Source organism: Miscanthus floridulus, chromosome 8 (assembly GCF_019320115.1).
Source record: "Miscanthus floridulus cultivar M001 chromosome 8, ASM1932011v1, whole genome shotgun sequence".
Taxonomy (NCBI): Eukaryota; Viridiplantae; Streptophyta; class Magnoliopsida; order Poales; family Poaceae; genus Miscanthus; species Miscanthus floridulus.
The window spans coordinates 82,696,799-82,840,977 of record NC_089587.1 but is presented as its reverse complement, the minus strand read 5'-3'; the positions used below and the strand labels follow the sequence as shown (position 1 = coordinate 82,840,977).

At 45.9% G+C, this 144,179-nt stretch overlaps 1 protein-coding gene across 1 annotated transcript; it reads right to left on the bottom strand.

Annotated features, from left to right (window-relative positions):
• Positions 1 to 73,125: 73,125 nt before the first annotated feature.
• Positions 73,126 to 76,855, bottom strand: LOC136472785 (BTB/POZ domain-containing protein At1g55760-like). Its single transcript, XM_066470490.1, has 4 exons — positions 76,292 to 76,855; positions 75,202 to 75,359; positions 74,689 to 74,804; positions 73,126 to 74,019 (listed from the first exon to the last, which is right to left on the bottom strand). The coding sequence occupies exons 1-4, from the start codon at positions 76,405 to 76,407 to the stop codon at positions 73,417 to 73,419; spliced, it is 993 nt and encodes a 330-aa protein (XP_066326587.1). The 5' UTR covers positions 76,408 to 76,855; the 3' UTR covers positions 73,126 to 73,416.
• Between the last annotated feature and the right edge of the window lie 67,324 nt (positions 76,856 to 144,179).

Here is a 144,179-nt window from a genome sequence, read left to right as displayed (position 1 = left end):
AGGATTAGTTTCTAGATCTATAACCCTATCCCCCAGACTATATAAGGCGAGCAGGGGACCCCTCTAAAAAACATCTCTCATTGACATACAACAATACAATCAGACATAGGACGTAGGTATTATGCCTTTTTGGTGGCCAAACCTAGATAAAACCTCGTGTCTGTCTTGCGTCACCATCTTATTTGTGGCTTGCGCATCTATCTGCCGACAATCTACTAGCTTGGGCATATCCCTAGGTAGACTACCGACCATATTTCGTCGACAATGGCACGCCAGGTAGGGGGTGTGCGTACTGCTCTCCAAGCAAACAAGATGGTCCTCATCTCCGGCTCCGTGGCTATACCGAACGGCCTCACGTTCACCATTGGCTAGATCACCTGGACCACCAGCTCCGATGACTTCATCGCCATGACCATGGAGGAAGCACGGATTCAATCTGCGTCGACCGCTGCTCCACCTGCATCGGCTACGGCTCCGACCACGGTGGACACGGCTCCGACCATGGTGGACACGACTCCGACCACGGTGGATATAGCTCCAACCACAATGGATCTGACTCCGACCATGGTACATCTGGCTCTGACCACGCCTGCATCATCTTCAGCCATGCCGAGAACCCGTCGTCCGCTTCCCCACTATAAAGGAAAGCAGATCGACAACACCGACCTGCTCGACTCCATCGATCGGGTCGACACTAAACTCGTTGAAACCCTAGCTCTAGTAAGTACAATTCAAAGTCAACCTAATGAGCAGGTAACCGCTCCCCACAATAGATCTATCCGACCAGCTCAGGCCAGTCATCCTGCATGACTTGGTACAGATCTCATGGTCATATCTACTCCTGAAGGGCGCTCCGCTCATCGCTAGCCAGCCTCCGCGACGGGTCTTCGGTTCTTCGAGTACGAAGCCTCGACGGATAACTACCAGGCCTAGCCCTATGGCCTATGAAATGCTGCCTCTAACTACACGTACAACATACAATGCTGCTCAGATCTATGTTTTGTACATCAGCCTCGGTCGAGGCCAAGCGACTTCATCAACATGATCCAGATTGAGGATTGTCAAGAAGGATCCGTCCACACGGTCCAAGAGGCTGACTCCAGCTCCTTGTCTGGCATCACATCTAATGCCTCCATCCACACCAAGCTCCAGCATCACGACGATGAAGGCGTCGAATACGATCTGGATATACCAGACCATGCCCTAGGGTTCCCGCAATTCCCGTCTTTCCCACCAAGACGAGGGGGTTTGATCAATGTTGTCAGCAATGACAAACCGCTAGCAGTTGGTGAAACAGAACAAGAGAGGATTGCACACGAGGCACACAATATTGACTGGTTTAATCACCGACAAATCGAAGCTGAAGCAGAAGAAGAGGCACGACGCATAAGGGTCTAGCCACGTGACCTCAATAATGCTTTTGACTAGGTGGGGGACAAATAGGTCTTCAAGACTCTAAGTGCCAACGTAGCCGTCGCCATGGCGACAATGCAACGGCTACCCAACACCCCTGAAACCCAGGTAGTTCGCGATGATATACAAGCTTATCTGACGGCAGCTATGGCTTAGACCGCAGAGATGGTGAATCAAGCCCGGGCTCCATCCGTTTTAGTCGAATCAAGCCACAACCGCCAATACTCAAGTTGCTCACAGCCCCTCAACCAATGTGGCTCGTGCAACAACGACCCATCAGACAATCATCAAGGCAGAAATGGTGGTCATGATGGTGGTCGGGATGACAATCGCCGTCGGGATGACAACCGCCGCGACGTTTGGGATGACAACCGCCGAGATAACCGCGATAATCGTCGTGGTCGCAGGGTTAATTAGGATGGCAACCGGGATCGCCGTGATGGTAATAATGATCTCCGCCGCTACCTTGAGGAACGCGATCTGCGCGATCACATCAACCAGAGAGCCAATGATCGAGCATCCCATGAAAGTTATCGCCGTATGGAATATGACACTGCCCATGGCTCGCCGGGTCTGAAACAGTTTACTCCGCACCTTCGCCAAGTCATATGGCCCAAAAACTTCAAGCTCGAGAAACTTCAGAAATACGACGACAAGGAAAACCCCAAATTATGGGTCATGCTCTATGAAACTACATATAGATCAGCCATGGCTGACGAGCACGTCATGTCTAACTACTTCCCAGTCGCTGTTGGCCATGCAGGTCACCAATGGCTAGTCAGCTTGCCAGTGAACTATTTTGATTCTTGGCAAGAGCTCAAGCAAGCCTTCATTGAGAACTTCATTGCTACTTGCGAACAACCCAACAACAAATATGATCTGCAACGAATTCGAGATCGAAAAGATGAGCCACTGCACGAGTACGTCCAACGTTTCTCGGAGATGCGCATCAAAGTCCCATCAATCTTCGACAACGAGGCAATCGAGGCTTTCATTACTGGCCTCCGCTTCCATGATGCCCTAAGGGACAAGCTCCTCCGCAAGAGACCTAAATCGGTCACAGCGCTCCTAGCCACCGCTAAGAAATATGCGGACACCGACGACGCTAAAAAGATAATTATTGAAGAAGCAGCAAGGGTTCCATGCTCCGACCACCCCCACACCATGATGACTACCGCAGCAACCGTGGTCAGAACGACAATTTTGACCACCGCAACTAGCGCAATGACTCCCGCGACCACCGTGACCAACGTAATCAGTGGTGTAACCGCCATGACGATTACAGGGGCAAGCGTGCTCGGGAAGACGACGGTGAGGTCAATACCGTTAAAAAAGGTGGCAGACGTCGTAACTACGAAGATGACTACGCCAAGGCATTGAAAGGGCCCTACCAGCTCCACCCCAAGTCAAACCATACTATGGAGAATTGCCACGTTCCCAAATCTATCTACACGCGTCAACAGGCTCTAGATACATCCGACAAGCCTAATGACATAGGGGAACAGCGCAACGAGGACAACAACGATGAAGACGTAGATCCCCATCACAAGTACGTCAAGCCAACCGATCGCGTGCACACCATTATCGGAGGCAAAGTGTCCATCGAGACCAAACGCAAACGCAAGCTGCTCACTCACGCTTGCTTGAACGTGACCAACACCGACAACCTCCTTGCCGATCCGTGGCTCCCTCCATGGTCTCACCATGAGATCTCCTTCAGTAGAAAGGACCAATGGGCCGCAAACCTAAGCTAGGACGTTTTCCCCTGGTCCTCAATCCTTGCATCAACAAGGTTCAGTTCAACAGAGTGCTGATCGATGGCGGCAGCTCCATTGATATACTGTTCAAGAATAGTCTGCCCACCCTAAAGATAACCCAGGCAGATCTCAAGCCATACGAGGCATAGTTCTAGGGTGTTCTCCCCGGATAGAGCTCTACACCTCTCGGGTAGATCATGCTACCTATGCAATTCGGGACTCCGGACCACTTTCGCACTGACTACGTCAACTTTATGGTCGCTGACTTCGACGGCACCTATCATGCTATTCTTGGTCGACCGTCGCTCACCAAGTTCATGGCCATACCTCATTACAAGTATCTGGTGCTCAAGATGCCTACCAAGAAAGGAGTTCTAACCCTCAGGGGCAATGTATACGTAGCTTATACTTGCGAGGACAACAGCTTCAAAATAGCAGAGGCTCACGACCTCTCTATTCGCATGGCCAAGACCATGCTCGATGCCAAGAAGACCTCCGCCGACCACCTAGAGATTCCAGAGCTCAAGGCTCCATGCAATAACATCAAGTCCAAGGAACACAAGGTGATCTAGCTGGTCGACCGCGATCCTAGCAAAATGGCCCTTATTGGGGCCAACCTAGATCCCAAATAGGAAGACGCGCTTGTTAGGTTCTTGAGGAGCAACATAGATGTGTTTGCATGGAAACCTGCTGACATGCCCGGTGTACCTCGGAACTTGATTGAGCACTCCTTGAATGTCAACGGCAAGGCCAAACCTATCAAGCAGAAGCTACGACGGTTCGCTCGCGACAAAAAGGAGGCGATTAGGGTAGAAGTTACACGACTTTTGGCAGCCGGATTTATCAAAGAAGTGTATCACCCGGAGTGGTTAGCCAACCCAGTTCTTGTACGCAAAAAGAATAATGAATGGAGAATGTGCATTGATTACACTGATCTCAACAAACACTGCCCTAAGGACCCCTTCGGTTTACCTCGCATAGACGAGGTCGTAGACTCAACTGTCGGTTGCGAGCTGCTTTTCTTTCTCGATTGCTACTCTGGTTATCACTAGATCACTCTCAAAAAGGACGACCAGATCAAGACATCTTTTATTACGCCTTTCGGCGCCTACTGCTACATGACCATGTCGTTTGGGCTCAAGAACGCCGGGGCTACCTACCAATGCGCTATACAGGCCTGCCTCAAAGAAGAGATAAAAGACGACCTCATCGAAGCTTATGTTGATGATATAGTTGTTAAAACCAAGGAAGCGCATACCCTTGTTGACAACCTGGAACGCACCTTTGCAGCCCTTAACACATTCCAGTGGAAATTAAACCCAAAAAAGTGCATCTTCGGTGTTCCCTCTGGCATACTACTTGGCAACATTGTCAGTCACAACGGCATACGCCCTAACCCGGAGAAAGTCAAAGCTATCTTGGACATAAAGCCACCCAAAAAGGTAAAGGATGTTCAGAAGCTTACCGGATGCATGGCCACCCTCAGCCATTTCATACCAAGATTAGGCGAAAAAGGATTACCATTCTTTAAACTGCTCAAAGCATCCGAAAAGTTTGAGTGGTTGGAGGAAGCAGACGCTGCCTTCACACAGCTAAAACAATACCTTACATCACCTCCGGTCCTCACTGCTCCTAGAGAAGATGAAATACTCCTGCTTTACATTGTGGCTACCAATCGAGTAGTCTCCACGGCCATGGTGGTCGAGCGCGACGAGCCCGGCCACATCTACAAGGTACAATGACCAATCTATTTCATCAGTGAGGTACTCAATGAGTCCAAGACCAGGTACCCATAGATTCAGAAGTTGATCTATGCCATACTGATAACATCCCAAAAGTTGAAACATTACTTTGACGGATATCGTGTGGTGGTCATGACTGAGTACCCTCTGTGAGACATCATTAGCAACAAGGATGCAAACAGGCGCATTGTCAAATGGGCAATGGAGCTATGCCCCTTCTCCTTGGAATTTGCCAGCCGTACTACAATCAAGTCTTAGGCACTCGTTGATTTCATCGTCGAGTGGACAGACTTAAGCATGCCTGCCTCTCTAGGGTCCGACGAGTATTGGATGATGTACTTTGACAGTTCTCTCAACATTGACGGTGCGGGGGCAGGAGTCCTTTTCATGTCACCATCCAAGGAGCAGCTCCGGTACGTCCTCGGATTTATTTTCCAGCATCTAATAATGTCGTCGAGTACGAAGCATGCCTACATGGTTTGCGCATTGCGGTTGAGCTCGGCGTTAAATGCCTCTATGTCTATGGAGACTCTGCTCTAGTCATCAACCAACTCAACAAGGACTAGGACACGACCAGCGAAAAGATGGATGCATACTGCAAATCGATCAGAAAACTAGAAGGCAGGTTCTATGGCATCGAGTACATACACGTGGTCTGGGACAAGAATAAAGCAGCGGGTGCGCTGTCAAAGTTAGGATCATCCCGAGCCAAAGTCCCACATGGTGTATTTGTCCAAGACTTGCTCACGCCTTCCATCGAAGAGGAAGATTCCACGGTCGACAAGCCTCTAGACCAGCATTTGGTGGCTACGGTTCCGGTGTCGAGCACCACCGAGCCACCTCCGACCACTCATTAGCTAGACTGGAGAATACCTTTCATCAAGTACCTAACAGATTGTAACACCTTGGGTGTTAGCCTTGCATAACTTGACTTGCATAACATGAGCATGATCATCAAGCATTCATAAACAAGCATTTACAATTGAAACATTGAATTGAAACATATGCAACGTTGCTTGTTATTGCATGTTTCTTTGTACTTATGCAACTGATTATGAATGTAAACATGTACTTGGTAGATTTGAGTCACCAAAAATATTTGGCAATGCTTAGGTTCACAAATGGAAAATGGATCATGAAATGTCATTTTTTTCATGGTCAAAGTCTTTAAGGCATATTTCATGTGATTACTTTCAATAGCTCTATGAGTGACTACTACATGAAATGCTTGGATGGCCTTGCAAATTGCTTAAACATGCTTAGGATATCATTAGGAACAACTTTGGTATTTAGTGCTAGGGCTAGTTTGGTCATTAAGCCATGCTTTGATGTGTTTCCTCTTTTAAAAGTGACATGTTTGACCAATTTGGAACTAGGTGTTAGGGACCTTGCATGGAGGAGTTCACTAAAGCAAAGTTGTAGTGTTTGACATAAGGAACAACTTTTATTTTTGGGTCATGGACTGATTTAGCTTCTAACATGCTTGAATGGGTCCCACAAAAACCAGCAAAATCCAGCTTTCAACACTTAACGAATTTTTCTAAGTCTAGGTTCACTGACAGCCTCACAAGCCGACTTTGATCATGATTTTACTCAGTTTGCGTTGAGAATTGGAACACGATCATTGAACAACATTTGTAGCTGGTACATGAGTCTACAAAATTTGTTTAGGATGTTTACACGAAGGAGCCACGGATTAGCAGATATGTCGACTTGAAAACGCGCTGTCAGGCATCACCGTTCACGACTGACGAACTGAATCGGCTGATTCAGTGGCCGACCGCCGTCAGGCCATGGCCGCCGCGTGGAGGAGAAACGGCCGCGCGTCGCCTCTGCTCTGCCCAGCCAGGCCACGCTGCGCCTGAGAGCGCCTTCTTCATGCCAACGCCCGCCCGCACTCAGCCGCGCTCCCATTTCGCTTCTGGCTTCCTTTCTTCCTCGCTGCAGCAGCCGCCGAGCGCCCACAGCTCCGCCGTCGCCATAGCCGCGCACAGCTCACGCCTAGCCACTCCAGCACCACCACCATAGCTCCCCCGTCTCCCCAGCGACCCACTGCTTCTTCCCGTGCTCGCCATTCGAGTTCGGTAAGCGTTAGCGCCGTGCCAATGCTCACCGGAGCTCCGCCGCGGACTCCGTCGTCGTGGCCACGCCGCCACAGTCCTCCTCCCACTCTGTTAGCTAGCGCGCTAGGTTCCCTAGCATCCACTGACGATTGTCCACGCATTAATTTGAACCACCATAGCCCACACCAGCGTACCACTGTGGTCCAGCCCCACCGCTCTGCCATGGTCGCCGCCGTCAGCTCTAGGGTCGGCAATAGGTCCGGCCAAGTGGCTTAGTAGGTTCGCTAGGTCACGTAGAGCACGTAGCGTAGATGTCATCACCGGCAAAGCTCGCCGTCGATGAGCCGTAGCTGCGTAGTGCCCAGCAGCGCCGCTGCCCTGTTTCGTGTCACTGACGCGTGGGGTCCCCTGACCAGCGGGTCCCACTGGTCAGCGACTCAGTGTTTGAAGGCTAACTCATTTGATTCCAGTTTTTGATTTCTTTTGTGATTTTCATATCTTCAGTTTGGTAGCTCCTAAAATTGTGAAATAAATTTGTGGGTGTTCCTTAGTAAGTGTAGTATTTAGGAAAAATATGTTTTTGACTTGTACAGTAGAAAGTTTTGGAGATTTAAATAGGGATTTGAAATGTGCTTTTGAATGCATTCAAATTTGTTTATTTTATATCTAGAGTTCCTGTGCTCCAAAAATTTTAAAATTTTTGTGGTAGGCTATTCTTGTCATATATGAACTCTGGTAAAAATTTGAGGACCAGTGCATGTGTAGATCTATAGTTATAGATTTTTTCTTTTATAAATAGTTAATCCTTGCATGAATTTTTATAAGTTAATTATGAGTCCAAAATTTATGAAATTTGTTGGAGGTAATCCTAGTACCATATGTATGTTAAGAAAAATAGGAAATCTATTGCTTGACACTTTTCAATAGGATTTTCCATTTATGCTATTTCAAGCCTTGCTGCCTTATCATTTTTGTACAGAATGTTCTACTTGGTAAAATGACATGAAATTTTTATAGTAGTCCTTTGATAGCATTAGTAAGGCACTGTAAATTTTTGAGAATTTATTAAGTACATCTGGTATATGTTTATTATTTAACCTAGATATCAAAATAAAATAATAAAGGCAATTAAATAAATAGTTTGGGCTCCACCATTATATTATATTAAATGTAATTAGTATGCTTAAACTGTTGGTAGATTATATGTTGTCAAATTTTGAATGATTACATGAAGTAGAAGTATTATTACTTTATATTGCATGTTAAATGGTTTCCGGACTGATTCTAGAGTGTGATGAGTTGCATGTTGAAACTGATGTGTACTGTAAAAATGGTTAATACCAAAGTTGTAGAGAATTTAATAAGCTTTCCAGAAAGTCTAGGATCACTGTTTTTGGATTTGTAGAACTCTAGTTATGAGTGAAACAAGTAGCTACTAGTTTGTGGCATAGTCGATGCATTGTAGAAGTAGTTAAGTAATAATCGAGAAGAGATATGCACCTACTCAAACAACGTGATGCACTTGTTAACATATATGCATTCGTAATACTTATACCATACTCATGCATCTAGGATCGGAGGAAGAGATCACGTTGCTGGAATTCGAAGAAGCAGAGGAAGGGAACCCGCAGGAGGATCCGCAAGCCGCAGCTCCCGAAGGCGTGGAGCAGAACCCTGAAGAGCTTCCGGAGTGTCCTGACCATCGCCCTACTTCCTTTCTGCGAGGCAAGCCCTGGAGCATTATAAGTCTCCCAGTAATTTACAAATGTTTACTTACGTACTTATGATTGATGCATTAGGTTATAAGAGTTGAATGAAACCACTTGATGCATGTAAATTCCTTGTCCAGATATTAACCCTTTATCCGGTATAGGTCCAGGATCGAATATATATGCTTAGCCATGCTTAGACCGGTAGAAGTCGGGTGATGTCCTGTCACCTGCGAGATATAGGTGGATACCGAAGCACGATGGGCTATATTGCTATCGTGGAACAAGAACCATGGGGTAAAAGTAAATCAAGATCGGACGGGAGGTCGATAGAGAAGCAACAAGACATGGAGGTCTTGGGTGTGGATCTATCCCCGTCTGTGTCGATTAAGGACCATACCGTTGTTGGTGCTTCTGACAAGATTGAACGCATGCCTCTCACTTAGCTGGCCGGATAACTCGTTCCGACCGCGAAGCCGAGTAATTCAACTCAGGCCGGGAACCGTTCTGTTGTGCGCTCCTTCCGGGGAACGATCAGACTGAGCCCAAGGGCAGGCTTGGCCTGAGCATCCTGGCATCTGGTGCTCCAGATTGTGCGGCGCAGTATGGACCCACGAAATGTGTACCGGAGTTGTACCAAAGGTGACCTAAGGCTATCGTGGCTGGTAGACCTGGGTTTGTGTTAGGAATAAATTCCCAGCTGGTTGAAATCGATTCAAATCACCGTCTCTCCCGGATAGTGAAAAACTTGGCTAGTCCCAACATCGTAGAAACTATATTATGAAACATGATGGTTCAGATGAATATGGAATTACAATACCTGCTATGGTTACTATTGTATGCTTCTAAATGATATACCACATGTTTGGCATAGGATAGTTGCTAATCTAGAAATGGATAGTTATAATTAACTTGATAAAGGAATCATAATTGTACAACGGGTAAATTGCCTTTTACGCAAAATGTTGTTAAGTTATGTCCACTTATACAGCCTTGCATAATCCTTGGAGTCATTTTATTTCTGGTTCATGACGGGTAAGTCTAGCTGAGTACCTTCTCGTACTCAGGGTTTATTTTCCCATTGTTGCAGATGGCACTATGTATCATGGTTATTGCAAGAGTTGCTTCTATCCCGCTGTGGATGAGGAGTAAGCCTTGGGTAGGCTTCTTTAGTAATTCCTATCCTTGCTTTTGTGGACCGTGATCTGGCTTGGCACTATATCAACTATGTTGGAAACTTTATCTTCAAACTTATTTGCTTCCGCTGTATTTATCAAACTCAGTTTGTAATAACTTTTATTCGTACTCTGATGATGAAAAGTATCTGTGAACTTTATGTAATATGTGGCATGTATGTTGAATCCTGTACGATCTTGGTTGTTGTAAATCGTTTATCGAGACCCGTCAGGGTACTCGATGGACTACCGGGTTTATATGGGTTCAAGTATGATAGTGCGACCACTTGCGGATTGCCATTGTACTTGTATTCTTATAAATTTGTCGGTTCTGCGACAGCTGGTATCAAAGCAAGATTCAACGTTAATTGTCACAAGTGTATTTAAAACAAAAATTTTTGTTTTCCAAAAACCCTTCTCTGGCAACTAATAGTTATTTAATAGGTATTTGAAATCTAAAGTGTGCCAATGATCACTTTCCTTATGCCCAAATTAAGAACTATTAGGTGGCTATTTAAGTACTAACATGGGGGGGGGTTTTACTTCGTCGTCCATACGGCGTGCTATAGTATGGATGCCATTCACTTGAGTGGTAATGTATGGATCAAATGCCTCTATGCCAAGGTAAGATGAGTATAGGACCGCAAGATGTGAGCGTGCGGTCGGGAAGAGTTAGCTTTGGTACGGCTATGTATGCATGCTTGCATGTGTATATGGTACGTATTTAATTGTGGGTTTAAATTCTTGTCGGGTAGATTGATACGGAAGTATATGTATGGGTATACATATATGAAAGTATTTACAATTACATTCTGCATATTTCATTATGGGTTTAGGGCTGAAATGAAATTTTATGCAGGTACACTAACAACGAAACGTGTAGCTCGACTAGTTACGCTAATTATGAGAAAACGTATGTATGCCACCGTGTCTACCGTTAGAAACAAATTTTTCCTAAGTTTGTGAGGACGTACGGAACGAGCATGCATCATGTTAAATTACCATTCACATAAATACATTGTTCCTCCCCTTATAAAGATTCTTACTCGGTTATGTAACTCTTATCCATTATAGCATTGTCTCACAAAAGGGTACATGTTGATGGTGCAGATGGCACGCACCAAGCAGACTGCTCGCAAGTCCACCGGAGGCAGAGCTCCTAGCCGTCAGCTTGCTCCACGTACCTGTCAACGTCACACGTTCCTTGGAGAGTTTGGGATGCCTATACTCTTATGGAGAGTGCTCAGCTATGTAGGTTATCCTGATAGAATGGAACCCCGCTACTTCTGGGCGAATGAGCGGTTGGGAGAAGGTCTCTTAGTTACTGTGGAGGCCGTTGTTCGTCCCTGAGGTGATGATTCTAAGTGGACAGGCTGGTGTTATGAGTCAACTGGCAGGACTACGGAAGAAGCAGCTGGTAGGGCAGCCTTTGGGATCCTGAGGGATATCATGGATCGTTTTCCTCAGGAGCTGGCAGCTGCTTTGGTTGGAGTCTTTCCAAGAGGTAATCCCTCCACTGACTCATGGCAGCAGGCAAGAGGAAGGTCTTTGGAGATTGGTGAAGCAGAAGGGTAGAACAGTGATAACCCTGCCATGAGCGCCATGTTCGCAGTGATGAGAGTGTTAGATGGAGTAGAAGGTAGCCTCAGACGTGTGTCTGGTGCTCTTGGTCATGCGCGCGAAGACCGACGTCAGCTTCAGAGGGAGCACGATGCCGAGATTGAGAGGCTCACTGAAGAAATGACTCGGTTAACTCACCAATAGAATGCAGCCTGGTCCAGGGAAGATGTCCTAAGAGTTCGACAGTTTGAGCTGGGACAGCAGCTGGCCAATGCGGAAGAATACAACGATAATCTGCATGAAGAGATTCATCTACTGAACAATCAGCTTCACCCTTATGTCCCACCTGGAGCTGCAGAAATGGATCTAGAAGGGTACGAGGAAGAAGAAGAAGTGGAGTCTGAAGAAGAAGTAGAACCTGAGGAAGGAGATGATTCTGCGTCTGACCTCGATAGTGATCATGATGAGGATTAGATCGCTTAGCATGTAGTGGGAAGACTAATGTATCACCTTTATTCATGTAATGGACCTATAGTTCCAAGTTGGCATTAGTAACCAGACTATCATGTAATGTTAATCGCACGTTGGATGAACGTCAATGCAATTCCAGTTCTTTGTCGGTAATCACGCTTTAAATTTGCATGCGTTATGAGCACGATAAGTGGTCAAATTGGTGATGTCATGTTGCAAGAATGAATTGTTATGCCTCTGTTTTTATTGTGCTTTTGAGAATTTTCTCCAGTAAGTTCAGTTTGGCATGAGTACCTAATTCATCTACAATCTCTTGGCATCAACCAATAATCGCTTATTGTTGCAACTTCACAGATGACGCGCACCCGTGCTGGAGCTGGTGGCAGCCAGGATGGCAACCAGGATGACTTGCCACCCCCACCGCCGCCGTCTGCTCAGGAATTCTTTACCCAGTTCTTGGGTAGCTAGAGGACAATGGAAGAAGCTTTGCGCCTTATCGCGCAAAACACTGCTCGTGGCCATCCACATCAACCAGGGGCCGAGCCAAATCAGCATAGTTCATTCAAGGAGTTTTTGGACACGAAGCCACCGATCTTCAAGGTGGCTGAGGAACCGCTGCAGGCCGATGAGTGGCTGAATACCATCGAGCAGAAATTTCATCTGCTAAGGGTCACAGAGCACCTGAAAGCAGAATATGCTTCTCATCAATTGCAAGGACCAGCAGGAATCTGGTGGACGCACTTCCTGTCGTCTCTGCCTGCTAATGCGAGAGTGACCTGGGAACAATTCAAGCTGGCTTTTAGGGGACACCATATTCCCCCGGGCCTGATGCGCATGAAAGCAGCCGAATTTATGAGGCTCACTCAGGGAACAAAGTCACTCACAGAATATATGCACGCATTCAACAACTTGTTAAGATATGCTCCAAGTTTTGTGGATACCGAGGAGAAAAAGATAGAAAGTTTCAAACGAGGGTTGGGTACCAAATTAATGAAGACTATGGCAAATTCTCAATGTGCCATGTACAATGAGTTTATTAGTGATGCCTTGACCCAAGAAAACCACAACAACATGCACGCAGTTGCTAAAGGTCGCAAGAGGGCATATGAGGCCGGTGCATCCGGATCTTTCCAGTCAAAAGCGCCTATCACAGCTAGGCCATCATTCCGTCCACCTGTACCCAAGTTCAGGCCTCTACCACTGAAAGCTCAGAATAATAGGCCTCAGAAACCATTCCGTAAGGTGTTCACTATTGCCTTACCAAAAGGAAATGGTAATCAGGACAGCTCCACCGGATTTAGAAGTAATCAACCCTGTTTCAACTGCAACCAACTAGGTCATTGGTCCAAGGAGTGCCCCCACCCCAAGAGGAATGGCAACCCAAATCAGAACAATCAAAGGCAGGTGAATGCCAGGGCACGTCTGGGACAAGTGCATTATACCGCTGTGGAGGAAGTGCCCGCCGGAAAAGTTGTCATGGCTGGTATGTTTCTCGTCAACAAGCATCCCGCTATTGTTTTATTTGATTCGGGAGCTTCTCATTCATTTATGAGTCAAGCATTTGCATCTAGACATGATCAAGAAATAATTGAAGTAAGCAAAGGGGGTTTTAACATAAGTTCAGCAGGGGGAACTGTTGCTACCAAAAAGATAGTCAAAAATGTACTCATCTCGATACAAGGGAGGGAGTACACAACAGATTTGATAATATTGCCGGGGTTGTCGATAAGTGTAATCTTAGGCATGAATTGGATGAAGTATCATGGTGCTCTTATTGACACTAGCACCCGCACTATTATGTTGAGAGAACCCACAGGAGGGAATACTTTTCTAGTCCCACTCTCCCGCGATTTCGAACCCCAACATTTAGCCTTGTGCTATCCAAGCCACCACCATATGTGATATCCCAGTGGTTTGTGAGTTTCCGGATGTATTCCCAGAGGAATTACCTAGGTCTACCCCTCGGATAGGGACGTGGAATTTAAGATTGAATTAGTGCCAGGTACCGCACCCATATCTAGAAGGCCCTATAGAATGCCACCCAATGAGTTAGTAGAACTTAAGGTTCAATTGCAAGATCTATTGGACAAAGGTCTTATCCAACCTAGCTCATCTCCTGTGGGGATGCCCAGCATTGTTTGTGAAAAAGAAGGATAAGTCACTGAGAATGTGTGTAGATTACAGACCACTCAATGCTGTGACCATCAAGAACAAATATCCATTACCCCGCATCGACATTTTGTTCGATCAGCTAGCGAAGGCAAAGGTATTCTCCAAAATTGACTTGAGATCAGGTTACCATCAGATAAAGATCAGACCGGAGGATATACCTAAAACTGCTTTCTCTACTAGGTACGGCTTATACGAGTATTTGGTTATGTCTTTCGGACTAACAAATGCCCCAGCCTATTTCATGTACCTAATGAACTCGGTATTCATGCCCGAACTTGATAAGTTCGTGGTCGTGTTTATCGATGACATATTGATTTATTCAGAAAATGAGTCAGATCATGAAGAGCATCTGAGGATTGTCCTATCCAGATTGAGGGAGCATAAGCTATATGCCAAGTTTAGCAAATGTGAATTTTGGATGAGCAAAATACCTTTCTTAGGTCACATTTTATTGAGAGATGGAATCTCAGTAGACCCATCAAAAGTACAAGAGGTCATGGATTGGAAAGCCCCAACTTCGGTCCATGAAGTTCGGAGTTTCCTGGGGTTAGCAGGATACTATCGTCGGTTTATTCCAGATTTCTCAAAAATAGCTAAGCCTATGACCAGACTACTCCAGAAAGATGAGAAATACAAATGGACACCAGAATGTGAAATAGCTTTTCACACCCTCAGAACTTTGTTGACTACAGCACCTGTGCTAGCACAACCTGACATCGAAAAGCCTTTTGATGTATTTTGTGATGCATCAGGAATAGGTTTGGGATGTGTACTTATGCAAGAAGGGAGGGTAATTGCATATGCCTCTCGGCAATTGAGAAAACATGAAGTCAACTACCCTACACATGATTTGGAACTTGCAGCCATTGTGCATGCCCTAAAGATATGGAGACATTACTTGTTGGGCAATGTATGTCATATCTATACTGACCACAAAAGCCTCAAGTATATCTTTACCCAGCTAGAGCTGAACATGAGACAACGAAGATGGTTAGAATTGATTAAGGACTATAATTTGGAAGTGCATTACCATCTAGGTAAAGCTAATGTAGTAGCCGATGCACTTAGTCGGAAGTCCCATTACAACACTGTGGAAGCACTATTGGAAGATGGATTCAACTTGCTACATCCTGCTGTACTACACAATATCACAATCAGTTGTTCGCTTGAGGGAAAAATCATAGAGCTACAGCAGACAGATGTAGGAATAAGTCACATCAAGAGAAAAATGCAAGAGCAGGAAACCAAACATTTTAGATTGGACGAAAGAGGTGTATTGTGGTTTGAGGACCGGCTAGTGGTACCAAAAGACCGTGAGCTAAGGAATCAAATCTTAGAGGAAGCTCACTCAGTCCAAATTGTCTATCCATCCGGGTAGTAGTAAAATGTATCAAGATCTAAGAACCCATTTTTGGTGGACTAAGATGAAGAAAGAGATCGCAGCCTATGTTGCTAGGTGTGATAACTGTAGTAGAGTGAAAGCCGTCCATATGAAAACTGCTGGATTACTTCAGCCATTGCCTATTCCAGGATGGAAATGGGAGGAAATCAGCATGGACTTTATCACAGGCCTTCCAACAACGCCACAAGGTCACGATTCAATCTAGGTCATTGTTGATCGTCTTACCAAGTCAGCACACTTTATACCCGTGAACACGCGGTATATAGTTGGAAAATACGCTGAGATATATGTATCCCAGATCGTGAGATTGCATGGAGTACCTAGGACCATAATCTCAGATAGAGGACCACAGTTCATAGCTCGTTTCTAGGAGCACTTACACCAGGCTTTGGGAACCAAGCTAATTAGAAGTTCAGCTTATCATCTGCAAACTTCAGGACAGACAGAGCGAGTGAACCAAATCCTAGAAGATTTACTTAGAGCTTGTGTTATATCTTCAAAAGGTTCATGGGAGAAACGGTTACCTTTAGCTGAATTCTCCTATAACAACAGTTATCAAGCGAGTATCAAAATGGCTCCATTTGAAGCCTTGTATGGCAGAAAGTGCAGAACTCCATTGAATTGGATTGAGCCCGATGAAAGGAGATACTTTGGTATTGATTTTGTCAATGAAGCCGAAGAACAAGTACGTATCATCCAACAACACATGAAGGCAGCTCAATCAAGACAGAAGAGTTATGCCGACAGTCGAAAAAGACCACTGACTTTTGAAGTGGGTGACTATGTATACTTGAGAGTATCACCCATAAAAGGTGTGAAAAGATTTGGGATGAAAAAGAAGCTTTCACCAAGATATGTAGGGCCATACAAAATTTTGGAACGAAAAGGAAATGTTGCGTATAAGCTACAACTACCACCAGAGATGAGTGCAATCTTTGATGTGTTCCATGTTTCTCAGCTAAAGAAATGTCTTCGAGTACCGGAAGAAGCTATTGTACCCACCAACGTGCAGCTTCAATCGGATTTGACCTATGAAGAAAAGCCAATTAGAGTATTAGAAGAAATGGAGAGAGTAACAAGGAGTAAGATTATTAAGTTTTATAAGGTGGTGTGGAACAATCATAGTGAACAAGATGCTACGTGGGAAAGAGAAGATTATCTGCGAGAAGTTTATCCCGCCTTTTTCCAAGAATGGTAGGTCTTGCAAATCTCGGGACGAGATTTTTATAAGGGGGAGGGGCTGTAACACCTCGGGTGTTAGCCTTGCATAACTTGACTTGCATAACATGAGCATGATCATCAAGCATTCATAAACAAGCATTTACAATTGAAACATTGAATTGAAACATATGCAACGTTGCTTGTTATTGCATGTTTCTTTGTACTTATGCAACTGATTATGAATGTAAACATGTACTTGGTAGATTTGAGTCACCAAAAATATTTGGCAATGCTTAGGTTCACAAATGGAACATGGATCATGAAATGTCATTTTTTTCATGGTCAAGTCTTTAAGGCATATTTCATGTGATTACTTTCAATAGCTCTATGAGTGACTACTACATGAAATGCTTGGATGGCCTTGCAAATTGCTTAAACATGCTTAGGATATCATTAGGAACAACTTTGGTATTTAGTGCTAGGGCTAGTTTGGTCATTAAGCCATGCTTTGATGTGTTTCCTCTTTTAAAAGTGACATGTTTGACCAATTTGGAACTAGGTGTTAGGGACCTTGCATGGAGGAGTTCACTAAAGCAAAGTTGTAGTGTTTGACATAAGGAACAACTTTTATTTTTGGGTCATGGACTGATTTAGCTTCTAACATGCTTGAATGGGTCCCACAAAAACCAGCAAAATCCAGCTTTCAACACTTAACGAATTTTTCTAAGTCTAGGTTCACTGACAGCCTCACAAGCCGACTTTGATCATGATTTTACTCAGTTTGCGTTGAGAATTGGAACACGATCATTGAACAACATTTGTAGCTGGTACATGAGTCTACAAAATTTGTTTAGGATGTTTACACGAAGGAGCCACGGATTAGCAGATATGTCGACTTGAAAACGCGCTGTCAGGCATCACCGTTCACGACTGACGAACTGAATCGGCTGATTCAGTGGCCGACCGCCGTCAGGCCATGGCCGCCGCGTGGAGGAGAAACGGCCGTGCGTCGCCTCTGCTCTGCCCAGCCAGGCCACGCTGCGCCTGAGAGCACCTTCTTCACGCCAACGCTCGCCCGCACTCAGCCACGCTCCCATTTCGCTTCTGGCTTCCTTTCTTCCTCGCTGCAGCAGCCGCCGAGCGCTCGCAGCTCCGCCGTCGCCATAGCCGCGCACAGCTCGCGCCTAGCCACTCCAGCACCACCACCATAGCTCCCCCGTCTCCCCAGCGACCCACTGCTTCTTCCCGTGCCCGCCATTCGAGTTCGGTAAGCGTCAGCGCCGTGCCAATGCTCACCGGAGCTCCGCCGCGGACTCCGTCGTCGTGGCCACGCCGCCACAGTCATCCTCCCGCTCCGTTAGCTAGCGCGCTAGGTTCCCCAGCATCCACTGACGATTGTCCACGCGTTAATTTGAACCACCGTAGCCCACACCGGCGTACCGCCGTGGTCGAGCCCTGCCGCTCCGCCATGGTTGCCGCCGTCAGCTCTAGGGTCGGCAATAGGTCCGGCCAAGTGGCTCAGTAGGTTCGCTAGGTCACGTAGAGCACGTAGCATAGATGTCATCGCTGGCGAAGCTCACCGTCGATGAGCCACAGCCGCGCAGTGCCCAGCAGCGCCGCTGCCCTGTTTCGTGTCACTGACGCGTGGGGTCCCCTGACCAGCGGGTCCCACCGGTCAGCGACTCAGTGTTTGAAGGCTAACTCATTTGATTCCAGTTTTTGATTTCTTTTGTGATTTTCATATCTTCAGTTTGGTAGCTCCTAAAATTGTGAAATAAATTTGTGGGTGTTCCTTAGTAAGTGTAGTATTTAGGAAAAATATGTTTTTGACTTGTACAGTAGAAAGTTTTGGAGATTTAAATAGGGATTTGAAATGTGCTTTTGAATGCATTCAAATTTGTTTATTTTATATCTAGAGTTCCTGTGCTCCAAAAATTTTGAAATTTTTGTGGTAGGCTATTCTTGTCATATATGAACTCTGGTAAAAATTTGAGGACCAGTGCTTGTGTAGATCTATAGTTATAGATTTTTCTTTTATAAATAGTTAATCCTTGCATGAATTTTTATAAGTTAATTATGAGTCCAAAATTCATGAAATTTGTTGGAGGTAATCCTAGTACCATATGTATGTTAAGAAAAATAGGAAATCTATTGCTTGACACTTTTCAATAGGATTTTCCATTTATGCTATTTCAAGCCTTGCTGCCTTATCATTTTTGTATAGCATGTTCTACTTGGTAAAATGACATGAAATTTTTATAGTAGTCCTTTGATAGCATTAGTAAGGTACTGTAAATTTTTGAGAATTTATTAAGTACATCTGGTATATGTTTATTATTTAACCTAGATATCAAAATAAAATAATAAAGGCAATTAAATAAATAGTTTGGGCTCCACCATTATATTATATTAAATGTAATTAGTATGCTTAAACTGTTGGTAGATTATATGTTGTCAAATTTTGAATGATTACATGAAGTAGAAGTATTATTACTTTATATTGCATGTTAAATGGTTTTTGGACTGATTCTAGAGTGTGATGAGTTGCATGTTGAAACTGATGTGTACTGTAAAAATGGTTAATAACAAAGTTGTAGAGAATTTGATAAGCTTTCCAGAAAGTCCAGGATCACTGTTTTTGGATTTGTAGAACTCCAGTTATGAGTGAAACAAGTAGCTACTGTTTGTGGCATAGTCGATGCATTGTAGAAGTAGTTAAGTAATAATCGAGAAGAGATATGCACCTACTCAAACAACGTGATGCACTTGTTAACATATATGCATTCGTAATACTTATACCATACTCATGCATCTAGGATCGGAGGAAGAGATCACGTTGCTGGAATTCGAAGAAGCAGAGGAAGGGAACCCGCAGGAGGATCCGCAAGCCGCAGCTCCTGAAGGCGTGGAGCAGAACCCTGAAGAGCTTCCGGAGTGTCCTGACCATCGCCCTACTTCCTTTCTGCAAGGCAAGCCCCGGAGCATTATAAGTCTCCCAGTAATTTACAAATGTTTACTTACGTACTTATGATTGATGCATTAGGTTATAAGAGTTGAATGAAACCACTTGATGCATGTAAATTCCTTGTCCAGATATTAACCCTTTATCCGGTATAGGTCCAGGATCGAATATATATGCTTAGCCATGCTTAGACCGGTAGAAGTCGGGTGATGTCCTGTCACCTGCGAGATATAGGTGGATACCGAAGCACGATGGGCTATATTGCTATCGTGGAACAAGAACCATGGGGTAAAAGTAAATCAAGATCGGACGGGAGGTCGATAGAGAAGCAACAAGACATGGAGGTCTTGGGTGTGGATCTATCCCCGTCTGTGTCGATTAAGGACCATACCATTGTTGGTGCTTCTGACAAGATTGAACGCATGCCTCTCACTTAGCTGGCCGGATAACTCGTTCCGACCGCAAAGCCGAGTAATTCAACTCAGGCCGGGAACCGTTCTGTTGTGCGCTCCTTCCGGGGAACGATCAGACTGAGCCCAAGGGCAGGCTTGGCCTGAGCATCCTGGCATCTGGTGTTCCAGATTGTGCAGCGCAGTACGGACCCACGAAATGTGTACCGGAGTTGTACCAAAGGTGACCTAAGGCTATCGTGGCTGGTAGACCTGGGTTTGTGTTAGGAATAAATTCCCAGCTGGTTGAAATCGATTCGAATCGCCGTCTCTCCTGAATAGTGAGAAACTTGGCTAGTCCCAACATCATAGCAACTATATTATGAAACATGATGGTTCAGATGAATATGGAATTACAATACCTGCTATGGTTACTATTGTATGCTTCTAAATAATATACCACATGTTTGGCACAGGATAGTTGCTAATCTAGAAATGGATAGTTATAATTAACTTGATAAAGGAATCATAATTGTACAACGGGTAAATTGCCTTTTACGCAAAATGTTGTCAAGTTACGTCCACTTATACAGCCTTGCATAATCCTTGGAGTCATTTTATTTCTGGTTCATGACGGGTAAGTCTAGCTGAGTACCTTCTCGTACTCAGGGTTTATTTTCCCATTGTTGCAGATGGCACTGTGTATCATGGTTATTGCAAGAGTTGCTTCTATCCCGCTGTGGATGAGGAGTAAGCCTTGGGCAGGCTTCTTTAGTAATTCCTATCCTTGCTTTTGTGGACCGTGATCTGGCTTGGCACTGTATCAACTATGTTGGAAACTTTATCTTCAAACTTATTTGCTTCCGCTTTATTTATCAAACTCGGTTTGTAATAACTTTTATTCGTACTCTGATGATGAAAAGTATCTGTGAACTTTATGTAATATGTGGCATGTATGTTGAATCCTGTACGATCTTGGTTGTTGTAAATCGTTTATCGAGACCCATCAGGGTACTCGACGGACTACCGGGTTTATATGGGTTCAAGTATGATAGTGCGACCACTTGCGGATTGCCATTGTACTTGTATTCTTATAAATTGGTCGGTTCTGCGACACAGATGGCAGTGGTTACACTGATCGGACAGAAAACGAGTGCCTGATGCATCGCAGTAAGCAGTACCTGCTCGTCGATGGCAAGTTATGGCACAAGAACACAAAGGAGGAAATCTTGATAAAGTGTATAACCTAGGAGGATGGCGAACACCTCCTAGACCAAATCCACTCTGGCTCCTGTGGCAACCACGCGGCCTCAAGAACGCTGGTCGATAAGGCTTTCCGAGCAGGGTTCTATTGGCCGTCAGCAGTAGCCGACGTAGAGAAGCTAGTCCGCCACTGTGAGGGTTGTTAGTTCTTCACCAAGAGAATCCACATACCAGCACATGAGATCCAGTCAATACCAGCCTCTTGGCCCTTTGCATACTGGGGACTGGATATGATCGGCCCCTTCAAACTGGCTCCTGGGAAATTTACATGCGTCTTTGTGCTGATCGACAAATTTTCTAAGTGGATAGAATACATGCCTCTGGTACAGGCATCCTCAGAAAAGGCTGTCACGTTCCTCGACCAGGTCATCCACCGTTTCGGCATACCCAACAGCATCATCACTGATCTGGGTACTCAGTTCACCGGGAACGCTTTTTGGGACTTCTGTGATGAAAGGAGCATAGTAGTAAAATACGTCTCGGTGGCGCATCCTAGAGCTAATGGACAAGTCGAGCAGGCAAATGGCATGATCTTGGATGCATTGAAGAAGAGGATGTACAGGGAAAATGACAAAGCTCCCGAAAGATGGCTCAAAGAGTTGCCAACCATGGTCTGGGCCTCAGAACTCAGCCCAGTCGTAACACTGGCGTCTCACCATACTTTATGGTTTACGGCGCTGAGGCAGTCCTCCCAGCAGATATAGCTTTTAGATCAGCACGGGTAGAGAACTTTGATGAAGGCAAGGTCAATGAAGTATGGGATCTAGAAGTGAATAGTGCTGAAGAGAAGCGGCTCGATTCTTGTGTACGTACAGCCAAATACCTTGCTATTTTGCGCAGGTACTACAACAAGAACGTTAAAGAGCGGTTCTTCGTGGTTGGTGACCTGGTTCTAAAGTGGAAGACGAATTAGGCTGGTGTCCATAAACTCGCAACCCCATGGGAGGGGCCCTTCATGATCAAGGAAGTCACACGACCAACGTCTTACAGGTTAGCTCACCTAGACGGTACGGACGTACCAAATTCATGGCATATCGACAAGCTTAGACGTTTCTATGCTTAACTACTGAGATATGTACTCCTCTTGTACTTTTGATTTACTTCAATAAAGCTATTATGATTTCTCCGACCACTCTAATATGTCACTTCGAATTTTATGGTTATTCCAACTTAGCCAGTAAAAGCCGACCACCATTCCTTCTACGATTTTTAGAGCAGGCCCTGTCTTTGGTTCCTCCCAATGCGTGCATGGGATCCGCTCTCTACGCTATGGGTGATCGGCAGGTCCCCCTTGGTTTGACTTGTCTGCATCTACGTGTGCACAGGTCACGCAGCTCACACTCCGACCACATGGCAAACTAAGGCCGCACAAACTTTTCAGGATGACGTGTCGAGTAAAATGGTATAGCTAAATAGAACGTTAACATGTTCTTACTTAGTTACACCAACATGAGTTTCAAGCTTAAATATGTTTTATACAAAACAAACAAGCTTATGATGATATACAGTTACGTTATTATAAGCTTGCCTGAAGAGGCCCAAGTTTACAATAACACAACTATGTCCTTCTTCTATAGCTCTAGCCTATTCTATTGGCTGGTCGGGATGCACAGCGCTCGCTGCTCGCTGCTTCCAATTTCCTACTCGAGTCTCGGGGACTCTTGTACTGGTCGAGCTGAAGGGGATGGCCCCACCGATGCCTGGCTGGTCGAGACCGTAGGTTTCGTCAGTTGGCTCGCAACGGATGGCGTTTCTAGCTGGCTTGCTGATGGCGTACCCTATATAGGTGTTGTCCCGCCTCCACATAGGTTAATGTCGCCAATTATCTTTGATGATTGGTCCAGCTGGGTCATTCGAAGCTCCTCAGCCTTGTCTGGGTCTACCTCCTTCGGGTACCCAGCCTCCAGGCGCTTGAGATTGATCAGGGGGTAGTGGGCAGGCACCATGCTTAGCACATGTGCACCTGTGTACTCACCCACCTCCTTCACAAACTCTTGGAACCATTCCCATGCCTTTCGGCATCTCTCGACCAGTTCGAGCTGCGGCGTCCTTGGCACTTCCTCTGTAAGCGCCGGGTCGATAAGATCGAGGATGGGCAAAATGACAGTTGCCACCTCCTGGCACCGGTTCTTCCATGTGTCTCGATCCTCGGTGATCTCTAGGCATCATGCCTTCCAGCCATCACGATCTTTCATCACGGCTTCCAGATGCTTCTTTGCATTGACTTTTAAAACTGTAACACACACAAGATATTAAAATGTTACGCCACAACAGGATAAGGCAGCCAACAGAATGAGCAAGGTGGTCTGGAACACTTACTTTTCAGTTCCTCCTTCATCTTAGTTGTGTGGTCCTAGAGTTGAGACTGGTCCTGTGCCAGTTTTTCGTTGTCCTCCTTCCGGCGACCACACTCTGCAGCCACACGGCTATTCTCCTCTTGGAGATGGACTACTTCGGCTTCTAAGCCTGCACTACAGCCGTTACTACCAACTACGCAAAAGAACATGTCATGCATTTGTTGTGATAAAATGACAACTTACTTGTTTTTTCCTGCTCTTTATTACTAAGCTGGACGACCAGGTTCTGGTTCTATGCCTCTTGCTCCGTCCTCTCCTGGTCGGCGGCTTTAAGTTGGTGGCGCAAGCATTCCACCTCGGCTGCTAGTTCCCTATTGCTTGCTGTGATTCCTTCGATCTGGTCGAAGCACTTTTTCCGGTACCTTGCGGTCTTCATCAAGTCCTACATGCAAAAAGAGCTAAGTCAGATAATTCAACTGGATAGCAGGATCAAGTGGTCAAGCCAAACATACCTAGACTTCCATCACCAGACGTTTTGCCGCTCATTCAACTTTTAGGGTCTCTTCGACCTCTGGGATTTCCTCATGCATAACCCAATGGTTGTCTCGCCAGCACGACACATATACATGTTGTCGTTTGTCTTGTGGACGGCCAAGGACCTCTTCTACTTCATCCTCTTCGACCTCTTGTTCAGGAAGCGGCGCTGGTCTGGCGTTTGTAGTCTCTATGACCACTATGGCTTTCCCACGAGCCATAGCATCGGCAAGCATGCTCTGTGCCACCTCCGACTGCTGCTCCTCGGCTTGGTCTACTCCCCTTGGCGCCAAAGTATCCCCCTCAGCAGGGTTAGTGCTCAGAGCACTTATACTTGGCTCGGCTCTCTTCTCGACCAGCTGCTTGGGGACTGTCGTCTGGCCGCTTGTCTGCTGAGCTTCCGGTGGATTTTCTTCTACAGTTTCCTCCATAGCCGGCTGCTGGGCAGTTCTCTCTGCCATTGCTAGCGAAGCCATGCCGCACCCAGCTAGCTGGTCGGGATTTTCGATGGACGCCGACCTAATATATCAGAGATGAGTTCACAAGACAACAATATCCAATACAAATTATAAGCTTACATCAAGGTTGCAAATACTTACAGCTTGGAAGCACAGAATGAGGTGGCGAAGGAGCGTCTCTTCGACCGTGCCTGCTCCACGTGCTCGGTGGGTGCCACCGGGTCTTTTTCCATGACCAGTACTGGCACCGGGGTTTGGTGCTCAACCCCTTTGCCGCTGGTCCTCTGCGTTGCAGTGGTCGGTGATGCGATCCCTGCTGGCACGGAGGAGCTGCCCTGCTCCGTTGACTCCAGTTGTCCCCTCCTCTTTTGAGGAACGAGTCGGAAGATGTCTGCATCCTCTGTTTCATCATCTGATAGAGGGAAGATGGCCTGACGACATTTGCTGGCCACCGGCCGCTTGCCAGCAGCCGTGGCTGTTGCCTCCTCCCCAACCCCGAGTACAGCCCAGTCGATGTCTTCGGCCTTGGCACTGGTCTAGGTGGTTGGGCCGGCAACTTGCGGCCAATCCACACCAAGGGGTGGAGACACGAACACTGCTGCCCTATCACGACCATTACTCTAGGAAACATAAAGACAACAACACAATCAATTTTCGTTACAACATAACTCTACAGGTACAAGGCAGCATAATTTACCTTTGGGGGAGGTCGGGCCAGCTTGAAGGCGTGCTTAATGTCGCCTAACCTGACATAATTCGGATCAGCTAAGTTGAAAAGCTCTCCAATCCTGGCTTTGATTTCTATCTTGTCGAGCGCCTCTTTCCTAGTTCTCGTTGGATCTGCGCTACCCTGGTATTCATAGCCCGGATGTACCCTCCTCTGGCAGGGCTGGATCCTTCGACTGATGAAGTTCTCGACCATGCTTGGACCATCCAGTTTCCCCCATGGGATCATCCTGAGCAGTTCTGCGATTTGTTCTAAGTGCTTGGGCTTCTCCGACTAGCTGTTCTTCTTCTCCGGAATGAACCCCATGTCGCATAGGGTGATTGTGTTTGGCTCTTCACGGATGTAGAACAATTTCTTGTACCATTCGTCCAGCGATGTGTTCCAAGGGCAGTGCAAGTACTGGGCCTTCATCCCGTCACGCAGATTGAGGTATACGCCTCCGGCTATCTTTGAGCCACCGCTCCCTTTCTTCCGCAGACAGAACAGATGGCGAAAGAGGTCGAAATAGGGCTGGAAGCCATCATATGCTTCGCAAAGATGGATGAAGGTGGAGACGAGAAGAATCGAGTTGGGATGCAGATTACAAATCCCAATCTCGTAATACAAACAGAGCCCCTGAAGGAAAGGGTGCACTGGAACCCCAAAACCCCGCTTGAAGAAATCCTCGAAAACCACAATCTCACCTGGTTGTGGATCGGGGTAGCTTTCTCCTTTCGGCGCACGCCATCCCGCGAGCGCCTTGTTATGGAGCACTCCCATGGTGACGAGGTCCTCGATGGTCTGCTCATTGCTCCTTGACTTCCACCACTCCTTCGCCATGACTCTGCTTTTCTTCTGGGCGTCCCTCTTCACCATTAATGTGTCCTTGCTAAAGGGGTGGATACGGTGGAGGGGTGATTGGTGATGATTTCGGAGGAATAGGGTTTGGCAAGAGGAAGAAGAAGGCTGCGGCGGCGAATGATAATGGGGATCGGTAAAAAATAACTTACCAATTCTATATTATAAATAACCAGGAGTTCCGTCGTTTCATCTGCCTGAGATTCTTGGGAGACGTGCGCACGCGCCGCAGATGGTTGTTTTCACAACCTCAAGATCTACGCCAATAAACGCGCCCCTTCATTACCAGTGTACGCGCCTCTTTGTTGCTAGTGTGAGAGGGCCCACACTGACGCACCTCTTTACAGGTGCCAAGCGACTGTTTGCTAAAAACGGCAGGAAGACAGTATGACGTGCTATACCTGTCTGCTTTTTTGACCAGAAGTGTACGATTGGACTTGACAGAATAAGAAGATAAATAAATACACCAAATAATAGTACAAGCGGCGTTCGTTTTTTCGCTGCATCTCTTGTGCTCAAGGATGGTCCAGACCACTGCCGTGCTCGGGGACTACCTAGAGCACTACCGTACTTGGGGACTGCCTAGACCACTACCATGCTCGGGGACTGCTACGACCACTACCGTGCTCGGGGACTGCTCCGACCACTAATGTGCTCGGGAACTGTCCCGACCACTGCTCGGAGATCATTCTCCTTGGCTACATGTGATTTGTACTCACATACAGTTGAGAGACATTTATTTAGACCTTGCTACAAGGCTCATACTTCGCCTTCCAGCAAGCCCGGGGACTATATCGGTACGATGCACCTGCCGGTGCATCTCGTATCGCCTGTACGACGATTGGATTCTTAACTCCAAAGGAAATTCTTTTTAGACCCTAGCACCACGTGCCTATGTCACCTACACCAGGCTCGGGGACTAAGTGGGCACACTTCACCTTGCGGTAAATGTGTTTATTTAATCGACCCTAATGCTTTGATTGATTAAATGGATTACTATCGTGCTCGGGAACTATCCCGACCACTGCTCGGAGATCGTTCTCCTCGGCTACATGTGATTTGTACTCACATACAGTTGAGAGACATTTATTTAGACCTTGCTACAAGGCTCATACTTCGCCTTCTAGCAAGCCCGGGGACTACATCGGTACGATGCACCTGCCAGTGCATCTCGTATCGCCTGTCCGACAATTGGGTTCTCAACTTAACTGGAAATTCTTTTTAGACCCTAGCACCACGTGACTACGTCACCTACTACCAGGCTCGAGGACTAAGTGGTCACACTTCACCTTGCGGTGAATGTGTTTGTTTTTCGACCCTACGCCTCTGATGATCAAGGATGCTACGCTTCAAGATTCACTTACATTTCTTTTCAGAAATACAAGTGGGCACACTTCATAGGATGGAAATCTTTTTCTTTTTTCTTAAGAGCACCATGCATTCTTCGGACAACCTACTTCTCCGATGATAACGGTGGTCAGAAATGTCAAGGACTCAAGCTTTACTGTTCGGAGAAGGTTAAAATGGCGTGTCGTAGCATAATACATGGTGCTCGGGGACTAGCTATGGGGGTATTAACCCCTATACCCTTACGGCTAAGATTGGGCTAGCCCGGATCAATGGGTCCGATCCACCAAAAGACGACGCGTGGCCTGGCCAACCTGTTTGGAGTCCCGCGTAAGGAGTCAAGATAGATTTGGCGATCAAGCAAGATCTTGGTCGGTTAGAATAGGAATCCTTATCTGGTCACTTATGGTAATTGTAACTGACTAGGATTAGTTTCCAGATCTATAACCCTGCCCCCCGGACTATATAAGGCGGGCAAGGGACCCCTCTAAAAACATCTCTCATTGACATACAGTAATACAATCAGACACAGGACGTAGGTATTACGCCTTTTTGGCGGCCGAACCTAGATAAAACCTCGTGTCTATCTTGCGTCACCGTCTTATTTGTGGCTTGCGCATCTGTCTGCCGACAATCTACTACCTTGGGCATACCCCTAGGTAGACTGCCGACCATATTTCGTCGACACTTAGTAAGACTCATTTCTGATGCATATCTTTCCTTTCTATAAGGCAGGTTGGTTTTTACCTTAATGTGTTCTAAGTGGCTTGCTAAAGCAAAGATGTTGTCCTTCAGAACATCTTTTGAGGAGCACACCTATATGAGTTAGACTACTGGTCACAGTCTATGAGATTTGGGTGATCTCTAAATACTCATGAAAGGCACTAGAGTATGACTTATATGCTTCAAATAGAAAGGATGCCTTTTGCAGCCAAGTATCAGCTAAGGACTTTAGTGACATTCACCTCACACAAAACTGTCAATTTAAGGCTTAGTCCATTGTTCAGTTGTGACTGAGTGAAACTGTTGCTCTAGATGGATGTTCAACTTAACAGTCTCCATCGAAACACTGGTATATAAAAGAAATGTGGTTCTGAGACTACTTTGTTACAAACCCTATAGTTTGGTGGAGATTGTTGGATATATTATGGGTTTTGCCCGTATAATATTTAAGAAATCAAATAAAATCTATGGTACGTAACATTAAGCGTTGTATGGTTTAATACTGTATGGGATTTTGACTGAATGTTTACTCAGCTTACATGGTTGAAAATTATCCATCTCAATTGAGAAGCTAAGAAAAGGACAAAGAGGTGCCACACGCGCGCGCCACCGCCGCCGCCGTCGGCCGGGCCGGGTCGAGCCGTGGCCATGGCGGTGGCGATGGCGGTGGTGGTGGCGTGGCGTGGCGTGGCAGGCAGGCGGCGAGCGGGCAGACGTGGCCAATCTTTTGCCACTTAATCCACATAATTACGTGAGTTTTCTCTCCTTGATGGTGGAGGCGAACTGATTGCGTCAGTTATCGTCCCTTTCGCTTTCCATCTTCTGGGATTCTTCGCTGTCTTTCTCCCTTCCCGTTGCAGCCATATATCCGTAGTACTCCGTCAATCCAGACCCCCCGCTTTTAGCAACCGCTCTCGAGAGAAACCACATCTCAGCAGCCCTCTGGCTTCCCCGTCCTGTACCTCTGCGCGCACAGAGTAGCGGGAGAGCAGGTGCCTCTGAAACCCTCGTCCGCCTGAGAACCTTGCACGGGATGAGCGACGATTAGGTTTTTAAGGAGTGATCCGCGACTGCTCGTCCACGAACGTCTTCTTCCTGGTGGTGATCGCTCTCGGAACCCGTCTTCTTCCCGGTTATTGCTTACGGAACAGCAAGGCGTCTTCTTCCTGGTGACCGTTCGTGGGACTGCACTGCGAACATCTTCCTGCATCGACTGCGGTCCACGACTTCGAGCAACGCACTATGTCGACTAGTACGAATGGAGCCTCCAATGGCCTCGGCATGGGACCCTCCGCTAGGTACAATCTAATCTCTGTAATTACCGCATTTTGCATTCTTACTGTATCGATCTGTTTGTCATGTCTGCATGCTGTAGTGTTCATTAGAGATATATACATGCACATATATGTCGTCACGAACCTACTGATATTATATTTCTGGATTAAATTGATGATTAAAATGTCTAAATTTCTAACACGCTAGACAAGAGCTATTCTAATTCGTATGAGCAAGGGTTATATACATATAAGCCTGTATGGAAGAAACTCGCCATTATCCGATAGTCAGAGGTAGATGGACCAAAAAATGGACGGACAAAAAAATATGCCGAAATTTTATCACTTTATTATTAGGTATAGATATATGGACCATGTGCCCACTTTGATATTAAATTTATTTTTTGTGGGAGCGGATCATCACATTGGCTTGCCACTGGGGCCTTCCCGTGTCGCCCAGCCGTTGCACTGCTGGCAGGGCCTGGCGCACCCCAACCTAATCTCAAATCAAAGATTAAGTTGCTTTTAATCCATTCTGTTCTGAAGGTGTTCTGCTCTGCCAACTGTTGCTGCTTCGTTTCAGCATCTTTGAGCAGACAGCTGCATATATTGTTGAAGAACTAGACAGAATCAATTTTTGGCTCAGTAAGAACCGAACTACAGATAATTCTCTTTGTTTGCAGAACTGGTGCTCTAGAAATGTTGGCTCAGTGAGAACCGAACTGCAGATCATTCTCTTTGTTTGCAGAACTGGTGCCCTAGAAAAACAGTGCAGTGTAAATGAAGAGCCTTTCAGTGTGTGTTCCTATATAATATAACTATACATATGGGGCATTGCTAAGGTACAACTATTACTCCATAGTAAGGATGGCAACGGGACGGGTTCAGATCGGGTGGAGTGTCTGGGCACCCGAACCTGAAACCCGAAACCACCCTGAACAGCAATTCGGGTGAAAATCCAGCCCCGAAACTGAAACCCGCAGATCCCCGAAACCCGACGAATAATCCGAAACCCGGAAAATTCGAGATCTAGGGAAGGGATGCGCCAGCGCCGCCGCCCTCTCGCTCCTCCGCCAGGTCGCGCGCCTCCCCTACACCGCCCACTCTCGAGCCGCCAGCCGCCGAGGGCAGAGCGCCGTCAGGGATCCGCCGACTGGACCTTTGTTGTGCGCGTCCGTGCCATGTGCGCCCACGCCGGCGGATGTAGGAACAGGGCCGAGGAGGCCGCACGCCGCCACACACAGAGAGAGGTAGCGAACGAGGTGCAGGGAAGGCCGGCGAGGTCGCGAACGAGGTGCGGGAAAGGCCGGCGAGGTCGCGGACAGGGTGCGGGGAAGGTCGGCGAGGTTGCGCCGTCGCGGACTAGCGAGGCCGACGAGGTCGCCCGTCGGGGCGTTAGGTGGGTGCGGGCGTGCGGCCGCCGTGCGGTGGTGCGGGGCTCCTGGCCTGGGTGCGGATGAGTCTCGATTGAGGGTTGGCTGAGCACTGAGCAACAAGGATTTCTGGCTTATATAATAGGGTTCTTAGTTGGGCTTCTGGTGGGCTCAATATTTTGGGCCCCCGAATGGAGCTCCACGGATGAAATTCAGGATCCGCCCCAAAACCGCGGTATTTCGGGTATCCGAACCCGCAAATCCGTGGGCGAAAACCAGGAACCAAATCGAAAACTGCGGATCCGAAACCCGCGGATATCCGCCCCGAACCCGATCTGCTGCCATTCTTACTCCATAGGAGGTAAGATCTCAAATAAATTTAGCCCTTGATTTTTTAAGTACATGCAATAATTAAGTAATTACTAATTAATTAAAATATTTAGTAAAAATAAAACAAAAAGGCAACAAACTAACAAATGTGTACACGGTATTCTATTTCAAAGCTTGTTTCTTGCCGTATGGGTGCACGCGTGTACAGCATGAGCATATACGCATGCAACAGCGCCATATTCCAAACTGGTGTAGCGGCCTCGTGCCCGTGCCAGACGTGGCACCGTGGAGGTACATCACGTACATGAACACATCTGATGGTATAAATCTAATAAATAAGTGTCAAAAGCTAATGACTGATTATAAAAATACCAATGTCGGAATTATAAAAATACTAATGTTACCAACATACATTTGCAATATACTAGGTCATAAAAATACTAATGTCAGGATTATAAAAATAAATAAATAAATAATTTAAATGCCAACAAGTTCCAATTTATTTAAATAAACAACTAAAACACACATCTACTTTTGTTACATCCGTACAAAAAAGTACAGCTGACATTTTTAGATACAAATAACCTTGACATCAATTGCGACTGCACATAAGTCAATTAATTAAAAAAATCATCACATGCCACGTTAGAACTTGAAAAAGAAATGGAACCAACCATACAAACGCATGCGGTTGCATGTACGTTAAATCCAATTGATAGATATTATACATAAAAGTTTGCTTACTTTCCTATTTCTCAAAATAAATATATATATTTATCTTATTACCTCTTAGGAGGTAATATTTGATTATAGCCATCAAGATCGACGGTCCACGGTTATTTGGAGGTACCATAACAAAGCTCATACATATGAGAAACTGGGATGCCATGGACCTGTGGTTTGCTACCACTAAGTGGTTTGTAGGCTGATATATTCGAGACTGAACTTTTGGCATGTTTGTAATGCAGCAGTTACAATTGTCATGCGGATGGAGCCCTCTGATGCCTGGCAATTAGGTTCAGTTATATGCACATACACACAGAGACAGAATGCAACAACTGATCATGGAAGACTGAAGTGCCATTTTATTTTGCCATGGGCTTTCAGCAGATTATTCCCGCAGAGATTTGTCATTCCAATCATGGATGATGTTGGCATCATCAGCGCATTGAGCAAGCGATGTCCCAAATCTGAATGATTGGAATGGCTCGGCAAAGTAACAGCCTGTCGAGTTCTCACATGCTCCATTACCGTACCAATCTCTGACATGAAAACATATAGTTTCCATGCGTAAACCTGAAGTTTGAGCTCTGAGATTCTTCAAAAAAGTAGCAAAAAAATGCAAAAGACACCTAGTTAAATCAATGAAGAGCAGTAAAAAAGAATAGAAAAAAAGCAGCCGAGCATTAGAAAAGAATAGAGAAAAAGAGGAAGCAGAAAGCAAAATAATAGCCAAGTGGTAGAAAAAAAAAAGATGTGAGAAAACAATAAAATGAAAACCAAAAAACGAAGCAGCAAAAAGAATATATAAAAAAAGGATGAAAGGAATAGCAAAGTACAAAGCAACGAAAAAGAATATAAAGACCGAATAGCGAAAAAACCGAAGCAGCAAAAAGAATATATAAAAAAGGATGAAATGAATAGCAAAGTACAAAGCAACGAAAAAGAGTAGAAAGACTGAATAGCAAAAACGAAGCAGCAAAAAAAGAACAACAAAAATGAAATTATTGGGGGGAGGTTCTACCGGCACCACTCCTCCCCTGGCCCTCGACCCATAGCCGGCCAAACTAACTTTCCCTGCTGCGAGTACTAATCCTCGCTACGAGGGTTTCTTGTCCGTTATGTCTTCCCCTTGTGTTCAGGTGGCGCGTTCGGGGTCAGCCAGGTCGGGAGAGAATGGCTAGAAGCTAGCGAGGACGGTGACGACGAGCGGACACTCGCTGAAGGCGCACGAAGGTTGCCACCCACCGCGGGAGGGGACCATCCCGACAGCGGTGTCGGTCCCACCGGGGGGCATGGGACCCGGGAGTTGTTAGCCAAGGGAAGAAGATTACCGCCGTACCCTTGGATTGTATATAGTGCTCAGCCTCCGAGGTCCAACCCTAATGTAATTCCACCTTGCCTCCGAGTATGATCTATAAATACCCGGGCTGCTCATGTAAGAAACATGTTGAATCTTTTCCGGACTAATTAATGCGCATTTAATCCGCATTTTTCCATCACCTCGTTTTCCATTATCCTGGCTTTTCGATACCCTCTCTTGCTCGTTCCTACGACACAGCTCAGTCATCTCCTTGTGGGAACCCCTCGGCCTCTCCCCCTGTGTTTCCCAGCGAGGGTGAGAGGCTAGGAGTGACCCCACAGTTAGCGCCGTCCGTGGGGACCCCATCGTACCACAAATATCTCACCCAATGGCCACCAGCACTAGGATAACCACCACCAACAACAGGGATCCTCCACCCTCGCGCGGTGGGAAAGCGGTCGCAGGAACCTCCACAGAAGAAGGAAGAGGTGCCACCCTACCCTGGACCACCGTGTGGCTGGCGGAGGTCACGGTCGATCTGGAGAGACCCCTTCCTACCGGGACCAAAGCCAACTCCCAACCCAACCCGCCCAGAGTTGATGAGGCTGGCGTAGTAGATCAAGACGGTGACGAAGACACCGAGGAAAGGGGACTCGAGGCTCTAAGCCAAATGCATGAGAAAATCCAAGAAAAAAGACGCAGAGTCGAAGCACATCAAAGACAGGCACGCCTGCGCGTCATCAGGTAGAAGGCTGACGAAGCTAGGGAGGAGCTCTAGAGAATGGATGAATACTTGGCAGCCCTCAAAGAGAATCTAGACCACGAGCCTAAGTTGGACAACAATCCACCCCCGCTACACCCAAATCTACCCCCGCTCCATCCAAACCCACCCCTGCTCCATCTAAATCCACCCCATAGCTTTCACCAGATCTACCCAGATACATTCCCTAGCCATACAACTCTAGAGAAACCAACCCCCGCCAATGCCATACGACCCGAAATCCCCGCTAACCCAGATACTGCAAACCAAAAGCTGGCCACTTGAATACAAACCACAAAACCTACCAAGATATGACAGGAGTGTAGACCCTCGCTAGTTCGTAATGAGCTACGAGGCTGCAGTGGCAGCGGCAGGAGGAGACGAGTATACCATGGCAAAGTCCTTCGTGATCATAGCACGGGACATCGCTCAAAGCTGGTACAGCAACCTCCCACCAGGCTCGATAGACTCCTAGGGAAACCTCCGTGAAAAATAGTGCAACAACTTCAAAGGTGTCAGTCCCTCTGTCAACAACCCTATGGAACTGTTCACTTGCACTCAATCTGAAAGAGAACCCGTCCGTGACTTTTGGCGAAGGTTTGTTCAGCTTAGAGCCAGAACACCAGACATAACAGACGATGCAGTAATTCTAGCAATAGTCAATGGCATAAGACCAGGACCATGCTCTTCGAGGCTCACAAGAAAGCCACCAAAAACCATTACAGAGCTGCACTAAGTCATGGAAAAGTACAACAGAGCAGGCACTATTTTTCGTACAAAAATCAAAGCTCAAAGATCTTAGGCACGCCCGCCTCCAAGGCCACAACAGCACAACTAGTACCCTCGCAATGACCCAATAAACGTGAATACCATAGAGGTCGCACCTCCACAATGTCAGAGACAACAACCAAATCAAAGACCTTAGCAAACCCTCGCTAACAGCCAAAACGATAACAGAGATCACACCCAAAACAGACCCAACCCAAGAGGACCAGCAAAGCTTTACTGCCATTTATGTGGCCCAGGAAAGGGACACATGACAAAATAGTGCGCCTGTTTCACAAAGGGGAAAGAATACCAAGAGGCACAGCAAGTCATCGCCTTAGGACCACCAAAACCTATCAACTACAAAAGGAGACAACCCACCCCTACAACCACCCCATACCGTTGCACATCGGTAAACTACGACATCCCCTCGCAACACCAACCTCAACAATACCCAACCTTTGCCAGCTACAATCCCTCCTATCATCATTACAACACCTAAGACAACCCTCAATCATAATTCAACTACAACAATCATTCCAACAACCAACCATACATGGTCACTCACCCACCCACTCCACCACAAATGCAAAGCCAGCATCCAACCTTACCACCACCTCCACCACCACCACCAACCCAACCACAACAACAAGAAGTAAAACCAAAGCTCGCGAGCCAACCCAATCAAACATCAATCAACAACCCAACCTCAACCTTCGGTGTGATACTTGCAATCACCGAAGGATCCAACGAGGATCATGGCAACAAGAGACAACGCAAGGAGCACATGAGACGAGTGCATCATCTCACGACCGAAGGGCCCCACAAGAATTCTCAGTGGTCACATATCCCAATTACCTTCAACAGCACATATTTCAAACTAAGGGATTACCCTCACACTAATGCGATGGTCATCGAGACAAGCCTAGCCGGCTGGGCAGTAACAAGGATACTGGTCGACACCGACAGCTCTGTCGACATCCTAGTCGCATCAACCTTCGACAATATGAAACTCAATAGAAACCTTCTCCAACCGTTAGGACGCCCATTATATGGATTCGGCGGTAAGCAAGTGAAAGCAATAGGGAAAATCACACTCCTAGTAACCTTCGGGATCAGAACAATAGCAAGACAGAGCACATAACCTTCGATGTAGTTGACATTCTATACAACTACAATGCTATCTTCGGCCGAGGGGTCACTAACATTTTCAGCGTTGTTCTCCATCCCGGTTATCTCTGCATGAAGCTACCCTCCGCTAAGGGAGTCATCACTGTTTATGGCAATCAAGACCTCACATGAATAGCAGCGGAAACAACCACCCTAGGACAAAAAATTGTACACAACCTCAATAAAGAAAAGCCAAAAGTCAAGCAACCTTCGCCCAAAGAACCAGACAGCAAACCCGGGCAAAGCCAGTAGAAGAAACCAAGAAAGTACCTTTGTTCGAAGGTAACAGCAGCAAGCAAGTCATCACCTCTGCTATAATGGATGAGAAAACTGAGAGCGAGCTCATCCACTTCCTACGTGACAACAATGACATCTTCACCTGGTCCGCCGAAGACCTTCGAGGGGTAGACAGATCCATTATTGAGCACATCCTCGAAGTAAACCAAAATCACCCCCAGCCAAGCAAAAGCTTCACAAAATATCTGAAGAAAGAAAGCAAGTGGCCAAGGAGGAGGTCCAACACCTGTTAGACGTGGGGGTTATCTGGCCAGTCAAATACCCAACCTGGCTATCAAATGTTGTGCTCGTCAAAAAGAAAAACGGCAAGTGGAGAATGTGTGTTGATTTCACAAGCCTTAACAAAGCCTACCCCAAAGATGATTTTCCATTGCCAAGAATAAGCACCCTCATCGACTTAGCAGCAGGATGTGAACTCTTGTCGCTCCTCGATTATTTCTTAGGCTACCATCAGATCTGGATGAACTAGGAAGATGAGGAAAAGACAAGTTTCATCACCCCCTTCGGCACATATTGTTTTAGAAGAATGGTAGAGGGATTGCGAAACGCAGGGTCAACCTTCACTCGCATGGCAGTGAAGGTATTTAAAGAGGACAAGGCAATTTCATCCTACGTGGATGACATTGTTGTGCAAAGCAAGTTCAAACAAGATCATATTGAAGACCTACGCAGGGTTTTCAGCAACCTCTGTAGCCCAGGACTCAAACTGAATCCCAAGAAATGCATATTTGGCGTGAGCAAGGGAAAGCTACTTGGCTGCCTTGACTCAGCAAGAGGAATCGAGGCCAACCTAGAAAAAATCAATGCAATCCTCAATATGGAACCTCCGACCTCAAGAAAGCTGGCACAGAGGCTCGCAGGAAGGCTCGCTGCTCTAAACAGATTCATTTCAAGGTCTATAGAACGAGGGCTCCCTTTCTTTGGAGTACTAAAATACACAGATCCGTTCAGCTAGGGAGCCACACAGCAGAAGGCCTTTGATGACCTAAAGATCTACTTGCACAACCTTAAAACCCTCGCCAGCCCTCAACCTAGCAAACCACTCCTTTTATATGTGGCAGCCTCACCCCACGCTGTCAGTGTGGTGCTAGTAAGAGAGAAGCAAGAAGAGCACTAGAAGAAGCAACTACCAGTATACTATGTATCCGAAACCCTCGACAACACCAAAAAGTTCTATACAGAAATGGAGAAGGTGGCATACGCAGTCGTTATGGCCTCCAGAAAACTCAAGCACTATTTCTAGGCGCACAAGATCATCATACCCTAGAGCTATCCACTTGACAACATCTTCAAGAACCCAGAAGCCATTGGGCGAATTGGAAAATAGGCCACCGAAATCAATGACTTTGTCATAGAGTTCATCAGAAGAAATGCAATCAAATCCCTAGCCCTCGCAGATTTTGTCATAGACTGGACCCTCGACACTCACAACACAGCGGAGGTCACAGAACCAATCTGGACAGTGCACATAGATGGAGCATGGGGGTCGATAGGAGCCGAAATCAAACTCAGATACGCAAGGTATGAAGCAATCATCCTGATGCTATCAAAGCTTCGTGCGCTCTCAGCAAGGCGAGCGGTTATCAAAACTAACTCCCAAGTCATCTCTAGCCACATCAAGAAAAGCTTCAAAGCTAGAGAACCTGAGTTGCAAAAATACCTACATGCAGTTCGTAAAATCAAGGGTTTCTTCCTAGGAATCACAACTAAACCAATCCCTAGATCAAAGAATAGCGAGGTCGATGAACTAGCAAAAGCCGTAGCTCAGGGTGTCACCTTACCCTCGGACATCTTCTACGAGGTCATCAGTCAACCCTTGGTGGAAATGAATGTTAAAGCACCAAAACTCATCAACGCAATACACAGCGAAGATTGGAGAGCACCCATCATTGCCTACCTCAAAGGCTACCATGAACTAGAAACCAAAGAGGAAGAAAAGGGGATGCAACGAAGGGCACAAGGGTACAGAATCATCAATGATGATCTATACAAGGCCAGAGTAACAGCCTCATTGCTCAAATGCGTCACATTTAGCGAGGGAAAGCAATTGCTAAAGGAGATACATGAGGGCTCGTGCGGATTTAGCAATGGACCCAGAGCACTAGTAGGAAAAGCATTTAGACAAGGGTTCTACTAGCCTATGGCAATCAATGATGTAGCCTCGCTAGTGCAACACTATGAGGGTTGCAAGCTTTCGGCAACACATTCAAACAGGCTAGGGGCACCAACCACCCTAATTTGCCCAACCTGGCCCCTTCAGCAATGGGCAATGGATTTAGTTGGACCACTGCCAACAGCTCCAAGGAACCTTCACTATGCGGTAGTCGTCATTGAATACTTCACCAAGTGGATAGAAGCAAAGCCATTAGCAACTATAACCTCGTAGCCCATCAAAAAATTCTTCTAGCAACAAATCATATGCCGATTTGGGGTCCCAAGAGAACTGACAGTGGACAACAGAACTCAATTCGATAGCGAAGTATTCAAAGAATTTTTCTTGTAGATCAGAACAAAGGTTTGCTTTGCTTTAGTAAGACACCCACAATCCAATGGCCTCATCAAAAGAGCAAATGGCATAATCCTCCAAGGCATCTCAAAAAGATTGCATGGCAGACCAAAAGGAAAATGGGCGGAAGAGGTCACCTCAGTCATTTGGTCGCACAACACCTTTGAGTCGAGGGCAACAAAGTTTACACCCTTCAAACTCATTTTCAGAGAAGAAGCGGTCCTACCCGAAGAACTCGCACACAAGTCACCAAGAGTCACCTTCACAAAAGACGCAACTACCACTCAAAATGAAGAGCAGCTAACAATAGATCTCGCAGAAGAACTCAGATGCTAAGCAGTAAACAACCTTCACTTATATCAAGCTAAAACCACCAGATGGAGAGATAAGAAAGTAAACCCTTGGCAAATCAATTCAGGAGACTTGGTCCTTATCAAAAAGCAAAATGCCAAAATGGCGGGCAAGCTTCAACCAAAATGGTTCGGCCCATACCTGGCCACTCAAACAACCAGAGTCGAAGCATACAATCTTCAAGACAGCGAGGGAAACCACCTTCCTCACACTTGGAACATCGATGACCTTTGCAAATACTACCCATAGCGGCGCCTTAGCTCGCGCTCGCATAATGTAGTTTTTCTTTTCTCATTCAAGAATGTAAAAACTCAGCACTGCACTCTTTTTCCTTGCGAAGGGGCGCAAGGTTTTTTAACGAGGCAATCGCTATAATCCAATGTAATATGTGTTCCCCTAGAATCCAACCTTTGCTGAAATAGGCGGCCCAAGGCCGACCCACCCTTATTGCCACAAAATACAGGTAAAGATTTGTGCTAAACTGAGCTTTCGGGCACAACCCCCGCTTGGCACAAAACATTCTCAAGCACTCACAAAGCAAACCCCACCCATCCTTAAGACAAAGGATGGGCGCAGAGGTCCAAACAAGTGAGCACCTAGCAAACAGTGCCAGGGGCTCACAAAGCAAACCCTACCCATCCTTAAAGCAAAGGATGGACGTGGAGGTCCAAACAAGTGCGCACCCTCAGAAATGACACCAGAGGCTCACAAAGCAAACCCCACCCATCCTTAAGACAAAGGATGGGCGTGGAGGTCCAAACAAGTATGCCCCCTCACAGACAAGGCTAAGGGCTCACAAAGCAAACCCCACCCATCCATAAGACAAAGGATGGGCGCAGAGGTCCAAACAAGTGCGCCCCCTCACAAATGGCGCCAGGGGCTCACAAAGCAAACCCCACCCATCTTCAAGTCAAAGGACGAGCGTGGAGCTCCAAACAGTTGCGCACCCTTGCAAATAACGTAGGGGCTCAGAAAAATCTAAAGCAAGTGAACACCCTTACCAAAGACACTAGGGGCTCAGAAGGAAAACCCAACCCGCCCTTAAGACTAAAGATGGGCGTGGAGGTTCGAACAAGTGAACATCCTTAGAAATGACTCTAGAGGCTCACAAAAATTAAAACAAGTGTGCACCCTCGCCCAAAACTAATACAATGGCTAAAATAAGCGAATACCCTCGGCAAAAAACGCAAGGGCATAAAAACATAAAGGATCCACAAAACAGCCAATCAGACCACACCCCATCACAACCAAAAACCAAGAACCACATTTACTCCACGCACCAACCAAAGTACAATCATACATCAATGAGCAGTCACCCTCATCAAAACTCCAAAAAATGAATCGACCAAAACAAATGCACCATCAAGGGCCCAACCACTCACCCAGGCATTAAAAATGCAACATCACGCTCATCAAGGCCACATTGAATCACCCTATAAATACCACCCCAACCCCACACGATAATCATGAACTCTGGTTGCAAGCTATAACTCTAAACCAGAACATGAAGGCACTCGAGGAGAAACTCATGCTTGGAGCCCCGCTCAACCGTGGTAGGTCCAAACTCCACAAGAAGGAAACATGTGACCTCCGCGGCCTACCAAACAGCATCAACTGGGACCTCCTTTGCCAAAGTTAACCAAAGATCACCAAATACCACCAAGGTTCATCATCAGTCGAAAAGAAGATATCCGAAGCTCACATCATCTTCCACTGGGACCGACGGCCAAGCACCTAGGAGCCACAACCCTCGTCGATGATAAACTCAAGTGTTTATTAGCAATCAGTTTGTTAAAGATATCATGAGCTTTGTAACCTCCATCATCAAAAATAAAGTACTTGTTATATCCCCCAACGCTTACCCTAAAATTTCTACGTCGCTGTGCGCCAAGTTCAGAAAATGAAATCAGCGAGCCTCGCCTAAAGAAAAGGGGGCGTCGTTGCGCGTCAAGTTCCAAAAAACAAAATTAGCGAGCCTCGCCTAAAGAAAAGGGGGCGTCGCTGCGCGTCAAGTTCCAAAAAACAAAATTAGTGAGCCTCACCTAAAGAAAAGGGGGCGTCGCTACGCGCTAAGTCCCAAAAATGAAATCAGCGAGCCTCGCCTAAAGGAAAGGGGGCATCACTGCGTGCCAAGTTTAGAAAATGAAATTAGCAAGCCTCGCCTAAAGAGAAAGAGGGGGCATCACTACGCGCTAAGTCCCAAAAATGAAATTAGCGAGCCTCGCCTAAAGAAAATGGGCATCGCTGCGCGCTAAGTCCCAAAAAATGAAATCAGTGAGCCTCATCTAAAGGAAAGGGGGAGGCGTCGTTACGTGCCAAGTTCAGAAAATGAAATCTGCGAGCCTCGCTTAAAGAAGGGAGGCATCGCTGCACGCCAAGTTCCAAGAAACAAAATTAGCGAGCCTCGTCAAAAGAAAAGGCGATGTCGGTGCACGCTAAGTTTTAAAAACAAAATAAGTGAGTCTCGCCCAAAGGAAAGGGGGAGTCTCCGCACTCATCTCTCTGAAACAAAACCGAATGCTAAATTCAACAATAGAAACCCTCGACGGGGTCTTCAATGAAATGTCATGTTTACAACAAACCCGGCAACAATAGTACAAACATAAGCAAACTTCAAGCCACCCCTCGGCGGCAGTACTCCCACACATCAAGGGTATCCTCTTCGAAACATACCTCGCACATGACCTCCCTCGCCATCTCTGCAACTATATCTTCAAGTACACTATCCACCAGTTCACCCGCCACACCCTCCACAAATTCGGCTACATCATCCACCACAACCTACAAGCCCTCGCCTTCCTCCACTCCTTGACTCTCCACAATCAGCCCCCAGAGAATAGGGGCCATGGGAACCAAAGGCAAATCACCCTCTAGAACCCTCACACGATACATCTGACGATGATCTCATTCGTCGAGCTCCAATGGCTCCAGCTTCGGAACCCTCAAGTTACCCTCGCCATCAAGACCAAAATTCCCACGCCCATAAATATAGTCTACAGCATCCTGATCACTAATACCATCAATCACCCCAAAACAGAACTCGAACAGAAAAGCATTCGCTTAGACTGGTAATTCGTGATATCATCATTTCGCCAAAAACTAAGTGCCTCTTGATTCTTCATGTCACACAAACCTACCTTCGCCCATCAAAAATGATCGAAGGGCAACGAAGGAAACTTAGACTTCACGCGCTTCCAAGATGCACCAGAAATAAACACATCCTAATGATTCATCATCAGGGGCAAAACATCCAGCACCTCATGCGCAGGTCCCGCAGGAACCTGCGCAATGAAGGCAATAGTTAAACATCAATCAAAAGTTAACCCCTATAGGGGGCGCATCGAATGTATCCAAAAAGTATCATCGCCTTAACTACGATGCACCCATGCGTCAAACCTACCCCGTCGTGTCAACATCCAAGGCGTCAGCAGCGGGCGCATCATCGACTCATCCCTCGCTGGTTTGCTAGCCTGGTTCAACACATTCACGAGCCGCCCCAACCTCAACCTCATTGGTAGCCACCTTGCTAGCAGCAGATGCCACAACCCTCACACTGGTCGAAGAGGTGCCCACTTCATCGGTCCTAGTAGCGGAGGTCGAAAGATCCCAAGGCTGGGTCAGCTAACAAAACAAACAAGAACCATAAGCAACAAAATAAAAACCAACCAACAAAAAAGGGGAAAACAACAAGGTAAAAGCCCTAATATACCTCTTGTGTGCCAGTCGCTGCCTCGCTAAAAGCAAGAGCCTAACCCTCACCTTCCATCCAAAACTTCATCAAGAACCGCGCGACAACATTTTCACAAAGGCAGTTCTTAGAAGGGCCTCACACATCGTCCATGCTGCTAGGAAAGTTGTGGTAGACACACCCTAGTTTCTTCAGATGATCACATCCAGCGGCTTGAAAAGACCGCGCAATGACAAGGGCAGCCCTATGAGCTCCAAAATCAGAAACATTATTCAATAGCTGAACAAACTGGCCGAGCTCTGCTTGAAGCCATGCTGAAAATGCCACAGGATCGGCATCAGGCAACACCTCGCTCTGCTCCACGCTGCCCTTAGCAAAAACAACATCTAAGGCAACCTTTGCCTCTTGCATACATGCAAGCAAGGCGGCACGCAATTCCTCCAGCTTCTTGGCATTTTCTCCGCCAATTCCTTAGCCTCCTTACGAGACACCTCGACCCTTTTCTTAAGAATCTTTAGCCTCCTTTAGATCCATGTCTCTCTTCCTCAAATCCGCATGAAGGTCAAGATTACGGCCCAACAATGCTTCTGCATCATCAACCAATGCTTTATTTTTCACAATTGTCGCCTCCAGCGACTCATCCTGCCCCTTCAACCCCTTGTTTTCGATCTCCAAATCAACTTTTGCCTTCTCAAGCACCGACACCTGCTCCTGCAGCTTAGTCTCGGTGTGACCATGGTGCCAGCGCGCAGCTTGGGCGAGCATAATGGCTCTAATGCCAGCCACCTCTAGGTCCTCCATCAAATGATCCACCGTTTCATTCGACAACAAAAACTCTGCCTCCGGCTTACGAATCTAACGATACGTGCCGGCCATGAATCGATGCTCCTCCTCCATCCCAATCAAATGGCATCCATAGAGGTCTAGGCTGGCAAACAGATCAATTTCTTGCTCATCAACGCCACAGGCGATGGCAAAATGCCTCAAGCCGCTGCGGCTGGCATCGTCAAGGGCATGTTTTCTAGAACCGGCACCGGGCTCGTCCTCATCAGTAGCGACCTCACGTCCTTCCCGTATGATATGCACGCGGTGATGATGAGGCATCAATGCGGCTTTGACTAGGTACGACTCAATATCCCATTTCTCTTCAGCTCCACCACCCTGTAGCCTATGCTCCACTAACTCAATAGGTCGAGGGTTCTCCGAATTATTGTGCCTGTCATCATCTTCTACATCATCATCTTCGCTAGCACCAGTCCCACTGCCACTGCTAGATGAGCTGGATGCATCCACTTTGATTTCTTTAGAACCCTTGCTTTCATCCTTCTCCTCATCTTCCTCCTCATTCTCGTCATCTGAAATCTCTTGCAAGATAGGCAAGCTAGAAATGTTGGGCATCTTCTAACCAGGAAGAGACCCCAACCACGCTTAGCCACGGCACTGGTGAAATCACAGAGCCTGGCTTCATAGTCAGGACCAGTGAGACGACCGATGAGGCAAGAACATTCGCTACGTAGCCCTATCAACCTTAGGCCCACCAGCGCATCCACACCCGCGCCCACCTCACTTGGACGTTGTAACACCCCTGGTGTTATGAGCTTGTTTAGCACCACAATTTAGGCCTAAGAAAAATTTCTGAAATGAGTCTCTCGGATTTTGATTTAAAACATACTCAAAGTGATAAGGGAATCATGTGTGACTTAGTTTTGTGGATTGAAATCAACGCCAAGTTAAAGTTTTTAGTGCGTAAAGATATTTAGGAATGTCAAACGATGATGCTAGCGAAAGGTTGTTCTGTTAAATTAAGCATGAAAAGCAACTCTTATAAATAAAATAAAATCAATTAATAAATAGAACGATGTATATATATACTCACGGGTTCATTTTGATAAGCACAAACTAACGAGAGAGAGAGAGAGAGCGCAGTAGCTTCATTTATTTTTCCTAGCGTGCAGCATACTCTCCTGGCACTGCTATTGATCGCTGTCTCATTCTTATCGTGGCTCTGCTTTTGCAAAGTCTACTCATCCATCCACATTCATGCTCTCTGGTATTTGCACTTACTTCTTTGCCTGCCTTGCTTGTCTCTGCTGTTGCGGTCTTATCCATGTCTGTCTCTACCTATCCTTGCCGCCTCTGCTATGCCAAGCCATCTAGCTCCGCTGCTCACCTGTTTCGCTCAAATCAAGTTTCTCTATTCTTGCCGTGAAGCAGAGCATCGCTGCTGCACCGTCTGGTCCTTTTTTGATTCACCGACCAGACCACGTGCTCAGGCGAACTTGCTCAAGTCCCCTTGCCTTTTTCTTCTCTACGCCGTTGTAACAGAACCGACCAATTATACGAAATTAAGTAAGAAAATCATCCGCCAGAGCAGACGATTTAGCAAACTTAAGCCCGTATAACCTGGTAGTCTGTGAAATCATGAAGGATTTCAAACCAACTTCCATTCCAGCCAAGATCGTAATGAGTTTAGCGGTCACCATCACATATTACATAAAAGTTCACAATCTCAGATACATCAGAGTTTCAACATAGTTATTACAAACCAGTTCGAATAAAAGTAGCGGAAGTCATTTGTTCAAACCACACACACACTCACATGGAGTTTAAATATAGTGCCAGCGAATGATCATCTCCAACAAAAGCATCAGATGAGACATAAGGAATGACCATGCCCATGGTCCTAAGCATCACCCATCACAGGATAAAGGCAGTTGATACAGTAGACGTAATACATCTGCCCATCTGCAACAAGTGGGAATAAAACCCTGAGTACGAGAAGGTACTCAGCTAGACTTACCCGACATAACCGAAAATAAGCGACACCAAGGATTATGAAGGGCTTTATAGTAGGGTAGCTAACTCATTTGCAAAAAGAAGCATTTTTAGCATTTCAAGAACTTCTCGAAAAGCATTATTGCCAAGTTAATTATTATTAACCTGTCGACTAGATTTGCACCTATACTAGAGTAAACATGTGATTAAGCAGATAATGAAAACCAATGATCATTAAACAACTTCCATACTGTCATATTCATTATAACTATCCAAGTGTTCCATAACATTTACTACGATGAAGTAACTCAAGTCAAGTGCTCACTATCCAGGAGCGATGGCGATTTGAATCGATTCCTAACTAGCTGGTGATTTATTCCTTACACAAACCTCACTCACCCGCTAAAGTGAGATATTGATCACCGAGTCAACTTTCCAGGAATCTCGAGTTTGCCAGGAACCACATGTACCCGGGGGCCGACCGACTGCACTTTGGTCTTATCATCCCGCCCCCGTGTCCTACCACACCTGCTCCGGCACAGTGCGTTGTGGGCAATCTACTCGGCCCGAAAAATCTCCCAGCTTCGTGGTCGGAAGGTACTTTATCCGGCCAGCTAAATGTAAGGCATGCGTTCAACATGACTCGAGGCCTAACAATGGTCGGTCCTTAATCGACACAGACGGAAAACACTACAGTCCAAAACTCTGCAAGTCTCCGTCCGGTCTCAACTTCATTTAACACTTAGTTATACCATGACTTCATAGTCATCCAAGCAGATCCAGGTAACCACCTATAGCTCGTAGGTGATAGGAAATCACCCGACTTCTACCGGTCTAAGCCAGCTAAGCATTGACTCGACTGCGGATACCCGGGTAACAAGGATATAGTATAACAAAGGTAGACAAGGTATAATGCAGCAATGGTTGCAAACAACTCCTGAACGTAATGCAGCAATTAAAGTAAAGCATTTAATTAAATTATTGCAAACCGAGAGAAAAATGCTCTGGGGCTTGCCTCTCTCGAAGGAGCTTAGACGGTGATCGGGGCACTCCGGAAGTTCCTCAACGTCCTCCTCGTCGGCTTCTGGCACTTCCTGTGGCTGCACCTCGCACTACTCCTCGGGCTCCTTGGGTATGATGACTGGGTTCTCGGTTTGTGATCCTGTATGATGCAATGCGCGTAAGTGATTATGCAAACGGTGCATCGAAGGAGATGAATGCAATGGATATGTTTAAATGCAAGGTAGTCAACATCATCCAAGAAATTATACTACAAGCACATGTCATCTACTGCATTCTCTTCTACTACTAATATGTTTAAGTCAACACACCTTATCAAATGCTTCAAAGATACACCAAAGCTATTATTATTAACTAACCTTGTATTAAAGAGGATTGTTTTATTTCCTTTTTAATTAGGGCTACAACAGCAATCTATATTTCTGTTGCTTACAAAAATCTGAGAAAATTATAGTAGCATGGTACTACTCTAATTAGACTACCATCAGATTTTCATGGTGTTTGAATGAGTGGATTAGCCTACACAAAAATAACAAGCTATGACATGATTTTGTACATGAAAATACTTTGTACTGTGAAAAGTGTCAAACCACAGAGTTAGTATTTTTCCTATGTTCTTCATAGCATACAATGACTGTACAAAAATTATCACATGCATGTTTTATATAAAGTTTGCTCTCTAGCAAAAATAACAAAAATCAGCTATTAAAGGGACTTGAACTACACCTCAAAATTTTCCCATAGCACATGCATGAAACATATTTTTCCTAGGAAATACATGACATAAGAAGATTAACAAACTGGGAATCATATTTTTCTGCAGACTATAGATTTTTCTACATATTTTTCAAGTTATCAACAATATTCATGATTAAATAAAATTCTACAGCAAAGTATCTCAAAAATGACATGCACAATTTTTCCCAAGTAGATCTGATGATAAGGAACCTAGAAAATTTTATTTCAACAAATTTGGAGCAAATTTGAGTACCCAAACATTTTTCACACCATTTCAAATTTCAAATAATAAAGAATAAATGAAAACAATTCATTTAAACGATACTGGGCCAGCCCGCTGGAAATCAGCTGGCCCACGGCCATTTTCGGCCTGCGCGGCCCGAGCGCAGGGGAGGGGAGGACGGCCCAGCAGGGCGTTAGCCCACTGTCGCTCGGCCTGGCCGGCCCGGTTGGCTTGCTAAGGCAGAGGCCTCGCCGGTGTTCACGCTGGCGCGGCGGCGCGGCTCGGCCATGAGGCCGGCGGCCATCTCCGGCCATGGCAGGGCGAGCTAGCGAGCGCACGGGATGCGCGAGAAGATGGCGAGTGCGGTAGGGTAGCTAGGCGAGGCTAGAGAAGAGAAGGAAGACGACTTCCATGGCGGCCGAGCACGGCGGCGCCATGGCCGTCGGTGGCGAGGCTCGGGGAGGCTCAACCTGTGCTCGGAAGGCGGCGCAAGCGCGAGCGCGACTTGAAGGAGGGCGAGGCAGAGCTACGGGCGCGTGATTGCTAGCTGAGGCGAGGAGGCCGCGGCGAATTGCGCCGGCAGGTGCGTGGGCGCGGCGAGCGGCAGAGCTTGAGGCTCTCGGCTCTGGCGGGGAGGAGAGGCAGCGCGGGATGGAGTGAGCGAGCGCACTGGCTGCGGTAGGTGAAGGCGGGCATGTGGGCGCGGGGTCAGGCCATGGCTGCCGCGCGGCGGGCGACGCCGGCACATGGTCGCCACGCGGTGGGAGTTCTCTGCCACGGTCGGCGCGTGGGCGAGCGGCCAGCAGGGGAACGGCGCGGGGCTGGGCCGAGGTGAGCGCAGCGCGGGATGGAGTGAGCAGGCCGGCGTGCGAGGTGGGCCGACGTGCTCGGGCGGGTTCGCTGGCGCGCTGGGCCGGCTTCGACAGGCGGGCCAGAAGCGAGGCGGTGGCCCGCGAAGGAGAAAAATCCTTTTTCCAAATATATTTTCAAGGAATTTTTAAATGCCATCTTTCAAATATTATTTTGAGCAAGAAAATGACCTCTTTGAAAATGTACCAAAAATGAAAGTTGTTTAGAATTTAATTCTCTACAACTTTACTTTTAAGACCAAAGTCCAATTCTTGATAGATTTTGAATTATAACATCAAAGTCCACGTTTAGCTCAAAACCCTAATTTTTGGAATTTATTTTTGAAGCCAAATTTTGAATTAATTTGAATACAAACATTGCTCCAAAAATTGAACTAAACATTGCTAGATGATTTACAATAGTAGCCAAACATGTTTTACTAACCTAGCAAGACAAATTCAGGGCAAAACAATTCTTAACAGGTGTATGCAACATTCAGGTTTCACGTATGTTTCAGATGTTTCGAAGCAATGTTTCAATTGTTATTCACATGATTAGGCATGTATGATTTGGATGCTTGATGATGCATGATATGCGTGATTTGCAGTGCCTAAATGCAGGCATAACACCGGGGTGTTACAGCCCTCCCCCCTTATAAAAATCTCATCCTAAGATTTGGGTTACGAACCATTTGTTATAAAAATCTTCATAAGCTTTTTGTAGATACTCTCCTGTTTCCCAAGTTGCATCTCCCTCATCATGATGATCCCACTGTATCTTGTATGTTTTCACCACACTATTCTGAGTAGCACGTTCCTTCGTGTCTAACACTCAGACTGGTTGCTCACGATACACCAAATCTGATTTGAGTTGAATACCTCGAGGTTCTATTCTTTCCTCCGGAACATGCAAACATTTCTTGAGATGTGATACATGGAAAACTGGGAAAACGGTACTCATTGTTTCAGGTAACTCTAACTTGTAGGCTACCGGACCTCTTCGTTCCAAGATCTTGTATGGTCCTACGAATCTTGCGGCAAGCTTTCTTCGAATTCCAAACCTTTTCTTCTTCATTGGCGTGACTTTCAGATAAACATAGTCACCAACTTCAAACATAAGGGGTCTCCTTCTTCTGTCTGCATAGCTTTTCTGACGTGATTGGGCCGCTTTCATATTCTGCTGAATAATATGAACTTTCTTCTCGGCTTCTTCTACAAAGTCAATGCCATAATACCTTCTATCACCAGGCTCGACCCAATTTAATGGTGTTCTACATTTTCTGCCATATAAAGCTTCGAATGGGGCCATCTTGATGCTTTCTTGATAACTATTATTATAAGAAAACTCAGCTAACGGTAACCATGACTCCCATGATCCCTTAGAAGACAATACACAGGCTCTTAACATATCCTCTAAAATAGCATTTACTCGTTCAGTCTGACCTATCTGTGTGAGGATGATAAGCGGTACTGCGAATCAAACTAGTCCCTAAGCCTTTGTGTAAATGTTCCCAAAAGTGAGCCATGAACTGTGAGCCTCTATCAGATACTATGGTCTTTGGTATACCATGCAACCTCACAATTTCTGCGATATACTTCTCGGCATATTGAGGTGGTCGATAATCTGTTTTGACCAGCAAGAAATGAGCGGTCTTGGTAAGACGGTCCACAATCACCCAAATCGAATCATGTCCTTTTTGAGTAGTGGGCAAACCCGTGATAAAATCCATACTGATATCATCCCACTTCCAACTAGGGACTGATAAGGGTTGCAACATACCAGCAGGTTTCATGTGAATGGCTTTCACTCGACAACATGTGTCACATCTGACAACATATGCTATAATTTCTTTCTTCATTTTGGTCCACCAATAGCGAGATCTTAATTCTTGATACATCTTACTACTTCTGGGATGGATAGATAGCTTAGAAAGGTGAGCTTCATCCATGAGTTTATTCCTAAGCTCTCGATCCTTGGGAACCACAAGACGGTTGTCAAACCACAACACGCCCTGTTCATCCACTTTAAAGTGTTGAGACGGCTTCTCTTTTATTTTCTCTTTGATGTGGAATATCCCCTTATCGGTTTTCTGACCTTCTATTATCTTACTCTCCAAAGAGCAACTAATCTGAATACTATGTAACACAGCAGGATGCATTAGATAGAACCCATCTTCAAGTAATGGCTGCACATTCAAGTAATGTGACTTTCTGCTCAAAGCATCTGCCACTACATTGGCTTTTCCAGGATGATATTGCACATTCAAGTTGTAATCCTTGATCAATTCCAACCATCTACGCTGTCTCATGTTTAGCTCTGGTTGGGTAAAGATATACTTAAGACTCTTGTGATCCGTGAAAATATTGCACACATTACCAAGTAGATAATGTCTCCAAATTTTTAGGGCGTGCACAACTGCAGCAAGTTCAAGATCATGTGTTGGATAGTTGACCTCGTGCTTTCTCAATTGACGTGATGCATAAGCAATGACTCTCCTTTCTTGCATAAGAACACAGCCCAATCCAGTCTTCGATGCGTCGCAAAACACATCAAATGGTTTCTCGATATCTGGTTGCGCTAGAACAGGAGCAGTGGTCAACAGTTTCCGCAACGTGTGGAAAGCTGCTTCACACTCCTCTGTCCACACAAATTTGTGATCCTTCTGTAGGAGGCTTGTCATTGGTTTGGCGATCTTCGAGAAATCTGGTATAAAGCGATGGTAATAACCGACTAGTCCTAAGAAACTTCTAATCTCAGGAACTGTGGTCGGTGCTTTCCAATTCATAACTTCTCGCACCTTACTTGGATCGACTGAAACTCCATTCTCTGATAGAATGTGACCAAGGAAAGGAACTTCCTTCAACCAGAATTCGCATTTGCTAAACTTAGCATACAATTGATGATCTCTAAGTCTGGTCAAGACAGTTCTCAGATGCTCTTCATGATCTTTCTCATTCTCGGAGTACACCAGAATGTCATCGATGAACACTACCACAAACTTATCCAACTCTGGCATGAAAACTGTATTCATCAAAAACATAAAGTATGCAGGAGCATTTGTCAAGCCAAAGGACATGACAAGATACTCATACAATCCGTATCTGGTGGAAAATGCAGTTTTTGGTATATCCTGTGGCCTAATCTTGATCTGATGATAACCGGATCTCAAATCTATTTTTGAGAACACCTTGGCCTTGGATAATTGGTCAAATAGAACATCAATATGTGGCAAGGGATACTTATTCTTGATGGTCACAGCAGTTGAGTGGCCTGTAATCTACGCACATTCTCAACGTGCCCTCTTTCTTCTTTTCACAAACAAAGCGGGACATCCCCATTCAGACTTGCTTGGCCGAATAAACCCCTTTTTTGACAAATCTTCTAATTGCTTCTTCAGCTCAGCTAACTCATCTGGAGGCATCCGATAGGGTCTCCTTGAAATCGGAGCTATTCCGGGGACTAGCTCAATTCCAAACTCAATCTCCCTATCTGGTGGAAGACCAGGTAGCTCATCCGGGAATACATCCGGAAATTCACACACTACCGGAATCTGATGAATAGGAATGACTGCTTTAGCACATGTAACACTTATAAGGTCTGTTCTCTGAGGCAATGGTACTTGGAAAGTACCCTCACCTAGGGGATCCTTAAGGGTAAGTACTCGACTTCCAGTATCTATGACTGCTCCCCAATCCTTCATCCAATTCATCCCTATAATGACATCTAAGACTAACCCAGGCATAACTATCAAGTTCACTTAGAACTTCCTGCTACCTAATTCAAGGGTTGCCCCTCGAACCATCCGGTTGGTCAAAACATCAGCCCCTGCTGAACTTATACGGTACCCATAACCCAATTCTGTGCATAGTTGTCCATGTTTCTGTGCAAATGCTTGACTCATAAAAGAATGCGATGATCCAGAATCAAATAGAACAACTGCAGGGTTTTCGTTGACAGGAAACTTACCAGCAGTGACGGGCTCTCCCTCTGGAATTTCATCCACTGTTGTACTATGCACTCTAGCATTATAAGTCTGCTGCTTCTTCTTGGGCGAGGTACGGACAAAACCTCAAGAAATGGCCGGGTTGATCACAGTTATAGCAGGGTCCTCTTACTGTCCCGAGCAGATCCCACAGCTCCCTTGGAACTGCCTTGTACCGTAGTTGCGGCTGCTTTGTTGGGCTGTACTGCCATCTTGTACGGCTTTTGAGGTCCACGAAATTCTGACTTCTTGGCTGAGGTGGCCTGAACCTAGCGCCAGGTGCCGATGGGCGATATGGGGGACGACCTCCCATAGGGGCTCTAGCTTGAGACGGCCCACCTTCAAAGGCTCTCTTGCATGTTTTGGCTGTGGTGCTGGCATTGTTATTCTTCTCCTGCTTCAGACAGTCGCTGATGAAGTCATTGAATCTGACGCGGTTGTTGGTACCAACATGCTTCATCATTTTTGGATTGAGACCCCTCTTAAAACTGGCTATTCTTTTAGCATCTGTGTCAACCATGTCGGGAGCATAGCGACACAAGTTGTTGAAGGCATGCAGGTATTGCGTCACGGTCTTGGTGCCCTGGTTCAATGCCAGAAACTCTCCCAACTTCATTTCGGTCAGCCCTGGTGGAATATAGGCTCCACGGAAGGCCTCAGCAAACTCTCTCTAAGAAATCTGAGCATTTGGAGGGAAGGTGGTGCGATGGTGCTTCCACCACATTCCCGCCGGTCCTTGCAATTGAAGTGCAGCATATTCTGTTTTCAGCACCTCAGTCATCCTCAACACACGGAATTTATCTTCCATCGTGTTGATCCATTCCTCAGCATCGAGTGGCTCTGTTGCTTCCTTGAATACTGGCAGCCTGGTGTCCATGAAATCTTTGAAGCTGCTATATTGGTTCACTCCCATGCCACCACCTTGATTGTTACCACGTTGAACGTTGTTGGCGATGGTTCGCAGAAGATCCTCCATGTTCTTCTGGGATTGTTCCGCGTTGCGCTGACTCCCGAGCAGCTGTGCGAGGAACATCTCGGGGGTAAACGGGGGAGGAGGTGGCAAATGTGGTTCATGGGGAGGTTCATTGTTGTTGCCGTGGTTTCTACCACCACCACCACCAGTCCCCGCACCGTTGGCACCAGGCTCAGCGGCCTCATACGTGGTTCGGCGAGTGTTTGTCATCTGCATATTTTAGCAACAAGTAATGATTGAGTGAAGCTGTAATAATTGCGAGTGAAGGAAAAATTATGCCGTACTGAATTTACTGGAGAGAATAAATTCATACAATAAAACAGAGGCACAACAATCGCATCCCAATTAAAACAACAGCACTTAATCGAATTACTTAAACGGCAAACACCGCGTCCATACAATTAAATTGCCAGCATACATACACTGGACTTTTTATGCGTTCAGATATCGCATTCGAAAATCAAGTTCCAACCACATGCCAAGTCTCATACGTTCGAAGCAACATCCGATAGGTTACATGCCAACAAAAGAAAGGTCATCGCGACGAGACCTAGATACTAGCGCAAGGCAACTAGCCTACTCCTCGGGGCCATCATCGGGATCGGAGACATCACCATCGCCCCCAGGTGAAACTGCAGGCTCATCCTCGTTGTCGTCGTCGATGTCCATGCCAGCGGCGTCTGGTGGAGCATATGGGCCAACCCCATTGTAGAGCACGTGAAACTCCTCGTGCAGGTAGCCGTTGTATTCCTCTAGCTCATCGACCCTCTGCAGCAGAAGGTTTCTTGCGTTCCAGGCTTCATTCCTTTCCTGAACCAGCTGTCCAATCATGTGGTCTGCATTGTTGTTGGCTTGAGTCAACGTATGCACTCGCTGCATAGCTCTATCACCTCTCTCAACTGCCTGATCTCGCTGTAAGTTCATATCAGCCAACTGCTCCTACAAGCTAGCTATAGCACGTGCCTGTCTCTTCTTCTGCTTCTTTCCTTTTAGCTTATCCTCACTACGCAAGCCAGTCAAAGTCCAGTAGGTACTCTCGAGACCTTCATATGCTCTGATGGCGGCAAACATAGCACTCATTGCCTGGTTGTCGCTAGCCTATCCTTCAGCTAGGACCTCTGACCAATGCACTTTCTTGAGGCTGAACCCAAATGGCATCACGAGGATCATCCCTAGGAAAAGTACCAGCTAGAGTTGCTGCAAGCTCACTGGGAAATCTGCTCATAATGTCCCTGATGACACGGAAGGCTGCTCCCTCTACACCCTCAGCTGGAGTGCGACCCTCAAACTCCAAATGCCAACCATCCCAATCTGGAGCATCACCGAGAGCAGGAACTGTGATCTCCACCACTTCAAGTCTATCCTCTGCTAACTGGCTCTCATTCCAAGAGTACACCGGCTCTTGACCCTCTGGGTACCCCACATCATGGAGCACTCTCGAAAGCAAAGTTGGCATGCCAAACTCGCTCAAGAAGGTGTCCGTGGTGCGGTGCTCCCTCAGGGCCAATGGACGTCGAGGTGCTCTTCCTCCGGTGGACTTACGGGTGGTCTACTTCGTGCGGGCCATCTGTAGCAAAAGTTCTTTTATTACCTCGGGGAAACATATTTTAGGTGATACAACTTTTATCAAAATGAGATAATCAATTTATAAGGGGAGGAATGCCTGAGATGAATGAAATGCACAAGTAACATGATGTATGTACATGCCGTACGTTCTCACAAACTTAGGAAATAAATAATTTCTAACGACGAATTCGGTGGCATACAACGATCTCTCAATACGTAGCTAATACGTTCTACACGATAGCGTTGTTATGTACCTGCAGAAGATTCATTTCAGCCCAATTCCCAATGAATGCATAAAAGCAGTAAAGTTTTATCTACATGCTCTACACGAATCCCTAGATACGTGTACAACGGTAGTAACTACCCAAACCATCGTCCTATTGATGGCATCGCCTCCACAGACGGAAGACCCATACATGAGATACCTTTGTAAAACATGCATAGAACATGTAATTACTCCAGCATCATATAAGCATTCACCCTAGATTGGCGGTGTATCCGATCATGCTCTCACAACTCACACTTACCGACGCGTAGAGGCAACTGATCCATTCATTACCACTCAAACAATAGCACGCCGTATGAGCGACGAAAGAGAAATATGATGCAAGAACCCCAAGTCAGTACTTAATTAGGCCACCTAAAGTCCTTAACTGGGCATAGAGGATATGACCACTGGCACACTTTATGGTTTGGAAATCACGTTTTTCAAATGCCTTTTTGTTTTAAATACACTTATGAACAGTAACACGCTAAACCAAGCTCTGATACCAGCTGTAACAAAACCGACCAATTATACGAAATTAAGTAAGAAAATCATCCGCCAGAGCAGACGATTTAGCAAACTTAAGCCCGTATAACCCGGTAGTCTGTGAAATCACAAAGGATTTCAAACCAACTTCCATTCCAGCCAAGATCGTAATGAGTTTAGCGGTCACCATCACATATTACATAAAAGTTCACAATCTCAGATACATTAGAGTTTCAACATAGTTATTACAAACCAGTTCGAATAAAAGTAGCGGAAGTCATTTGTTCAAACCACACACACACTCACGCGGAGTTTAAATATAGTGCCAGCGAATGATCATCTCCAACAAAAGCATCAGATGAGACGTAAGGAATGACCATGCCCATGGTCCTAAGCATCACCCATCGCAGGATAAAGGCAGTTGATACAGTAGCCGTAATACATCTGCCCATCTGCAACAAGTGGGAATAAAACCCTGAGTACGAGAAGGTACTCAGCTAGACTTACCCGACATAACCGAAAATAAGCGACACCAAGGATTATGAAGGGCTTTATAGTAGGGTAGCTGACTCATTTGCAAAAAGAAGCATTTTTAGCATTTCAAGAACTTCTCAAAAAGCATTATTGCCAAGTTAATTATTATTAACCTGTCGACTAGATTTGCACCTATACTAGAGTAAACATGTGATTAAGCAGATAATGATAACCAATGATCATTAAACAACTTCCATACTGTCATATTCATTATAACTGTCCAAGTGTTCCATAACATTTACTACGATGAAGTAACTCAAGTCAAGTGCTCACTATCCAGGAGCGATGGCGATTCGAATCGATTCCTAACCAGCTGGTGATTTATTCCTTACACAAACCTCACTCACCCGCTAAAGTGAGATATTGATCACCGAGTCAACTTTCCAGGAATCTCGAGTTTGCCAGGAACCACATGTACCCAGGGGCCGACCGACTGCACTTTGGTCTTATCATCCCGCCCCCGTGTCCTACCACACCTGCTTCCGGTACAGTGCGTTGCGGGCAATCTACTCGGCCCGAAAAATCTCCCAGCTTCGCGGTCGGAAGGTACTTTATCCGGCCAGCTAAATGTAAGGCATGCGTTCAACATGACTCGAGGCCCAACAACAGTCGGTCCTTAATCGACACAGACGGAAAACACTACAGTCCAAAACTCTGCAAGTCTCCGTCCGGTCTCAACTTCATTTAACACTTAGTTATACCATGACTTCATAGTCATCCAAGCAGATCCAGGTAACCACCTATAGCTCGCAGGTGACAGGAAATCACCCGACTTCTATCGGTCTAAGCCAGCTAAGCATTGACTCGACTGCGGATACCCGGGTAACAAGGATATAGTATAACAAAGGTAGACAAGGTATAATGCAGCAACGGTTGCAAACAACTCCTGAACGTAATGCAGCAATTAAAGTAAAGCATTTAATTAAATCATTGCAAACCGGGAGAAAAATGCTCCGGGGCTTGCCTCTCTCGAAGGAGCTCGGACGGTGATCGGGGCACTCTGGAAGTTCCTCAACGTCCTCCTCGTCGGCTTCTGGCACTTCCTGCGGCTGCACCTCGAACTGCTCCTCGGGCTCCTCGGGTATGATGACTGGGTTCTCGGTTTGCGATCCTGTATGATGCAATGCGCGTAAGTGATTATGCAAACGGTGCATCGAAGGAGATGAATGCAATGGATATGTTTAAATGCAAGGTAGTCAACATCATCCAAGAAATTATACTACAAGCACATGTCATCTACTGCATTCTCTTCTACTACTAATATGTTTAAGTCAACACACCTTATCAAATGCTTCAAAGATACACCAAAGCTATTATTATTAACTAACCTTGTATTAAAGAGGATTATTTTATTTCCTTTTTAATTAGGGCTACAACAGCAATCTATATTTCTGGTGCTTATAAAAATCTGAGAAAATTACAGTAGCATGGTACTACTCTAATTAGACTACCATCAGATTTTCATGGTGTTTGAATGAGTGGATTAGCCTACACAAAAATAACAAGCTATGACATGATTTTGTACATGAAAATACTTTGTACTGTGAAAAGTGTCAAACCACAGAGTTAGTATTTTTCCTATGTTCTTCATAGCATACAATGACTGTACAAAAATTATCACATGCATGTTTTATACAAAGTTTGCTCTCTAGCAAAAATAACAAAAATCAGCTATTAAAGGGACTTGAACTACACCTCAAAATTTTCCCATAGCACATGCATGAAACATATTTTTCCTAGGAAATACATGACATAAGAAGATTAACAAACTGGGAATCATATTTTTCTGCAGACTATAGATTTTTCTACATATTTTTCAAGTTATCAGCAATATTCATGATTAAATAAAATTCTACAGCAAAGTATCTCAAAAATGACATGCACAATTTTTCCCAAGTAGATCTGATGATAAGGAACCTAGAAAAATTTGTTTCAACAAATTTGGAGCAAATTTGAGTACCCAAACATTTTTCAAACCATTTCAAATTTCAAATAATAAAGAATAAATGAAAACAATTCATTTAAACGATACTCGGCCAGCCCGCTGGAAATCAGCTGGCCCACGGCCATTTTCGGCCTGCGCGGCCCGAGCGTAGGGGAGGGGAGGACGGCCTAGCAGGGCGTCAGCCCACTGCCGCTCAGCCTGGCCGGCCCGGCTGGCTGGCTGAGGCAGAGGCCTCGCCGGTGTTCGCACTGGCGCGGCGGCACGGCTCGGCCACGAGGCCGGCGGCCATCTCCGGCCATGGTAGGGCGAGCTGGCGAGCGCACAGGATGCGCGAGAAGACGGCGAGTGCGGTAGGGTAGCTAGGCGAGGCTGGAGAAGAGAAGGAAGACGACTTCCATGGCGGTCGAGCACGGCGGCGCCATGGCCGTCGGTGGCGAGGCTCGGGGAGGCTCAACCTGTGCTCGGAAGGCAGGCGCAAGCGCTGAGCGCGACTTGAAGGAGGGCGAGGCTGGAGCTGCGGGCGTGTGATTGCCGACCGAGGCGAGGAAGCTGCGGCGAATTGCGCCGGCGGGTGCGTGGGCGCGGCGAGCGGCAGAGCTTGAGGCTCTCGGCTCTGGCGGGGAGGAGAGGCAGCGCGGGATGGAGTGAGCGAGTGCACTGGCTGCGGCAGGTGAAGGCGGGCGTGTGGGCACGGGGTCAGGCCATGGCTGTCGCGCGGCGGGCGACGCCGGCACATGGTCGCCACGCGGCGGGAGTTCTCTGCCGCGGTCGGCGCGTGGGCGAGCGGCCAGTAGGGGAACGGCGTGGGGCTGGGCCGAGGCAAGCGTAGCGCGGGATGGAGTGAGCAGGTTGGCGCGCGAGGTGGGCCGACGCGCGTGGGCAGGTTCGCTGGCGCGCTGGGCCGGCTTCAGCAGGCGGGCCAGAAGCGAGGCGGCGGCCCGCGAAGGAGAAAAATCCTTTTTCCAAATATATTTTCAAGAAATTTTTAAATGCCATCTTTCAAATATTATTTTAAGCAAGAAAATGACCTCTTTGAAAATGTACCAAAAATGAAAGTTGTTTAGAATTTAATTCTCTACAACTTTGCTTTTAAGACCAAAGTCCAATTCTTGATAGATTTTGAATTATAACATCAAAGTCCACGTTTAGCTCAAAACCCTAATTTTTGGAATTTATTTTTGAAGCCAAATTTTGAATTAATTTGAATACAAGCATTGCTCCAAAAATTGAACTAAACATTGCTAGATGATTTACAATAGTAGCCAAACATGTTTTACTAACCTAGCAAGACAAATTCAGGGCAAAACAATTCTTAACAGGTGTATGCAACATTCAGGTTTCACGTATGTTTCAGATGTTTCGAAGCAATGTTTCAATTGTTATTCACATGATTAGGCATGTATGATTTGGATGCTTGATGATGCATGATATGCGTGATTTGCAGTGCCTAAATGCAGGCATAACACCGGGGTGTTACAGCCGTTCTTCTATGCCCTCTCTACCTATGTTCCTACTTGCTCTTCTGAGCCAAGCCGAGCACTGCTTCCCCCCTCTCCTTTCCTACTATGCCAAGGAGGAGGCGCCCTAGCCCCAGGAGCGCCATCGCTGGGCCACCATCCCTATGCCTCTCTCCCTTGTGTGCGTACCAAGCCACGTTGTCCCATGCTTGATTCCCTCGCTCTGCTTGCCACTGTTGTGCCAGCACCCACCATGGTGAGCACCCGCAGCGTCGGTGCTCCCTACTCCTTGCTCCCTGCTGCCTCGCACGAGCTCCTGCCTAGGCTACACCACCGTCTCCAGCTCCTTGAGCGCGCACGCGAGACCCACGGCCGCATTGAACCGGCTGCTCCTTCGTTGCTCCTTCCATGCCCATGCGCCCAAGCCTTGCTGCTGACCACGCTATACTCGCAGCACCGGTGCCACTCTCTTCCTTTCCACATCACACACCCTCACACGCTGCCCCGCCACTGCCCCAGACGATGCTGCTCTACCTTTGTTGCTCATCTGCCCCGACCCACGCTGTTTCACCTCTGTGCCGGGCCTTCAAGCCCCGTTGTGGTCGTGCGGGCTCCCGTGCCAACCATGGTGCCATGGGCCACGCCTTGGGCCTTATCATCTGCGACCACATGCACAAGTGGCTAGGATTTGGCCGGCCGTGTCCGTCCCAAGCCTCCTGTCCGTGTGCTCTATTTTGTGGAAGGAGAAAAGGTGAGAATGTGTCAATAGAAGCCTTTCTGGGGTCTCGTTGTGAAATACATAACTTAAATGAATAGTGTTGATGTTCGATGGGGGAATTAAGTAAAAGTACAGGGATCTATTCGCAATATGGTGCTACCACCGCTGGGCTCGCTCACGTGGGCGGGCCGCTTCTGGTTTGCTAGGACGCGGTCTGCGCACTTGGGCTGACTGCGTCAGTTACCGCCGCGCACCGCTTGGGCCAGCCTGGTGCCACACTGCCTGGGCCGCTCATCGGTCAAGCCTGCTGCATGCCTAGCCACGCCACTAGACTGCATACGCCATTCCGTGCTAGGCCGAGTATGATTGACGACGGCCCGTTTCGACTTGTATAGCAATTTCTAAGTTAGTTTAAACGGTAAAGTTGTAAAATCAATATAAAATAGCATAGGAGTCCAAAAATGGTGAAACTAATTTTGTTAGTCTTCTAAAATCATGATCTACCTGCTAGTGTATTTTGTTCACATAGTTTGATAATATTCTTGGAATCTATATAATTAATTTAAGGTACTTAATATTGTAAAAATATAAACTTGTAGGAATTGTTGTGATAAATTGGTAATAGTGTTGGATCTGAAATTTGTCTAGTAGGCTCCTAGTAATATTAGCTGCTCACTGTAATTTTTGTAGCTCTAGAATAATTAGTTTGCTAGATAGATAATGATGCCCTATTTTGAATAAAGATTAAATCGATAGGATAAAATTAAGAAACAACTTGGGTTTATATAACTAAAATATTTGTTGAGAAATAATGCCTTATTCGACAACATGGATATGTAGATCAGTACAGTTGTCATTAGAACGAGCTCGTTAACTTGAGAGGTGTAAATCGTATTTTATGAATCATAGTTGCAGTTGATTAATTACTTCTTGCATTGTATCGCATTGCATATCATATAGGTACAATGATGGATCAATGGATCAATTGAAGGATGATTGAGAATCCAAAGATGGTGTAATGGTATTCTCTCCAGGAGATGATGCAATGGGCTTTCTATTCAGTTGATGGTGGATGATCTGAAGATGCAAATACTAACTTTTGGTTATATCTTACCCAGGCAAGTCCCGGTGCATAACCCCTACTTTTCTACAGTTTAAATTATATTTGTGCATTAAGTTTTAAGGTGTTGAATAAAACCCACTTGCATATATATCTTTATCCTAGGAGTCTTACTAGTATGATAGGATCATGTAGATTGCTATGCTACAGGACTCCGGTAGAAGTCGAGTGATGGCTGTCACTCGTAAGAGATAGGAAATATATTATGGGGTTATTATCACTTGAAAAATATAAATGGTGGAAAGGAAAATGGTGACCAGGCAGGGATATGGTTTGGGTATTGGTGGGTGTAAGAGGTTGTGTCATCGTGGACGTAGGGCATAGCTTGGATACACCGCTTTCCCTGTCTATGTCAGTTAAGGACCGGTCATTGCAATGGACACGAGGCAAGTCATAGATCTATTGTCCCAAGCATATACTTGGGTATGGGTGCTTGGAAGACTTGTTGCTCTCTTGTCGTGGATCCGGCTCTTTCTGGACCGACTGTCAGGATTTCTTTTTGGTGGAGGAGGTCCTTGCACCGCACTGAGTCCAAGACTCTAGGGCGGGGGCTTGGAGTCCTAGTTTGGATAGAGACCTAGACACCTAGGACAAGAGAGTGATGGGTTGGTCCTGCTTGTGCCTGGGGTACAAGTGGGGTGTGTGTTTTCAGGACACCCAGCTGGGCACATTGGTTCGTGAATCGCCGCCGAGTCGGTATGACTTGTCTTACCTCTAGCATCGTAGTAAGAACTAGAAGATGGAAGATGGAAAAAGGAAATATGATTGCTTACCACCTGTCTGAAAGTAGCATATGTGCTTACATAGAATGGTTAGTTAATAAACCAATGTGGCTATTAATAAAAATTGAATATAAGGACACAAGCTTAGTGATGCTTCCTTCAAATACAATAAACCCACAAGCCAGATAGCCTTGCACATCCTTGGAGTCTTTTCTTTTCTCCTATCGGGTAAGTCTTGCTAAGTACAATTGAGTACTCAGGGTTTTATTCCCCCTATTGTAGGTAATAGGTGGATGCTAGAGCTGACCTTTGTGTGTGGATTCCTCTTGGTGGGCTCAAAGAGGATTTCCTTTACACTGCGATCATAGTTTTTATTTATAACTCTCACCAAATGTTTTTATACACAGAAGTTTTTATAATCTGTTGTCATAGTTCATTTATCAATATTTCATCATGCTATGAATAGATATTTATTTCCGCTGTAATTCTGATCACATGTTTATATTCTGCTGTTACATTAAATTATTCATAACTCTGATAATATGATTACATTTCGTTGTTATAATAACAAATATTATACTCTAATGTTGTACTAAAAGTGATGTAAGAAATGGTTAAGAATATTGTACGCTTTATTATCTTGTTTGTGATCCTGATGTAAAAATGTGGATTTTTGGGTTCTCCCTTGGGGTGTGTCCGACGGGACTGCATAATTTAGTGTTCTCTCTTGAGTGCTTAGTGTCTAATGGAAGACAAGCACTCCTGTGAGGCATTAGATTAGGTGGTTCTGCCACAGGTGGTATCAAAGCGCAAATGAGGAAATAAAGCTTCTAAAACTTTTCTAAACTAAAATTTGATAACCTATTTTTGCAAAAAGTTAGGCCATCTTTATGCGAAGTTATATAAGTAGCCCTATTACTATGGTTATGTACCTAGGATAGATGGCACTCTGCTGACTTAGGTAGGCTTAATCAAGTTTTCTATAGGTACACTAACTCGAGCATAGTCCGATAGTATCGACTAGTCATAGGGAGGGAACGCTGGGCCAAAAATCTGAGAACGATTGCCCTATATGCTAGCAACAGTGGAAGGATGTATAGGACGTGCATTCATGCATATCCTGCTTATGCATTATAGTGCCGTATTACTTGTAGATACGCCATCCATAGGTGTCACGCGTGTCGTATTGTGCACGACTGACTGGTTCCTATTCTAGAGTTAGGTCTACACTGTGGCTTTGTGTTTCACATTCGCCCATGGTTCACGCCTGTCGTGACCTCGTCTCCCCGTACTCCTTTTCTATGCTCTTGTCAAACCCTTGCCCTATAGTCGTACTAGTCAGTAATGGCATCGCACGTCGCTCGCCTCGAATGCGTGAAATTTGGTCGATTCATTCATAGTGATCCCACGTAGGAACCCTGGTAGACCGCGCCAAGACCACTAAATGCTTTGCCTTTATAAGCAGAGCCTAGCTTAGCCATTGGTACCACCACTCAACACACTTTAGCTCGCTTAGCTTTTCCTTTGAGCTAGCTTTTCGCTCAGCCTTCCTTGCAACCACTGCCAAAAATGGCAGGAGCCTAGGTTAGTAGTTACTACCTGAATGTTGAGGGTTTTCCCAGAATCCTGCATGCCACCCTGCAAAAGCTCAGAGTCAAAGATCGTCCCAAGTATGAGGGCCGTGAGTATGAGGAGCATGGCACCGAGCAGTGTGAGGTTACCGTCTACATTAGGAAGAGCAAAGAGTACCCCAACCTCACTTGAAGCCTAGAGTGTGACCACAACCAGGTTTAGCTTCATCGACACCTACCAGGTTGTGGCCCACAAAGCCTGGCGACACCTCTGCCAGATCTATGAAGAGCCCATTGCCCATACCCCTATGAGGTTCTTTCCACCTTTGGACAAGAATTGGTGGGCATGGAGGCTTTGCAAGGGCAGGATGCGCAAGAAGATGGTCCTACCATAGTGCACTTGACCATGTACCTGCTTGCTCTAGATGAGCAGTATGACCAACAAGCCTTGGAGCTAAGGATCTACCTCAATCGAGCTAAGGAAGCCGAGATCTTCAACCGGATGCTCTAGGTGTAGCTTGTCGAAGCGCATGCCAGTGCTGCAGTTGCTAAGAGTCAGGAGACTGCCATATCGGAAGCTCTGAAGGAGGCTGAAGATCAACATGTCCATCAGCTGCGGGAGGCCTATCTTTTCACCAGGGCCAAGTGGAGGACATTGGCTGCTGAAAGGCAGGATGCCCCAATCTTGGAGGGGATCCCTATCCACCTGCCTAAAAGAAGGAGAACCGGTGTTGTAGTGCCGCTAGCACCTCCACCCTCAGAAGTGTCAAAAGTAGAACCCTTGATTCCTCTCACTTAGCCATTACCATGAGAAGATGCAGATCCATAGCCAGGGTGGTGGAAGAATCCGCCGCGCTCGGGAACATAGATGCGTGGTCTAGAGTAGATTAGTTGTCCTGGGATGCTATACCCATAGTAGTAGTGCTTTTCGTCGCTGTCCTCCGGTATTGTACTCTTGCCATTGTTGTCATCCGTAGTCATTGAGATCATCCGCTAGTAGGGAAGGCGAATGCTGTGTCATGAATGGGAGACTGGATGCTTGTATGATGTACCCATATAAGACCATCAGAATATGCATTTTATTTATTTCGCTATGTTTATTGTGTCCATCTACTTTAAGTCTCGTTAGACGTGCTCCAAGTTTTCAAGGGCGATATTAAGCGGGTTACAAGAGAAGTTGCCATTCAGATATCAGCAAACCAGTTGTGATTGAAGAACATAGGACACTGTATCGACTAATTATGGATGTCCTAGCAGAACACTTGAATCTCTTTAAATCAAATCTACCATTGGATTTGAATTCCTTGTCCCTTGTTGTGAAGGGAACCTTTGTTGTTTGAATATTCCTCTGCGATCCCCCTCTTACTCTGTGGTCTATGACCCCACCGCCTTCATGGTGTGTAAGTTGGTAGTAGTTGCCTGGTTAATAGCTTATGGTGCCACGACGACACCGAGGGCTCCCTGTGAAACAGCTACCACATGGTGATGCTGCTCAGCATGCACTGGTATCAAGGTTGTTAACCAAGTACCTTTACCAAGTTACACTGCCATACCACTTTTGTTACAAAATATTCTCCTTAGAAATATTCAGGTGTTCCAATGGAAAAATCCACAACGGGTCGATGTGTTCTCTCAAAGTAAGCAAGAGGAGGTGGTTTTGGAGGAAGAAAGTATGACATGGTCTCAGTCTACATGAAAGACGGATGTGGTCGAGTAAAGAAAAGAAAAAGAAGAGTACTAAGGGAAGTTAGCCTTGGATAGTCAGGAGTAATTGTAAAATCCTGAGTGGATGTCATATCCCAAGCCCTGTGTTTAGTTGACCGCACTACACATGCTGGGTCATTTTGCTGCATGCCCTATGAACACTGTCTATATCGGGCCCTTAGCAACCCGTTCGTGTGTGGCCATGGCATCATGCTGCACTCATCGTCCTTTGTGCACTGTGTGCTTTTCCTTTTCCCTAGCATCTGGTTGGGTCTTCACTCTCATGCCTCGTCCCTCGTATCGGACCCCCCTTCCCCCTCCCTTCTTTCTTCTTTTGTGAACATGGTCGCCCACATGCCTGCCTCGTCGAGCAGACCCCTCTCCTCTCCTCTCCTTTATTTTCCCCCTGCCGCTCGCGCAGGAAGCGCACCATGTCCGATCTTATCCCTAGCGCATGAACCGTCTATGTATCCCCTCCCCACCGCATCTGCCTCTGGTGTGTTGCGCCCCACCTCCGTTCACCACTATAAAATACCCTTGGTCCTTGCTCTTCTTCTTCATCTGCATTCCCTCGCATTTGGAGCAGAGCTACGAAATCCAATCGACATTGTGAAGCTAGGTTCGTTAGTCTGAGATGATGGTGTAATCTGAGAAGAAGAAAAGTTCTACTTTCGTTGAAGAAGTTCATGTCCCTTGGTTAGTCGACCTTAGGATTCACGATGTTTTACTACTCAGTCGACTGTTTTTGGATCTGTTGGTCATACGCCATGTTTTGGATACTCATTATCTTGTTGTTTCTCCATTGCCCTCGTCTATCTTGACTTCTGGATTAAGTCTCGGTTGTACCAGGTAGCTCTTGACCATGTATCCCTAGATCCCCATGTGGTTTAGTATTCGAAGTTGTGTAATCTTCGTGTAATCCTTGATCTACGTAATGTAATCGCGTTTCACCTCTTCTGGTTCTTACATCGAATCTCGGGACAAGATTCTTTTTAAGGGGGGTTGGTTGTAACACCCCTGGTGTTACAAGCTTGTTTAGCACCATGATTTAGGCCTAAGAAAAATTTCTGAAATGAGTCTCTCAGATTTTGATTTAAAACATACTCGAAGTGATAAGGGAATCATGCGTGACTTAGTTTTGTGGATTCGAATCAACACCAAGTTAAAGTATTCAATGCGTAAAGATATTTAGGAATGTCGAACGACGATGCTAGCAAAAGGTTGTTCTGTTAAATTAAGCATGAAAAGCAACTCTTATAAATAAAATAAAATCCATTAATAAATAGAACGATGTATATATATATATATATATATATATATATATATATATATATATATACTCACGGGTTCATTTTGATAAGCATGAACTAATGATAGAGAGAGCGCAGTAGCTTCGTTTATTTTTCTTGGCGTGCAGCGTACTCGCCTGGCACTGCTATTGATCGCTGTCTTGTTCTCATCGTGGCTTTGCTTTTGCAAAGTCTACTCATCCGTCCGCATTCATGCTCTCTGGTCTTTGTGGTTACTTCTTTGCCTACCTTGCTTGTCTCTGCTGTCGTGGTCTTATCCATGTCTGCCTCTGCTTGTCCTTGCTGCCTCTGGTACGCCAAGCCGTCTAGCTCTGCTGCTCACCTACTTCTCTCAAATCAAGTTTCTCTATTCTTGCCGTGAAGCAAAGCATCATTGCTGCACCATCCAGTCCTTTTCTGATTCGTCGACCGGACCGTGTGCTCCGGTGAACTCGCTCAAGTCTCCTCACCTTTTCCTTCTCTACGCCGTTCTTCTTTGCCCTCTCCGCCTCTGTTCCTGCTTGCTCTTCTGAGCCAAGCCGAGCACTGCCTTCCCCCCCTCCTTTCCTACTATGCCAAGGAGGAGGTGCCCCAGCCCAAGGAGCTCCATCGTCGGGCCACCATCCCTATGCCTCTCTCCCTCATGTGCGTACCAAGCCACATTGTCCCATGCTTGACTCCCTCCCTCTACTTGCCACTGTCGTGCCAGTACCCACCATGGCGAGCACCCACAGCGCCGGTGCTCCCTGCTCCTTGCTCCCTGCTGCCTCGCGCGAGCTCCCGCCTAGGCTGCACCGCCGTCGCCGGCTCCTCGAGCACACACGCGAGACCCATGGCCCGCGCTGAACTGGCTGCTCCTTCGCCGCTCCTTCTGTGCCCGTGCGTCCGAGCCTTGCTGCTGACCGTGCCATACCCGCAGCACCGGCGCCACTCTCTTCCTTTCCACGTCGTGCGCCCTCACGCGCCACCATGGCCTCGCGTTGGACCCATAGTGCCCCGCCACTGCCCCGGACGCCGCCGCTCTGCCTTCATTGCTCATTCGCCCTGACCCACGTTGTTTCACCTCCGTGCTGGGCCGTCAAGCCCCACCGTGGTCACGCGGGCTCCCATGCCAACCGTCGTGCCGTGGGCCGCGCCTCGGGCCTTGTCGTCGGTGACCGCGTGCGGCCGGGTCCGCCGCTGCCCCGCGCCGTCTCCCCACCACCGGTGGGTGTGCAGGTGGCTAGGATTTGGCCAGCCACATCCGTCCCGTGCCTCCTCTCTGTGTGCTCTGTTTTGAGGAAGGAGAAAAGGTGAGAATGTGTTAATAGCCTTTTCGGGGGTCTCGTTGTGAAAAACATGACTTAAATGAATAGTGTTGATGTCTGGTGGGGGAATTAAGTAAAAGTACAGGGATCTATTCACAATATGGTGTCGCCACCGCTGGGCTCGCTAGCATGGGCTGGCCGCTTCCAGTTTGCTGGGCCGCGGTCTACGCACTTGGGCCGACTGCGTCAGTTACCGCCACGCGTCCGCGCTGGGCCATCGGCCGTGCACCGCTTGGGCCAGCCTGATGCCGTACTGCCTGGGCCACTCGCCGGTCCAGCCTGCTGCGCACCGAGTATGATTGACGCCGGCCCGTTTCGACTTGTAGAGCAATTTCTAAGTTAGTTTAAATGGTAAAGTTGTAAAATCAATATAAAATAGCATGGGAGTCCAAAAATGGTGAAACTAATTTTGTTAGTCTCCTAAAATCATGATCTACCTGCTAGTGTATTTTGTTCACATAGTTTGATAATATTCTTGGAAGCTATATAATTAATTTAAGGTACTTAATATTGTAAAAATATAAACTTGTATGAATTGTTGTGATAAATTGGTAATAGTGTTGGATCTAAAATTTGTATAGTAGGCTCCTAGCAATATTAGCTGATCACTATAATTTTTGTAGCTCTAGAATAATTAGTTTGCTAGATAGATAATGATACCCTATTTTGAATAAAGATTAAATCGATAGGATAAAATAAAGAAACAACTTGGGTTTATATAACTAAAATATTTGTTGGGAAATAATGTCTTATTCGACAACATGGATACATAGATAAGTACGGTTGTCGTTAGAACTAGCTCGTTAACTTAAGAGGCGTAAATCGTATTTTACGAATCACGGTTGCAGTTGATTAATTACTTCTTGCATTGCATCGCATTGCATATCATATAGGTACGATGATGGATCAATAGATCAATTGAAGGATGATTGAGAATCCAAAGATGGTGTAATGGTATTCTCTCTGAGAGATGATGCAATGGACTTTCTATTCAGTTGATGGTGGATGATCTGAAGATGCAAATACTAACTTTTGGTTATATCTTACCCAGGCAAGCCTCGGTGCATAACTCCTACTTTTCTGCAGTTTAAATTATATTTATGCATTAAGTTTTAAGGTGTTGAATGAAATCCACTTGCATATATATATCTTTATCCTAGGAGTCTTACTAGTATAACATGATCGTGTAGATTGCTATGCTACAGGACTCTGGTAGAAGTCGAGTGATGGCTGTCACTCGCAAGAGATAGGAAATATATTATGGGATTATTATCACTTGGAAAATATAAATGGTGGAAAGGAAAATGGTGACCGGGTAGAGATATGGTTTGTGTTTTGGTGGGAGTAAGAGGTTGTGTCATCGTGGACGAGGGGCATAGCTTGGTTACACCGCTTTCCCTGTCTATGTCTGTTAAGGACCGGTCATTGCAATGGACGCAAGGCAAGTCATAGATCTATTGTCTTGAGCACATACTTAGGTATGGGTGCTTGGAAGACTTGTTGCTCTCTTGTCATGGATCTGGCTCTTTCTGGACCGACTATCAGGGTTTCTTTTTGGTGGAGGAGAGTCCAGGACTCAGGGCGAGGGCTTGGAGTTCTAGTTTGAATGGGGACCTGGACACCCAAGATAGGAGGGTGATGGGTTGGTCCTGCTTGTGCCTATGGTACAAGTAGGGCGTGTGTTCTCGGGGCACCCAGCTGGGCACATTGGTTCGCGAATCGCCGCCGAGTCGGTACGACTTGTCTTACCTCTAGCATCGTAGTAAGAACTGGAAGATGGAAGATAGAAAAAGGAAATATGATTGCTTACACCTGCTTGAAAGTAGCACAGATGCTTACATAGAATGGTTAGTTAATAAACCAATGCGGCTATTAATAAAAATCGAATATAAGAACACACGCTTAGTGATGCTTCCTACAAATACAATAAACCCACAAGCCAGATAGCCTTGCACATCCTTGGAGTCTTTTCTTTCCTCCTGTCGGGTAAGTCTTGCTGAGTACAATTGAGTACTTAGGGTTTTATTCCCCCTGTTGTAGGTAATAGGTAGATGCTAGAGCTGACCTTTGTGTGTGAATTCCTCCTGGTGGGCTCAGAGAGGATTTTCTTTACGCTGCGATCATAATTTTTATTTGTAACTCTCACCAAACGTTTTTATAAATAGAAGTTTTTATAATCTGTTGTCATAGTTCATTTATCAATGTTTCATCATGCTATGAATAGATATTTATTTCCGCTGTAATTCTGATCACATGTTTATATTCCGCTGTTACATTAAATTATTCATAACTCTCATAATATGATTACATTCCGCTGTTATAATAACAAATATTATACTCTGATGTTGTACTAAAAGTGATGTAAGAAATGGTTAAGAATGTTGTAAGCTTTATTATCTCGTTTGTGATCCTGATGTAAAAATGTGGATTTTTGGGTTCTCCCTTGGGGTGTGTCCGACGGGACTGCATAATTTAGTGTTCGCCCTTGAGTGCTTAGTGTCTAATGGAAGACAAGTACTCCTAAGAGGCATTAGATTAGGCGGTTCTGCCACAGACGTGCTAGTAAGCTTGTCACTCGCCTCGGCCCTCTTCCTCTTCTTGCCACCCTTGGCCTCTTTCAAATCAACCTGCGGCCAATTAGGGTAAGATAACCCAAGCAAATCAAAGGATTGATTGACATGGTGGTGATCAGCTAAGGCGATCCTTATCACCTTAGTCTCGGTGTTCCCAAGAGACCCAATGAGCTCCTCAACTGCCTCAGAAACTTTCTTGTACACAGTCTTGACCCCAGCCGAGGACGAGTTACTCTTCTGAAGCACCTTCGCCCAAGCCTACTTACCCTTCACACCAAGCCCCTTCAAACCACATTCCTGATACCTCTCATCATCCTTAACCACAAACCAAGCTTGATTAGCCCTCAAAGGCAAAACCTTCACGCAAACAAATTCTTCAACTAAGTCGCGCGCACACTGATGGCACGACAAAATTCTGAGCGCATCCACAGCGACGACACAACCATCAGTCATGATACCATCCGCAGTCACGCTATCAAGCCTCGTTAACTTCCCACAAACACCAACTTCACCATCCAACTTAATGTAGAACCAGTTCTCCGTCCAGGGCGAAGCCCACTTGTTCTTCTGAGCTTGAACAGGAACCTTCGCACCATGACAATAGACGAAGGCATAAACCCCAAACTACAACTGCACAGTCTTGCCCTCAACGGTTATCTTTCGGGGCTGAGGATGAACCCGATAAAGTAGAATGAAGCCCTCAAGGTCTAGCTCAACACCTTGGGACTTACAACTCCAAACATAGATACTAAGCTTCACAAAACTAGAAGGGTTCAACTGGTGAAACTTGAGGTTGAACCTCTTCAACACTCCAACAATAAGAGGGTGCGGTGGAAACCTCAACCCGGCCAAGAAGAACTCCTTGCAAACAATGATCTCGTCATCATGAGGGTCGAGAACAACCTCTCCCTCCGATGGCCTCGCAAGATCTTGAGCGAACCAACTAGCCTTTGCGTACTCATCCAAATCACTCGAGGTAACCCTCGAAAGACTAAAATTGAAGCTTACTGCAGCATCAGAGGTAGAATCAGCGACATCAGAGCCATCTACAGGCTTTGCGGTTTTGTTCACACGAGCCATCGAACTACAAAACAAAACAGCCAACAAACTCATTAGCAAAAACAAAACTGAAAAGGTCTCCAAGCTCAAGCGACCAATAAGTACCTTAACGAGCACGAAGAAGCAGAGGAAGCCAGCAAAGCACAAACCCTCGCACAAAAGCAACCCTCGCTCAGCAATCACAGCAGTAGCAAGCAGCCAGCAAACAAAAAGCGCAATAATGAAAAAACCCTTAACTCACCGCAACTATTTATAGGCACCCATCACCCACATCAAAGGAAGGCGAGCATCCCATATCCCAAGAAAACAGGAGCCAAGCGAGCGCAACAAATCCCGAGGAAAAAGGAGTAGGGCAAAACAACCTTCGACAATCGCACACCAGACCAAACCGCAAACAAGGCCCAGTTAAACCAAAAACAACAAAAGAACAACAGTGGTCGAGCGCAAAACGGGGCGTCGCTGGACCAGGCCGCAGACTAAGTACCTTCGCCTGCCCCTTCCCCGGATATTTATGTTGCTTCGATCCATCACACTGGGCCTGACCCTCGAGGGGCTACTATTGGGGGAAGGTTCCCCTGGCACCACTCCTCCCCTGGCCCTCGACCCACAGCCAGCCAAACTAACTTCCCCCGCTGCGAGTACTAACCCTCGCTGCGAGGGTTTCTTGTCCGTTATGTCTTCCCCTTGTGTTCAGGTGGCCCGCTCGGGGTCAGCTAGGTCGGGAGAGCATGGCCAGAAGCTAACGAGGACGGTGATGACGAGCTGACCCTCATTGAAGGCGCGCGAAGGTTGCCGCCCACCGTGGGAGGGGACCATCCCGACAGCGGTGTCGGACCCACCGGGGGGATGGGACCCGAGAGTTGTTAGCCAAGGGAAGAAGATTACCGCTGTACCCTTGGATTGTATATAGTGCTCAGCCTCCAAGACCAACCCTAATCTAATTCCACCCTGCCTGCGGGTATGATCTATAAATACTCGGGATGATCATGTAAGAAACAGGTTGAATCTTTTCCGGACAAATTAATGGGCATTTAATCCGTATTTTTCCATCACCTCGTTTTCCATTATCCTGGCTTTTTCGATACCCTCGCTCGCTCGTTCCTACGGCACGGCTCAGTCATCTCCCTGTGGGAAACCCTCGGCCTCTCCCCCCTGTTTCCCAACGAGGGTGAGAGGCTAGGAGTGACCCTACAAAAATAGCAAAGAACGCAACAGCAATTTTTTTTAAAAAACAGAATAGAAAAAACGAAGCAGCAAAAAAGAATAAAAAAATAAAATAGCAAAAAATATTGAAAAAAAACGAAGCAGAAAAAAAGAATAAAAAATGAAAATAGCAAAAAAAAGCAGCAGCAAAAAAAGAATGAAAAATGAAAATAGCAAAAAACAAAGAATAAATAAACTTGGCCCATGCAGGTCTCGAACCTGCGACCTTCGTAACCAACTGAGCTAATAGGTCAGTTGTTATTTGTTCAATAATTATTTTTAAAATCTTGTGTAATTTAGTAAGACAAAACGCAACAGAGTTTACCAGCTACCAGCACATAAGAAACTAATGCAATAGTAATTATCAGTGAAGTCTCAAGTAACTTTAGCAATAAGCAGCTTATCAGCTGATGTATTACAATTCCAGCAATAGGTTACAAGAATTAGATTTCCACATGATATGAACAAAATCCAATCAAAGGCATGCACAGTAAATTTCAGGCCAACTACTGGCATGCATGTACTGTTTGCAAATATATTTACACGCTTTCCAGCAAGAATCCTCCAAACAATGCTTCTGACGAACTGAACCAACTAGATGAACACACCTGCAGACTGCAATGCCATGCACCCATGGTTCACCGCCCGCTCCACGCAGCAAGGACGCCATGGAACACCTCGGCCACGAGGTCCCTGTCGGCCGTCTGCAGGAACGCGTTGAGGTCGTCGTGCATCTCGTACACCTTCCTGAAGTCCACCAGGAACCTCAGGCAGCCGCCCTTGAGCCTGGGCAGCCGGTACAGGTGCGCCGTCTGCAGCCGCTCCAGCACGTTGCCCGTGTCGATGTCCTCAAGCAGGCTCTCGTGGCAGGCCTCCCTGAGGTCGTCGATGTCGTACTTGTCGGCGGCGCGGAGGAGCGCCAGCCGGTTCGCCAGGAACTCCTCACCGCGCACGTCGCCGTAGATGTAGCTGAGGAAGGCGTGGCACGCGTCCACGGTCATGTCAGAGATGTCCACGGTGGAGAGCTCCTTCTCCCGGAGGTCGTGCGAGAACATGCTCCGGAACACCGGCGACCGCGTCACCAGGATCGCGCGGTGCGCACGCACGCTGCCGTCCGCCGCGTTGATGGTGATGTCGGTGAGGATGTCCTCGTGCAGCATCCGAGCCAGGGAGGACAGGGCGGTGCTGTCTGAACACTGCTTGATCTGGCGGGAGGCCCAGATTGAGGCTGGTTCGCCACCCTGACGAAATGCAGTTCATGGAAACCATCAGATACAATACAGACTGTTACAAGTAGTCTAGAACACAAGGAGAATACCGAACGCTTGTTTCTTTTTTTTGAATTGTTGGTTGCCAGTGAAATTCTTCCTGTAACTGATGTGTTGATGGCATGTTGTAGTGTCTTGGCGTTAAGATTTGCTGTGAACAAATTGAAAGTCTGGCCAGGCTCTCCCAAAAAGGTATTTAGACAATCCTTTTTGTTGTCAGCTAATGATATTAATAAATCAGTTGCAGTATTCGCAAAATTTCAGTTGCAAAGAAAGGCTGTCCTGACATTAGATTGACCTTGGGTGACAGGTGGCAGCAGATCTTGCTTTCCTAATTAGTTTCTGTTATGCTTAATATAGCCTCTGACTCTGAAACATGATTGTCATGATGAAACAACATCTCCAAGTGTCGTATCGACATCGCACATAATATCAACTGACGACAATAACAGACCACTTGGTTGTTTATTTCAACGCAAGAAAGAAGATGGAGAAGCTTCTGTACATGTGAACCTGTGTAAGCCTAGATCTTATTATTTCAGGTGAGTCAAGGGCACCACTCCACGTAGCCTACCACTTACTAATTGTTGTTGTACCAACCATTGACAAAAAAACACAAGAAGACAGAGAGACAATGCTTACAGATGGATCAGCGACCTTCAGGTCAAGAAACTCTATCTCAATCACAAATCTCCCTGTCACAGTGCTATCAATTGCCCACACAAAACCGTCGTGTTTCAGCTGTTTGTCAAAAATCCCTGCATATATGCAAATCACCTGTTAGTTAGAAATAACAATAACTAACATTTGGTGTCATCAGTCACTCATTCCCACTTGCTCTGTGCACATTAGAACGAAGAACTCAACTGGAAATAACAATAGCTGCCAATTTCAAACCTCGCTGAGTCACTGCTCATTCATATATTCAGAAATATAACATTTTGTATTGCCTGGTTTTTACTACTCAAATTCTGCATATATTCTTGTAGCCAAATCAAATAAACTGCAGATTTCCTTTCATTTTCATTATGACTAACGTACAAACTGAGAATTCAAACATGTCCCCATTTTCTGTACATGCCAAATATTAAAAGTGGAGGTATGAGAAATAGTCCACCCATTTTCTATCCATGCCAAATAGTAGAAGAAACTTACCTGGGTGGACTATGGTCTGTTGATTAGGTGGAAGAGATATGAGAAGTTTGGTGACAAAGGAAGCTATTGGGGCTGAGGGGCCGTTCTTGGGAGAATTCGAATTCTCTGCAAAGAGCTTAACACAAGTTTGCTTGTTATTTCTCTCCACAGATAGGTACCTTCACATTGCAGCAACAGAAAACTTAAGTTAGCTGATGGCAACATGACATCAATTTTCACTTGTATTAATGCTAAAAAGAACTGATGATGGTTTTAATTGTGTCAATGTGTATCATGAATTATCCATCCAGTTATCATATGAAAAAAGATTAAGGAAGCATAGAGATTGATCAAAGATTTTCTTAGTAATAGCATAAAAATTATTAGAAGTGGAGGTTCAAGAAAGTGAACCTTTGTCTGAAATATCTTTGTTTCAAAGCAAAGTCCGCTTCCCTCACGCACCAAATGTGGTTAAGAAAAAATCCTGACTACACATAGGTTGGTGAGGAAAGGTATCCACCTATAACTAAAAGGAACCTAGATATAGTTTTGGTTGGAAGTATAAATTTAGCTATTTAAGCGGATACAACCAAAGTTAGTGAACGAGGTACCAAATTAGAATGTATTATACTGGTTGGGTTGCCAAAGAGGCCAAAATTCAGACATGATGCTGTACTGCCAAAACTCTGTTTTTTTCCAGCCTCGACAAAGAACAATATCCTGATGGAAGTTCAGTACCACACAACAAGAAAAATTAAAACTCACCAACTTATCGAATAGCTCACTATCAATCAGATTATCAGAACTACTATATGAAATGAACAACCCAAATTAACGGGAAGACAAGCGATACATCATGAACTTGTAAATCAGCAAGCTACCTCCGGAAACCTCAATCTAAAGAAACAACATCCATCCAGGATTCAGAAGCGCATGATTCACACATAAATCAGGAGCACTTGAACAAGCAGTAACAAATCACTACCAAAGTTGAGACTTTTGCACCCTATCCGACATGAGAACAAAGTAACAAGCACAGACTTTCTGAACGAATCTGCTGAGAAGCAGAGAGACATGGAAGGGGAGGGAGGGAGCAAGGGAGGAGACGGACCAGTTCCAAAGGCCGATGTGGAAGGGGAGTGACTTGCGGTAGGTGTAGCAGGGGAGCGCGTCGACGCGCCATTGCGCGAGCCTGGGTGCCGCCTCGACGCGCGCGCCGTCGGTCATGGCCCCCCACGTCGCCGCCACCGCCGCCACGACCTCATTGACGCAGCCCAGCAGCCCCAGCGCCTCCCCCGCCTCCTTCCCCAGGTTGCCTCCCTCCCCCGCCGCAGCCGCTCCTCATGTACAAGCAGTCAAGCACGAGCACGAGCACGAGCACGAGCACGAGCACGCCGCCGATCAGACCTCCTCGACCACGCACTCGGCCTCACCACCACACCCGGCGCCGGGGCAAGAACACAACCTGACTGGCCACGGACGTCAAGGACCAGTAGGACTGGCCAAGCGAGACTACTGGTTCTTGGCAGGCGGGCGCCACGGAGTGGGAGGGTGGTGTTGTGGCGGTGGCGGCTAGGCTATATGGTGGCCGAATGGGCGGAGGGGGAGAGAGTGAATTCGCCACGCAACGGCATGGGCGACGTACGCGACCGAGCTCCGAGCCCTGTTACTTCTACGCGAGTGGAACATGGATGGATGGTGAATTATTCAACTATATAAATTTGATCGATGTAGATAGATAATTGGGTGTCCCTTCCGCACCACTTCAGGCACCACTCTCCCTGCTTCTTTTTTCAATGATTTTATCCTTGGTGCAATGATCGTTCCTTCATTCATGGATCTACTCGCTCCGATTTAAAAAAAAAAAAAAAACATCGTTCTAAGGTTGTCTTAAATCAAACACTTTAAACTTTCACTATAAATAAATTTGTCTAGGTTTAGTTTGAAAACATGAAAGTGATGTAGGTAGATTCATCTCGAAATATAGTTTCATAAAAATATATATTGACTATATTTTATAAATATTTTATAGAAAAAGTAATGGTCAAAGTTGTTTTTGGAGACCGTATCGCTGTCAAAACGACATTGTTCAGAAAACCGGAGGGAGTATTGGTTTGGTGCATACGCATGCTCTTGGAACAGGAGCAGAAATTGACGCCCAATTACTGGCCCCCGAGGTGTGGTTAGTTAGTGGATCACTAATAACAGCCAGAGATAGCAGAGCGACGATGCAATGCATCTACTAACGTAGTATCTTTGTACATGGACCCCTGATTTTCTTTTTCATTTGAAAATTGAAAGCTTGTTCTTTTTTTAACTGAAAGATCTGTTCATGACTCCAGGAATGCTGCAAATTGATTGTCGCCTCTGCTTTGCTTCCCCACCTGCCTTTTCTTTCCTCCCCATTCCTGAACTCATTTGCCCACATCACAGCACTTGCTGAGGCCCATGCAACAAGTGGGGATTAAGAAAAGATGGAGGGAAAGAATCAAGAGCATGATTATTGCTGGCTGCTGAGATATGCACACATCGGTCAGGACGTTAAGGATCTCGGCGCAAAAAGATTTTTTTTTTCTCAGAGGGGGAAAAATTGCACCACTATTATGCCTTGGATTGCATGCACGCTAAGCAAGTTGCGCAGCATCGCTGCAGAGAATCCAGCCGGCAGCCGCAGGGGTTAACAAGCCATTGTCACATGACCTTGACACATATGATATTTCTTTTTTAGGAGATTTAATTTATTGTCTGCTTGACAGGATGAACAGTCAAAAATTTCATCTGGCCCTTGTTTAGATTGAGGTTAGGAATCAGTATTTGACACTGTAGCACTTTCGTTTGTATTTGACAATTATTGTCTAATCATGGCCTAACTAGGCTTAAAAAATTCGTCTCGTAATTTACAATCAAATTGTGTAATTAGTTATTTTTTTATCTACATTTAATGCTCCATGCATATGTCCAAAGATCTGATGTGATGGAGAGAGAGAGTGAAAAAACTTGCAATCTAAACAAGGCACTGGTGCAGTGTGAGTAGGGGACGACAGCTGCTGTTGATGTTGCAGTATTTGGGATTGGAGATCCCAAGTGGACAAGGAAAGTATCTGAGCGATTCCATGTGGGCCCGGCACCTGTTGCCGGCTGGATTCTCTCTCCGAACCACCGCCGGCGGCCCAGGATGAGAAGCAACCGCATGGGCCCCGCGTTGGAATCTTGGATTCTTTCTGGCTGCGCCGATGCAGCAGCTTCTGTAGTCCAGCATTCCAGCAGCACATGTAGGTTTCTCTCTAAAAAAACGCAACACATGTAGGCAGTTGCTGAATCTTTTTTTTGCAGGACCAGAGCTCGTTTGGCATGGCTTTAACTCTTTTTTTTACAAAACTAGGTCTCTCCCGCTTTATTACCAATAAAGCGAAACATCTAGTTTAAGTTCACATCGTTAAAACGCTCGTCCGTCAAAACACAGCAGGATAGCCTAAAAGCCAACACAACCAGACGCAACAGAGTCACAGGCTCTCAACTCTGAACTCCCATTACATTGAATCGCACCTGTGAAGTCCATCTCCAAAGACTAAGAACCCAACATGGCTTCGACTTTTATCTACTAAGGGTGTTTGGTTGGTTCCCAGAGTTTGCCAAATCTCGTCACACCTTCGATGCCTCACTTTCTGCTGCTGTTTGATTGATTCCCAGACCTCTGGCGCCGCCACAGTTTCCTAACAACAAGTAAGTAGTTTTCGACACCTCAGCTCGCCAAACCTTCGGCGACTGATTTCAACGCTGCACTTGTGACGCGATGCAGTTCCGGCGTCTTGCAGCCATAGGCCAAACAAGTACTTAGATTTATTTTAGCAGAAGAGATAAAAAGAATACTTTGTCTGAAATGACACGGGTAGTAAGCGTGCCAAACAAGATTTAAGCCGAGCAACAAGTACAAAGGTAGACGGTGAAAGCAATGGGGCTGACTCCATGGTTAACCTACAAGTACCTCGTCAGCGGATCGGTTCCAATACATAGGCCTTGTTTGGGAGGGCTTCTCCTCACAAAATGGCTCAGGTTTCTAAGGATGATTATGCATTGTAGCAAGGAGTTATTTCTCTCGCTTCTAAAAATGAACTAGGAGTCAATAAAACCAATATTTTTAGCTTCACCAGCTATGGCTCATTTGAAGGAGCTAGAGCCAAAGAAGCCATGTCAAACATGATCTTACTCTCCTCGTTCAAAAGTTTGTTCTGATATAAATTTCTGTCTTTGATTTAATTTATAGGCACATATAATATCATTTTCTAAAGTTATAAAAAATCATTTATGATAAAACTAAAATATGTTACATTTTCTGAACTGATGGTGTACCTTGTACAATAATTCCTATAAGATTTCCACGTTACCTTTAGTGAAAAAAAAGAAAAGGGTATAACCGATAACATGACTATTGGTTGTAATGAAGAAAATATTTGGTAAGAAAGAAAACCATTCGGCAGCACTCAAATGGACCCCAACAGAAAGAGACACCAAGGCAAACCCCCAAAGGGATCTCCATTGTTTTCCCCAAATAAAACCATAAAGTACCTTTCATTTGCTTGCCACACTCCAAACACTACATTACTCCATATAGCCTAGTCTATCACGTCTCATCATATACATTAGTATCAGTAATACTACTAACACTCCAGTGCAACCATTTTTAATAGCAAAAAAAAATGAAACTAGTGTTTGTTGTTGCACCCCTGACTCTACTACTGACTGATTCCTGATTCCTGATTCCTGATTCCTGATGCAGTTCACCCATCCAGCAGAGTATGGTATCTCCGGTACCTAAGACTCTGTAGAAAAAACAAATGACCCGTGCAATGCAAATTCAAAAAAAAATTATGGCCAGTCAATTCTTGGATGCGAGTGGCTAAATTACCTGTCGATTTCAATTTGTTCGCTTTTGATGATGGAGCAAAATATATATAAAAAAAATGGGCAAGTTGGTGAGTGGATGCACGGATGCGGGTCAGACGGTGCAACTAACCTGTCACGGCGAGTGACCGGTGGACCAACCTCCAGTTCTTGCCCTGTGTCGCCGTGCATCACCCCTCCAGAAAAAAAGGGATTCTCGTTTTTTAAAAAGTTAAAACATTTTTAAGTTTAACCAAATCTTAAAAATAATAATATTTATGACACCGGGTAGAATTAGATTCTGTTTGGATCTCATGATCTAAAGCTTATCTAATAAACTGTAGACTAACTCTTAAGGCTCCAAACAAAAGATAAGTGTTGTCTAAGGTTCAGCCAATTTCATAAAAACTTTAGGCCACACGAGTGAGCTAGAGTGGTCTAAACTTTTGAGACATTAACTTTATTTAACTAAACTTTAGACCATATGTTCCAAACATGGTCTTAATCGGGAAACGTATTTCTGTAATATATCTAGGAGTCATAAATATTAATATTTTTTTATAAATTTAGTTCAAAATTACGGAAGCTTAACTCAATCTAAATTCAAAATTGTATTAGTTTTTAATGGAGGTAGTACTATGGTAGCCATCACCTGTATCAATGTTATATTTTATTTTTAGTAACCAAGAGTTGCTAGCATAAATAACACATGCTTCCGTGATAGCAATGTGGTGGAGGGCATTTTTGAAGAGGGGTGAGAGCTCATGTGGCAAATAACGAGGGACAGATGTGCAAGCCGGCAGCCCACAACTCTTCCAAGGCAGCATAAGCCAAATTTCAGCCAAGCGAACAGGGCCGGCCCCTGAAAATGACACGGTGATTGCTGCCTGCACCTACCGTTTCAGTTTCTTTTTTTTAACAGGCATGAGACGGGATGCTCAAGCTGCTGAATCGCTTGAACCAGATGAACCGATGCTGGTTTTCTCTTCTGTCCAAGTCCAACGCTGTTCAGACTTCAGAGTTTCAGACAAACATGGCACTTTCCTTTTACCTGGTTGCTGTGGTTCCTATTCCCAGTTTCCCCGGCAGTGTATGCAAGTGATAACACCACCTTTTTGTTTGTTTGAAAAAGGATAATACCATGTTGAATGAAAAACGAAAACTGCGAAAACTGCATTGGCTTGTTTTTGGTGAATGGAACTTGCAGATTTGGCAGGCCTGATGATCACATGATTGAAGCCGTCCGTTCACTTCCCAGCAGCTTTCACTCGGTTGCCTTCGGTTCCTGCAGCTCCTGCAGATTGATGAAGCCGTTGTCTCATGCAGGGCGTGATCTGATCTCATCTCCACCCGGGACTGAACAGAACAGCGCACGGAGCTGCGCTGGTACCTGTCCTGGCCGGCGTAGCAGGCAGGCAACGGCTGCAGCACTGACATGTGTGTGGCGTGCTTGACCCCGATTGGGAGCTTCTGCAGTGCGTTGTCGAGGCAGCAGCGGGTTGCTGAAAGGCGATGCAAGCGCGACGGAGATGGCCAGATGGCGATAATCACCTCCTGTAATCTGATCATTAAGGCGTACGCAGTGCATGGAAGATGACAACATGCTGGTGGGCGGTGGCTGATAATCTCAGCATCGGACATCTGTTACGATTTAGGTATGCGCTAGAAGACCCATTAAGTTCATTCGTAGAAATTATAGAAAACCACAAAGATCTTTTTGCGTACATTTTATCATAGACTTTAATATTTAAGCCTACGAACGTGTGTGTATATATATATATACACTCCATCCTTAATTATAAACTATTCTAACTTTTTTGGAGAGTCAAAATATAGTTTGTTCTAATCCTGTGTATTGGACGTCTGAGCAGGACCCTACCACAAACAACAATCAGCCTATTCGTATCGTTACTGATTCGTGAAGAAGTACTGCTGGCTGGTTTGTGTGAGAGAAAAATATTATTCCGGCTGAAAATTTACGATCGTTTACGACAAGCCACAGCCAAACGAACAGGCTGAATGCCACTTCGTCCTCCTCACGTGCGGCAGGGGGCTAGTCTAGCGGAGACGACGAGTCATGGGTGGCGAGGTGGGCGGGTGACCGGCAGTGGGCAGGGGAGCCTCGCCGATGAGATTAGGAAGGGCGGCGAGGCGGTGGCGACGAAGTGCGACAGGTGGAGTGGTGAGGCCGCTCCGCCGCGGGCGGTGGTGGTGCGGTGGGCCATGACGGGGTGCTGCTGGCCACAAGGACGATGAAGACGAAGATTGGCCGTCTAGCCACGGCATACGGGTCGGTCGTGTATATGACCCCTCTGTATGTAACAGGAATGGACATGATGATTATATTCAAGCCCAATGGGTCCAGTTCATGTGGGCCTGCTGCGTGCTGCTCAAGTTTTAGGCCATGTTTGGATCCGTTCAGATTCTTAAAAACCAATTTTGCCTCTAGTTTCTAAAATCTGGATTCTAAGAAAAACTGGTGGGATGTTTGGATCCTCTAGTTTTTAAGAAACTGGTAAAAGCTGGATATCAAAGACTTACTGGTTTATGAGAATCTGACAAAAACTGGCAAAAACCAGCATGTTGGAGCCCACCAGTTTCTAAAAGCTAGATTCTTAACAACTGGAGGGATCCAAACAGACGCTTAGTCCATTTGTGGTGGCTGTGCGCAGTCCAGAGCCCTAGCAACATCACTTTTCCCCACTCCATCCAGTTGTCCGGCGCCGCTGACCTGCTTGCCGAGTATTCTGACGCCCCCATCCTCCATGCCGCCGACCATCCTGATGGCCCACATCCTTCACATAGCCTGAGACTCCAACGGCCCCATCCTTCTCAGCACCGACACCCTCAATTACTTTTTTTTTGAGAAAACAACAGGGATGATCCCTGCCTATTTTTTGTATTTTCATTAAATGAAAGAAAAGTTGTACATGGCAAAGTTACAAGGCTGTCAAAGCCCAAAACAAAAGAGAGAGTAAATTACAAGTGGTTCTCCTTCCATACAAACAGGGATCAGAAATACTCTTCTTGGCCTTGATACAAATCTGACCAAGTTTCTCCTTGAGAGATGCCCTCCATTCCAGCAGAGTTGCAGTTTGATTATCAAAGATAATTCCATTTCTCGCTTTCCAAAGGACCCAACAGGAAGTTATAAAAATTTCTCTAAAGATGTGACTGTTGAAGTCTATTCTTGCTTGAATGATCATGTCCAGTGGCTGAAGGTTAAAATTCTAGTGAATATTAATAGAGTTCCAGCAATCAAAGCTTAAAAGGACATTCAAAAAAGAGATGGAAACAAGTTTCTTCAGGACCATTGTGGCATAGAACACAGCTGTAGTGTTCCAGATACATGTTTTTTCTTCTCAAGAGATTCCTAGTGCTGAGTCTATCCCTGATCAGGAGCCAGACAAAAAAATTGTGTTTGCCAATGTTACCTGATTTCCAAAACCAATTGAACAATGGAGATGCTTCACAGGATCCCTGGAGTTGAGAGTATGGCTTTTTTGAGGAGAATGAGGGTCCCCAGGTGTAAGCCCAAACATCTTGAGAATTTTGATCCCATATTCTGTCTATGATGAGTTGCTGAAGCTCACTGTATTGCTGTGAAGCTTGTACTGATAGGGGTAGGAAGAAGCATCGATTGGTCTGATTGTTGCAGTAAAACTAAAGCGGGCAGTAGAAAAGAGGTGAGGATATTTATTTTCCAGGATCTGACCAGACCAATTGTCCTTCCAGAAAGCAACTGAATTTCTAGGATTTGGGTGGCAGATAGCAAAATCCTTGAACTTTTCAAATAGCTTGGTTATGTCTCTCCACCAGAAGGATCCAGTGGGGCTTCTTTCATGAGGAGGAATGCTGGTATTCTGATAAAGTTTGGACCAGGTTAGCTTGACCCAAGTAATGTCAGCATGATTATAAAATTTGTTAAGAAATTTCATAAGTAGTGTTGTGTTCTAATTTTTCATATCAATAATCCCAAGGCCCCCTTCATCTTTGGGCCTGCATGATGGTTCTCAAGCAGCAAGACATGTACCTCTTCTACTAATATCCCCTTTGATCCATAAACAATGTTTTTTGAATCTATCTATCTGTTGGATCACTATAGGGGGAATTACAATACTGCACATATAGTACGTGGGCAAGGCAGAGAAAACTGAGTTCACCATTATGAGTCTTCCTTGATAAGAGAGAAATTTACTCACCCCTGAGAGTCTTCTTTCCATTTTGGTTAAGAGGGGACTAAATTCTTGCACAGTGGGTCTTGTTGTGCCAAGGGGTAGGCTCAAGTAGGTGAAGGGCATGGACCCAACCTCACATCCGAAGGTTTGTGCCAGGAGGGATGATTTTCCTGCAGAAATATTAATGGGAACCAGAAAGCTTTTTTGGAAGTTCACATGTAGCCCAGTGGAGTCAGAGAAGGTCCTGAGCAAGCATTTCAGAGTGAATAGTTGCCTAGCATCAGCTGGCATAATCAGTAGAGTGTCATTTGCATACTGGACTATGGGAAAGAATTCCTCAAAATCATCTGCTAGTGGATGGTACAGAACACCAGCTTGCCAGGCTTTATTGACATTTGTCTAAAGAAGATCAGCTGCCAAAACAAATAAAAGGAGAGAGAGTGGATCAAGGTCTAACTCCTCTTTGCAGGCAAAAGGTTTGCCAGGTATGCCATTCTAGAGGATAGAAGAAGTTCCTGATTTGAGTATGACCTCCACCCATCTGACCCATCTTTTAGGGAAGCCTTTAAATTTCATGACATCTAAGATAACTTGATGTTCTCGCTTATCAAAAGCCTTTTCAAAGTCTAGTTTCAAGATGACTATTTCCTTTTTAGAATGGTGACATATATGTAGGAACTGGAAAGCCCAAGCCAAGCAGTGACACCCTCAATTACTCGAATGCCCGACCACTTGTTCCATGCCAGCGAGGACTGCAACGACCCCGATTCATGAAGGCTGCCGAAGCCTCGTGCACCGACGACAAACTCCTCGTAAGCCTCAGGTCAGTCACCGACATCTTCTCTGGACCAGCTAGGTAAAATATTGGTTGCCCTCTCTACTAGATCCACTTCTCTAGACTAGAGCTAGGTAAAATATTGGCTGCCCTCTCTACTAGATCCACGGTACAAACTGAGAGTGCTTTGGGTATATATCATTAACCTCTCTTATTATGTTTCTTTGTTGGAATTACCCCTCACTTGATGTGGCATCATTATAGTCTGTATGCTGGTTTTGTCCATAATAATGTAAGTAAACAAAATCCCAGGTGTACTGTCATAGTATTAGAAAATCACAAAAATCATGCCATGTAGAGCTTAACAACATATTTTGTGTATATGTCAAGATTATGATGTGCGGAGTAGTACATAGTACATTAGTGTAGACAATGAGAGTTAAGTAGTGGATTGACCACACTCGTGTGCTCTTATATGTGCAAGGAGTTTTTACTGCTTACCAATAACATAGCTCGTTAGAAACTTGCTCTAAATTAAATGAATTGGCGTTCTTGTGTGCTCTTATGTGTGCAGGAGTTGTTACTACTTACCAGTAATGTAGCTTGTCTGAAACTTATTCTAATTTAAATGAATCGGTGTTCTATGAATCCTTATGTTGCTGCATAATTTTCTTTCTCTAGGATCCTTTTACAGTGTAACCTTAACTTTTCAGATACCTAACATTTTAAAATGGCTACTGCTCTTTTTCTTACTCGAAGAACAATGTCTGCTCTTCAGTAGAAGGTGCTTTTCACTCTCATAAGAGATTTTCCGTTTTGGTTCCAAGTAATGCAACTTCCTCCAGTGCAATTGGGGCAATAACATGACAGAACCCAATGACCATTCTCCTTCACATCCACCCAACTCTTGCACTATAATGTATGATCTTTCAGAATGTTTGATTTATGTAATTTGTGATGTTTTATTAGTTTTTATGGATAGTGTGTTATTTATTTATTTATTTATTTTGGCTTGATGCAGAGGCAAGTACCAGAATGTTGTCCTCTCAGGTGATAATTTTGAGTCCCTGGCCGAGCATGTTGCCAAGTTTCCTCCTATTTCAACTATCCCTTCTAGGAGGCTGGTCTCCATCGAACCTGTAAGAACATTGGAATGCAGTGATAAGTGTTGACCTCTGTTGTGGTCTGCCTTCTTACAATCGCTCTTTGTCAAGAAGAGAGGTATACCACTGGCTGATGCATATGATGAAAAAAATGTTGGGGTCATTCAAGACATGAGCATTTTAGAATTTCATAAGCTTGTTCCTACTGAAGCTACAGAAGCTAACAAGAAATCACCTTCTGATCATTAAGAGTATGCGACATTCGTTGAAAGATTCCTTTGTAAGGATTATGGGCCTGGCACCCTCCAGCAGTTGCATGAATGGGATCATTTTCTCCAATCATTGACACTTTCTGAGGACCAGCTGATGTCCATATTTCTTTAGGAGGAACTCATTGCTACTCTATTCTTTGACATTCATCGACTCCTGAAGCATCAATTTGCTTGCCAAAATTTAAGTGATGAAGCTGCGAGCATTCTTTTGGATATTAATAACATTTACAATGACACATGTTTCATGGACCTGTGTAGGGGATCCCTTCCTGAAGAATTTCCTTGGGCCCATCTATCTCGTATTAGAGCTAAGAGGATATTGGGATCGCCTGGTTTGCATTTTGTGCACCATCCCCATGGTAGTGTTATAGTTGATGTACACCACCATGCAGTTAGCCATGTTATTGAGGGTGTTGTGCTGAATAAAGATAACTATAGAGTCACCACATGTGGACCTTGCTCTCTTGAATTCGTATCAAAGGGAGGAAATCATCCGACTACTGAGATATGTCTTCTATCGCTATCCGCAGACTGCGCTGGATGTATCTTGGACCCATAACCAATGGCCCCAATTGGACATGCCTCAGCGAATTCAAATCCCAAGCATTTTCTTCTACACCTCCCCATTCAAAACAAACAGTCTATTTTCCCTTTGCCAAGTCAGTTCATCAGCTCATTAGCTTATGACTGAGTAGATAGCTAAGCTTGCAATCTATTTTTTCTTTGCTAAGTTAGTTCATTAGCTTAGGACTATTGTTTCACTATAACTACAGACACGTTGTCTTCCTAACCATGGGCCACATACTTTTGGATGGGCCACGTACTTTTGTTTGCATATGAATGTTTATTATTATGTACTCCTTGAATGTCAATGCATGGCATCTATATGAATAAACTTGCCTGTAAACTCCGACTGTTATGAGAGGCCTACTTCTATATGCTTCCTAGTTTAAGTTTAGTTGGAACTGTTGTTTACGAGGATACTCCAACTTAATACCATGTTATGGATGTGACATTGTTGGCCTCTAACCGAACATAGAAGGAGGGTGAAGAGTAGAGAGAAAGAGAGAACCAAATGAGTGGAGGCAAGAGTCCCCCTCTACCTTCCCCTTCTCCTCCTTTTATAGAGAAGGTGGGAGGAGGGGTTTTCATTATTTCCCCTAGTAGGGCTTTTACAAGATAACTTCTAGGGGCTACAAATGGGCTCTAAATATTTTAAGCCCCCAAGCCATGTAATTGAGCCCTCTATGGATGTTTGGATATTTTCACTCTGGGGATCATCAACATGATAAGATCAAGTTATCTAACTTAACTATAGTGAGATTGAAAGGAGTCATGCTTTCTCTAAGGATTTTTCCCACCATAGTTGTATTGCAGTTGCATGGAAACTTCCTCACCGTCTCAATGAAACCATCCTTTCTATTCGTCCATAGTGATATTGCGGTTTAATAAAAGCTTCCTCGTCATCTCAAGTCCTAACACACCCTATCATCGTGAATGTGCACCCTATTTTACAACACCCATTGGTATAGAAGACATATTTCCCTACAAGTGAGGAAGTACAAAGGTTTCCCTCGTGCTTGATGCGAAACATCAACTTGATAAGCTTATCCAAGTAGACTAGGTTAAAACTTCGGATAATACCAATCACAATATTAAAATGTGGCAAGGTTAAAAAGGAGACATGCTTTATAAAGGCATTTATATTTGTAGTGGTATGGTATCTCAGTTGAACGAAAGCTTTCTTACTACTCAACAAACCCAATCATCTTTATATTATTCATTTTCAGCCATAACATGGTTGTACGGAAGCTTCCTCACCATCTAAACAAACTCTATCATTTGCACAGGTAAGAAGAATGTGCACCCTATTTCATAGGATACACGCTTCCCTTGAAGCACCATGAAGTCTCCCTAATGCTTGCTGATGTATTTTTACAACACCCATGAAGGGTCGAGATGACGACTAGAGGGGGGTGAATAGTCATTACTAAAACTTAATCGCATCGGCTAACCAAAACAAGTGAGGAATTAAAACTATCAGTCTAGCCAAGACTACACCCCTCTATCTATATTCTCTAGCACCTTGTAAAGATCCTAATTAAGCAACAAAGGTGCCGAGCTAACTAGAGCTCACCTAACTAATTCTAAGAGCAAGGTCACACAAACATATGCCACTAGCATTTCAAGCAATGAGGGAGCTCCTACACATGCTAGTAAGCAAAAGCACAAATCCAACTAAGCTCACTAGCAATGTTCAATAACAAGGCAACCAATGCCAAATTAGAGAGCGCAAATACTTAGCTACACAAACTAAGCAAAGTGACTAACAAGGTTACACAAACCAAATTAGCCACGCAAGGGAGCTACTTCTATGCTACACAAGCAAGAAGGTAACTAGTGAGCTACACAAGCTAATTAATTACAAGAGCAACTACACAAGCACAATGTATATAAAAGTAATCACAAGCTTGTGTAAGGGGATTGCAAACCAACGGGAAGAACAAGGTTGACACGGTGATTTTCTCCCGAGGTTCACGAGCTTGCCAACACGCTACGTCTCCGTTGTGTCGACCGCTCACTTGGTGGTTCGGCGGCTAATTGGCATCACCCACCAAGCCCGCACGTCGGGCACCACAAGAACCTACCCCAAAAGTGAGGGTAGCTCAATGACACGCTCAACTAGAGTTGCTCTTCACAGCTCTCGTGGGGCGAGCACAATGCCCCACACAAAGCTCTTCTCCGGAGCACCGCACAAGCTTCTTGCGAGCTTCGACGGAGACCACCACCAAGCCGTCTAGGAGGTGGCAACCTCCAAGAGTAACAAGCACTACCAGCTTGCAACTCGATCACCTAGTGCCACTCGATGTAATCTCACAATGCAACACACTAGAATCACACTCACTCGCAATTGATTCACACTATTGTAAGCACAAGTGAGTTAGAGGGCATCCAAGCACTCCTACACAAGCCACATAGGCGTGAGGGTCCTAAGCAACCAGCCCAAGGCCAGCCACACACTCCTTTTATAGCCCCAAGGGCTAAAATAGCCGTTACCCCTTTACTGGGCAAAGCGCGTACTGACCGGACGCGCAGGTCATAACGACTGGACGTGAAACCCAGCGTCCGGTCACTTATAGAGAGGTTCCAGCGACGTTTTTTAGCGACCAGACATGTTCGGTCATCACTGACCGGGCTCTCCCAGCGTCCGGTCGCTTCTAGACACGCTAAAAACACTGACTGGATGCTGTGACCGGACTCACATGTGCTAACCAGACGCTGGACCCCAGCGCCCGGTCCTTTTTTGCGCCAGCGTCCGGTCACAGACCTTTCAACGCTAAAATGGCTATAACTCTTAGCTCCGAACTCCGATTTCGATGATCTTGGACATTTTTGAATTCTTACTCAGAGGGCTACACATCCCACATGCATACTTGATCCAAATCATAATGGATCAAAACAGTATTCTAATCCAAGGACCATCCTATAGTTCGGAGTACACCGAAAACCCTTTTTCTCTTCTCTAAGTTGATTCACGACAACTCTAACTTCTTCTCCTTTGCAAATGTGCCAACACCACCAAGTGTGCACCACCTTGTGTATGTGTGTTAGCTTTTCACAAACATTTTCTAAAGGATTAGCCACTCAACTTGCCATGCCACTCGATCCTAGCGATGATGCAAAGTTAGATCACTCGAGTGGCACTAGATGATCGATATGCAAACAAGTTTGCCCCTCTTGATAGTACGACCATCTATCCTAAATCCGGGCATCAACTTCTCTACACACCTATGACTGGTGAAATGAAATGCCCTAGGATATACCTTTGCCTTGCGCATTTCATTCCATCTCCTTCAATATCGATGCAACACATGCACCAACATGATCAACAATGATATGATCCACTTCATATCATCACATGATCATATTGGTTCATCGATCTTGACTTCACTTGCTTTTCACCATTGCCTTCGTCCATCGGCGCCAAGTCTTGCTCAAGCTTCACCGCCACACGATCCATCGCTCCAAAGCCTCTGACTTGCCCTTCATGCTGGCAACCGGTCCATCAAGCGAAGTCTTGTCTTAATCTTCTCCACCTTGATCACATGACTCAATGTCATGTGTCATGTGCAATAAGCTCCTTCATCATCACATGTGTGAGCTTTGCAATATCTCCAAACCATTTTCACCTTCATGGCATATGTTGCTCACACACATGTACTTATAGACTAATCAGCTGTGTATCTCACATAAACACAATTAGTCCACCTAAGGTTGTCACTCAATTACCAAAAACCACACAAGGACCTTTCAATCTCCCCCTTTTTGGTAATTGATGACAACTCTACAAAGATATGGAAATTAAGCTCTTTTGGATTCATGTTGCTTGCCCAAGCAATTTTACCATGTGTAAATGATTTTGGACAAGTACCACAAACCCGAAATGATAGTATTAGCTCCCCTTAAATATGTGCTAGAGTGTTTGTTTTGAAGCTCCCACATATGCATAGATTGAAATTGTGGGAGAGTAATTACTACTAAATGATGCTAAGGTGTATAGAGTAAACTTTTGAAGCATGATACCAAATCAGAGTTGCACCTTTAAGTTCATCCTTAGCACCATGGTTAGCTAGATATCACTTGGAAATAAAATCACTAGATACCTCGTGAGATCAACATTAAAACCAAGGTACTAGCATTACTTGAAAAGCATACCAAGTGTCTAGCTATCATCCTATGCATGCTAGTTTTCATTTCATCAATCAAATTCTACAACTAGCATACTTCACACAAGCATGCATATTGAATTTAAGAACTTATGCAATGCAAGCGAGCACATGAATATGCACATATCAAATGCAATTAATCAAAGTTCATGAGCTTGCTCCTCCTATTTGTGTGCTTCTCTTGTCCAAGAATTTTGATCTATCTCTTTTCTTCAATGTTGCTCCCTCTTTGTCCATGTCCATGTCCAACCTCTACTTCTTTGTTTCAATTTCTCCCAAAGCTTTCATATCTACAATCTCAATCTTAAAGCTTTCATATCTGTGTACAATCTCTCCCCCTTTGTCATCAATTTTCATAAAAAGTGTGCCTCTCATTGATGCAAAGGTATGCATTTGGGCTAGATGATTGAGGCTTGAATCTTGTGTTTTTATGGACATTACTTGATTGTTGGAATGACACCACTTGAGCATACCACTTTTAACTTGTACCACTTGTTTCTTGTGTAGGGCTTCTTGAGATACCACACATAGGATCTTTGATCTTGATATCAATTTGTGTGACACCTCCCCCTATGTAATATCATGGGTCATCCATTTGATACACTTGAGCTCTTGTGGGTGAGGGATGCATTCTTCATTTGATGATCACTTAAAGTTGAGGATCACTTGTGGAACCATCGTCTTGCATGATTGATGCCATGTGTAGATGTGATACCACTTGAAAGAATCTTCTAGTATGAAACCACTTGTTGGATTTATCAATAAAAACTATTTCTTGAATATTTGCTATCTTCATGAGTACCACTTATAGGATATCACTTGTGAGTTAATCTAGACATCACTTGTAGATTCTTGATGAAATACTTGAGTCTAGATATCACTTGTAACAAACAAACTAGATATCCATTTGCATTGTTGTCTTGTGCTTGTACTCTTATCACTATCATGAGCTTCTATGGTTGACGTGAACTAAATTGATTTGCTTAAGCTTCCAAGTCTGGTTTGAACCAATGACAAGCTTCTTCACATCTCTTGCAAGGGTTATCTTGCCAATGTTGTACTTGCCACTTGTTAGCAATCCAAATTAAGTCAAGTAATTGGTTTTACTAGCTCATGAACAAATTCATATACTAACCACTAGATCAATTTATCATTCAAGCAATAGTGGTAGACTATGAATTTAAACATTTCATTTGTTATGCATGATCCTATGAAGCATGTACTATATGCACTAACCGCATACTAGTAAGGGATGAAATGATCATGCACATTACAATGATACCTTTGCTATGTTGGAGTAGAGGATAGTCACATAGATTCCAATTCATTATTCCAATAGCAATGTGAAGTCCAATTATAAGCTTGGTGAAGACCAATAGACACCATTTTGAATTTCACTCTTCACTCATATGAAATGAATACCACTTATGATCAAGTGCACTTTCTTGTTGTGGTTGGCTTGCTTCTTCTTTTTCATCTTTACTTGCGTGAGAGCATCAATTTGAGAATACTACTTGAAATATCATAACTATCTCTCTTTTGGGTGTTGCTTGCTTTTTTTGATCAACCATTTTGATTGCTTCAACTAAGCATCTCAAATGTTCCTCGGATCACCACTTTCATGTTAGCCTTCCAAGTACCACACTTGGTTCACCTACACATAGGCGGTAAGCACCTACACTAGGGAGAAGTGACCTCTCTCTAAGAACCATTCTTGACACTCACTTGAAATAACTTGATTGATTGATCCAAGTGATGGACTTAACTTGATGAGTAACCTTGATTCCTTCTTTAAGTCCTTTTCTTTCTACTTGTTTAAGTCATTTTATTTCTACCAAATGATCTCCAATCATCACTTGAACTTAAACTTCATCTTCAACTTGAGTTTGATCTTGATTTTCATCTTGAGTACCAAAAGTGTGCAAAGTACACTCCACAATCAAATAGCCTTGTACTCATATCTTATCATGCTTTTAGATCATATCAAAACCAACTTAGGTACCTCAATTACTCTTAAACATGTTTTCAATTTGAGGACCTTTCAATCAAAGTGACTCTAGATCAATCCAACATTTATCACTTTTCTGGTAGATTCTGTACCCTTCAAAGAAATAAGCATATCTCCCAAAGTACAAATCTAAATACCACGAAATTTGGTGGAGATGTGCTTCACTTAGTTATCTTGCAGCTGTAAAAATTTGAGCTTCATTTGACTTCTAGATTGCTATCATATTTCAATTATTCCACCACTGCTATATGTTGAAAACTGTTGAACTATAGCTGACAAGATTCACTCCAAAAATAAATAATCTCTTATCCAATTCTCATGAAATTTATACAGCATCTTATACCATAAGTCTAGAGCATGTACACCAATTTTATGCCAATCCAATAAGTGTTGATCACTCAAACATGGCTAAGATCACAGCTAGCTCAGATTTTGCAATATAGGACATATTTCAATAATTGAGCTATACTTCATCAAATATGAATCAAACTTGAAACTAACTCGTTTGAATACTTTCACAAGACATAAATCCATTCAATCCACTTACTAAATGTTATCTTATGAACTTATCCAATACAAATCAATCCAAACTTGACTACTAATGAATTATCCATTCAATCATCTCATAGCAAGTAACATTGCATATTTATCCAATTCAATCAACTCATATACACCCAAATGAAATGATCAACAAGAGATATACCTTGGCTAGCTCATGATCATCCAACTAGTGAGCTTCAACTCAATTATTTGCAAGTCATCAAATATATCCAACAACTTGAATTATAGCACTTGTATGTTGATAGCACTTGGACTTCACTCAATTTTCATTTGGCATTGGGTTTGGATGTGCACTGAGCTTCATAACTTGATTCAACATATGATGAACAATGTGAGATCAATTGAATCAAGTCTCCAATGCCGATGGTACCAACAAACAATCATCCACTTTTTGATGGTACCCAAACAATTTTGGGTCCTCTCAAGTTAGGTGCAACATACTTAGGCATAGCCTTAGTATGAATAGCGGGATGTTTTGCAATAGCAACCATAGAGGTACCATTACCACACTTCATAAGCATAGAATCATCATTAATTGAAATAGGCTTAGGAGTGTTACCTAGGGGACATGAATGTGCCATGTGTACCCTTTCCCGATATGAGTAGCACTTTCTCTTTGATTGAACCTTCTCTTCCTTGTTCATGTGGTGCTTCTCATTGCCTTGCCTCTCATGGATTGCTTGAGCCTTCTTCTCAAGCTTGGTAGGACACTTAGAGGCAAAGTGTCCCATACTTACACACTTGAAGCACTTGATGTGAGCATAATCTTTCTTCTCATCTTCATTCTTGCTCATCATCTTGGTATCTTGAGTTTGCATTGGATGCCTTGCCTTTTCACCCCTTCTTGTTTTCTTCTTCTTTATCATCAAATCACCACCATCTTCATGGTTGATCTTGATTTGCTCTTGGGGTGTCTTCTCTTGCTCAACTTGTGGCTTTGGTTGAGGCTCTTCTAGTTGCTTCACCAATTGCTTGGTTGGGCACATTGAGGTAAGGTGACCCCAAGTGCGGCACTTGAAGCACTTCACATGCTTGAGCCTCTCTTCTTCTTTTATCTTTTTGAGCTTCTCAATGTTAGGGCAACCATTTGTAAGGTGTCCCGCTTCATGACACCGATAGCACATGGTATGAGAGAGCTTTCTTTGTTATAGCTTCTTCATCTTTCTTTCTCTCTTTCTTTTGCCCTTTGTCATCTTCTTCTTGAAGCTAAGGCCACACTTGTCACCATAGTTTCTTTGAGTCTTCAACATGTGCTCAAAGGTGACTTTTGGGTTGTAGCACCTCTCTAACTTGTTGCTCAATTTCTTCACGTCACTTTTGAGCTCAATGTTCTCCTTCAAAATGTTAGTCTCACAAGACATAGAAGTAGAACAAGCATCTATATGTGAAGAGCATGGCATATCTAATAAATCATCACAAGAGGTGGATACATGCTTCTTGCCTACATCACAAGGGTTAGCAACATTTTGCAATTTATCATTTAATCCATGTGATGAGCTCTCATTATTTTTAAGTTTCTTTGTAAACACTTTAATGAGAGAAGCATGTTGTTCTAATAATTCATCATGAGATGCAAGTAGTGTCTCATGATTCAATTTTCGCTCATCATGTGAAGATTTAAAAGCATCAAGTAATTTCTTATGTTCTTCACAAGAGTTCTTTAGAAATAAGTTTTTATTTTCCAATTTCATTGTTTTAGCTTTCTTATTTTCTAAAGACATGGTCATGCTAGCCAGTCTACTCACAAGCTCATTATATGAATCAACATGATCAACCACATTATCATTTGATACCTTGGTGTCACCTTGTGATATGAAACAATGTGGTGATGTAGAAGAGCTTGTAGTGGCATCACAATCATGGCCCGAGCATGAACCATCATCATCAAGATCACCACCTAGTGTGCTTGAGGTAGAATCTTTATGTGCAACACTTGTGGCATCATCATCAACCTTGTCAAGTGAACCTGTAGTGGATCGATCATCATCATCATCACTTGACCATGAGGTGGAGCAATCTTCCACAATCACCAAATTGTGATTATGCTCAACACACTCATGTGCCTCCACCTCGTGATCATCCTCCTTGAATTTCCCATCATCACTTGTGGAGGAGTCACCGTAGAAGGCTTGGAGTGCCATCCACATATCAGGAGCACTTTCTAAGTCCCACACATGTCTAAAAACATCATCATGTAAAGCACACATTAGATAATAAAGAGCACGATGATCAAGTTGTAAGCAATCCTCTTGCACTTGGGTTAGGTTGTCCTTATCCAAAGCATCATGAGAAAAACCAACAACAATGATCCACCATGCCTTGGGACCCAATTCACGGAAATGATCAAGCATATGACGTTTCCACCGTGCATAGTGTGTGCCATCAAAAATATGTGAGTCACAAACAACTTCTAGCCCAAAGTTCGCCATCCTCTCGGGTCGGTAAAGACCACAAATGAGAGACCTCACTTTGATACCACTTGAAGGGTCGAGATGGCGACTAGAGGGGGGTGAATAGTCATTACTAAAACTTAATCGCGTCGGCTAACCAAAATAAGTGCGGAATTAAAACTATCGGTCTAGCCAAGACTACACCCCTCTATCTATGTTCTCTAGCACCTTGCAAAGATTCTAATTAAGCAACAAAGGTGTCGGGCTAACTAGAGCTCACCTAACCAATTTTAGGAGCAAGGTCACACAAACTTATGCCACTAGTATTTCAAGCAATGAGGGAGCTCCTACACATGCTAGTAAGCAAAAGCACAAATCCAACTAAGCTCACTAGCAATGCTCAATAACAAGGTAACCAATGCCAAATTAGAGAGCGCAAATACTTAGCTACACAAACTAAGCAAAGTGACTAACAAGGTTGCACAAACCAAATTAGCCACGCAAGGGAGCTACTTCTATGCTACACAAGCAAGAAGGTAACTAGTGAGATATACACAAGCTAACTAATTACAAGAGCAACTACACAAGCACAATGTATATAAAAGTAATCACAAGCTTGTGTAAGGGGATTGCAAACCAACGGGAAGAACAAGGTTGACATGGTGATTTTCTCTTGAGGTTCATGTGCTTGCCAACACGCTACGTTCCTGTTGTGTCGACCGCTCACTTGGTGGTTCGGCAACTAATTGGCATCACCCGCTAAGCCCACATGTCGGGCACCACAAGAACCTACCCTGAAAGTGAGGGTAGCTCAATGACACGCTCAACTAGAGTTGCTCTTTGCGGCTACCGCGGGGCGAGCACAATGCCCCTCATAAAGCTCTTCTCTGGAGCACTGCACAAGCTTCTTGCGAGCTTCGACGGAGACCACCACCAAGCCTTCTAGGAGGTGGCAACCTCCAAGAGTAACAAGCACCACCAGCTTGCAACTCGATCACCTAGTGTCCCTCGATGCAATCTCAGAATGCAACGCACTAGAATCACACTCACTCGCAATTGATTCACACTCTTGTAAGCACAAGTGAGTTAGAGGGCATCCAAGCACTCCTACACAAGCCACATAGGCGTGAGGGTCCTAAGCAACTAGCCCAAGGCCGGCCACACACTCCTTTTATAGCCCCAAGGGCTAAAATAGCCGTTACCCCTTCACTGGGCAAAGCGCGTACTGACTGGACGCATAGGTTTTAACGACCGGATGCTGAAACCCAGCGTCCGGTCACTTATAGAGAGGTTCCAGCAACGTTTTTCAGCGTCCGGACGTGTCCGGTCATCACTGACCGGACTCTCCCAGTGTCCGGTCACTTCTGGACACGCTAAAAACCCTGACTGGACGTTGTGACCGGACTCGCAGGTGCTGACTGGACACTGGACCCCAGCGTCCGGTCGTTTTCACGCCAGCATCCGGTCACAGTCCTTTCAGCGCTAAAACGGCTATAACTCTTAGCTCCGAACTCTGATTTTGATGATCTTGGACATTTAGGAAAGCTTACTCAGAGGGCTACACATCCCACATGCATACTTGATCCAAATCACAATGGATCAAAACAGTATTCCAATCCAAGGACCATCCTATAGTTTGGAGTACACCGAAAAACCTTTTTCTCTTCTCTAAGTTGATTCACGACAACTCTAACTTTTTCTCCTTTGCAAATGTGCCAACACCACCAAGTGTGCACCACCATGTGTATGTGTGTTAGCTTTTCACAAACATTTTCCAAAGGATTAGCCACTCAACTTGCCATGCCACTCGATCCTAGCGATGATGCAAAGTTAGATCACTCGAGTGGCACTAGATGACTGATATGCAAACAAGTTTGGCCCTCTTGATAGTACGGCCATCTATCCTAAACCCAGTCATCAACTTCTCTACACACCTATGACCGATGAAATGAAATGCCCTAGGATATACCTTTGCCTTGTGCATTTCATTCCATCTCCTCCAATGTCGATGCAACACATGCACCAACATAATCAACAATGATATGATCCACTTCATATCATCACGTGATCATATTCGTTCATCGATCTTGACTTCACTTGCTTTTCACCGTTGCCTTCATCCATCGGTGCCAAGTCTTGCTCAAGCTTCACCGCCACACGGTCCATCGCTCCAAAGCCTCTGACTTGCCCTTCACGCTTGCAACTGGTCCATCAAGCCAAGTCTTGTCTTGATCTTCTCCACCTTGATCACATGACTCAATGTCATGTCTCATGTGCAATAAGCTCCTTCATCATCACATGTGTGAGCTTTGCAACATCTCCAAACCATTTTCACCTTCACGACATATGTTGCTCACACACATGTACTTGTAGACTAATCACCTATGTATCTCACATAAACACAATTAGTCCACCTAGGGTTGTCACTCAGTTACTTAAACCACACAAGAACCTTTCAACCCATCAACATAAAAAGGACATATGGGGTTCTCTACAAGTGTTACAAAGTTTTCCACTTACTTAATTGGGAACTATCAACCTTATATGGTTGACGTATGCAAACCAACAAATACCAGAACTAGTCACATGACCAAAGTATATCAAAGGTTAAAATGGGGACATGCTTTTCCAAGGATCTCTCTCCATTTATAGTGGTATTGTGATTGGATGAAAGCTTCCTTGCTATCTCAACAAACCCTACCCTTTCTGTAAACATGCAAGACAAACTCGCCACCTAATTTTACACCATGCATCCCATGTGCGTCTAGTACAAGCAGAAATTGTGCGCCAAATCTACATCCTTTCCTTGTCATGTCGGTGTCGTAACTCATCTGTGCCGCCACTGTAAAAATTGTCCTCTATGGGTGTTTGGAAATTTTCACTCATGCTTAACTAGGTATCATCAACCTGATGAAATCAAATTATGTAACTACAGTGAGGTTTTTTCCCATCATAATGATATTGTAGTTGCACGGAAGTTTCGCAACTATCTCAATGAACCCATCCTATCTATCTGTCCATAGTGATATTGTGGTTTAATAAAAGCTTCCTCATCATCCCGAGTCTCAACATGCCCTATCGTAAATGCGTGCCCTATTTTACAACACCCATTGGTATAGAATACACATGTCCCTGCAAGTGAGATAGTAGAAAGGTTTTCCTCATGCTTGATCATAGAACATCAACTTGATAAGCTTACCCAAGTAGACAGGGTTACGACTTCAGACACTACAAGACATGAGTGGTTTTTTGACATTGAGTAAATTGCACGGCCAGTCCTTAAAGTATTGGGATGATTTTGTCTAGGTCCCCAAACTATGAAATCGCACTGTTGGCTCCCCAATCTACTTAATTCGATCCATGTAGGTCCTAAACAGCCCAAGCGGTGTCAAGCAGTCGACGTGGCTATCCACGTACGCATGTGAGGCACACGTGACCATCGGTAGGTGCTGGCTTTTTAGCCAAACCCCCCTCCCCTGCATAATCTCATCTTCTCCACCTCACTCCTTTCTTTTCTCTCAGATAGACCTCGACGAAAGGGGGAACAGGGTAGGGGTGGAGCGTGGTGTGGGGGTATTAACCCCTATACCCTTACGGCTAGGCTTGGGCCAGCCCAGATCAGGGAGTCTGGCCCACTAGAAGACGATGCGTGGCCTGGCCAATCTGTTCGGAATCCCGCGCAAGGAATCAAGACAGATTTGGAGGTCAAGCAAGATCCTGGTCGGTTAGAATAGGAATCCTTATCCAGCCACCTATGGCAATTGTAAAAGGCAAGGATTAGTTTCCAGATCTGTTACCCTGCCCCCAGACTATATAAGGCGGGCAGGGGACCTCTCTAAAAACATCTCTCATTGACATACAACAATACAATTAGACGCAGGACGTAGGTATTATGCCTTCACGGCGGCCGAACCTAGATAAAACCTCATGTCTATCTTACGTCACCATCTTGTTTGTAGCTTGCGCATCTGTCTACCAACAATCTATTACCTTGGGCATACCCCTAGGTAGACTGCCGACCATATTTCGTCGATAGTGGCGCACCAGGTAGGGGGTGTGCGTACTGCTCTCCAAGTGAACAAGATGGTCATCATCCCTGGTTCCATGGCTATGCCGAACGGCCTCATGTTCACCATTGGTCAGATCACCTAGACCACCGGCTTCGATGACTTCATCACCATGACCACGGAGGAGGCGCGGATTCAATCTGCGTCGACCACTACTTCACCTGCATCAGCTATGGCTTCGACCATGGTGGATCTGGCTTCGGCCATGCCTACATCATCTTCAGCCACGCCGACAACCCATCGTCTGCTTCCTCGCTACAAAGGGAGGCAAATCGACAACACCGACCTGCTCGACTCCATCAATCAGGTCGGCACCAAACTTGCTGAAACCCTAGCTCTGGTAAGTTTGATTCAAAGTCAACCTAATGAGTAGGTAAACACTACCCACAATAGATCTACCCGACTAGCTCAGGCCGGTCATCCTGCATGACTCGGTAAGGATCTTATGGTCACATCTACTCCTGAAGGGCGCTCCGTTCATCGCCGGCCAACCTCCGTGACGGGTCTCCAGCTCTCCGAGTACGAAGCCCCGATGAAGAACTACCAGGCCCAGCCCTACGGCCTACGCAACTTCATCAACATGGTTCAGATTCAGGATTATCAAGAAGGATCCGTCCACATAGTTCAAGAGGGTGGCTCAAGCTCCTCGTCTGGCATCACATCTAATGCCTCTGTCCACACCGAGCTCTAGCACCATGGTGATGAAGGCATCGAGTATGATCTGGATATCCCAGACCATGCCTCGGGGTTCCCACGATTCTCATCTTTCCCACCAAGATGAGGGGACTTGATCAATGTTGTCAGCAATGACGAACCACTGGCAGTCGGTGAAATAGAACAAGAAAGGCTAGCACACGAAGCACGCAATATTGACCGGTTTAATCGCCGACAAATCGAAGCCAAGGCAGAAGAGGAGGCCCGACGCATAAGGGTCTAGCCACGCAACCTTAACAATGCCTTTGATAGGGTGGGGGACAAGCAGGTCTTTAGGACTCCAAGCGCCAACGTAGTTGTTGCTATGGCGACGATGCAACGACTACCCAATACCTCGAAAACTCAGGCAGTTCGTGATGATATACAAGCTTACCTGACGGCTGCTATGGCCCAGACCATAGAAATTGTAAATCAAGCCCAGGCTCCATCCGTCTCAGTCGAATCAAGCCACAGCCGCCAGTACTCGAGTCGCTCACAGCCATCCAACCAACGTGGCTCGCACAACAACGACCCATCAGACAACCGTCAAGGCAGAAACGGTGGCCATGATAGTGGTCGGGACGACAACCGCCACCGGGATGACAACCACCGTGACTACCAGGATGACAATCGCCGAGACAACCACGATAATTGCCGTGATAACCGCGGTCACAGGGTTAACCAGGGGGGCAATTGGGATCGCCATGATGGCAATAACGATCTCCACCATTACCTCGGAGAACGCGATCTACGCAATCGCATTAACCAAAGAGCCAATGATCATGCATCCCACGAAAGCTATCACCGTATGGAATATGATACTGCCCATGGCCCTCCGGGTTTGAAGCAGTTTACTCTACACCTCCACCAAGTTATATGGCCCAAGAACTTCAAGCTCAAAAAACTTCAAAAGTATGACGGCAAGGAGAACCCCGAATTATGGGTCATGCTCTATGAAACCGCGTGCAGATCAGCCATGGCTGATGAGCACGTCATGTCTAACTACTTCCTAGTTGCTATCGGCCATGTAGGCCACCAATGGCTGGTCAGTTTGCCAGCAAACTACTTTGATTCTTAGCAAGAGCTCAAGCAAGCATTCATCGACAACTTCATTGCTACTTGCGAGCAACCCGGCAACAAATATGATCTGCAGCGGATTCGAGATCGGAAAGATGAGCCACTACGCGAGTACGTCTGACGTTTCTCAGAAATGCACATCAAGGTCCCATCAATCTTCGACAACGAGGCAATTGAGGCTTTCATCACTGGTCTCCGCTTCCACGATGCCCTATGGGACAAGCTCCTCCGCAAGAGACCTGAATCAGTCATAGCGCTCCTAGCCACTGCTAAGAAATATGCAGATGCCGATGATGCTAAAAAGATAATCATTGAAGAAGCAGCAAGGGTTCCACGCTCCGACCACCCCCACACCGTGACGACTACCGCGGCAACCGTGGTCGGAACGACAATTTTGATCGCCGCAACCAGCGCAACGACTCCCGCGACCACCGCGACCAGCGTAATCAGTGGCGTAACCACCGTGATGATTATAGGGGCAAGCATGCTCGGGAGGACGACGGCGAGGTCAACACCATTAAGAAAGGTGACGGACGTCGCAACTACGAAGAAGACTACGCCAAAGCATTGAAAGGACCCTACCAGCTCCACCCAAGTCAAACCATACCATAGAGAATTGCCGCGTTCTCAAGTCTATCTACACGCGTCAACAGGCTCTAGATACGTCCAACAAGCCTAACGACGCAGGGGAATAGCGTAATGAGGACAACAATGATGAAGACGCAGATCCCCGTCACAAGTACGTCAAGCCAACCGATCACGTCCACACCATCATTGGAGGCAAAGTGTCCATCGAGACCAAACGAGAATGCAAGCTACTCGCCCGTGCCTGCTTGAATGTGGCCAACACCGACAACCTCATCGCCGATCCATGGCTCCCTTCTTGGTCTCACCGTGAGATTTCCTTCAGCAGAAAGGACCAATGGGCTGCAATACCTGAGCCAGGACGTTTTCCCCTAGTCCTCGATCCTTGTATCAACAAGGTTCAGTTCGACAGAGTGCTAATTGATGGAGGCAATTCCATCGATATACTGTTCAAGAATAGTCTGCCAGCCCTAAAGATAACCTAGGCGGATCTCAAGCCATATGAGGCACAGTTCTGGGGTGTCCTCCCCAGACAGAGCTCTACACCTCTTGGGCAGATCACACTACCTGTGCAATTTGGTACCTCACTACAGGTATTTGGTGCTCAAGATGCCTATTGAGAAAGGGGTTCTAACTCTCAGGGGCAACGTATACACAGCTTATACCTGCGAGGACGACAGCTTCAAAATAGCAGAGGCTCACGACCTCTCTATTCGCATGGCTGAGACCATGCTCAATGCTAAGAAGACCTCAGCAGACCACCTGGAGATCCCAGAGCTCGAGGCTCCATGCAAGAATATCAAGTCCAAAGAGCACAAGGTGATCTAGCTAGTCGATGATGATCCCAACAAAACGGCCCTTATCGAGGCCAACCTGGATCCTAAATAGGAAGACACGCTCGTCAGGTTCTTGAGGAGCAATGTGAGTGTGTTCGCATGGAAACCTGCTGACATGCTCGGTGTACCTCGGAACTTGATCAAGCACTCCTTAAATGTTGATGGCAAGGCCAAACCTATCAAGCAGAAGCTACGACGGTTTGCTCACGACAAAAAGGAGGTGATTAGGGTAGAAGTTACACAGCTTTTGGCAGCTGGATTTATCAAAGAAGTGTATCATCTGGAGTGGTTAGCTAACCCGGTTCTTGTACGCAAAAAGAATAATGAATAGAGAATGTGCGTTGATTACACTGATCTCAACAAACACTGCCCTAAGGACCCCTTCGATTTACCTCACATAGATGAGGTCGTAGATTCAACCGCCGGTTGCGAGCTGCTTTCCTTTCTCGATTGCTACTCTGGTTATCACCAGATCGCTCTAAAAAAGACAACCAGATCAAGACATCTTTCATCACGCCTTTCGGTGCCTACTGCTACATGACCATTTCGTTCGGGCTCAAGAACGCCAGGGCTACCTACCAACACGCCATACAGGCCTACCTCAAAGACGAGATAAAAGACGACCTCATCAAGGCTTATGTTGATGATGTAGTTGTCAAAACCAAGGAAGCACATACCCTTGTTGACAACCTGGAATGCACCTTCGCGGCCCTTAATACATTCCAATGGAAATTAAACCCAAAGAAGTGCATCTTTGGTGTTCCTTCTGGTATATTGCTTGGCAACGTCGTCAGTCACGACGGCATATGCCCTAACCTAGAGAAAGTCAAAGCTATCTTGGACATGAAGCCACCCAGAAAGGTGAAGGATGTTCAGAAGCTTATCGGATGCATGGCTGCCCTCAGTCGTTTGATATCAAGATTAGGCGAAAAAGGACTACCATTTTTTAAGCTGCTCAAAGCATCTGAGAAGTTTGAGTGGTTGGAAGAAGCAGACGCTGCCTTCACATAGCTGAAATAATTCCTTACATCCTCTGGTCCTCACTACTCCCAGAGAAGACGAAACCCTCCTGCTTTACATTGTGGCAACTAATCGAGTGGTCTCCACTGCTATGGTGGTTGAGCGCGACAAGCCTGGCCACATCTACAAGGTACAATGACCAATCTATTTCATCAGTGAGGTACTCAATGAATCCAAGACTAGGTACCCATAGATTCAGAAACTGATCTACGCCATACTGATAACATCCCGAAAGTTGAAACATTACTTCGACGGATATCGTGTGGTGGTCATGACCAAGTACCCTCTAGAAGACATCATTCGCAACAAGGATGCGAACGGGCACATCGTCAAATGGGTAATGGAGCTATGCCCTTTCTCCTTGGAATTTGCAAGTCGTACTACAATCAAGTCTCAGGCACTTGTTGATTTCATCGTCGAGTGGACAGACTTAAGCACACCTGCCTCTTAGGGGCCCGATGAGTATTGGAAGATGTACTTCGATGGCTCTCTCAACATCGATGGCATAGGAGCAGGAGTCCTTTTCGTGTCACCATCCAAGGAGCAGCTCCGATACGTCCTCATGATTTATTTCTCAGCGTCTAATAACGCCGCCGAATACGAAGCATGCCTACATGGTCTACGCATTGTGGTTGAGCTTGGTGTCAAACATCTCTATGTCTATGGAGACTTGGCTCTGGTCATCAACCAACTCAACAAGGACTGGGATACGACTAGCGAAAAGATGGATGCATACTACAAATCGATCAGAAAGCTGGAAGGCAAGTTCTATGGCATCGAGTACACACATGTGGTTCGGGACAAAAATCAAGCAGCAGATGCGCTATCAAAGTTAGGATCATCCCAAGCTAAAGTCCTACATGGCGTATTTGTTCAAGACCTGCTCACGCCTTCCATCGAAGAGGAAGATCCCACGGTCGACAAGACTCTAGACCAGCTTTTGGTGGCTACGGTTTCAGCGTCAAACACCATCGAACCACCTCCGACCACTAAGGAGCCTGACTAGAGAGTACCTTTCATCAAGTACCTGACAGATGGTAGCAATTACACCGATCGGACAAAAAATGAACGCCTAATGCGTCGCAGTAAGCAGTATCTGCTCGTCGATGGCAAATTGTGGCGTAAGAACGCAAAGGAGGAAATTTTGATGAAGTGTATAACCTAGGAGGATGGCAAACATCTCCTGGACCAAATCTACTCTGGTTCCTATGGCAATCATGCGGCCTCGAGAACGCTGGTTGGCAAGGCTTTCCGAGCAGGGTTCTATTAGCCGTCAGCCGTAGCCGATGCAGAGAAGCTAGTTCGCCATTGTGAAGGTTGTCAGTTCTTTGCCAAGAGAATCCATGTACTAGCACATGAGATTCAGACAATACCAGCCTCTTGGCCCTTCGCATGCTGGGGACTGGATATGATCGGGCCCTTCAAACCGGCTCCTGGGAAATTTACATGTGTCTTTGTGCTGATCGACAAATTTTCTAAGTGGATAGAGTACATGCCTCTAGTACATGCATCTTCAGAAAAGGCTATCATGTTCATCGACTAGGTCATCCACCGCTTCGGCATACCCAATAGCATCATCACTGATCTGGGTACTCAGTTCACCGGGAACACTTTTTGGGACTTCTACGATGAAAGGAGCATAGTAGTAAAATACGTCTCGGTGGCGCACCCTAGAGCTAATGGACAGGTCGAGCGGGCAAATGGTATGATCTTGGACGCACTTAAGAAGAGGATGTATAGAGAAAATGACAAAGCTCCTAGAAGATGGCTCAAAGAGTTACCAGCCATGGTCTGGGGCCTCAGAACCCAGCCCAATCGCAATACCGGCATATCACCATACTTTATGGTTTACGGCACTGAGGCAGTGTTCCCAGCAGATAGCCTTCAGATCAGCATAGGTAGAGAACTTCGATGAAGACAAGGCCAACGAAGTACGGGAGCTAGAAGTGAATAGTGTAGAAGAGAAGCGGCTCGATTCTTGCATATGTATAGCCAAATACCTTGCTATTTTGTGTAGGTACTACAACAAGAATGTTAAGGAGCGGTTCTTTGTGGTTGGGGACCTAGTCCTGAAGTGGAAGATGAATTAGGCTGGTGTCCACAAACTTGCAACTCCATGGGAAGGGCCCTTCATGATCAAGGAGGTTACACGACCAACGTCTTACAGGTTAGCTCACCTGGACAGTATAGACGTACCCAACTCATGGCACATCGACAAGCTTAGGTGTTTCTATGCTTAACTACTAAGATATGTACTCCTCTTGTACTTTTGATTTAATTCAATAAAGCCATTATGATTTCTCTGACCACTCTAACGTGTCACTTCGAAGTCCATTGTTATTCTAACTCAACCAGTCAAAACCGACCACCATTCCTTTCTAGGTTTTCAGAGCAGGCCATGTCTCCGGTTCCTCCCAACGCGTGCATGGGATCTGCTCTCTACGCTATGGGTGATTGGCAGGTCCCCTCTGGTTTGACTTATGTGCGTCTACGTGTGCACAGGCTACGCACCTCACACTCCAACCATAGGACAAACCAGGGCCGTACAAACCTTTCAGGATGACGTATCGACTAAACTAGTACAACTAAACAGAACACTAACATATTCTCACTTAGTTACACCAACACAAGATCCAAGCTTAAATACGTTTTCTACAAAACAAACAAGCTTACACAGATATACAGTTACGTTATTACAAGCTTGCCTGAAAAGGTCCAAGTTTATAATAACACAACTACATCTTCTTCTACAGCTATAGCCTATACTATTGGCTGGTCGGGGCATGCGGCACCTGCTGCTCGCTGGGCCTGACGACGTGCTCGAGTCTTGGGGACTCTTGTACTGGTCGAGCTGAAGAAGATGGCCTCATCGATGCCTGGCTGGTCGAGACCGCAGGCTTCGCCGGTTGGCTAAAAAATGATGGTGTTTCTAGCTGACTTGTTGATGGCATACCCTGTATAGGTGCTGTCCCACCTCCACACAGGTTAATGTCGCCAATTATTTTTGCTGACAAGTCTAGCTGGGTCATCCGAAGCTCCTCAGCCTTGTCTAGATCTACCTCCTTTGGGTATCTAGCCTCCAGGCGCTTGAGATCGATCAAGGGGTAGTGAGCACGTACCATGCTTAGCACATGCGCGCCTATGTACTCACCCGCCTCCTTCATGAACTCCTAGAACCATCCCCATGCCTTTCGGCATCTATCGACCAGTCCAAGCTGTGGTGTCCTTGGCACGTCCTCTGTAAGCGCTGGATCAATGAGGTTAAGGACCGGCAAAATGCCCGTTGCCACCTCCTAGCACCGGTTTTTCCATGTGTCTCGATCCTTGGTGATCTCTTGGCACTGCGCCTTCCAGCCATCATGATCTTTTATCACGGCCTCTAGATGCTTCTTGGCATTGACTTTTAAAACTAGAAACCGCACAAGCTAGTAAAACATCATACCACGACAAGACAAGGAGGGCAACAAAAGTGAGCAAAGGGGTCTCGAAAACTTACTTTTCAGTTCCTCTTTCATCTTGGTCGAGTGGTCCCGGAGCTACGACTGGTCATGCGCCAGTTTTCTGTTGTCCTCCTTTAGGCGATCACACTCCATGACCGCATGACTGTTCTCCTCTCGGAGACGGACCACTTCGGCTTCTAAGCCTGCACTACAACTGTTACTACCAACAACGCAACAACACTTGTCATGCACTCGTTGTGATAAAGTGACTACTTACTTGTTCTTTTCTGCTCTTTGTTACTGAGCTAGATGACCAGGTTCTGGTTCTAGGACTCTTGCTCTATCCTCTCATGGTTGGCGGCTTTAAGTTGGTGGCGCAAGCATTCCACCTCCGCCGTCAGCTCTTTATTGCTTGCAGTGATCCCCTTGATCTGGTCGAAGCATTTCTTATGGTACCTTGCGGTCTTCATTAAGTCCTGTGTGCAAAAAGCTAAGTAAGAAAGTTTGACTAGACATCAAGATCAGTTGGTGAAGCAAAGCATACCTGGACCTCCGTCACCAGTCGTTTCGCCGCTCGTTCAACTTTCTTGGTCTCTTCGACCTCTGGGATTTCCTCATGAACAACCCATTGGTCGTTCCGCCAACACGACATATACACATGTTGTTGCTTGTCCTATGGATGGCCCAGGACCTCCTCTACTTCGTCCTCTTTGAGCTCTTCTTCGGGTATCGGTGCTGGTCCAGAGTTAGCAGCTTCTACGATCACTATGGCCTTCCCACGGGCTGTAGCATCGACAAATGGGCTCTGTGCTCTCACCTCTCGCCACTGCTCCTTGGTCTGTTCCGCTACCCTTGGTGCTAAGGTGTTGCCCTCAGTAGGGTTAGCGCTCGGAGCACTTATGCTTGGCTTGGCTCCTCCCTTGACCCCCTGCTTAGGGACTGTTGTCTGACTACTTGTTTGTTGAGGCCTCGATAGACTTTTTGCTATGGGTTCCTCGATGGCCGGCTGCTAGGCAGTCTTCTCTGAAATTGCTGACGGAGCCATGCCGCTCTTGGCTAGTTGATCTGGATTTTCGGTGGACGCCGAACTGGTACATCTGAGATAAATTCAAAAGGCAACCATATTCAATACAAATTGCTAGCTTACATCAAGGTTACAAATACTTACATGTTGGAAGCGTGGAATGATGTGGTGAAGGCACATCTCTTTGGCCGTGCTTCCTCCACATGCTGTGCAGATGACACCTGGTCTCCCCCTACATCCAACACCACCGCTGGGCCTTGGTGCTCGACCCCTCCGTCGCTTGTCCTTCATGCTACAGTGGTCGGTGATGTAGGGGCCACCGGCATAGAGGAGCCACCTTGCTCCATCGACTCCAGTTGCCTCCTCCTCTTTCGAGGGATGAGTCAAAAGATGTCTACATCCTCTCCCTCCTCTGTGTCATCGTCCGACAAGGTAAAGATCGCCTGACGATGCTTGCTAGCTGCCGACCACTTACCGGCAGCTTTGGCCGCTGCCTCCTCTCCAACTCCGAGCACGGCCCAGTCGACGTCCTCGACACCAACGCTGGTCTGGGTGGTTGGGTCAGCAACTTGCGGCCAATCTACACCAGGGGGTGGTGACACAAACACTGTTGCTCTATCCCAACCATTAATCTGGGAAACAAATAGGAGATAACACAGTAAGTTTCTACTATAATATAAGACTATGGGTAAAAGGCAAGATGAGTTACCTATGGGGGAGGTCAGGCGAGCTTGAAAGCGTGCTCGATGTCGCTCAATCTAACATAATTTGGGTCAGCTAAGTTAAATAGCTCTCCAATTCTAGCACTGACTTCGTTCTTGTCAAGCGCCTCCTGCCTCATCCTCGTCAGGTCCATGCTACCTTGGTACTCGTAGCCAGGATGTACCCTCCTCTGGCAAGGCTAGATCCGTTGGTTGATGAAGCTCCCAACCATGCTTGGACCATCCAGTTTCTTCCACGGGATCATCCCAAATATTTTTGGAATCTGTTCCAGGTGCTCGGGCTTCTCTGACCAGCTTGTCCTCTTCTCTAGAATGAACCCCACATCGCATAGTGTGATCATGTTCGGCTCTTCGCGGATGTAGAACCATTTCTTGTACTAGTCATCAAGCGACATGTTCCATGGGTAGTGTAGGTACTAGGGCTTCATTCCATCATGGAGGTTGAGGTACACACCTCCGGCTATCTTCGAGCCACCGCTTCCTTTCTTCCATAGACAGAAAAGATGGCAAAAAAAATGAAATGGGGCTGGAAGCTGCCATATGCTTCGCAAAGATGAATGAAGGTAGCGACAAGGAGGATCGAGTTGGGATGCAGATTGCAAATCCCAATCTCGTAGTATAGACAGAGCCCCTAAAGGAAAGGATGTATTGGAACCCCAAATCCCCACTTAAAGAAGTCTTCGAACACCATGATCTCACTTGGTTATGGATCGGGGTACCCTTTGCCCTCTGGCGCACGCCATCCTATGAGCTCCTTGTTGTGGAGTACTCCCATGGCGACGAGGTCTTCAATGGTATGCTCGTTGCTTCTCGATTTCCACCACTCCTTCGCCATGACTCCTGCTTTCTTCTGTGCGTCACTTTTCACCATGAATCTGGCCTTGCTGATGAATTAGGAAACTATGGAGGATTGATTGGTGGTGATTTCAGAGGTATTAGGGTTGGCAAGAGGAAGAAGAAGGCTGCGGCTGCGAATGGTAATGGGGTTCAGTAAAAAGTAACTTCGAATTCTATACTATATTTAACCAAGATTTCTACCATTTTGTCTACCCAAGATTCTTGGGAGACGTGCGCACGCGCCGTGTGGGGGTATTAACCCCTATACCCTTATGGCTAAGCTTGGGCTGGCCTGGATCGATGGGTTTCGGTCCACCCGTGAGACGACGTGCGGCCCAGTTAACTTGATCGGAGTCCCGCATAAGGAATCAAGACGGATTTGGCGACCAAGCAGGATCCTGGTCGGTTAGAATAGGAATCCTTATCCGGCCACATATGGCAATTGTAACTGACTAGGATTAGTTTCTAGATCTGTAACCCTACCCCCCAGACTATATAAGGCGGGCAGGGGACCCCTCTAAAAATCATCTATTAACATACAGCAATACAAATCAGACGCAGGACGTAGGTATTACGCCTTCTTGGCGGCCGAACCTGGATAAAACCTCGTGTCTGTCTTGCATCACCGTCTTGTTTGGGGCTTGCGCATCTGTCTACCAATAATCTACTACCTTGGGCATACCCCTAGGTAGACTGCCGACCTTATTTCGTCGACAGTGGCGCGCCAGGTAGGGGGTGTGCGTACTGCTCTCTAAGCAAACAAGATGGCCATCATCTCCGGCTCCATGGCTATGCCCAACGGCCTCACGTTCACCGTCGGCCAGATCACCTGGACCACTGCCTCTGACGACTCCATCGCTATGACCACGGAGGAGGCATGGAATCAACTTGCGCCGACTACTACTTCACCTGCATCGGCTACGGCTCCGACCACGGTGAACACAGCTCCGACCACGACGAACACGGCTCCGACCACGGTGAGCACGGCTCCGACCACGACGGATATGGCTCCGACCACGATGGATCTGGCTTCGACCACGGTACATCTGGCTCCGACCACACCTACAGCCACACCAACAACCCATCATCCGTTTCCCCGCTACAGGGGAAGCAGATCGACAACACCGACCTGCTCAACTCCATCGATCGGGTCGGCATCAAACTCGCTGAAACCCTAGCTCTGGTAAGTACGATTCAAAGCCAACCTAATGAGCAGGTAACCGCGCCCCACAACAGATCTACCTGACCAGCTCGGACCAGTCATCCTACGTGACTTGGAATAGATCTCGTGGTCGTATCTACTCCTGAGGGGCGCTTCGCTCATCGCCAGCCAGCCTTCGCGATGGGTCTCTGACTCGACGAGTACGAAGCCCCGATGGAGAACCACCAGGTCTAGCCCTACGGCCTGCAAAACGCTGCCTCCAGCTACGCGTACAACCTACAACGCCGCTCGGATCTGTGTCCTATACATCGATCTCGGCCGAAGCCATGCAACCTCGTCAACATGGTCAGGATTGAAGATTATCAAGAAGGATCCATCCACACAGTCCGAGAGGGCGACTCCAGCTCCCCATCCGGCATTGCGTCCAACGCATCTGTCCACACCGAGCTTCAGCGTCATGAAGATGAAGGCGTCAAATACGATCTGGATCTACCAGACCACGCCCCGGGTTTCCCCCAATTTCCGTCTTTCCCGCCAAGATGAGGGGATTTGATCCATGTTGTCAGCAATGATGAGCCGCCAGCGGTTGGCGAAACAGAACAAGAAAAGACTGCACGCGAAGCACGCAATATTGACCGGTTTAATCACCGACAATTCGAAGCTGAAGCAGACCAGGAGGCACGACGCATAAGGGTCTAGCCACGTGACCTCAACAATGCTTTCGACAGGGTGGGGGACAAACAAGTCTTCAAGACCCCAAGCGCCAACGTAGCCGTGGCCATGGCAACAATGCAGCGGTTGCCCAACACTCCCAAGACCCAAGCAGTCCGTGATGACATACAAGCTTATCTGACGGCTGCTATGGCTCAGACCGCAGAGATGAATCAAGCCCGGGCTCTGTCCATTTCCGTCGAATCAAGCCACAGCCGCCAATACTCAAGTCGCTCACAGCCACTCAACCAACGTGGCTCGCGCAACAACGACCCATCGGATAACCGTCAAGGCAGAAACGGTGGTCATGAAGGTGGTCGGGACGACAACCACCGCCGAGATAACCACGACAATCGCCGTGATAACCACGTTTGCAGAGCTAATCTAGATGGCAATCGAGATCGCCGCGATGGCAATAACGATCTCCGCCATTACCTCGGTGGACGCGATCTGCACGCTCACATCAACCAGAGAGCCGATGATCGAGCATCCCATGAAAGCCACTGCCTTATGGAGTATGACACCACCCATGGCCCGCCGGGCCTGAAGCAGTTAACTCCACACCTTCGCCAAGTCATATGGCCCAAGAATTTTAAGCTCAAGAAACTTCAAAAGTACGACGGCAAGGAAAACCCCGAATTATGGGTCATGCTCTACGAAACTGCATGCCGATTAGCCATGGCTGACGAGCACGTCATGTCTAACTACTTCCTAGTCGCTGTTGGTCATGCAGGTCACCAATGGCTGGTTAGCTTGCCGGCGAACTATTTTGATTCTTGGCAGGAGCTCAAGCAGGCCTTCATCGACAATATCATCGCTACTTGTGAACAACCTAGCAACAAGTACGATCTGCAATGGATCCGAGATCGGAAAGACGAACCACTGCGCGAGTACGTTCGGCGTTTATCGGAGATGCGCATCAAGGTCCCATCAATCTCTGACAACAAAGCAATCGAGGCTTTCATCACTGGCCTCCGCTTCCATGACACCCTAAGAGACAAGCTCCTCCGGAAGAGACCTGAATCAGTCACAGCGCTCTTGGCCACCGCTAAGAAATATGCGGACGCCGACGACGCTAAAAAGATAATTGTTGAAGAAGCAGCAAGGGTTCCACACTCTGACCACCCTCCACACCGCGACGATTACCGCAGCAATCATGGTTGGAACGACAATTTTGACCGCCGCAACCAGCGCAATGACTCCCGCGACCACCGTGACCAACGTAATCAGTGGCACAACCACCGTGACGATTACAGGAGCAAGCGTGCTCAGGAAGACGACGGCGAGGTCAATACCATGAAAAAGGGCGACGGACGTCGTAACTACGAGGATGACTACACCAAAGCATTGAAGGGGCCCTGCCAGCTCCATCCTAAGTCGAACCACACCATGGAGAATTGCCGCATCCTCAAGACTATCTACACGCGTCAACAGGCTCCAGACACGTCCGACAAGCCTAACAACGCAGGGGAACAGCGCAACGATGACAACGATGATGACGATGTAGACCCTCGTCATAAATACGTCAAGCCAACTGATCACGTGCACACCATCATCGGTGGCAAGGTGTCCATTGAGACCAAACGAGAACGCAAGCTGCTCGCCCACGCTTGCTTGAATGTGGCAAACACCAACAACCTTCTCACTGATCCGCGGCTTCCTCCGTGGTCTCACCGTGAAATCTACTTTAGCAGGAAGGACCAATGGGCCGCCATACCTGAGCTAGGGCGTTTTCCCCTGGTCCTCGATCCTTGTATCAACAAGGTTCAGTTCGACAGGGTACTGATCGACGGTGGTAGCTCCATTGATATACTGTTCAAGAACAGCCTGCCCGCTCTAAAAATAGCCCAGGCGGACCTAAAGCCGTATGAGGCACAGTTCTAGGGCGTTCTCCCCGGACAGAGCTCCACACCTCTCGGGCAGATCACGCTACCTGTGCAATTTGGGACTCTGGACCACTTCCGCACCGACTACGTCAACTTCGTGGTCGTTGACATCGACGGCACCTACCATGCTATTCTTGGTCGACCGTCGCTCACCAAGTTCATGGCCATACCTCATTACAGGTATCTGGTGCTCAAGATGCCTACCGAGAAAGGAGTTTTAACCCTCAGGGGCAACGTATACGCAGCTTATACCTGCGAGGACGACAGCTTCAAAATAGCAGAGGCCCATGACCTCTCCATTCGCATGGCTGAGACCATGCTCGACACTAAGAAGACCTCAGCCAACCACCTAGAGATCCCAGAGCTCGAGGCTCCGCGCAAGAACATCAGGTCCAAGGAGCACAAGACGATCCAGCTGGTCGATGGCGATCCCAGCAAAACAGCCCTCATCAGGGTCAACCTGGATCCCAAATAGGAAGACGTGCTCGTTAGGTTCTTGAGGAGCAACATGGATGTGTTTGCATGGAAACCTTCCGACATGCCTGATGTACCTCGGAACTTGATCAAGCACTCCTTAAATGTCAATAGCAAGGCCAAACCTATCAAGCAGAAGCTATGACGGTTCGCTCGTGATAAAAAGGAGACGATTAGGGTAGAAGTTACATGGCTTTTGGCAGCCAGATTTATCAAAGAAGTGTATCATCCAGAATGGTTAGCCAACCCGGTTCTTTGTCGCAGAACCGACCAATTTATAAGAATACAAGTACAATGGCAATCCGCAAGTGGTCGCACTGTCATACTTGAATCCATATAAACCCGGTAGTCCGTCGAGTACCACGACGGGCCTCGATAAACGATTTACAACAACCAAGATCGTACAAGATTCAACATACATGCCACATATTACATAAAGTTCGTAGATACTTTTCGTCATCAGAGTACGAATAAAAAGTTATTACAAACTGAGTTTGGTAAACAAAGCGGAAGCAAATAAGTTCGAAGATAAAGTTTCCAACATAGTTTGATACAGTGCCAAGCCAGATCACGGTCCACAAAAGCAAAGATAGGAATTACTAAAGAAGCCTGCCCAAGGCTTACTCCTCATCCACAGCGGGATAGAAGCAACTCTTGCAATAACCATGATACACAGTGCCATCTGCAACAATGGGAAAATAAACCCTGAGTACGAGAAGGTACTCAGCTAGACTTACCCATCATGAACCAGAAATAAAATGACTCCAAGGATTATGCAAGGCTGTATAAGTGGACGTGACTTGACAACATTTTGCGAAAAAGGCAATTAACCGTTGTACAATTGTGATTCTTTTATCAAGTTAATTATGACTATCCATTTCTAGATTAGCAACTATCCTATGCCAAACATGTGGTATATTATTTAGAATCATACAATAGTAACCATAGCAGGTATTGTAATTCCATATTCATTTGAACCATCATGTTTCATAATATAGTTGCTACGATGTTGGGACTAGCCAAGTTTCTCACTATCCGGGAGAGACGGCGATTCGAATCGATTTCAACCAGCTGGGAATTTATTCCTAACACAAACCCAGATCTATCAGCCACGATAGTCTTAGGTCACCTTTGGTACAACTCAGGTACACATTTCGTGGGTCCGTACCGCACCGCACAATCTGGAACACCAGATGCCAGGATGCTCAGGCCAAGCCTGCCCTTGGGCTCAGTCTGATTGTTCCCCGGAAGGAGCGCACAACAGAATGATTCCCGGCCTGAGTTGAATTACTCGGCTTCGTGGTCGGAACGAGTTATCCGGCCAGCTAAGTGAGAGGCATGCATTCAATCTTGTTAGAAGCGCCAACAACGGTACGGTCCTTAATCGACACAGACGGGGATAAATCCACACCCAAGACCTCCATGTCTTGTTGCTTCTCTATCGACTTCCCGTCTGGTCTCAATTTATTTTTACCACATGGTTCTGTTCCACGATAGCAGATATAGCCAACCGTGCTTCGGTATCCACCTATCTCTCGCAGGTGACAGGACATCACCTGACTTCTACCGGTCTAAGCATGGCTAAGCATATATTCGATCCTGGACCTATACCGGTTAAAGGGTTAATATCTGGACAAGGAATGTACATGCATCAAGTGGTTTCATTCAACTCTTATAACCTAATGCATCAATCATAAATACATAAGTAAACATTTGTAAATTACTGGGAGACTTATAATGCTCCAGGGCTTGCCTTACAGAAAGGAAGTAGGGCGGTGGTCAGGGCACTTCGGAAGCTCTTCAAGGTTCTGCTCCACGCCTTCGGGAGCTGGGGCTTGCGGATTCTCCTGCGGGTTCCCTTCCTCTGCTTCTTCGAATTCCAGCAACGTGATCTCTTCCTCCGATCCTAGATGCATGAGTATGGTATAAGTATTATGAATGCATATATGTTAACAAGTGCATCACGTTGTTTGAGTAGGTGCATATCTGTTCTCGATTACTGCTTAACTATTTCTACAATGCATCGACTACACCACAAACAGTAGCTACTTGTTTCACTCATAACTGGAGTTCTACAAATTCAAAAACAGTGATCCTGGACTTTCTGGAAAGTTTATCAAAATCTCTACAACTTTGTTATTAACCATTTTTACAGTCTACATCAGTTTCAACATGTAACTCTTCCCACTCTAGAATCAGTCCAGAAACTACTTAATCATTCAATATAAAGTAATAACACTTCTACTTCAGGTAATTATTCAAAATTTGACAACCTAGAACCTACCAACAGTTTCAGCATACCAAATACAGTTAAGATGATATAAAGGTGAAGACCAAACTATTTAGTAAATTGCCTTTATTATTTTATTTAGATATCTAGGTTAAATAATAAATATATAGCAGATGTGCTTAATAAATTCTCAAAAATTTACAGAGCCTTACTAATGCTATCAAAGGACTACTATAAAAATTTCATGTCATTTTACTAAGTAGAACATTCTATACAAAAATGATAAGGAAGCAAGGCTTGAAATAGCATAAATGGAAAATCCTATTGAAAAGTGTCAAGCAACAGATTTCTTATTTTTCCTAACATCCATATGGTACTAGTATCACCTCCAATAAATTTCATGAATTTTGGACTCATAATTAATTTATAAAAATTCATGCAAGGATTAACTATTTATAAAAGAAAAATCTATAACTATAGATCTACACATGCACTGGTCCTCAAATTTTTACCCAAGCTTATGTATTACAAGAATAGCCTACCACAAAAATTTCATAATTTTTGGAGCACAGGAACTTTAGATATAAAATAAACAAATTTGAATGCATTCAAAAGCACATTTCAATTCCTAATTTAAATCCCCAAAAATTTCTACTGTTGAACCCAAGAACATATTTTTCTTAAATACTACACTTCCTAAGCAACACAATCATATTTATTTCACAATTTTAGGAGCTACCAAACTAAAGATACAAAAATAACAAAACACATCAAAAACTGGAATATTTGAACTAGCCTACAACACTGCTGTCGCTGACCGGTGGGACCCGGTGGTCAGGGGACCCCACATGTCATCGACCCGAAGCAGAGCAGGTGGTGCTGTACGCTGCTGGCGCGGTCAGAGCTCGCCGACGGCGAGGTTGCCGGTGGTGAGGTCTTCACGACACCAACCACTGAGTAGCGCGTGTCAAACGACCTAGGTGGTGGCGGGTGAGGGTGGGTGGAGCATGCTCGTCGTCAGTGATGGCGGCACGGTGGCGCTGCTCGACGCTGTGCCGGCCATCTCCGGCCACGGAAAAGCTAGGCGAGGCGCGCAATGGTACCACGGTACTACTCCCAGAGAAGACGAAACCCTCCTGCTTTACATTGTGGCAACTAATCGAGTGGTCTCCACTGCTATGGTGGTTGAGCGCGACAAGCCTGGCCACATCTACAAGGTACAATGACCAATCTATTTCATCAGTGAGGTACTCAATGAATCCAAGACTAGGTACCCATAGATTCAGAAACTGATCTACGCCATACTGATAACATCCCGAAAGTTGAAACATTACTTCGACGGATATCGTGTGGTGGTCATGACCAAGTACCCTCTAGAAGACATCATTCGCAACAAGGATGCGAACGGGCACATCGTCAAATGGGTAATGGAGCTATGCCCTTTCTCCTTGGAATTTGCAAGTCGTACTACAATCAAGTCTCAGGCACTTGTTGATTTCATCGTCGAGTGGACAGACTTAAGCACACCTGCCTCTTAGGGGCCCGATGAGTATTGGAAGATGTACTTCGATGGCTCTCTCAACATCGATGGCATAGGAGCAGGAGTCCTTTTCGTGTCACCATCCAAGGAGCAGCTCCGATACGTCCTCATGATTTATTTCTCAGCGTCTAATAACGCCGCCGAATACGAAGCATGCCTACATGGTCTACGCATTGTGGTTGAGCTTGGTGTCAAACATCTCTATGTCTATGGAGACTTGGCTCTGGTCATCAACCAACTCAACAAGGACTGGGATACGACTAGCGAAAAGATGGATGCATACTACAAATCGATCAGAAAGCTGGAAGGCAAGTTCTATGGCATCGAGTACACACATGTGGTTCGGGACAAAAATCAAGCAGCAGATGCGCTATCAAAGTTAGGATCATCCCAAGCTAAAGTCCTACATGGCGTATTTGTTCAAGACCTGCTCACGCCTTCCATCGAAGAGGAAGATCCCACGGTCGACAAGACTCTAGACCAGCTTTTGGTGGCTACGGTTTCAGCGTCAAACACCATCGAACCACCTCCGACCACTAAGGAGCCTGACTAGAGAGTACCTTTCATCAAGTACCTGACAGATGGTAGCAATTACACCGATCGGACAAAAAATGAACGCCTAATGCGTCGCAGTAAGCAGTATCTGCTCGTCGATGGCAAATTGTGGCGTAAGAACGCAAAGGAGGAAATTTTGATGAAGTGTATAACCTAGGAGGATGGCAAACATCTCCTGGACCAAATCTACTCTGGTTCCTATGGCAATCATGCGGCCTCGAGAACGCTGGTTGGCAAGGCTTTCCGAGCAGGGTTCTATTAGCCGTCAGCCGTAGCCGATGCAGAGAAGCTAGTTCGCCATTGTGAAGGTTGTCAGTTCTTTGCCAAGAGAATCCATGTACTAGCACATGAGATTCAGACAATACCAGCCTCTTGGCCCTTCGCATGCTGGGGACTGGATATGATCGGGCCCTTCAAACCGGCTCCTGGGAAATTTACATGTGTCTTTGTGCTGATCGACAAATTTTCTAAGTGGATAGAGTACATGCCTCTAGTACATGCATCTTCAGAAAAGGCTATCATGTTCATCGACTAGGTCATCCACCGCTTCGGCATACCCAATAGCATCATCACTGATCTGGGTACTCAGTTCACCGGGAACACTTTTTGGGACTTCTACGATGAAAGGAGCATAGTAGTAAAATACGTCTCGGTGGCGCACCCTAGAGCTAATGGACAGGTCGAGCGGGCAAATGGTATGATCTTGGACGCACTTAAGAAGAGGATGTATAGAGAAAATGACAAAGCTCCTAGAAGATGGCTCAAAGAGTTACCAGCCATGGTCTGGGGCCTCAGAACCCAGCCCAATCGCAATACCGGCATATCACCATACTTTATGGTTTACGGCACTGAGGCAGTGTTCCCAGCAGATAGCCTTCAGATCAGCATAGGTAGAGAACTTCGATGAAGACAAGGCCAACGAAGTACGGGAGCTAGAAGTGAATAGTGTAGAAGAGAAGCGGCTCGATTCTTGCATATGTATAGCCAAATACCTTGCTATTTTGTGTAGGTACTACAACAAGAATGTTAAGGAGCGGTTCTTTGTGGTTGGGGACCTAGTCCTGAAGTGGAAGATGAATTAGGCTGGTGTCCACAAACTTGCAACTCCATGGGAAGGGCCCTTCATGATCAAGGAGGTTACACGACCAACGTCTTACAGGTTAGCTCACCTGGACAGTATAGACGTACCCAACTCATGGCACATCGACAAGCTTAGGTGTTTCTATGCTTAACTACTAAGATATGTACTCCTCTTGTACTTTTGATTTAATTCAATAAAGCCATTATGATTTCTCTGACCACTCTAACGTGTCACTTCGAAGTCCATTGTTATTCTAACTCAACCAGTCAAAACCGACCACCATTCCTTTCTAGGTTTTCAGAGCAGGCCATGTCTCCGGTTCCTCCCAACGCGTGCATGGGATCTGCTCTCTACGCTATGGGTGATTGGCAGGTCCCCTCTGGTTTGACTTATGTGCGTCTACGTGTGCACAGGCTACGCACCTCACACTCCAACCATAGGACAAACCAGGGCCGTACAAACCTTTCAGGATGACGTATCGACTAAACTAGTACAACTAAACAGAACACTAACATATTCTCACTTAGTTACACCAACACAAGATCCAAGCTTAAATACGTTTTCTACAAAACAAACAAGCTTACACAGATATACAGTTACGTTATTACAAGCTTGCCTGAAAAGGTCCAAGTTTATAATAACACAACTACATCTTCTTCTACAGCTATAGCCTATACTATTGGCTGGTCGGGGCATGCGGCACCTGCTGCTCGCTGGGCCTGACGACGTGCTCGAGTCTTGGGGACTCTTGTACTGGTCGAGCTGAAGAAGATGGCCTCATCGATGCCTGGCTGGTCGAGACCGCAGGCTTCGCCGGTTGGCTAAAAAATGATGGTGTTTCTAGCTGACTTGTTGATGGCATACCCTGTATAGGTGCTGTCCCACCTCCACACAGGTTAATGTCGCCAATTATTTTTGCTGACAAGTCTAGCTGGGTCATCCGAAGCTCCTCAGCCTTGTCTAGATCTACCTCCTTTGGGTATCTAGCCTCCAGGCGCTTGAGATCGATCAAGGGGTAGTGAGCACGTACCATGCTTAGCACATGCGCGCCTATGTACTCACCCGCCTCCTTCATGAACTCCTAGAACCATCCCCATGCCTTTCGGCATCTATCGACCAGTCCAAGCTGTGGTGTCCTTGGCACGTCCTCTGTAAGCGCTGGATCAATGAGGTTAAGGACCGGCAAAATGCCCGTTGCCACCTCCTAGCACCGGTTTTTCCATGTGTCTCGATCCTTGGTGATCTCTTGGCACTGCGCCTTCCAGCCATCATGATCTTTTATCACGGCCTCTAGATGCTTCTTGGCATTGACTTTTAAAACTAGAAACCGCACAAGCTAGTAAAACATCATACCACGACAAGACAAGGAGGGCAACAAAAGTGAGCAAAGGGGTCTCGAAAACTTACTTTTCAGTTCCTCTTTCATCTTGGTCGAGTGGTCCCGGAGCTACGACTGGTCATGCGCCAGTTTTCTGTTGTCCTCCTTTAGGCGATCACACTCCATGACCGCATGACTGTTCTCCTCTCGGAGACGGACCACTTCGGCTTCTAAGCCTGCACTACAACTGTTACTACCAACAACGCAACAACACTTGTCATGCACTCGTTGTGATAAAGTGACTACTTACTTGTTCTTTTCTGCTCTTTGTTACTGAGCTAGATGACCAGGTTCTGGTTCTAGGACTCTTGCTCTATCCTCTCATGGTTGGCGGCTTTAAGTTGGTGGCGCAAGCATTCCACCTCCGCCGTCAGCTCTTTATTGCTTGCAGTGATCCCCTTGATCTGGTCGAAGCATTTCTTATGGTACCTTGCGGTCTTCATTAAGTCCTGTGTGCAAAAAGCTAAGTAAGAAAGTTTGACTAGACATCAAGATCAGTTGGTGAAGCAAAGCATACCTGGACCTCCGTCACCAGTCGTTTCGCCGCTCGTTCAACTTTCTTGGTCTCTTCGACCTCTGGGATTTCCTCATGAACAACCCATTGGTCGTTCCGCCAACACGACATATACACATGTTGTTGCTTGTCCTATGGATGGCCCAGGACCTCCTCTACTTCGTCCTCTTTGAGCTCTTCTTCGGGTATCGGTGCTGGTCCAGAGTTAGCAGCTTCTACGATCACTATGGCCTTCCCACGGGCTGTAGCATCGACAAATGGGCTCTGTGCTCTCACCTCTCGCCACTGCTCCTTGGTCTGTTCCGCTACCCTTGGTGCTAAGGTGTTGCCCTCAGTAGGGTTAGCGCTCGGAGCACTTATGCTTGGCTTGGCTCCTCCCTTGACCCCCTGCTTAGGGACTGTTGTCTGACTACTTGTTTGTTGAGGCCTCGATAGACTTTTTGCTATGGGTTCCTCGATGGCCGGCTGCTAGGCAGTCTTCTCTGAAATTGCTGACGGAGCCATGCCGCTCTTGGCTAGTTGATCTGGATTTTCGGTGGACGCCGAACTGGTACATCTGAGATAAATTCAAAAGGCAACCATATTCAATACAAATTGCTAGCTTACATCAAGGTTACAAATACTTACATGTTGGAAGCGTGGAATGATGTGGTGAAGGCACATCTCTTTGGCCGTGCTTCCTCCACATGCTGTGCAGATGACACCTGGTCTCCCCCTACATCCAACACCACCGCTGGGCCTTGGTGCTCGACCCCTCCGTCGCTTGTCCTTCATGCTACAGTGGTCGGTGATGTAGGGGCCACCGGCATAGAGGAGCCACCTTGCTCCATCGACTCCAGTTGCCTCCTCCTCTTTCGAGGGATGAGTCAAAAGATGTCTACATCCTCTCCCTCCTCTGTGTCATCGTCCGACAAGGTAAAGATCGCCTGACGATGCTTGCTAGCTGCCGACCACTTACCGGCAGCTTTGGCCGCTGCCTCCTCTCCAACTCCGAGCACGGCCCAGTCGACGTCCTCGACACCAACGCTGGTCTGGGTGGTTGGGTCAGCAACTTGCGGCCAATCTACACCAGGGGGTGGTGACACAAACACTGTTGCTCTATCCCAACCATTAATCTGGGAAACAAATAGGAGATAACACAGTAAGTTTCTACTATAATATAAGACTATGGGTAAAAGGCAAGATGAGTTACCTATGGGGGAGGTCAGGCGAGCTTGAAAGCGTGCTCGATGTCGCTCAATCTAACATAATTTGGGTCAGCTAAGTTAAATAGCTCTCCAATTCTAGCACTGACTTCGTTCTTGTCAAGCGCCTCCTGCCTCATCCTCGTCAGGTCCATGCTACCTTGGTACTCGTAGCCAGGATGTACCCTCCTCTGGCAAGGCTAGATCCGTTGGTTGATGAAGCTCCCAACCATGCTTGGACCATCCAGTTTCTTCCACGGGATCATCCCAAATATTTTTGGAATCTGTTCCAGGTGCTCGGGCTTCTCTGACCAGCTTGTCCTCTTCTCTAGAATGAACCCCACATCGCATAGTGTGATCATGTTCGGCTCTTCGCGGATGTAGAACCATTTCTTGTACTAGTCATCAAGCGACATGTTCCATGGGTAGTGTAGGTACTAGGGCTTCATTCCATCATGGAGGTTGAGGTACACACCTCCGGCTATCTTCGAGCCACCGCTTCCTTTCTTCCATAGACAGAAAAGATGGCAAAAAAAATGAAATGGGGCTGGAAGCTGCCATATGCTTCGCAAAGATGAATGAAGGTAGCGACAAGGAGGATCGAGTTGGGATGCAGATTGCAAATCCCAATCTCGTAGTATAGACAGAGCCCCTAAAGGAAAGGATGTATTGGAACCCCAAATCCCCACTTAAAGAAGTCTTCGAACACCATGATCTCACTTGGTTATGGATCGGGGTACCCTTTGCCCTCTGGCGCACGCCATCCTATGAGCTCCTTGTTGTGGAGTACTCCCATGGCGACGAGGTCTTCAATGGTATGCTCGTTGCTTCTCGATTTCCACCACTCCTTCGCCATGACTCCTGCTTTCTTCTGTGCGTCACTTTTCACCATGAATCTGGCCTTGCTGATGAATTAGGAAACTATGGAGGATTGATTGGTGGTGATTTCAGAGGTATTAGGGTTGGCAAGAGGAAGAAGAAGGCTGCGGCTGCGAATGGTAATGGGGTTCAGTAAAAAGTAACTTCGAATTCTATACTATATTTAACCAAGATTTCTACCATTTTGTCTACCCAAGATTCTTGGGAGACGTGCGCACGCGCCGTGTGGGGGTATTAACCCCTATACCCTTATGGCTAAGCTTGGGCTGGCCTGGATCGATGGGTTTCGGTCCACCCGTGAGACGACGTGCGGCCCAGTTAACTTGATCGGAGTCCCGCATAAGGAATCAAGACGGATTTGGCGACCAAGCAGGATCCTGGTCGGTTAGAATAGGAATCCTTATCCGGCCACATATGGCAATTGTAACTGACTAGGATTAGTTTCTAGATCTGTAACCCTACCCCCCAGACTATATAAGGCGGGCAGGGGACCCCTCTAAAAATCATCTATTAACATACAGCAATACAAATCAGACGCAGGACGTAGGTATTACGCCTTCTTGGCGGCCGAACCTGGATAAAACCTCGTGTCTGTCTTGCATCACCGTCTTGTTTGGGGCTTGCGCATCTGTCTACCAATAATCTACTACCTTGGGCATACCCCTAGGTAGACTGCCGACCTTATTTCGTCGACAGTGGCGCGCCAGGTAGGGGGTGTGCGTACTGCTCTCTAAGCAAACAAGATGGCCATCATCTCCGGCTCCATGGCTATGCCCAACGGCCTCACGTTCACCGTCGGCCAGATCACCTGGACCACTGCCTCTGACGACTCCATCGCTATGACCACGGAGGAGGCATGGAATCAACTTGCGCCGACTACTACTTCACCTGCATCGGCTACGGCTCCGACCACGGTGAACACAGCTCCGACCACGACGAACACGGCTCCGACCACGGTGAGCACGGCTCCGACCACGACGGATATGGCTCCGACCACGATGGATCTGGCTTCGACCACGGTACATCTGGCTCCGACCACACCTACAGCCACACCAACAACCCATCATCCGTTTCCCCGCTACAGGGGAAGCAGATCGACAACACCGACCTGCTCAACTCCATCGATCGGGTCGGCATCAAACTCGCTGAAACCCTAGCTCTGGTAAGTACGATTCAAAGCCAACCTAATGAGCAGGTAACCGCGCCCCACAACAGATCTACCTGACCAGCTCGGACCAGTCATCCTACGTGACTTGGAATAGATCTCGTGGTCGTATCTACTCCTGAGGGGCGCTTCGCTCATCGCCAGCCAGCCTTCGCGATGGGTCTCTGACTCGACGAGTACGAAGCCCCGATGGAGAACCACCAGGTCTAGCCCTACGGCCTGCAAAACGCTGCCTCCAGCTACGCGTACAACCTACAACGCCGCTCGGATCTGTGTCCTATACATCGATCTCGGCCGAAGCCATGCAACCTCGTCAACATGGTCAGGATTGAAGATTATCAAGAAGGATCCATCCACACAGTCCGAGAGGGCGACTCCAGCTCCCCATCCGGCATTGCGTCCAACGCATCTGTCCACACCGAGCTTCAGCGTCATGAAGATGAAGGCGTCAAATACGATCTGGATCTACCAGACCACGCCCCGGGTTTCCCCCAATTTCCGTCTTTCCCGCCAAGATGAGGGGATTTGATCCATGTTGTCAGCAATGATGAGCCGCCAGCGGTTGGCGAAACAGAACAAGAAAAGACTGCACGCGAAGCACGCAATATTGACCGGTTTAATCACCGACAATTCGAAGCTGAAGCAGACCAGGAGGCACGACGCATAAGGGTCTAGCCACGTGACCTCAACAATGCTTTCGACAGGGTGGGGGACAAACAAGTCTTCAAGACCCCAAGCGCCAACGTAGCCGTGGCCATGGCAACAATGCAGCGGTTGCCCAACACTCCCAAGACCCAAGCAGTCCGTGATGACATACAAGCTTATCTGACGGCTGCTATGGCTCAGACCGCAGAGATGAATCAAGCCCGGGCTCTGTCCATTTCCGTCGAATCAAGCCACAGCCGCCAATACTCAAGTCGCTCACAGCCACTCAACCAACGTGGCTCGCGCAACAACGACCCATCGGATAACCGTCAAGGCAGAAACGGTGGTCATGAAGGTGGTCGGGACGACAACCACCGCCGAGATAACCACGACAATCGCCGTGATAACCACGTTTGCAGAGCTAATCTAGATGGCAATCGAGATCGCCGCGATGGCAATAACGATCTCCGCCATTACCTCGGTGGACGCGATCTGCACGCTCACATCAACCAGAGAGCCGATGATCGAGCATCCCATGAAAGCCACTGCCTTATGGAGTATGACACCACCCATGGCCCGCCGGGCCTGAAGCAGTTAACTCCACACCTTCGCCAAGTCATATGGCCCAAGAATTTTAAGCTCAAGAAACTTCAAAAGTACGACGGCAAGGAAAACCCCGAATTATGGGTCATGCTCTACGAAACTGCATGCCGATTAGCCATGGCTGACGAGCACGTCATGTCTAACTACTTCCTAGTCGCTGTTGGTCATGCAGGTCACCAATGGCTGGTTAGCTTGCCGGCGAACTATTTTGATTCTTGGCAGGAGCTCAAGCAGGCCTTCATCGACAATATCATCGCTACTTGTGAACAACCTAGCAACAAGTACGATCTGCAATGGATCCGAGATCGGAAAGACGAACCACTGCGCGAGTACGTTCGGCGTTTATCGGAGATGCGCATCAAGGTCCCATCAATCTCTGACAACAAAGCAATCGAGGCTTTCATCACTGGCCTCCGCTTCCATGACACCCTAAGAGACAAGCTCCTCCGGAAGAGACCTGAATCAGTCACAGCGCTCTTGGCCACCGCTAAGAAATATGCGGACGCCGACGACGCTAAAAAGATAATTGTTGAAGAAGCAGCAAGGGTTCCACACTCTGACCACCCTCCACACCGCGACGATTACCGCAGCAATCATGGTTGGAACGACAATTTTGACCGCCGCAACCAGCGCAATGACTCCCGCGACCACCGTGACCAACGTAATCAGTGGCACAACCACCGTGACGATTACAGGAGCAAGCGTGCTCAGGAAGACGACGGCGAGGTCAATACCATGAAAAAGGGCGACGGACGTCGTAACTACGAGGATGACTACACCAAAGCATTGAAGGGGCCCTGCCAGCTCCATCCTAAGTCGAACCACACCATGGAGAATTGCCGCATCCTCAAGACTATCTACACGCGTCAACAGGCTCCAGACACGTCCGACAAGCCTAACAACGCAGGGGAACAGCGCAACGATGACAACGATGATGACGATGTAGACCCTCGTCATAAATACGTCAAGCCAACTGATCACGTGCACACCATCATCGGTGGCAAGGTGTCCATTGAGACCAAACGAGAACGCAAGCTGCTCGCCCACGCTTGCTTGAATGTGGCAAACACCAACAACCTTCTCACTGATCCGCGGCTTCCTCCGTGGTCTCACCGTGAAATCTACTTTAGCAGGAAGGACCAATGGGCCGCCATACCTGAGCTAGGGCGTTTTCCCCTGGTCCTCGATCCTTGTATCAACAAGGTTCAGTTCGACAGGGTACTGATCGACGGTGGTAGCTCCATTGATATACTGTTCAAGAACAGCCTGCCCGCTCTAAAAATAGCCCAGGCGGACCTAAAGCCGTATGAGGCACAGTTCTAGGGCGTTCTCCCCGGACAGAGCTCCACACCTCTCGGGCAGATCACGCTACCTGTGCAATTTGGGACTCTGGACCACTTCCGCACCGACTACGTCAACTTCGTGGTCGTTGACATCGACGGCACCTACCATGCTATTCTTGGTCGACCGTCGCTCACCAAGTTCATGGCCATACCTCATTACAGGTATCTGGTGCTCAAGATGCCTACCGAGAAAGGAGTTTTAACCCTCAGGGGCAACGTATACGCAGCTTATACCTGCGAGGACGACAGCTTCAAAATAGCAGAGGCCCATGACCTCTCCATTCGCATGGCTGAGACCATGCTCGACACTAAGAAGACCTCAGCCAACCACCTAGAGATCCCAGAGCTCGAGGCTCCGCGCAAGAACATCAGGTCCAAGGAGCACAAGACGATCCAGCTGGTCGATGGCGATCCCAGCAAAACAGCCCTCATCAGGGTCAACCTGGATCCCAAATAGGAAGACGTGCTCGTTAGGTTCTTGAGGAGCAACATGGATGTGTTTGCATGGAAACCTTCCGACATGCCTGATGTACCTCGGAACTTGATCAAGCACTCCTTAAATGTCAATAGCAAGGCCAAACCTATCAAGCAGAAGCTATGACGGTTCGCTCGTGATAAAAAGGAGACGATTAGGGTAGAAGTTACATGGCTTTTGGCAGCCAGATTTATCAAAGAAGTGTATCATCCAGAATGGTTAGCCAACCCGGTTCTTTGTCGCAGAACCGACCAATTTATAAGAATACAAGTACAATGGCAATCCGCAAGTGGTCGCACTGTCATACTTGAATCCATATAAACCCGGTAGTCCGTCGAGTACCACGACGGGCCTCGATAAACGATTTACAACAACCAAGATCGTACAAGATTCAACATACATGCCACATATTACATAAAGTTCGTAGATACTTTTCGTCATCAGAGTACGAATAAAAAGTTATTACAAACTGAGTTTGGTAAACAAAGCGGAAGCAAATAAGTTCGAAGATAAAGTTTCCAACATAGTTTGATACAGTGCCAAGCCAGATCACGGTCCACAAAAGCAAAGATAGGAATTACTAAAGAAGCCTGCCCAAGGCTTACTCCTCATCCACAGCGGGATAGAAGCAACTCTTGCAATAACCATGATACACAGTGCCATCTGCAACAATGGGAAAATAAACCCTGAGTACGAGAAGGTACTCAGCTAGACTTACCCATCATGAACCAGAAATAAAATGACTCCAAGGATTATGCAAGGCTGTATAAGTGGACGTGACTTGACAACATTTTGCGAAAAAGGCAATTAACCGTTGTACAATTGTGATTCTTTTATCAAGTTAATTATGACTATCCATTTCTAGATTAGCAACTATCCTATGCCAAACATGTGGTATATTATTTAGAATCATACAATAGTAACCATAGCAGGTATTGTAATTCCATATTCATTTGAACCATCATGTTTCATAATATAGTTGCTACGATGTTGGGACTAGCCAAGTTTCTCACTATCCGGGAGAGACGGCGATTCGAATCGATTTCAACCAGCTGGGAATTTATTCCTAACACAAACCCAGATCTATCAGCCACGATAGTCTTAGGTCACCTTTGGTACAACTCAGGTACACATTTCGTGGGTCCGTACCGCACCGCACAATCTGGAACACCAGATGCCAGGATGCTCAGGCCAAGCCTGCCCTTGGGCTCAGTCTGATTGTTCCCCGGAAGGAGCGCACAACAGAATGATTCCCGGCCTGAGTTGAATTACTCGGCTTCGTGGTCGGAACGAGTTATCCGGCCAGCTAAGTGAGAGGCATGCATTCAATCTTGTTAGAAGCGCCAACAACGGTACGGTCCTTAATCGACACAGACGGGGATAAATCCACACCCAAGACCTCCATGTCTTGTTGCTTCTCTATCGACTTCCCGTCTGGTCTCAATTTATTTTTACCACATGGTTCTGTTCCACGATAGCAGATATAGCCAACCGTGCTTCGGTATCCACCTATCTCTCGCAGGTGACAGGACATCACCTGACTTCTACCGGTCTAAGCATGGCTAAGCATATATTCGATCCTGGACCTATACCGGTTAAAGGGTTAATATCTGGACAAGGAATGTACATGCATCAAGTGGTTTCATTCAACTCTTATAACCTAATGCATCAATCATAAATACATAAGTAAACATTTGTAAATTACTGGGAGACTTATAATGCTCCAGGGCTTGCCTTACAGAAAGGAAGTAGGGCGGTGGTCAGGGCACTTCGGAAGCTCTTCAAGGTTCTGCTCCACGCCTTCGGGAGCTGGGGCTTGCGGATTCTCCTGCGGGTTCCCTTCCTCTGCTTCTTCGAATTCCAGCAACGTGATCTCTTCCTCCGATCCTAGATGCATGAGTATGGTATAAGTATTATGAATGCATATATGTTAACAAGTGCATCACGTTGTTTGAGTAGGTGCATATCTGTTCTCGATTACTGCTTAACTATTTCTACAATGCATCGACTACACCACAAACAGTAGCTACTTGTTTCACTCATAACTGGAGTTCTACAAATTCAAAAACAGTGATCCTGGACTTTCTGGAAAGTTTATCAAAATCTCTACAACTTTGTTATTAACCATTTTTACAGTCTACATCAGTTTCAACATGTAACTCTTCCCACTCTAGAATCAGTCCAGAAACTACTTAATCATTCAATATAAAGTAATAACACTTCTACTTCAGGTAATTATTCAAAATTTGACAACCTAGAACCTACCAACAGTTTCAGCATACCAAATACAGTTAAGATGATATAAAGGTGAAGACCAAACTATTTAGTAAATTGCCTTTATTATTTTATTTAGATATCTAGGTTAAATAATAAATATATAGCAGATGTGCTTAATAAATTCTCAAAAATTTACAGAGCCTTACTAATGCTATCAAAGGACTACTATAAAAATTTCATGTCATTTTACTAAGTAGAACATTCTATACAAAAATGATAAGGAAGCAAGGCTTGAAATAGCATAAATGGAAAATCCTATTGAAAAGTGTCAAGCAACAGATTTCTTATTTTTCCTAACATCCATATGGTACTAGTATCACCTCCAATAAATTTCATGAATTTTGGACTCATAATTAATTTATAAAAATTCATGCAAGGATTAACTATTTATAAAAGAAAAATCTATAACTATAGATCTACACATGCACTGGTCCTCAAATTTTTACCCAAGCTTATGTATTACAAGAATAGCCTACCACAAAAATTTCATAATTTTTGGAGCACAGGAACTTTAGATATAAAATAAACAAATTTGAATGCATTCAAAAGCACATTTCAATTCCTAATTTAAATCCCCAAAAATTTCTACTGTTGAACCCAAGAACATATTTTTCTTAAATACTACACTTCCTAAGCAACACAATCATATTTATTTCACAATTTTAGGAGCTACCAAACTAAAGATACAAAAATAACAAAACACATCAAAAACTGGAATATTTGAACTAGCCTACAACACTGCTGTCGCTGACCGGTGGGACCCGGTGGTCAGGGGACCCCACATGTCATCGACCCGAAGCAGAGCAGGTGGTGCTGTACGCTGCTGGCGCGGTCAGAGCTCGCCGACGGCGAGGTTGCCGGTGGTGAGGTCTTCACGACACCAACCACTGAGTAGCGCGTGTCAAACGACCTAGGTGGTGGCGGGTGAGGGTGGGTGGAGCATGCTCGTCGTCAGTGATGGCGGCACGGTGGCGCTGCTCGACGCTGTGCCGGCCATCTCCGGCCACGGAAAAGCTAGGCGAGGCGCGCAATGGTACCACGGTGACCTAGCGACTCTATTTCAACAACAAAAGCTTCACATAAAGCTCCGACGACTCTTGACCACGGCGCGGTGGTGCAGGGTTAGAATGCGGCGGCGCGGGTCATCGCGTTCCACGCCGACGGGATCACTAACGACGGTAACGTCTTGGCACCGGCTAATACACGTCCTGACCCAACGCTAACGCTCAAAATCGAGGGAAAAGCACCGATGAGCCGAGCTATGGCCAGCTTGCCGTGGAGGCGGCCATGGCGACCGTGAACTCCGGTGAGAAAGGAAACGGTGAATTCACCCTCACCGAAGTGTGATAGCCGCTGAAATCAAGACGAGGGGTGGAGGGAGGTGTGGCGCAGCTATGGGTGAGATGGAGGCGGTGGTGGTGCGACGTACCACACACGAGGCGACGGCGGAGGTGGTGCTATGCTCGGTGGCGTGGCCTGGTTCTGCGGCGAGAGCAAGGGAGGGCGCTGGAGAGGGAGAGAGCTGGCATGGGCGAGTGGAAATGGAGCGGGCGCACGCTGGCGTGAAGAAGGCGCGCCCAGGCACGGCGTGGCCTGCGCGGACAGAGCGCTGGCGACGCGCGGCCGTCGCCGGGGACACTCGGCGCGCAGGGTCTGAAGCCGATCGGCCGTTTGAACATCGCGATTCAGTTCGTCAGACACGATTGGAACAGCCTGACAACGAGATTTCGAGATGACTTAACTTCCAATTCGTGACGAATTAGCGCTAGGTTACTAAACCGAACCTGTAGACCTAAGTACCAGTTACAATTATTGTTCAATGATCGTGTTCCAATTCTTATCGTACACCGAGTAAAATCATGATCAAAGTCGGCTCGTCAGGCTGTCAGGGTTCCTAACTTAGAAAAGAAATCGTTAAGTGTTGAAAACTGGGTTTTGCTGGTTTTTGTGGGACCCATTCAAGCATGTTAGAAGCTAAATCAGTCCATGACCCAAAAATAAAAGTTGTTCCTTATGTCAAACACTACAACTTTGCTTTAGTGAACTCCTCCATGCAAGGTCTCTAACACCTAGTTCAACTTTAGTCAAACATGTCACTTTGAAATCATGATACATACTCAAACCCTGACTAAATGACCAATTTAGCCCTAGTCCTAAATACCAAAGTTGTTCATGATGATACTCTAAGCATGTTAAAACAATTTGCAAGGTCATTTAAGCATTTCATGTAGTAGTCACTCATATAGCTATTCAGGTCAACACATGAAATATCACTTAAGTGCTTGATCATGAAATGTGGCCTTCATAAACAAGGTTCCTTTTGTTAACCTAAGCATAGCTAAGGTGTTTTAGTGACCAGCACTACCCACTTGCATTCATTTGTACATGATCATATGCATATGTTCTAAGAAACACGCGATAACAAGTAATGTTTCATATGTTTCGATCAAATGTTTCAGTTGAAATTGATGATTTATGAATGCTTGATGCTCATGCTCATGTTATGCAAGTCAAGTTATGCAAGGCTAACACCTGAGGTGTTACAGCCCCTCCCCCTTATAAAAATCTCGTCCCGAGATTTGCAAGACCTACCATTCTTGGAAAAAGGCGGGATAAACTTCTTGCAGATAATCTTCTCTTTCCCATGTAGCATCTTGTTCACTATGATTGTTCCACACCACCTTATAAAACTTAATGATCTTACTCCTTGTTACTCTCTCCATCACTTCTAATACTCAAATTGGCTTTTCTTCATAAGTCAAATCCGATTGAAGTTGCACGTTGGTGGGTGCAATAGCTTCTTCCGGTACTCGAAGACATTTCTTTAGCTGAGAAACATGGAACACATCAAAGATTGCACTCATCTCTAGTGGTAGTTGTAGCTTATACGCAACATTTCCTTTTCGTTCCAAAATTTTGTATGGCCCTACATATCTTGGTGAAAGCTTCTTTTTCATCCCAAATCTCTTCACACCTTTCATGGGTGATACTCTTAAGTACACATAGTCACCTACTTCAAAAGTTAGTGGTCTTCTTCTTCTATCGGCATAACTCTTCTGTCTTGATTGAGCTGCCTTCATGTGTTGTTGGATGATACGTACTTGTTCTTTGGCTTCATTGACAAAATCAATACCAAAATATCTCCTTTCACCGGGCTCAATCCAATTCAATGGAGTTCTACACTTTCTAGCCATACAAGGCTTCAAATGGAGCCATTTTGATACTCGCTTGATAACTGTTGTTATAGGAGAATTCAGCTAAAGGTAACCATTTCTCCCATGACCCTTTTGAAGATATAACACAAGCTCTAAGTAAATCTTCTAGGATTTGGTTTACTCTCTCTGTCTGTCCCTGAAGTTTGCGGATGATAAGCTGAACTCCTGATTAGCTTGGTTCCCAAAGCTTGGTGTAAGTGTTCCCAGAAACGAGCTATGAACTGCGGTCCCTCTATCCGAGATTATGGTCCGGGGTACTCCATGCAACTTCACGATCTGGGATATGTATATCTCAGCGTATTTCCCAACTATATACCTCGTGTTCACGGGTATAAGTGTGCTGACTTGGTAAGACGATCAACAATGACCCAGATGGAGTCATGACCTTGTGGCATTGTTGGAAGGCCTGTAATAAAGTCCATACTGATCTCTTCCCATTTCCATCCTGGAATAGGCAGTGGCTAAAGTAATCCAGCGGTTTTCATATGGACGGCTTTCACTCTACTGCAGTTATCACACCTTGCAACATAGGCTGCGATCTCTTTCATCTTAGTCCACCAAAAACGGGTTTTCAAATCTTGATACATCTTACTACTACCCGGGTGGATAGACAATTTGGACGAGTGAGCTTCTTCTAAGATTTGATTCCTTAGCTCACGGTCTTTTGGCACCACTAGTCGGTCCTCAAACCATAATACACCTCTTTCGTCCAATCTAAAATGTTTGTTTTCTTGCTCTAGCATTTTTCTCTTGATGTGACTTATTCCTACATCTGTCTGCTGTAGCTCTATGATTTTGCCCTCAAGCGAACAACTGATTGTGATATTGTGGAGTACTGGCAGGATGTAGCAAGTTGAATCCATCTTCCAATAGTGCTTCCATAGTGTTGCAATGGGACTTCCGACTAAGTGCATCAGCTACTACATTTGCTTTACCCGGATGGTAATGCACTTCCAAATTGTAATCCTTAATCAATTCCAACCATCTACGTTGTCTCATGTTCAGTTCTGGCTGGGTAAAGATATACTTGAGGCTTTTGTGGTCAGTATAGATATGACATACATTGCCCAACAAGTAATGTCTCCATATCTTTAATGCATGGACAACGGCTGCCAGTTCCAAATCATGTGTAGGATAGTTGACTTCATGTTTTCCTCAATTGCCGAGAGGCATATGCAATTACTCTCCCTTCTTACATAAGTACACATCCCAAACCTATTCCTGATGCATCACAAAATACATTAAAAGGCTTTTCAATGTCTGGTTGTGCTAGCACAGGTGCTGTAGTCAACAAAGTTCTGAGGGTGTGAAAAGCGGTTTCACATTCTGGTGTCCACTTGTATTTCTCATCTTTCTGGAGTAGTCTGGTCATAGGCTTAGCTATTTTTGAGAAATCTGGAATAAACCGACGATAGTATCCTGCTAACCCTAGAAAACTCCGAACTTCATGAACCGAAGTTGGGGCTTTCCACTCCATGACCTCTTGTACTTTTGATGGGTCTACTGAGATTCCATCTCTCGATAAAATGTGACCTAAGGAAAGGTACTTTGCTCATCCAAAATTCACATTTGCTAAACTTGGCATATAGCTTATGCTCCCTCAATCTGGATAGGACAATCCTCAGATGTTCTTCATGATCTGACTCATTTTCTGAATAAATCAATATGTCATCGATAAACACGACCACGAACTTATCCAGTTCGGGCATGAATACCAAGTTCATTAGGTACATGAAATAGGCTGGGGCATTTGTTAGTCCGAAAGACATAACCAAATACTCGTATAAGCCGTACCTAGTAGAGAAAGCGGTTTTTAGGTATATCCTCCGGTCTGATCTTTATTTGATGGTACCCTGATCTCAAGTCAATTTTGGAGAATACCTTTGTCTTCGCTAGTTGATCGAACAAGATGTCAATGCGGGGCAATGGATATTTGTTCTTGATGGTCACAGCATTGAGTGGTCTGTAATCTACACACATTCTCAGTGACTTATCCTTCTTTTTCACAAACAATGCTGGGCATCCCCACGGAGATGAGCTAGGTTGGATAAGACCTTTGTCCAATAGATCTTGCAATTGAACCTTGAGTTCTGCTAACTCATTGGGTGGCATTCTATAGGGCCTTCTAGGATATGGGTGCGGTACCTGGCACTAATTCAATCTTAAATTCCACGTCCCTATCCGGTGGTAGACCTGGTAATTCCTCTGGAAATACATCCGGAAACTCACAAACCACTGGAATATCACATATGGTGGTGGCTTTGGATAGCACAGGCTAAATGTTGGGGTTCGAAATCGCGGGAGAGTGGAACTAGAAAAGCATTCCCTCCCGTGGGTTCTCTCAACATAATAGTAGCGGGTGCTAGTGTCAATAAGAACACCATGATCCTTCATCCAATTCATGCCTAAGATTACACTTATCGACAACCCCGGCAATATTATCAAATCTGTTGTGTACTCTCTCCCTTGTATCAAGATGAGTACGTTTTTGACTATCTTTTTGGTAGTAACAGTACCCCCTGCTGAACTTATGTTAAAACCCCCTTTACTTACTTCTATTAATTTCTTGATCATGTCTAGATGCAAATGCTTGACTCATAAATGAATGAGAAGCTCCCGAGTCAAATAAAACAACTACGGGATGCTTGTTGACGAAGAAACATACCAGCCGTGACAACTTCTCCGGCGGGCACTTCCTCCACAGCGGTATAATGCACTTGTCCCTGACGTGCCCTGGCATTCACCTGCCTCTGATTGTTCTGACTTGAGTTGCTATTCCTCTTGGGGTGGGGGCACTCCTTGGACCAATGACCCAGTTGGTTGCAGTTGAAACAAGGATTGATTACTTCTGAATCCGGTGGAGCTGTCCTGATTGCCATTTCCTTTTGGTAAGGCAATAGTGAACTGCCTTACGAAACGGTTTCTGTAGCCTGTTATTCTGAGCTTTCGGTGGTGGAGGCCTGAACTTGGATGCAGGTGGATGGAATGGTGGCCTAGCTGCGATAGGCGCTTTTGACTGGAAAGATCCGGATGCACTGGCCTCATATGCCCTCTTGCGACCCTTAGCAACTGCATGCATGTTGTTGTGGTTTTCTTGGGTCAAGGCATCACTAATAAACTCATTGTACGTGGCACATCGAGAATTTGCCATAGTCTTCATTAATTTGGTACCCAGACCTCGCTTGAAACTCTCAATCTTTTTCTCTTCAGTATCCACAAAACTTGGAGCATATCTTGACAAGTTGTTGAATGCGTGCATATATTCCTGTGAGTGACTTGGTTCCCTGAGTGAGCCTCATAAATTCGGCTGCTTTCATGCGCATCAGGCCCGGGGGAATATGGTGTCCCCTAAAAGCCAGCTTGAATTGATCCTAGGTCACTCTCGCATCAGCAGGCAGAGACGATAGGAAGTGTGTCCACCAGATTCCTGCTGGTCCTTGCAGCTGATGAGAAGCATATTCAGCTTTCAGGTGCTCTGTGACCCTTAGCAGATGAAATTTCTGCTCGATGGTATTCAGCCACTCATCGGCCTGCAGTGGTTCCTCAGCCACCTTGAAGATCGGAGGCTTCGTGTCCAGAAACTCCTTGAATGAACTGTGCTGATTTGGCTCGGCCCCTGGTTGCTGTGGGTGGCCACGAGCAGTGTTTTGCGTGATAAGGCGCAAGGCTTCTTCCATTGTCCTTTGGCTTCCTAGGAATTGGGTAAAGGATTCCTGAGCAGATGGTGGTGGTGGGGGTGGCAAGTCATCCTAGGTTGCCATCCTGGCTGCTGCTAGCTCCAGCACTGGGTGCGCGTCATCTGCGAAGTTGCAACAATAAGCGATTATTGGTTGATGCCAAGAGGTTGCAGATGAATTAGGTACTCATGCCAAACTGAAATTACTGGAGAAACTTCTCAAAAGCACAATAAAAACAGAGGCATAATAATTCATTCTCGCAACAATGACATCGCCAATTTGACCACTTATCGTGCTCATAACGCACGCAATTTTAAAGCGCGATTACTGACCAAGTACTGGAATTGCATTGACGTTCAACCAAACGTGCGATTAACATTACATGATAGTCTGGTTACTAATGCCAAATTGGAACTACAGGTCCATTACATGAATGAAGGTGATACACGAGTCCTACTAAGTGCTAAGCGACCTAATCCTCATCATGATCACTATCGAGGTCAGACACAGAATCACCTCCTTCCTCAGGTTCTACTTCTTCTTCAGGTGCCACTTCTTCTTCTCCGTACCCTTCTAGATCCATTTCTATGGCTCCAGGTGGGACATAAGGGTGGAGCTGATTGTGTAGTAGATGAACCTCTTCATGCAGATTATCGTTGTATTCTTCCGCATTGGCCAGCTGCTGTCCTAGCTCAAACTGTCGAGCTCTCAGGACATCTTCCCTGGACCAAGCTGCATTTCGCTGGTGAGTTAACCGAGTCATTTCTTCAGTGAGCCTCTCTATCTCGGCGTCGTGCTCCCTCTGAAGCTGACGTCGGTCTTCGCGGGCATGACCAAGAGCACCAGACACACGTCTGAGGCTACCTTCAACTCCCTCTAACACTCTCATCACTGCGAACATGGCGCTCATGGCAGGGTTATCGCTGTTCTGCCCTTCTGCTGCACCAATCTCCAAAGATCTTCCTCTTGCCTGCTGCCATGAGTCAGTGGAGGGATTACCTCTTGGAAAGACTCCAACCATAGCGGCTGCCAGCTCCTGAGGAAAACGATCCATGATATCCCTCAGGATCCCAAAGGCTGCCCTACCAGCTGCTTCTTCAGCAGTCCTGCCAGTCGACTCATAACACCAACCTGTCCACTCAGAATCGTCACCTCGGGGACGGACAATGGCCTCCACAGTAACTAAGAGACCTTCTCCCAACCGCTCATTTGCCCAAAAGTAGCGGGGTTCCATTCCATCGGGATAATCTACATAGCTGAGCACTCTCCACAAGAGTGTAGGCATCCCAAACTCTCCAAGGAACGTGTGACATTGACGGGTACGTGGAGCAAGCTGACGGCTAGGAGCTCTGCCTCCGGTGGACTTGCGAGCAGTCTGCTTGGTGCGTGCCATCTGCACCATCAACATGTACCCTTTTGTGAGACAATGCCATAATGGATAAGAGTTACATAACCGAGTAAGAATTTTATAAGGGGAGGAACCATGTAGTTTTGTGAATGGTAATTTAACATGATGCATGCTCGTTCCGTACGTCCTTACAAACTTAGGAAAAATTTGCTTCTAACGGTAGACACGGTGGCATACATACGTTCTCTCATATAGATCGTAACTAGTCGAACTACACGTTTCGTTGTTAGTGTACCTGCATAAAATTTCATTTCAGCCCTAAACCCATAATGAAATATGCAGAATGTAATTGTAAATACTTTCATATATGTATCCCCATACATATACTTCCGTATCAATCTACCCAACAATAATTCAAACCCACAATTAAATACGTACCATGTACACATGCAAGCATGCATACATAGCCGTACCAAGCTAACTCTTCCCGACCGCACGCTCACATCTTGCGGTCATACACTCATCTTACCTTGGCGTAGAGGCATTTGATCCATACATTACCACTCAAGTGAATGGCATCCATACTATAGCACGCCGTATGGACGACGAAGTAAAAACCCCCATGTTAGTACTTAAATAGCCACCTAATAGTCCTTAATCTGGGCATAAGGAAAGTGATCATTGGCACACTTTAGATTTCAAATACCTATTAATTACTATTAGTTGCTAGAAAAGGGTTTTGGAACACAAAAACTTTTGTTTTAAATACACTTGTGACAATTAACGTTGAATCCTGCTCTGATACCAGCTGTCGCAGAACCGACCAATTTATAAGAATACAAGTACAATGGTAATCCGCAAGCGGTCGCACTGTCATACTTGAATCCATATAAACCCGGTAGTCCGTCGAGTACCACGATGGGCCTCGATAAATGATTTACAACAACCAAGATCGTACAGGATTCAACATACATGCCACATATTACATAAAGTTCGCAGATACTTTTCGTCATCAGAGTACGAATAAAAAGTTATTACAAACTGAGTTTGGTAAACAAAGCGGAAGCAAATAAGTTCGAAGATAAAGTTTCCAACATAGTTTGATACAGTGCCAAGCCAGATCACGGTCCACAAAAGCAAGGATAGGAATTACTAAAGAAGCCTGCCCAAGGCTTACTCCTCATCCACAGCGGGATAGAAGCAACTCTTGCAATAACCATGATACACAGTGCCATCTGCAACAATGGGAAAATAAACCCTGAGTACGAGAAGGTACTCAGCTAGACTTACCCGTCATGAACCAGAAATAAAATGACTCCTAAGGATTATGCAAGGCTGTATAAGTGGACGTAACTTGACAACATTTTGCGAAAAAGGCAATTAACCTGTTGTACAATTGTGATTCTTTTATCAAGTTAATTATAACTATCCATTTCTAGATTAGCAACTATCCTATGCCAAACATGTGGTATATTATTTAGAATCATACAATAGTAACCATAGCAGGTATTGTAATTCCATATTCATTTGAACCATCATGTTTCATAATATAGTTGCTACGATGTTGGGACTAGCCAAGTTTCTCACTATCCGGGAGAGACGGCGATTCGAATCGATTTCAACCAGCTAGGGAATTTATTCCTAACACAAACCCAGATCTATCAGCCACGATAGTCTTAGGTCACCTTTGGTACAACTCAGGTACACATTTCGCGGGTCCGTACCGCGCCGCACAATCTGGAACACCAGATGCCAGGATGCTCAGGCCAAGCCTGCCCTTGGGCTCAGTCTGATCGTTCCCCGGAAGGAGCGCACAACAGAACGGTTCCCGGCCTGAGTTGAATTACTCGGCTTCGCGGTCGGAACGAGTTATCCGGCCTAGCTAAGTGAGAGGCATGCGTTCAATCTTGTCAGAAGCGCCAACAACGGTACGGTCCTTAATCGACACAGACGGGGATAAATCCACACCCAAGACCTCCATGTCTTGTTGCTTCTCTATCGACTTCCCGTCCGGTCTCAATTTATTTTTACCACATGGTTCTGTTCCACGATAGCAGATATAGCCAACCGTGCTTCGGTATCCACCTATCTCTCGCAGGTGACAGGACATCACCCGACTTCTACCGGTCTAAGCATGGCTAAGCATATATTCGATCCTGGACCTATACCGGTTAAAGGGTTAATATCTGGACAAGGAATGTACATGCATCAAGTGGTTTCATTCAACTCTTATAACCTAATGCATCAATCATAAATACGTAAGTAAACATTTGTAAATTACTGGGAGACTTATAATGCTCTAGGGGCTTGCCTCGCAGAAAGGAAGTAGGGCGGTGGTCAGGGCACTCCGGAAGCTCTTCAGGGTTCTGCTCCACGCCTTCGGGAGTTGGGGCTTGCGGATTCTCCTGCGGGTTCCCTTCCTCTGCTTCTTCGAATTCCAGCAACGTGATCTCTTCCTCCGATCCTAGATGCATGAGTATGGTATAAGTATTACGAATGCATATATGTTAACAAGTGCATCACGTTGTTTGAGTAGGTGCATATCTCTTCTCGATTACTGCTTAACTATTTCTACAATGCATCGACTACACCACAAACAGTAGCTACTTTTTTCACTCATAACTGGAGTTCTACAAATTCAAAAACAGTGATCCTGGACTTTCTGGAAAGCTTATCAAAATCTCTACAACTTTGTTATTAACCATTTTTACAGTCTACATCAGTTTCAACATGTAACTCTTCCCACTCTAGAATCAGTCCAGAAACTACTTAATCATGCAATATAAAGTAATAACACTTCTACTTCAGGTAATTATTCAAAATTTGACAACCTAGAACCTACCAACAGTTTCAGCATACCAAATACAGTTAAGATGATATAATGGTGAAGACCAAACTATTTAGTAAATTGCCTTTATTATTTTATTTAGATATCTAGGTTAAATAATAAATATATAGCAGATGTGCTTAATAAATTCTCAAAAATTTACAGAGCCTTACTAATGCTATCAAAGGACTACTATAAAAATTTCATGTTATTTTACTAAGTAGAACATTCTATACAAAAATGATAAGGAAGCAAGGCTTGAAATAGCATAAATGGAAAATCCTATTGAAAAGTGTCAAGCAACAGATTTCTTATTTTTCCTAACATCCATATGGTACTAGTATCACCTCCAACAAATTTCATGAATTTTGGACTCATAATTAATTTATAAAAATTCATGCAAGGATTAACTATTTATAAAAGAAAAATCTATAACTATAGATCTACACATGCACTGGTCCTCAAATTTTTACCCAAGCTCATGTATGACAAGAATAGCCTACCACAAAAATTTCATAATTTTTGGAGCACAGGAACTTTAGATATAAAATAAACAAATTTGAATGCATTCAAAAGCACATTTCAATTCCTATTTAAATCTCCAAAAATTTCTACTGTTGAAGCCAAGAACATATTTTTCCTAAATACTACACTTCCTAAGCAACACAATCATATTTATTTCACAATTTTAGGAGCTACCAAACTAAAGATACAAAAATAACAAAACACATCAAAAACTGGAATATTTGAACTAGCCTACAACACTACTGTCGCTGACCGGTGGGACCCGGTGGTCAGGGGACCCCACATGTCATCGACCCGAAGCAGAGCAGGCGGTGCTGTACGCTGCTGGCGCGGTCAGAGCTCGCTGACGGCGAGGTTGCCGGCGGTGAGGTCTTCACGACACCAACCACTGAGTAGCGCGCGTCAAACGACCTAGGTGGTGGCGGGTGAGGGTGGGTGGAGCATGCTCGTCGTCGGTGATGGCGGCACGGCGGCGCTGCTCGACGCTGTGCCGGCCATCTCCGGCCACGGAAAAGCTAGGCGAGGTGCGCAATGGTACCACGGTGACCTAGCGACTCTATTTCAACAACAAAAGCTTCACATAAAGCTCCGACGACTCTTGACCACGGCGCGGTGGTGCGGGGTTAGAATGCGGCGGCGCGGGTCGTTGCGTTCCATGCCGGCGGGATCACTAACTGACTGATAACGTCTTGGCACCGGCTAATACACGTCCTGACCCAACGCTAACGCTCAAAATCGAGGGAAAAGCGCCGATGAGCCGAGCTATGGCCAGCTTGCCGTGGAGGCGGCCATGGCGACCGTGAACTCCGGTGAGAAAGGAAACGGTGAATTCGCCCTCACCGAAGTGTGATAGCCGCTGAAATCAAGACGAGGGGTGGAGGGAGGTGTGGCGCAGCTATGGGTGAGATGGAGGCGGTGGTGGTGCGACGTAGCGCACACGAGGCGACGGCGGAGGCGGTGCTGTGCTCGGCGGCGTGGCCTGGTTCTGCGGCGAGAGCAAGGGAGGGCGCTGGAGAGGGAGAGAGCTGGCGTGGGCGAGTGGAAATGGAGCGGGCGCACGCTGGCGTGAAGAAGGCGCGCTCAGGCGCGGCGTGGCCTGCGCGGACAGAGCGCTGGCGACGCGCGGCCGTCGCCGGGGACACGTGGCGCGTAGGGTCTGAAGCCGGTCGGCCGTTCGAACATCGCGATTCAGTTCGTCAGACATGATTGGAACAGCCTGACGACGAGATTTCGAGATGACTTAACTTCCAATCCGTGACGAATTAGCGCTAGGTTACTAAACCGAACCTGTAGACCTAAGTACCAGTTACAATTGTTGTTCAATGATCGTGTTCCAATTCTTATCGTACATCGAGTAAAATCATGATCAATGTCGGCTCGTCAGGCTGTCAGGGTTCCTAACTTAGAAAAGAAATCGTTAAGTGTTGAAAACTGGGTTTTGCTGGTTTTTGTGGGACCCATTCAAGCATGTTAGAAGCTAAATCAGTCCATGACCCAAAAATAAAAGTTGTTCCTTATGTCAAACACTACAACTTTGCTTTAGTGAACTCCTCCATGCAAGGTCTCTAACACCTAGTTCAACTTTAGTCAAACATGTCACTTTGAAATCATGATACATACTCAAACCCTGACTAAATGACCAATTTAGCCCTAGTCCTAAATACCAAAGTTGTTCATGATGATACTCTAAGCATGTTAAAACAATTTGCAAGGTCATTTAAGCATTTCATGTAGTAGTCACTCATATAGCTATTCAGGTCAACACATGAAATATCACTTAAGTGCTTGATCATGAAATGTGGCCTTCATAAACAAGGTTCCTTTTGTTAACCTAAGCATAGCTAAGGTGTTTTAGTGACCAGCACTACCCACTTGCATTCATTTGTACATGATCATATGCATATGTTCTAAGAAACACGCGATAACAAGTAATGTTTCATATGTTTCGATCAAATGTTTCAGTTGAAATTGATGATTTATGAATGCTTGATGCTCATGCTCATGTTATGCAAGTCAAGTTATGCAAGGCTAACACCCGAGGTGTTACATTCTTGTACGCAAAAAGAATAATGAATGGAGAATGTGTGTTGATTACACTGATCTCAACAA

Bases quoted from the DNA above. Each gene is read 5' to 3' on its own strand.
- LOC136472785 (XM_066470490.1), bottom strand. From the start codon at position 76,407: ATGACCGACGGCGCGCGCGTCGAGGCGGCACCCAGGCTCGCGCAATGG. The intron at 74,805-75,201 runs GTAAGTTTCTTC...GCATATATGCAG, and splicing joins ACAGACCATAGTCCACCCAG to GGATTTTTGACAAACAGCTG. The intron at 74,020-74,688 runs GTAAGCATTGTC...GCATTTCGTCAG, and splicing joins TGAAGGTCGCTGATCCATCT to GGTGGCGAACCAGCCTCAAT.